The sequence below is a fragment of the Amborella trichopoda genome, chromosome 5 (assembly GCF_054954075.1).
Source record: "Amborella trichopoda isolate Santa Cruz 75 chromosome 5, AtrichopodaSantaCruz75HAP2 v2.0, whole genome shotgun sequence".
Taxonomy (NCBI): Eukaryota; Viridiplantae; Streptophyta; class Magnoliopsida; order Amborellales; family Amborellaceae; genus Amborella; species Amborella trichopoda.
Window position 1 is genome coordinate 13,556,317 of NC_142340.1, and position 144,179 is coordinate 13,700,495.

General features: G+C 37.1%; 2 protein-coding genes and 1 long non-coding RNA gene across 7 annotated transcripts in view; 1 reads left to right on the top strand and 2 right to left on the bottom strand.

Moving 5' to 3' along the window:
• The window catches only part of LOC148781970 (uncharacterized), a 3,015-nt gene extending 2,693 nt beyond the window's left edge, over positions 1–322 (top strand). The window contains exon 2 of the long non-coding RNA XR_016056692.1: positions 1–322. This exon is cut by the window's left edge and continues 1,010 nt beyond it. This is a non-coding gene — a long non-coding RNA (uncharacterized LOC148781970).
• A 22,599-nt stretch (positions 323–22,921) lies between these two features.
• On the bottom strand, positions 22,922–89,011 carry LOC18421864 (WD-40 repeat-containing protein MSI4). 3 transcript variants are annotated; one of them, XR_002279797.2, is made up of 16 exons: positions 88,781–89,011; positions 76,999–77,062; positions 67,171–67,257; positions 63,998–64,060; positions 63,709–63,774; positions 63,539–63,613; positions 62,917–62,992; positions 61,462–61,690; positions 60,704–60,785; positions 53,665–53,738; positions 33,485–33,596; positions 33,232–33,306; positions 31,924–32,003; positions 25,860–25,959; positions 23,410–23,563; positions 22,922–23,286 (listed from the first exon to the last, which is right to left on the bottom strand). XR_002279797.2 is itself a non-coding variant. In XM_006826668.4 (15 exons), exons 1-15 carry the CDS (start codon positions 88,906–88,908, stop codon positions 23,462–23,464), a joined length of 1,413 nt encoding a protein of 470 aa, XP_006826731.1. In that variant the 5' UTR covers positions 88,909–89,011; the 3' UTR covers positions 22,922–23,461. The 3 variants fall into 3 exon arrangements, 1 of the variants encoding a protein (XP_006826731.1); XM_006826668.4 differs by having other exon boundaries at positions 22,922–23,563; XR_016056693.1 differs by lacking the exons at positions 22,922–23,286; positions 23,410–23,563; positions 25,860–25,959; ... (2 more) ...; positions 33,485–33,596; positions 53,665–53,738 and adding exons at positions 54,445–54,542; positions 60,485–60,587.
• Positions 89,012–114,227: 25,216 nt separating this feature from the next.
• GLYR2 (glyoxylate reductase 2) overlaps positions 114,228–144,179 on the bottom strand; it is a 40,169-nt gene continuing 10,217 nt past the window's right edge. Inside the window, exons 3-12 of one of the 3 annotated variants that reach the window (XR_016056030.1) lie at positions 138,480–138,545; positions 134,897–134,972; positions 134,752–134,807; positions 129,133–129,217; positions 128,803–128,877; positions 115,290–115,342; positions 115,129–115,199; positions 114,967–115,039; positions 114,744–114,848; positions 114,228–114,631 (exon numbers count right to left, since the gene is read on the bottom strand). Coding sequence is in view for 2 of the 3 variants with exons in the window: in XM_088867518.1 (XP_088723644.1) it covers positions 114,479–114,631; positions 114,744–114,848; positions 114,967–115,039; positions 115,129–115,199; positions 115,290–115,342; positions 128,803–128,863; positions 129,133–129,217; positions 134,752–134,807; positions 134,897–134,972; positions 138,480–138,556 (810 nt within the window). In the remaining variant the exon portion in view is untranslated. Of the gene's footprint in view, positions 114,632–114,743; positions 114,849–114,966; positions 115,040–115,128; positions 115,200–115,289; positions 115,343–128,802; positions 128,878–129,132; positions 129,218–134,751; positions 134,808–134,896; positions 134,973–138,479; positions 138,566–144,179 lie in introns of all 3 variants that reach the window. The other 2 variants (XM_006826669.4, XM_088867518.1) reach the window with 2 other exon arrangements.

Sequence of the window (144,179 nt, forward strand, 5' to 3'; positions counted from 1 at the left end):
AGAAAAATAAAATTTGCTAATAAACTTTAACAAAAAGATGACGTTTGAATGAATTTTCATTCGCTAGCATGAGTTAGTCTGATATTGCCATAGCAGGAGATTGCACCACTTGCAGTGGCACCATAACAAATTCTACCCAGCATGTTTTCATAACATCTAATGTGATCCATTTTCACACTTATTTTATATACCATCTTAGGTACTCAATTCCAGTAGAAGAATCAACTTATGTTTGCATTTTAAGAAGATGTACTTTTTCTTTGAAGTTTGACTTCCCATGGATTCCCAACTTTCTTTGGTGATAAAGGAATTTCCCATCAGCTATATGCTCTCATAGTCAATTGATCACTCTGCAGTAAAATGCGATTGCTTGCCTAATGTAACAATAATCACTTTGCTGATGGGGGACACATCCATGGGTGAATCTCATGTTCCAACAAATTTTGTTTGGCAAAGGCTATATTGACATTATTTTATGTTATGTACTGCCACCAACATTTTCTTAGATAATATTTTTCTCTTTTAATAGCTCTTTTTTGAAAGCCTTGAGATTGCTCTTACTTGAAAAGTTTTTGGTTTGTCATGTGTCTCAGTGCTGTCTCTTAACATGGCAAACAGAGCCCTAGATTTGTTTTGTGTGTCTTCTTGGGAAATGCTAACATAGAAAGGCTTTTGATGTTGATTATGTCAATGAGTGTCAAGGGTCATAATTCTCTCATCATATTCAATTGTAGAAACAAGACACAAATATATATTAAACCCTATATGGCTATATCTGTTTTCAGCCTTCACCCCCTATGGCCACAAGAACTTCTCTAATGCACATTCAAGAGCCTACTTCAATTGATACTTATGTTTCTGATGTCTGAATGATCTACACCTGTGTTCACCTTCCAGAAGACCAAGGGCCATCCAACCAAATGCCGTTTCCATTCTCACTGTTGACTGGTTAAGCAGCTTGGCTATGTAATCTATGACTGGTATCCACCCAAGCTATCACTTCGCAGTCTACGGTGAGAACTTTGTTGATTATGTTTGTTTTGCCATTTTCCTTGAATCTCAATTAAGTTTGTTAGTCCTTGTCCAACTTCCCTAGTTTGTGATCCTTATATTTTGAGTGGTGTGGTTCATGTTGGGGCATATTGCTCTGCTTTTTGTCTGGCGGTTAGCTCATTAACAGACACATGAAGAATGAAATTACAAGTCTATATCTGACATCTATCTCTATCAAGCTATTGCATGGTAAGGGCCATAACCTGGTGCTGGTCCCGTGTAAGCAGGGTCCTGGGAGGGGTGAGCTGGAAACAGTCCTAACCTTTGTCTTTGTATGCACAAAGTGGCCACTCCCAGGACTCGAAAAGCTATTGCATGGTGAATGTACTAAATACTACTGTTTTCGAGTATTGATTGTCTTTGTTGAGTAGTATGTCACTCTTCAGCTACGTTTGAGTTCTTGCCATGTTCCCTCATTTGTAAATATTTTTGGATTTGATCATTTTTAGAAAGGTTTTTTAGATGCTATGATCCTTTTAAAAATCTGTTGACATCATTAGCTTCTGTTTTGGTGCATACTTAAGATTTAAAGTGTATTTTTTCCCTGCCATATTATAGTCTTATAGATTGAGTCACTTGTGCCTGGAGTAGCACTTTGATTTTATTTCAAGCCGTATTAGTTAAGTATGTTGTCCAATTGCTTTATTCCCTTCTTCCTATTCTTCTAAACACATTTTCTGTCACACTTCTGGGCATTCAATTGTAATCCTTCTTTGGATTTTGACGCTACTTAGAGAGAGTTTAGCCTGATAGAGAATTATCGTGATGCCTTTCATGTAATTGCAGATTTGCAGATGAAACTTTCAAGGGAAAATTACAAAAAAAAAAAAAAACCAAGACTCTACACTTTCTATTCAACTTAACCCAACCTAATTTTTTCTCACTTTTTTTCCTAAAATGCACTTTCTATGTAAATACCCCTCCATCTAAATAAAAAATAACAAATGCCTTAAGTATTGTCCTTTACTTTTACCTTACCCATGCCTCTCTCTACTCTATCTCACCAAAATAGGGGCTCTGGCAATGGTGTAAGTACGGTCCGGCAGTAGAGCTCAAGCACTGTGTAAAGTGCAGTCCAACAGTAGGGCTCCAACATTGTGTAAAGTGCAGTCCAGTAGCTGCAAAGGGTGGTTTGGTAGTAGATGTTACTAGGTTCCAGGGCTCCGACACTATGTAAAAAGTGGTCTGATAATTGTCTTAGGGTGGTCCAACTGGTAAGTTTTATTGCATAACCGTTTTTGGTAAGTTTAAATATCAAAATGGGTATTTTTGACATTCAATAAGATGTTTAATCAATGTCATACAAATGATGCATGGCTTATACACTGTAATTATATTCTCTCTCTCTCTCTCTATATATATATATATATATATATATATATATATATATATATATATATATATATGAAAAAAGCTGGGATTAGCCCACTAGCTCATATGAACATATGAGCCCAACGGTCCAGATTGAATTTGGGCCGATTTGATGGTCACGATTTGTGTTTGAATTTTAATTTTTTTTTCTACAAATCCAAATCACTTAGAAGTTTTTTTCATCAAGGTGCACTCAATAAAAATATAAAAAAATATATTTGTGAAAAAATACCGAAAATACCCCCTAAACTTTTCGGGGTTTTTTGATCAATTTATTTCATGTAAAATATTTTTTTGATATTTTTCGAATATTCAACTATATTTTATGAACACACTTCAAAAATTTCAAGTGATTTGAATTTGTAGAAAAAATTAAAATTCAAACACTACCAGACATCTGTGATCGTCACATTGGTTTAGATTCAATCTGGGCCGTTGGGTTCATATGTTCATATGAGCTAGTGGGCTAATCCTAGCTTTTTCCACATATATATATATATATATATATATATATATATATATATATATATATATATATATATATATATATATATATATATATATATATATATATATATATATATATATATATAGATCTTAGCTTTTCCAAACTCAAAATCATTTTTTTCTAAAAGTGTTGTATTATACCATGATACAACAATTGCATCTAGATTATTTTGATTCGTAAAAAAAAAATTAAAATTAAAATACGAAATGAGGTCGTGACCGCCAGATCGACCTAGATTCAATTTGGGCTGTTGGGCTCATATGTTCGTATGAGCTAGTGGGCTAATCTCAACATTTATATATGGGAGTGGATTCCATACGCCCACGGGCTAACTGCTTCAGTAAACGTCCATGGTCGAGATTGAATCAGAATCGATTTGACGGTCACGAGCGCATTTCGTATTTTAATTTTATTTTTTTTCTATAAATCCAAGTCACTTGAAATTTGGAGCTTTTATTTCTCATCAAGGCACACTTAATAAAAATATAAAAAATAATAATCCGTAAAATATAAATTGACCAAAATACCTCCAAAATGTTTTAGGGGTATTTTGGTAAATTTATATTTAGATTATATTATTTTTTAAAAATAGATGTCCCAAATTTCAAGTGATTTGGATTTGTAAAAAAAAAATAAAAATTCAAATACGAAATGAGATCGTGACAAATTGACCCAAATTCAATTTGGGTCGTGGAGGTTTACTATAGTAGTCAACCTATGGGTAAACTAAAGGGGAGGATAAACTAAACTATGAACAAATATAACATGAATAAACTTTAAAATATAAGCACAATGAATAACTATAAAAACTTACATTTCTCAGATACAGAGGCTCGACGAGAATATGTAACAACAAGACTTTGACTGCCAATCTTAACTGCTTGAGCTCCAAGAGGAATCACACATATACTTAAGCACTCATCAATCTTTCACACACTTACAGATTCAGAAAAAGGGAAGCTGGATGGTTGGATACACCACCAAATTTATCAATTAAGAGAGAGAGAGGAAAGAGAAAGACAAAAAAATATTACAAGTCGGAAGTAAACAACTCAGCTCTTCAAAGCTTCCAAACTCTATGTATGAAAGAATACCCACTCTTAGGAGAACTATTATTGAAAAACTCAGTAGAACTCCAAACCAAGTTCAACAACCAGTCTACAGAGTAGACACTCCGGAATCTTTTGAATTAGGAGAATCGACACCTTCTTATCTTGATTTTGATATATGTGTGGTACAGAAGGAAGATGAATTTAAAATTGATAAAGAATGGATCAAAAAAGATTTCTTCTCTGAAGAAAATAGACAAATAAGAGAATGGTTCTTCAAAGAGTTTAAAGAACTTCGAGATGCCTTCCATTTAAAACTTAATAGGTTCATGATAAAACATAAGGCAAATGTCAAATTCTTTAAATGGTTAAAATACATAGCTATAGACTACAGAATAAAAATTCCAAAATTTGAAATAAATACTGTTGAAAAATCTTTTCAAACTTTTCAAACCACGAAAGGAGAGACAATTGAGTCTATTCATCCCCCTGAGACTAGCTTACAACTTAAGGGAGAAAAGTTCGGGGAGAAAATTGAAGTTAAAGCCTCACCCTTTAGAATATGACGAATACCACATATTATTGAACAAAATAATTATACAAATGTTTTTCTCTAAACAATAGGAAAGCAAGCTACAAGAATAGAAAATGTAGTTAATAATTTAAAACCAACTGTAGAAGATAAAAAAATTAGTAAGCAAAAAGATGTTGTCCTGTTTAAACCTCGTCTAACTATTGAGACAGGAAAGTGTAGCTTACAAGGAATAAAGAAAAAAGAAGCCAATAGGGAATTAGTCGATGAATTAGTTAAAAGATTGGAAAAATTGAAAATCAATGAAGGGAGAAAGGCCAGTTTTCTAAAACCAAGGAAGGAGATATTCAAGTCCTACAAAAGGAACCTGACCAACAAATTTCTGATATAGAAAAAACTTTTAAAACAGAAAGCTTAGAAGTTAATAGAATTGATTATGGGAGAAAAATTAGACCAGTATCCTAAACCAGAATGTACTATCTTAAATCAACCCCAGTAGATTTTCAAATAGAAGAAGACCTAATTTCTACATCAGTCTCCTATTCAGGGAAATCCATAGTGAATTGGAATATAGACAGTATGGCTGAAAATCAAATCTTAGATCTTATGAAACACTTGACTATGTATGCCATTGCCTGCAAGGCGAGTGGAAATCAAGACCACGAGATAGCCAAGGCCATAATATATGGATTACAATATGGTTAAGAGGTTGGTGGGATTTTCATATGGATGAAGAATCAAAAAATCAAATATTGAATGCCTCAAAACAATGGCTAGTCAAGAAAGAAACTGGCCAAGACAATATAATCCAAGAAGAAGATGTAGTCAATACACTAATATATACTATCACCCTCCATTTCGTAAGAAGCACTGCTTTGTTGGCAGCAAGATCTGAAGATTTGTTATCAAATCTAAGATGTCCTATACTCTCTCATTATAAATGGTATAAAGATATATTTTTCTCAAGATTACTATCAAGAGAGGATAGTAAATCAGACCATTGGAAAGAAAGTTTGAAGTTGGACTACCACACCTTTTTGCAGAAAGGAAAAAACAAGGCTTAAAAATAAACATGGCAGAATTCTTCCTTATTCTCTATATACCTTAGGAGAACTATCAGCCGAAATCTGTGCTGAACGTCTAACATTATGTACAGACCTAAAGCTTCAAAAGACAATTGGAAAAACAGATAATAACGGGGAGAAAGGAGTTAGGAGACTTATGTGAATAGTTTGGTTATAATAACCTACCGCCTTCAAAACCGTTTCGTAAAGAAAAGCATGAAAATTTCAGAAAGGAAAACTTTAAACAATCTTTAAAGAAAAGAGAAAAAGTTTCCAAAAATTTTTTACAAGACAAACCATCCTTAAAAGTAAGAGAAAAAGCAAAATTCATGTTTGTTATAATTGTCGCAAAGTAGGCCATTACAAAAATAAATATAGAGTTAAAAAGAAAATTAACTCTCTAGAGATAGATAATAGTCTTAAAACGCAACTATTTGATATACTCCAAATAAGAGAAGAAACTTCTGATTCTTCTGATTCAAAAAATGAAATGTTAATTGGAGAAATCAATGATGATGAAGATATTATCATTAGTAGTTCTGATTCACATTCTGATTATGAGAATAATCCAAAATAAGAAAATTGTCAATGTAATTTTTACAAGGCAGTCATTGATATGAATGGGTTAAGTATCAACACTCTTATAAAAAAAGAAGATCTGATTATAGATCTTATCGACAAAATAACGGATCAAGAGGCTAAAAGGGAAGCCTTAGTTCAATATATCAATATGCCGAAACCTCCATCTGAAAAGGCAAGATCTTCTCTTGTTCCGACAAAAGAAGGTTATAATTTTCATGATATCCTTAGAAGAGTGCAAAACAAAACCCTGGTTGATAGAGAACCCTCAACCTCTGAATTAAAACATGAGATAAATGAGGTAAGAAACTAGTTAATAACTTTAACAAGGGTTCAAATCCTAGAGTTAACCCAAAAACCTCATAAAGAAGAAATTGAAGATGAAACTATAGATTTAGAATTCGATAATCTGGTAATGGAATATGATATTCCTTTACCACCCGAAGTGGAGGATACCCTTCCTAAAACAAAGGAAGGATCTGAGACCTCTAAAGCTAATATGAATATGTTAGAAAAGGTGCAGAATTGCAAGTTTGTAAACCTGGTCGACAAAATAATAACCCAAAAATGGTTTACTAACGTCAAAAATGTAGTACAAAAGGAATACAATTTTCAACCTATTTGCCTTGATAAACCCAGGAATTGTTTCAAACTCTAAAAGTAGTTTATATTGTAACAAATTACCTAAAAATAAGTGATCATAAATCTGCAAGATTTGTACCATTTTCTTAGTTTCAAATTTTATTGTTGGTGTTGGAAATTGATTTTAGAGCCATCATAGAGATTTCTGTTATCAAAGGTACTTTTCAAATGAGAATTCGAGGTTGGGCTTTATTTTGTTTTCATAAAGCCTAGGTCTTAGCCGGGTGTCTCTCTCTCACTTTTTCAAATTTTCATTCTGTTTTAGTGCTTTCAAATAGGTATTTAACTATCTTACGAATTTACTATTGCTTCTTTGAAATAACAAGAAAAAAAAAAGAAAATTTATGTAGAGCCGAGACCCTAAACAATCAAATTAGAGCCCACCTCAAAAATTTCACTAGAAGAGGTGGTTTGATGCCCAAATACCCTCAAATTGATCATATCAAAATCAAGATGAATGGACATGAGAAAAAAATGGATTTCAAGTTTTGAAAATAATGCATCTTGTAATGTATTTTTCGATCGTCAATTTTAAAAAATTTCATGTTTTGATAGATCTACTCGATCTACACTATTTTTGAAGCTTTAAATTTTATAATTAAATATGAAAATATATTTTAAGGCTTTCACAAAGATTTTCAGTATTGAGACTACATATTTTGACACTATTTGAAGGTGCACTTTATTTTGATTGTTTAGAGCATTGGCTCTTTATAAACCGCATCCAAAAAAAAATTTGCTCAAAAAAAAATTGTTTTTGTTAGATAAATCTTTGCTTCATGTCTCCTTTTTTTTGTGCACGTTAATTCCGTTTGCATCAGCCATGCTTCTCTCTCTCTCCAACAATCTACAATACTCGATCCAGATATAAATGGTTGGTGTACCCCTCCATATTCTTCTCTCTCTCACTCTTGTGAGAAAATTTTATTCCTTGCATGTTAATGAAGGTTTTGCAACATAAAGTTAATGATAAATGGTTTTGCAACCGAAAATTGGACTTTAAAGGACAAAGAACACAAAAAAAAAAAAGTGCTTTCATTGTCCACTTTTAACTGAAGTGAAAAATAAAAAAAGAAAGCGCTTTCACAAATAAAAAAAGAAAGCGCTTTCACGTTTTCAAGGAAAAAGAAAAAAAAAAAGTGCTTTCATTGGCCACTTTCAACTGAACTGAAAAGCCCCTAAATCACATGGCACTTTTAGGAAGCGACTTGGTAAACTAAGAGCGCAACCACCGTGTGTCACCCAAAATTCTATCTTGCTGAATTTTTTTTTTTTTAAAAAAATTCTAGCTGAACCTATCTGCTTTAGTCTTATCTACATAGCTTAATAAAAAAGATAAAAGAAAAGGAAAGATAGACCTAAGTTTTCTCTACTTTATCTGTTTTTTGTTTAAAAGTAGTTCGCATCTTTTTTTTGTCTTATATTTTGTTTTTAATCTTTATTTGCATAGCTTAGATTTTTCTTGAATTTATCTTCTTTTAAAACACATCTTTTTCTCTTTGGTAAAAAAAAAAAGAGAGAAAAAAAGAGATAAATCTAAGTTTCCCTTCTCTTATTTAGATTAGATTTAATCTTAGCTGCTTAGATCTTATCTCTTATTTTTAAGCTTCATCTGCATAATTTATTTTGATTGTTTAGAGCATTGGCTCTTTTACCAAAGAGAAAAAGATGTGTTTTAAAAGAAGATAAATTCAAGAAAAATCTAAGCTATGCAAATAAAGATTAAAAACAAAATATAAGACAAAAAAAAGATGCGAACTACTTTTAAACAAAAAACAGATAAAGTAGAGAAAACTTAGGTCTATCTTTCTTTTTCTTTTATCTTTTTTATTAAGCTATGTAGATAAGACTAAAGCAGATAGGTTCAGCTAGAATTTTTTTAAAAAAAAAAAAATTCAGCAAGATAGAATTTTGGGTGACACACGGTGGTTGCGCTCTTAGTTTACCAAGTCGCTTCCTAAAAGTGCCATGTGATTTAGGGGCTTTTCAGTTCAGTTGAAAGTGGCCAATGAAAGCACTTTTTTTTTTTCTTTTTCCTTGAAAACGTGAAAGCGCTTTCTTTTTTTATTTGTGAAAGCGCTTTCTTTTTTTATTTTTCACTTCAGTTAAAAGTGGACAATGAAAGCACTTTTTTTTTTTTGTGTTCTTTGTCCTTTAAAGTCCAATTTTCGGTTGCAAAACCATTTATCATTAACTTTATGTTGCAAAACCTTCATTAACATGCAAGGAATAAAATTTTCTCACAAGAGTGAGAGAGAGAAGAATATGGAGGGGTACACCAACCATTTATATCTGGATCGAGTATTGTAGATTGTTGGAGAGAGAGAGAAGCATGGCTGATGCAAACGGAATTAACGTGCACAAAAAAAAGGAGACATGAAGCAAAGATTTATCTAACAAAAACATTTTTTTTTAGAGCAAATTTTTTTTTGGATGCGGTTTATAAAGAGCCAATGCTCTAAACAATCAAAACAATCAAAGAGAGAAAAAAAGAGATAAATCTAAGTTTCCCTTCTCTTATTTAGATTAGATTTAATCTTAGCTGCTTAGATCTTATCTCTTATTTTTAAGCTTCATCTGCATAATTTAGAATTTTCTTGACTCTATCTTTTTTTTAAAAGTATTTTTATCTTTTAAATACAAAAAAAATAATAATTAAGATAGAGAAAAGATAGTATAGGGTTTTCTCTTCCCTTATCAATTTAGATTAGATTTCATCTTATTTGATTAGATCTTATCTCTTTGACTTTATATGTTTGACCTAAAAATATTTGATCTTATCTCATTAGATTATGGGAAAAGTTTATATAAGATTGCAACCTTAAAATGCAGAATCACATATGCACCTCAAAAATCTATCGGAAATGTTGCTTTAATATTGAACCAACCCTCTAATCGATCATCTCGACATTGAGATGTATGGATAAGAAAAAAAAATAACTTTTTGAGTCCCGAAAATAGTGCATCTTGCAACACAATATCTAAACCGTCCATTTTTAAGCTTTTGATATATTTTATAGATCTACTTGATTTTAACCATTTTTGGAATTTAACATTTTCTAATTAGGTGTGAAAATAGATTTTAAGATAATACTAAGCATTTTTTATAACAAAATTACATGTTATGATAAAATTTTAAAGTGCGCCTGAATTGGATTATTTAAGGTTGCAACCTTATAGAAACCGCACCCTTAGATTAAGTCTTTATTTCTATCTTTATCTCCTGCATTAGTTGATTAGGTTATTTGCATGTGCTTTTTAATAACACTTAAGTTGACGCACTTTACCTACATATGTTCAAACATACACAAAAGATTTCAAATTTTCAAGAACCCCACCGGAACCCAGTTTCATGCATGGATCATTGCGAATGTGTCCATGTAACAATCCTAAACGTTCAAAAAAAAAAAAAAAGGGGACAATAAACTTTTAATAAGTGATGGTCCATATGAGCATGATGGTCCTTAGGGACCATCACTATTTTCAAAAGCTTTTGACTTAAGCTTTTCTTATCTTATAACGTGGCTTGTAGTTTCTCTTACGTGTTGGCCCTTGACAATCCACTATGACGTGTAAGTAAATTAAATGTGCCACCTTTTTATGGTGTAACCATGAGATGCGTCTTTTTAACTGAAATTTTTATCACTAAGCTCTTGTGCATACTGATTCCATAAGATCTACTGTAAACGGGTGGCCTTTTAGTGCCCCAACCAACATACATAAAAAACATCAATTTCGTGAGTGATTATAAGTAAGTGACATCGTCTTCCTGAGAAATAGTCTGTTTTTAATAAATAGTGATATTTCCGTCCAGGATCTTTATTTTATCAGTTTTATGTGTAAGTGACCTCATTGTCTCGAAAAATAATCCATTCTTTTTAAAAATAAAATGAAATAATTATTTCTGCTTATTATCATGAATTTTAGGTGCGATAAATTTTATGCGCACACGACCTCATTATCTTGAAAAATAATCTTTTTAATAAAAATTGTGATATTTTATCTATGTTAGAAATTTTAAATGCTGTAAATTCTTAAAAATAAAATGAAATAATTATTTCTGCTTATTATCATGAATTTTAGGTTCGATAAATTTTATGCGCACACGACCTCATTATCTTGAAAAATAATCTTTTTAATAAAAATTGTGATATTTTATCTATGTTAGAAATTTTAAATGCTGTAAATTCTTAGAAAAATAAATTTATTTATTTTTCTTGGCTATTGTTAGAAAATTTTAGATACTATCAAATTATTAGAAATAAATGTGATATTTCTGCTTTTAGTAAAATTGTGATATTTCTTTCTACTGTTTTGAATATTTAGACATTGTCAAATTCATGTGCGAATGACTTCCTTATTGTTGACATTTTTGCAATTGATTATAGTATTGTTGTGAAATGTTTATTTGTGGATTGATATCCCATAAATTGTGATAATTCCGTATTCTTGAATTTCTATAAGAGTTTTTCTATACATATTAAATTGGCAATTATGCTAGAATGCCTTTACAAACCGCTACCTTTCTAAATTTGAGCCCAAAATATTTGATTGGTTATTTTTGAAATGTTATAGAGAGTGACTGTTATTAATGGTTTAAGTGAAATTCATATTAATGATTTCAGTGATATGTTGAGTACATGATATTGCTGCTTTCAAATGTTTAAAGAGATTTAGAAATAATTTAAGTATGCAAGTGGACTCATCCGGTACGCCGGTGAGGTATAAGTGGACCTGCAGGGATTAAGTGGACCTATCTGGGACGCCGATAGGGATTAAGTGGACCCATCAGGACGCTGATGGGGTATATAGGTGACCTACTTGGGACGCCAATAGGGTATTTTATGAAATCCTTTGAATTATACACTGCCGTTAAAAGTGTTATAAGCATTTCAATTACTCGGATTATACTTAATTATGCATTTATTGAAAGTGAAACTGTTGATGCATTTCTGTTAATAGATCTCATTTTGAAAAATATTGATATCTTTCAATCATGATTATTTTTAGGATTATGATGACCACTTACTGAGTAGCCAAACTCATCAAACTATGGTAAACATTTTTTCAGGATAACTGCGGATTCATTTTGAGTACTAGTCAAGATCAACCTTGGAAGATATTGTTGTTGTGCTAGCTTTCTTTATTTACTTTGTAAGACCTCGCCACTGTAAATTTGTCCTATCAATAGATGTATATATGTTTTGTCTGTCACATCTCAAGAATAACAGTATTGTAAATTCTTGGGGTGTGACAATTATGGTATCAGAGCAATAGGTTTAAGATTCTTAGGAAATTTAAAAAGAATGTACTTAAAATCACATTTATTGTGTGTACAGATCGGGAAAAAGTCAAGATCCAGAATAGCTGAAGCCAATATGGAAGGAATTCACAAAGCCTTGAAAAATATGGTTGCTCTAATGCAACATCAGATGGAAAACAACAATCCACCCAGGCAGTCAGTTACAGAAAATGGTAGGAGTAATATTGAACAATTTAAGAAATTAAACCCACCTTCTTTTAAGGGTGCTGTAAACCCACTGGAAGCCGAGGGATGGATTATGCAATTGGAAAAAATATTCGAGGTTATGGAATGTCTTGATGATAGGAAGGTGGCCTTGGCAGTTTTTATGTTAGAAGGTGAGGCACAACACAGGTGGTGAATGCCAAAAGGAGTATTGGTCAAAGAAAATAAAACCTTGACTTGGGAAGTATTTCTAGAGGCATTTAATGAAAAGTACTTCCCAAATTTTATTCGAGACCAAAAAGAAATGGAATTTTTAGAATTAATCCAAGGAAATAGGACAGTAGCACAGTACGAGGCCAAGTTTACTGAATTGGCCAGGTTTGCACCACATATGATTAACAATGAGGCAAGAAAGGTGAAGAAATTTGAAAGGGGTCTCAGGCCAGCTATTAGAAGCAGAATATCAGTCTTGAAATTAAGAACTTATGCTGAAATAGTGGATCGTTCCCAAATTGTCGAAAAATATTTTGAAGATTACCAAAAGACGAAAAATCAAAACAGTCATGTTAGACCTACATCATCTAATCGACAACAGTTTGAAAGGCCAAACGAGAATCCAAGGCCCTCGCCATTTCAAAACCCAATAGAACCATGTAGAAAATGTGGGAAAAATCATGGATCAAGCCCTTGTTATTGGAATACCAAAGCTTGTTTTAAATGTGGAAAATTGGGACACCAGATTAGACAATGTCCTAGCTTACAGACACAACAGCTTCCAAAGCAGGGAGAGATAGCTCCAAAGCCTCTGATGAAGGGAAGAGTATTTGCGATTACCGAGTAAGACGCTCAGGCCTCAAAATCAGTGATCCAAGGTATTCTTACTATCTTCCAAAAAGTAGCTCATGTTTTGATTGATCCTGGATCTACTCATTCATTTGTGTCACAACACTTTGCATGCCACTTAAAGGTAGAACCAGAACAATTAGAATACATTCTAGAGGTAGCCACACCGATGGGAAATTCAATTAACACCAATATAGTGTACAAATCATGTGTAATAAAGATAGAAGAAAAGGAACTGTTGGTTGATTTAATACTCTTGGAAATTCAAGATTTTGATGTAATCTTAAGCATGGATTGGCTTTCTGCATACCATGCAAGTATTTATTGTTATCAGAAAATTGTTACCTTTAGTATTCCAAATCAATCAGTATTTTACTTCAATGGTGTCAAAGAAGACTCCCCATCATATTTAATCTCTTGTATTCGAGCTAATCGTCTCTTTCAAAAAGGGTGTCAAGGCTTTCTTACCTATATCAAAAAAGATAGAAGGAAGAAATAAATTTGGATACCATTCCGGTTATTCGAGAATTTCCCGACATTTTTCCTAAAGAATTGCCAGGATTACCTCCTGACAGGGAAATTGAATTCTCCATTGAATTATTGCCAGGGGTAGCACCAATTTGTAAGGCACCTTACAGAATGGCTCCTGCAGAACTTAAGGAACTGAAACAACAATTAGAAGAATTATTAGATAAAGGTTTTATCAGGCCCAGTGTGTCACCTTGGGGTGCTCCAGTATTGTTTGTCAAAAAGAGAGATGGGACTATGAGATTGTGTATTGATTATAGACAGTTGAACCAAGTGACAGTGAAAAATAAGTATCCATTACCTAGAATTGATGATTTATTTGATCAATTACAAGGATCACAAGTGTTTTCAAAAATTGATATTAGATCTGGATACCATCAGTTTAAGATTAAAAGTGAAGATGTACTCAAGACAGCTTTCAGAACAAGGTATGGCCATTATGAATTTTTAGTCATGCCTTTTGGATTAACCAATGCACCGGCTGCATTTATGGATTTGATGAATCGGATCTTTAAGCCCTTTTTGGATAAATTTATTATGGTACTCATCGATGATATTTTAATTTATTCCAAGAATCAGAAGGAACATGAGCAGCATGTAAGAATAGTATTGCAAATATTAAGAGAAAAGAAATTGTATGCCAAACTTAGTAAATGTGAATTTTGGCTTGGACATGTCATATCAAAGGAAAATCTATCAGTTGATCCTTCAAAGGTTGAAGCCGTTGTTAATTGGAAACAACTAAGTAATGTGACTGAAGTTCGTAGCTTTTTGAGATTGGCAGGATATTGCAAAAAATTTGTAGAAGGATTTTCTTGAATCGCAATCCCATTGACTCGATTGATACAGAAAAATGTCAAATTTGAGTGGACAAGTGAATGTGAGGAGAGTTTTCAAGAACTAAAAGTTCAATTAACTTCAGCACCTATTTTAACTATTCCTGAGGGGAGTGGGGGATTTGTGATTTATAGTGATGCTTCACATAAAGGTTTGGGCTGTGTATTAATGCAATATGGGAAAGTAGTGGCATATGCATCCAAACAGTTGAAAGAATATGAGAAAAAATATCCAATTCATGATTTGGAGCTAGCTGTAATAGTATTCGCTTTGAAAATATGGAGGCATTATCTATATGGTGAGCAATTCGTAATATACACGAATCATAATAGTTTGAAATACCTTTTCTCTCAGAAGGATTTAAATATGCAGCAGATAAGATGGATGGATTTCTTAAAAGATTATGATTGTACAATCCATTATCATTTAGGAAAAGCTAACATTGTGGCCGACGCTCTAAGTAAAAAATCTACGGGAGTCTTAGCTTACTAATGATCTAAGAAATGCGATTGTTAGAGGAAATAGTGGATTGGCATCCAACTCCGTCCATTAATGGTGTGGTAAGTATGACTGCCAACATTAAGGCGGAACCCCAATTAATCCAACAGATTCGATTGGCACAAAAGAAAGACCATCAGCTTATAACAATTATAGAAGAGGTAAAGCAAGGAAAGAGAGATGAATTCTCTATATGTAGTGAGGATTTGCTAAGATTCAAAGGTCGGGTTTGTGTCTCGAATGATAAGAGTGTAAAGAAAGCTATCTTAGAAGAAGCACATCATTCTCGTTATACGATACATCCCGAAAGTATTAAAATGTATCAGGACCTGAAGAAAACCTTTTGGTGGAATAATATGAAAAAAGAGCTAGCACTATTTGTGTCTAAATGCCTAACATGCCAGCAAGTAAAAGCTGAACATCAAAGGCCCGCTGGGTTGTTGCAGCCTTTACCCGTGCCAGAATGGAAGTGGGAGCACTTCTCTATGGATTTTGTCTCTGGCTTGCCTAGAACAAATTCAGGACATGATAGCATTTGGGTCATTGTGGACCGGTTGACCAAAGCTGCCCACTTTCTACCGATTCGCACGACGTACACTTTGGATCGACTGGCTCAGTTTTACATTAAAGAAATAGTGCGGTTGCATGGAGTTCCTGTCAGTATTGTATCGGACAGGGATACTCGGTTTACTTCTAAATTTTGGGCTAGACTACAGTCAGCCATGGGGACGAGACTCGCCTTTAGTACTGCCTTTCACCCCCAAACTGATGGACAATCGGAGAGGACCATCCAAACCTTGGAAGATATGTTGAGGGCCTGTGTTATTGACTTTACAGGAAGCTGGGATGACCATTTACCCCAGATTGAGTTTGCTCATAATAATAGCTTCCAAGCCAGTATTCAGATGGCACCATATGAAACCCTGTGTATGGAAGGAAATGCAGGTCACCCATATGTTGGGACGAGGTTGGTGAAAGAAAGCTTTTGGGGCCAGAAATTGTCCAGATAACCACAGATAAAATAGCATTAATTCGTGAAAGGCTCAGAACAGCTCAGTATCGGCAAAAGAGTTATGCCGATAACCGAAGGAGAGATCTTGAATTTGAGGAAGGTGATCGAGTTTTCCTAAAAATCTCACCAATAAAGGGCATTATGAGATTCGGCAAGAAAGGAAAGTTGAGCCCACGTTACATCGGAACATTTGAAATCCTAGAAAGAATCGGAGGTGTCGCTTATAGACTTGCCTTACCACCCGAATTGGCAAACGTCCATAATGTCTTTCATGTATCTTCACTACGAAAATATCAGCCCGACCCATCCCATATCTTGAAATATGAACCTTTACCGATCAGGAAGGACCTATCCTTCATTGAACGGCCAATTTTGATACTGGATAGAAAGGTGCAAGTGTTGCGTAACAAGGAGATTCCTTTGGTCCGTGTATTATGACAGTACCATTCAAGAGAAGAGTCGACTTGGGAACGAGAAGACGATATCAGAGAAAAATATCCCTATCTTTTTCAATAATCAGGTACATAAATTTAGAGGACTAAATTTCTTTAAGGAGCGAAGAATGTAACAATCCTAAACATTCAAAAAAAAAAAAAGGGGACAATAAACTTTTAATAAGTGATGGTCCATATGAGCATGATGGTCCTTAGGGACCATCACTATTTTCAAAAGCTTTTGACTTAAGCTTTTCTTATCTTATAACGTGGCTTGTAGTTTCTCTTACGTGTTGGCCCTTGACAATCCACTATGACGTGTAAGTAAATTAAATGTGCCACCTTCCTATGGTATAACCATGAGATGCGTCTTTTTAACTGAAACTTTTATCACTGAGCTCTTGTGCATACTGATTCCATAAGATCTACTATAAACGGGCGGCCTTTTAGTGCCCCAACCAACATACACAAAAAGCATCAATTTGGTGAGTGATTATAAGTAAGTGACATCGTCTTCCTGAAAAATAGTCTGTTTTTAATAAATAGTGATATTTCCGTCCAGGATCTTTATTTTATCAGTTTTATGTGTAAGTGACCTCATTGTCTCGAAAAATAATCCATTCTTTTTAAAAATAAAATGAAATAATTATTTCTGCTTATTATCATGAATTTTAGGTGCGATAAATTTTATGCACAAACGACCTCATTATCTTGAAAAATAATCTTTTTAATAAAAATTGTGATATTTTATCTATGTTAGAAATTTTAAATGCTGTAAATTCTTAGAAAAATAAATTTATTTATTTTTCTTGACTATTGTTAGAAAATTTTAGATACTATCAAATTATTAGAAATAAATGTGATATTTCTGCTTTTAGCAAAATTGTGATATTTCTTTCTACTGTTTTGAATATTTAGACATTGTCAAATTCATGTGCGAATGACTTCCTTATTGTTGACATTTTTGCAATTGATTATAGTATTGTTGTGAAATGTTTATTTGTGGATTGATATCCCATAAATTGTGATAATTCCGTATTCTTGAATTTCTATAAGAGTTTTTCTATACATATTAAAATGGCAATTATGCTAGAATGCCTTTACAAACTGCTACCTTTCTAAATTTGAGCCCAAAATATTTGATTGGTTATTTTTGAATGTTATAGAGAGTGACTGTTATTAATGGTTTAAGTGAAATTCATATTAATGATTTCAGTGATATGTTGAGTACATGATATTGCTGCTTTCGAATGTTTAAAGAGATTTAGAAATAATTTAAGTATACACGTGGACTCATCCGGTACGCCGGTGAGGTATAAGTGGACCTGCAGGGATTAAGTGGACCTATCTGGGACACCAATAGGGATTAAGTGGACCCATCAGGACGCTGATGGGGTATATAGGTGACCTACTTGGGACGCTAGTAGGATATTTTGTGAAATCCTTTGAATTATGCACTGCCGTTAAAAATGTTGTAAGCATTTCAATTACTCGGATTATACTTAATTATGCATTTATTGAAAGTGAAACTGTTGATGCATTTCTGTTAATAGATCTCATTTTGGAAAATATTGATATCTTTCAGTCATGATTATTTTTAAGATTATGATAATCACTTACTGAGTAGCCAAACTCATCAAACTATTGTAGACATTTTTTCAGGATAACTGCGGATTCATTTTGAGTGCTAGTCAAGATCAATCTTGGAAGATACTGTTGTTGCGCTAGCTTTCTTTATTTACTTTGTAAGACCTCGCCACTATAAATTTGTCCTATCAATAGATGTATATATGTTTTGTCTGTCACATCTCAGGAATAACAGTATTGTAAATTCTTGGGGTGTGACAGTCCAATAAGTGAGTATAACTTCCCTCTGCGGAAATTTTGACCATGAAACAATCCCACTATAGTAAGGACTAGCCTCCACAGAAAACTGTAGCCAGACATTATGTGGGTACCTATCGAAGCCTAACTCATTTTAGCTTTTTACTTAGTTAGCAACCCTGCCAACCCAACCAACCTATGAGAGAGCAAGGGAAAGGCCCAAGTTCGATCACCAGTCATACTGGGCGAAGAGCCCAATGAAACCATACTGGAGCAAGAGCCTGACAACATTGAAGATTCATCTCAATGTGACCTTGATGAGGTGACAATTGAAGAATGTGAAACCGATCCCTAGTCAGAGTCATCTTCATAATCACGTAAGGATACAGATGGAGCTCACTGATGACAAAGCCAAGAGATATCAAATGATACAACTGCACATGTGAAGATAAAAAAGTCTTAGTCGATATCAATCTGATAAGGATCGACAAGTTAAGACTCCTGCCCAAGCCTAAAAATCATCTCATATGGCCTTGAGGCATAGGAAGAAACTGATCTGAAAATGAAGAATGAAATGATACGATGACCTATGTTGCTAGGGAATTTGAGAAACCAAATGATGAGAATTGCTTTAGCTCTGGGTCTATTCCATGGGGAGCTCCAATAGAATTAGAGGAGTCCAACCTGCAAAAGGAACACACTACCTTAATAACAAGAACTGGTGTGGAGACCCTCAAGGGATCAAAATCGAATAATGTTGGTCACCAAAGGAGGAAGCCTTTCCAGTTGTCCCATTAAAAGTTGAGAATATGAAGACAAAGAGACCAAATTATCTATCCCATGGAAAATTACCAGATGAGCATGAGCTCACTCACTACCCTATGCTAGGGAATCTCAAAAAACAAAATGCCAAAGATTGCCTTAGCCTAGGGTCCATGATCCAAGAGAGGACAAAAGAGCAAACTGCCCTATAAAGAGTTCCAATTAAGGTAGAAGGAACTAACTTGTAGGAGGCTCAAGACACCCATGTCCTAGATAGTGGGGCAGGGGCAGATAATCCAAATCTTGTGGCTAGGGGATTCTCGAATTCTTAATGATGAAAATAGTCTTACCCTAGGTTTTGAAACTCAAGAAAAAGAGAGCTATTCAAGAAGAATCTCATTTCCGGTTGAAGATACGAGCTCACAGAAAGTTTAAAACATTCATGTGATACATGTCATGACAAAAGCGAGGGACCTAATTAATCTCATCTTTCAAATAAGTGCAGTAGGTAAGAAATGCCTTAGACTCGAGACTATAAATCAAGAAGAAACTCCAATCTTTGAAGAAGTAAATGAGCAAGTAGTCTTATGTGAAGCAAGTTAGCAAACATTGATAGGAGAAAGCCAAGGGGAAGAATATTCAAGTTCAAAAAGAAATTTATCTCCTTAAAGGTTTGTGGAAGAACTTGAACCTTTGGAGATCCTAAGAGGCCCACTTGGGCCACTTTCACTAGACTTCTTCGATGATCCACCGATTTGGGATTAAGAGCTGAACCTAGATTTGACTATTCCTAAAGCTTCAAGATCTCTACGAGAGTTTGGAGAAATCAAACCCCTAGAACTCCTTAGGTGACCACATGTGCCACTTTGAGAAGATTTCCTGGATAACAGATCTATTTGTGATAAATAACCCATAGAAGAAAATAAGTGTAGGGGCATGAATCCACTAATTGGGGCACCTCATATTCAAGAGGAAAACGAAGATCTAGCAATGGCAGTTACATCTACTAGCTTGATAGAGATCGCCCCAATCAAAACGATGCAGAGGTTGTCCCATCTGATATACCAATAGGGGTGGTCTCATCCACTAATGAAAATATAATTGAGGTAATCCTATCCAACATACCGATAGAGACAACCACATCTAATGAAGGAAAGCTTATAGAGCCCCATCAAACTACTTGATAGGGATACCTTCGCTTGATAATGATAATATAGTAGGGGCAATTGATGAGGCCCACGCCTTATCATGCGACTCCCGACATGCCTTGAGACGATATACTCCCTAAGAACAACATGAAGTTTCCAAAGAAAAAGATTACTGCAAAGGCGTGGAGTGATCACTTATTCCTCTCTTTCAAATATGCAAGTGGGGAATCCCCACTCTGCTTAGGCATCCTACTATATGGCTTTAGTAGCTTAAGGAGAACAAAAAAAAACCCAGAAAAGAAAAAATAGAAAATGAGTTTAGCCAACCCAACAATAGATTGAAGAACTAGGAAGCTGAGAGTGACTCCAAGCCTAAAGATCAAAGTCCGAGTGAAGCAATTCAAAGAGGAAAGCCTCGATAGGAATTCAATAACCACTGTCAAGGAAGTATTTGATATCAATCAGAGGTAAGGAAAATCCGAAGATAACTAAAACTAGAACCTCCCAGCCACCTGGACAAAGGAAGGTTGATTGAGTTTTAATCTGGACAAAGGGGAAAAACACCACTGACTCTTCTTATTCTCCGCCTCCTTCATCTTCTCCTCTTCTTTCTTCATCATCTTCAAAAGTGAAAAGAAAAGAAGAGAAATTCTGCTAGGCTGAAAGTTCGAAAGGAACTCGAATGTTGAGAAAAAGGACCATCGAGTTGAACACCCGAAAAGGGTGATAAGAAAATAAAAGAAAAAGGAACATGAAAGAGAAATTTCGCAGTGCCGAAAATCTAATTGGAACTCCAATCGTTGGAAAAAGGCCACCAGGTTGAGCACCAAAGGGACCCCAGGGCAACAACAACATAAAAAAAGAAAATATCTATTTTTTCTCTTCTCCAAAATCTTTAAAAATTCTTCTCTTCCTAAATCAAAATGGTGTTAGAAAGCAATGTAATATGAAGGTGTCAACTTAAGTAAAATTTGAAGAGCCTTAACTATCTAAATTTCAGAAGAACTAGTAGTGGAGGAACAAAATTGGAAGTCCAAATAGATTCTGAACACTCAAGGACAATACCCATATTATTTAAAACACTGGCTTACTCAGAAACTTAAGAAAACACTCCCTTGAGTTGTGACAAAAGGGCCAAGATTTGGAGATGAGGAAGTACCCAATGATTCATCACCCTAAAGGTCCCAAGCAGAGTCTCGGTAAAGCTCATATTGAAAAAATAAAAGAAGAAGACGAAGAAAGTTCTATGGTAGCATGAGCCTAAATTGCTAACCAAACTTGTTTTTTGAAATTCTCCCTCTTTTGAAAATTTCCCTTATGTGTTTGTCAGATTTCAAAAATATTAGTTTCTTTGTTAAAATCGTATGCCCAGAAACCTAGTTTTGTTTTTAAAACTTCTCTCTCTGCCTTCAAAATTGCTAAAAAACGTTTTCTAAAACCCATACATGATGTTACCACATTTCTACCTTCTCTGAAAGTATTGAAGCATAGACTAAAAACCTTAAGAAAACCCATTTTAAAGAGGACAACCTATAGGTTCCCAAACCATCAACCTGAATTTGTAAATCCTGAGAATTTAGAATCAAAGGTAAGTAGAAATTCAACTAGCAAAACATTCACCACCTTCATTTGTCTCTTAATTCAAATTCTCATTCGATTGAAAACTGGGCCCCAAAAAATAATGTCTAAAACCAAATATGACTACACTTACATCCCGAGTAACATTAGGGTGACCTCAACAAGAAGTCACCAGCTCAAAGATGACACAATTCCTACTTACTATCACTTCGAATCCCGATTGTCAAAAACCTTTAAACGCCACTACCTCAAAGCTAACGCAATACTAATTCAATGTCTTACAAATAAAAAACTATCCATCGACGTATCACCCCCCCAAAGAGTACATTGGAATCTATTTCTCCGGAACAGAAATATGGGGACCCAAATTGCTCCTAAACAAAAAAATGAGTTTGGGAATCAAAATTTGATGGATGTTTAGTTATCGTTTGTTGGCCCACCTGACTCCAGTGCTTCCAAGTTAAGCAATGCAACGATAAAAGCCCAATGCCAATTTTCATAAGGCCCAAACTCCAAATGAAATTTGAGCTCTAACAGTCGCCAATTTAAAACATCACTTTCTTTTGTTACAGAATATTATATAGAAAACTTGGTCCAATACCACAAGCATACAGCATGATCAAAACCCCTACGAAAACCAGAGACTACCGAATCAACTTAAACAGATTATGAAAAGCCTTGAGGCGAAGAATTTTAAAAGGCTATTGCTTGACCTGCATCTATTTAATTTCTGAAAACAATAAAGCCCAAAGATTTCATATTCCCATGGCAGCATACCATCCATTTATTTCTTTAGGCAAAACCCATTCTACAAGTAATTTTAGGACCGAAATGCAACCTCTTCAACCCTATATTATACTCGGTTGAAAAAGGAGAGGGGGGGAGGATCCCATCTACAATCTCCAAAGCCTGAAAAAAATAAAACCTCAAAATTGTATAGAAGCCATCCAATTTTCAAAGAGTGAGATTTTAAGTGTTCAATAACTCAGAAATTCAAATTTTTCTTTTTACTTTTGAACAAAATCATCTAGTGATTTTTAAGCGGTTCCCAAAATTTCTGATTAAAATAACTTTCCCAAGTCAATCCGCCACTCAATGGAGTAAACGATAAAAGCCCAATCCCATGGGAGAATAGTACACACGCTCCAGAATAAATTTGGTGAAAAGCTGCTACGGCACGCATTATCCTCAATAAAGAAAACAGCCCAATCTTAAAATCCTATAAATGCCCGAAGGTATCAAAATTCTCATCCTCTTTGGAAGAAAATAAAATTCAATACAGAAATTGCTTAGAATTGTAGAGGAACATTTGGAAGGACATCAGCGTGGAACACCACTATGTCCCCAGTTTGCTTCCTACTACTGACCAACCCAAAAGGAAACAATGTCAAACATGGAAACAGGATGAAATCGAGAAGAGTCAGAATTCCACTCCCATGAGAATGCATCATAAGGATAGAGCAAACCAATTCAACCACGTATCTGTTCCCAAGGAGAAAGAAATCACCCCAGCCTGTGTATGCTCTATCAATGCTCATCAGCTAGTTGTGGAGCACACTTGCGCACAAAAAGGTAATGGATTTTAAATAAAAATTAGTGGACTAGGTCCTTACCATACCCTATATATATATATACTATAATAGAAGCCTAAATGAACGTTGAGAAAGAGCAGCCCCATACATGTATCAAGCAGAGTGAGCAATCAGGTAGTGTTATACAACAACGATTTGAATTATGGCTTGGATGAGCATGTAAGGATGTGAGATTTGAATTTCTCAAGCTCTTCCAGAACCTCCTCCTCTGGCCTGTAAATCAAGTCGCTCATGCGCCATATCTGCAAGAGTCAAGATGACTAACTAAATTCAGCACTATCTGTAAATCTCCACATATATCATCAGAGATAGCTCCCTTATTTTTGTTTAGAATAGAGAAATATACGAGGAATTCAAAGAGCACATGCGCTTTTTATGTCCCAGCATTCAGAGAAGTACAAAGCAAATGTAAGCAGTGGCTGCATATGAAATAAAATGAATTTGTTTACCAAGCATTTATAGCAAGAATCGAGAACATTGAAACTAACTAGACATGCACCTCAATATCTGTTAATAAATTGGGTCGCAATTTCTATATATAAGAAACAAGATTGTAGAAATCAAGACAGGGCATACACGCATATCAGGAAGTGGCAAGGTTAAGCAAGGCATAAAAGGTGACAACAGGTATGAATTTGTCTTGCAGAAGAATAAGGCTATTTTAGAGAAAAGGAAAAATAGGAAAAATAGGAAAAATAGGAAAAATAGGAAAACTAAGAAAAATTTGAAATCATAATAGAATAAGACAAAATAAGACCCAAATAATCATCATTAACAAATATAATGATAATGATAAAGCAAATTATAAAATTATAGTTGATCCAAACGAAGTAACAGACTATAATAGTAATAAAAAAGTAGATAATAGCACTAATCGAATATAGAGAACAAAATGAATAACCAAACACAGTAAATGTACATATAATTTTGGGAAATTTATTAAAATACCTATGAGAGATGCACTATTTAACATTTTACATTTTTGAAACTATTTGAACTCAGTATCATGTGTTTTCTTATGAGTAATTCTGAAAATAAATCAAATAATACGTGTGCAATATTAAATAGTTCATATCACAGGTATTTCGGTAATTTTCCCTCTGTTTTTTATGAGTTAAGCATTGATATTTTGAATCACAGTTTCACAAATCAGGCTGCACATTAGACTCCAACTGCAATGTTTAGTCCATCGAAGACCCAGGAGATACCCGTCAACACCTCATAACTGTATCGACTTTGAATGTTAACTTGTATTACGAAAAATATAAATAAAATCAAGATGTGCTACATGGACTTTGTCAAATATCACTCACATAACCTAAAGAAACCTACAAGTACAATAAGTTGTGGGAAAAATGGCATAAATTCAACTAAGCACTATCATATTTTACATGTGCTACATGGACTATGTCAAATATCACTGACATAACCGAAAGAAACCTACAAGTACAATAAGTAGTGGAAAAAAATGGCATAAATTCAACTCACTCTATCATATTTTACATGAGTAATATCGGTAGCAAAACAACCTTTTTTTATGATAACTGTCATATAAAAGACAATAGATATATCAGCTTGGGTGCAGGGGGTCAAGGGCTTGAAGTTTGTCTAGGAAAGCCCAAACAAGCTAACCTAGCCCTTTTCTTTTTTCCCCTTTTGATATCCTCCTAAAATTTATATAAAAAGGTATTATACATCTAATCGTAAAAAGAGAAATTGACCATTATTATGGGATTTCACCATTGTCCTAAGGCCCAAGATTTTTGGGTCTTTGAAATTTCGTCCTTCAAATAAAATTTATTTCAACTAATTCTGGCAGCATTAGGTAGTTTCAACTTATTCTATAAGACCAGTGTTTAAGAATACAGATTCAACTGCTTAGGCATGGGCCTCATGTTCGAGGTGCCCAAGAAGAGAGGGGGAGGACTAGGGCTGGATAACAAACTCTCCTTAATTGCACTTATTTAATAAGTATTGAAGCAATAAAACGACTTTTTCAATTCATTTACCTCTATTAAAATTTACAAAAGGGACTTTAGGTGGGTAAAATACCCCTGGAAACCCTTTCAGCCCTTTCCCCAATCACTCCCCCAAACCAAACCCCCCAACCTGCCCAAGGGGTCCCCGACACAGGAGCTAGGAGGGCTACTAGTTGATGCCTAAATTGGTCCCACTTATATGGAGAACACCAATAATTGGGGATGCATGCAACATGTTCTTAGAAGACTGTTTAGACTCCATCCGTAATAAGGCAGCTAGGTGCAATGACTTATGCACCACATCCAAGCAGGTACTTAGTGAAGTTTGCCATCGACTAAATAAAACTTGGTAGAGTTAACGGGAATAAGTTAGAGTTATTAAACTCAATCAAATGCCAGGTTGAATAAGTTAGCAGATAGTAAACTGAAGTCTAATACATGCAAAAAAGGTAGCCACATCTAATACACGGTTTAAACCCATACATACTAAGCACAGAATGGGATCCAAACTCTCCTGAAATTATATTGCAAATTTACACAATGAGAACCAAGAGAAAACCTGTAGTGTTCCTCCTCCACCAGTACTCTCTCCATCATCAGATACACTAACTATTGTCCATGGATCAGAAACATTCCAGTGAAAATCAACAACCTTATCCCTGCAGACAGTGGCAACTGGATCAGTCAACAACAATGCAAAAAAGGTCGGCGATTAATTGACCAGCCAAACATTTCCAAATTAGTAGTATTAGCAATTCAATGATAAACCATATGAACCATAAATGTCTAAGAGAATAATTTCCTTCTCAACCAGTATAATACTATAGCCGATCCAACAAATGACAAAAGAAGTCAGTAGAATGTCTCATGAGCTCTCCAAAACTTTACCGCCAAAATTTATAGAAAGTATTTCCTAATATCATCATTAAACTTCCAATCGACACTATATGTGTGTTAAGGATTGGATTATTTTGTTTTAAGGTTCTTTGTATTGGCTCTGGGGCATTCTTGTCTTTTTATAAACTTACGGACATCAGTTACATTAGGTTTACATATAAGGGCATTTCTGTCATTTGCCAAGTCTCTTATTATTCTAATTGAGTATAAGAGGTGTGTGGAGAAAAAGTGATCAGCTACCTCTCCCAATTCTCTTCACACGCACTATTCTCGATTTCTCTTCTCACGAGCTCCATCTCTTTCTCCATCCTTATTTTAGCAACTTTTTTAACATGTTCTCAGAACAAGATCCTTAGATCTTAATATAACCTCTCACCTTCTCCTTAAAATAAAAAAAAAACAATTATCAGAGAGAGCGGGAGGGGAAACCCTAATTTTTTTGGTGCTGATCTCACTAAGGAGAACCTAGGTCCTCTTCTTTTCTATGTGCAGAACCAATATGTTGATCTGTGTTTGGTGTGAATGTGTTTTGCTGATGTTTCCTCTCTTGGAGATGAAAACAAAGGAGAATAGTTGCTGAAAAGTGTTTGTAAAAATGATACTATACGAAGCTTGTGGGGGTTCATTTGTGATCCTTGTTCATTGATGCTTGAATGGTAAGTATTCTCTCCATAAGTTACTGTAAGTGGTTGTTTGTGTTGTCTTTTGCCTTGCAACCTACTGTTTTTGTGATCTATGAGGCTCAATTGAGTGATTTAGGGCTTCTAATAATGCTGTATTGGAGTTTTATAGCCATTTAAAGGCCTTACGAGAGCATTTACTGAAAAACATATAGTGAAATGCTAGCTCCACACTAGGCTGTGAGGCATTTCTAACGTCTAGATACCCCTGAGTGTTGACTGGCTATGGCTCAATGTGATTTCCAAAAGCCCGTAGTCCTGGGTAGGCGTGAACACAGCCGACAAGGGTTTTCGATGTGGGGTTATCCTTTGATGAGGTCGCAGTTGTGCCCAGAACAGTTGGCCAAGGGACATGGACTTGACCCCTATGCGTGATGGATGACCTAAGAGGACAAGGGCCTAAATCCTCATCATCACTGTCACACAACATGTACACTAGATAGTTGTCCGGGAAGAGGCCCTTTATAGATAAGGGTATGCGATGTGTAAGAATGATGACTCCCTGCAACACTAGACTGTGTTGAAGGACTCATGGAGCATACTGCTGAAATGGGAACCGAACTTGTCCTCAGGAAGTAATGCAGGGGAGAAAAAATAATAATTAAAATAAAAATAAACAGAGGGTGAGAGAATATACCCTCTCACAAGGTATGCAAGGGAATCCACCCCACGATCTCTTCACAAGATCTCAACACAAATTCTTTCTTCACAAATAACCACCGCCTCCAAGATGGAACTCCTCACTTTAAATGCAAAATTTAACTAAACTATACTAGAAAGCTCCTACGAAATCCTAGACGTCCATTCCATTTAATTCTAACCACCCATTATTAACTTAAAAATAAATGACTAAAGTTGCCCCTAATGAAAATAAAAATAACAACTAAATTAAAAAGAACAATAATTACTAAGCCCTAATAACCTACTTCAATAATTCTTAAAAATCCCCAAAATATAACCCTTAATTAAATTACATAAAAAAACCCAAACCAGATCATTCCATCCGTGCGTTAATCTCCTCTGGTTGAAAAAAACTCGTCCTCAAGTTTTGAAGAGGGCTAAGATGACATCTGCCTCAAACCCGCATCCTTCATTTGCTTTCTTCTCGTTTGACTCTAAAGTATGAATGGTTGTGAAAATACCTCAAATAATGAATCAAAATATGGAGGAGGAGGAATTAAAGCAAATATCTTTAACTCAGCTATCATTTCATCATCAACTAACTACATCATATTATACTATATCTTATTTATCATTTAGCACACACTCTATAAGCATAACCATAATCCATAAGTCGGTTCATACTCCATATTCAATTAAAACTTAACCACATCAACTAACCGCTCGACCTCATCATCATCAACTAACCACTCCATAGCATGGTCCATATTTTTTGAACTGATGGGGTCTATCTTATCTCTTGTATCTCTTAGCAAACTTGTCCTTTAAAAATCGATTGTACTTGACATAGACTAGGTCATTGAGCCTCTTTGATTCAAGCATGTTCCTTTTATTTGTATGAATCTAACAAAATCAAATCAAACTAATTAAAATCTAATATCTATGCTTCATGTATTATTTATAAAATTATACAAATTACCCTTACAACCTTACCCCTTCAAAAGTATTCCAATTGCGCTCACAACCGGATGAAGAAGTGGTTAGGTTTAAGATCCAAATGGCCAATTTTTGTAAATTTGGAGAACTACACCCATGTTGGCTCCACCAACGGGCTGCAAAGATATATAAAAAAGTCATAAATAAATAATAAAATTACATGATTACTTGAACTTGATAAAGATGAACCTAAGAGTATTATTAATACATGGTCTAATTTTGGTCCTTTGCCTCATCGCCATTGGAGTCCCAAAAGACTTTAATGAGCACTTGTAATTTATCAGCTCATCGGCGCATATCATATCATGCATTTCAAGATCAAGGACTAGCACCTCTACACACTCATTAAATCCTTTCACAATTGTGTCATTTGTTTGTATATCCTTGTCAAAATAAAACAAAGCAGGGTTCAAAAAATAACCAGCTGCATGCAATGGTCGATGTAGTTGCCTATCCCACTTCTCATCAATAATATCCCAAACAGGCTAGTAGCGAGTTTCTTCATCATTGAAATTTTGGGCGACCTCTCTTCTGCATTTCTCCATAGCATCATATATGTAGCCCATAGAAGGCTTGTCACTATCAACCATGCGAAGGACTTTAACAAGAGGAAAAAATACCTTAAGAGTGTCCTTCACCCTTTGCCAAAAAGGCTTAGAAAGGATAATATCTCTCACCTTCTTCCCAACCTGATCCTTAGACCATTTGCATGCTCTCCACTCATCCGAGATAAACATTTGCCTCAACTGCACTCTCCTTGAATGTATGTTATCTAGACATAAGTACCAGGTCGCAAATCTCGTGACCCCAGGCCTCACAATCTCTTTCTTCTTTGTAAAGGTGCGCATCATGCTGAGGGTGAGATGGTGGTTATAAGTTAAATTTGTAACTAATTTGGCTTTCTTCACTGTACTAGATACCTCGGTTAAACAGCTAAGAGCCTCAAGCATGAGGTCTATACAATGTGCTACACATGGTGTCCAAAAGATTCTAGCATAAGCTATGAGCAACAAATTAGATGCAACAACATTAAGAGCAGCATTGTCTATGACAACCTGTACAACAAGATGCTCCCCAACCTCCTTGATTCCCTTCTTTATCACTTGAAATATGTAATGGGCATCATGGATATGATCAGAGGCATCAATAGACCTCAAAAAAACAGTCCCTGCAAGACAATTCACAAACAAATTCATCTGACTTCTTCTCTTCCTATCACTCCAAGCATCAGTCATAATAGAAACCCCATACTGAGCACATGCATCCTTCTGAAGTTCTATTGCTTCCTTCGTGGCACTCACTGCCTTTTTAGGCTCTGAAAGCTCATATGGGGTTGGGGGTTTCATCCCAGGGCCAAATTGGCCAACTGCCTCTATCGCAGCATAGAAGCTGCTTAAGCGGGCTGCATTGAAAGGAATGCCTGCCTCATAAAACCATGTAGCAAGATAATATGCAATTATATCTCTCTCTTCCTTCTTGATTCTATTTTAAATGGTGGTTTGCCTTTTTGGTTTCTCTCTTGCAACCTCAAGGTCAGGCCGAGGTAAAAAACTATCCATAGGACCTCTAACCTGAGGCTTCTTAGTCCCAGAACCAGAAGCAACTACAACTCCCTTCCCTTTTCCCCTAATAATGGATTGATCAACCTCTTGACATCGCTCCCCAATCCTTTCCTCGTCACTATAATCATCATCAAAATTGATCCGAACCTCAGACCTAATACTTGCTATACCAGCAATTCTCTCAACTTTTTTCATCTTCACCATATTCAAAAAATTCTCTATTTCCTCTTTAACAGCATCAGGAATCTTTTTACATGGGGCAACATCCCCCCTAATACCGGTAATATGTTTCTTGCACCGGTTTATGCTCCATTTTGTATCCTTTTCACAAAACTTACATCTTATGCAATTTTTATCATTAAGATCTGGGTTATAGCCATATTTCCAATCGGGATTACCACTCCTATTAAATCCCAAAGAACACATCTCAAAAATAATGCAAATTACTAAAGCAATAAAAAAAAATCACTTACTTTGAGTTTGATTGCTCAATCTTCAAACTTTCACCTCATCAAAAAGTAAATATAATACCAATGGGTGATGTATTGATCAATTTTGGTTAACTTTGAGTAACCCTTCGATCCTAAAAAATCCACTGCAATCTAGCTTTTTGGGGGCTCTCTCTCTCTAAATTTGGTTCCAACAAGGTTTAGGTTTCAAATGAACCTAAAACGCTAATTTTTTGCCCTTAATTAAAAAAAAAAGGATGAAAAATGCCCTCACCGAATAGTTTTTCTGCCCCTAGGTAGGGCGCAAGCCCTAGGTAGTCGCTCAGGGCTGGGCGCCCGCCTAGGCTGGTTCCGTACCGCCTAAGGGGCCGTTCAAGGCTCGACTGCCTAAATTGACCGCCTATCGCTCAGGCCTTCTGGACCGCCTAGGCACTGGGCGGTCCCCTTTTTGAATCTATGACCATAACATGATTAACTTTTGTATCTCCTTTCATCTTGTTGTTTCTCTCCTTATCCTCGTAAAATACGTAAGAAATCATGGAGTACATAAAGATTGTAGGTCATAAAAATTTGGAGGTCCACACTTGATTGTATATGAACCAAAAAAATGTATTGGTGAAACTCGCTCCGAAATTAGAGGATACTCGATTCCAAGTTGGAGGAATCGTGGTTCCACTTACTCATGGAACCATGATCTTTGGCATAGGGATCTGGATCCCATTAGATGAGATTGTGTACCCTAATTTCTTAAATCGAGACCCCAAATATCGAGGAATCGCACGGAATCGAGATCGTATCCAGAAGCGCGGGATCGAGCTTCTAGAGCAAAAGCGACCCCCTCCTTAGAGGATCCCAGTAACTATGGATTGACATTGTCCTCCTCAAAATCCAACGCCTTGTCTGAGATAGGATTTTCTATATGATTTTTGACATGGATAGGAAGCTTTTCCATATGATTATCCACATGGAGAGGAAGCTTGATCTCAAGACTATCGTTTTCGAAGGGACGAGATGAAAGTCACCTCCGTCACCATCATTGCCCTGATCTTCAATGCTCGTCTCCACATTACATTCACGCTGAAGTTGTGCAACCCCCTGCGTGAGCTCTTCTACTCTATCAGCTAAAGGCATGAATTTTTCTACTTTCTCCTAGAACCCCAGATATTTGACAACTAGATTCCATTAGTTAAAATCACATGCAGAAAAACAAAATTAGCGACCATGAAGTGCAATTTTTTCGATAGAAATATATCATTCAAAAGATTATTAAAAACTAAACAAGAAGAGGAGTGGGTTATAATCAATAACAAGATATTCATGTCTAATTCAGGACAGTACCTTTACTAGCAATCCAAGCGAAATAAAGATCTCAAGAAGGTAAATATAGAGAAAAACAGACAAGCTCAATGAAGCATTACCTGTGACCAGCATGTTGAAAGAATAAACCAGCAGGAGAATTTGGCATCTTATTTCCTACATTTTCTTTCTTTTTACTAACCTGAACACACATATAAGTTATAACCAACTGAGAGTCAGTCTTTCCACTTAGTCAACGATATAAAAAAATGACATCTGCAGAAACAAATATTTCAGGGTGCCCGTCTTTGTGGGTGTATATCTATGGGGCACAATGGTCATTCAAGTTCTTAGAAGGTCAATATTGAGGAAATGTAAATTGGTCCCCATTGGAAAACCTGTCAATCTCGACAAATCTACAAGCTAACCTCCCAGTGTATTTTATGTTTTTATTCCAAGTGTCTCATCTGTTAGTAGTTCATTGGAGAAATTCCCAGGGGATTTTCTACAGTACATGATGTTTTTTTGACTCAACACAAGGCTCAGGCACATGATTTAAGATGCATTCATTCCTCCATGCTTATGCTGTTTGTCTAAAACTTGATTGTGGCAATATTTTCCTATTCTATAATTACTAAAGAATCCACAATGAGTAAAAATACATAGAGGATGATTTTTGAGTTGACAAGAATGTATGCAATCATCATAGTATTAGCTTATTTTTAGAGCACTTGGAAACACTAGAAACTCATTAAAGACACAGCACTACAGAACAATTTACAATCCAATAATTTGCAGAAGTTCATGTTACAATGCAGCATATAAAGATACATATTAAATACGCAGGATGAAATCTTCCACCTACAGAACTCTGATTCTATGAGCATACATATTACGTCCAACACTTTAAGACACCATGAGAATGGGTTACATATATGTACATTATATTGCGACAAGCCTGCAAAAAGGATATAAAAGTAATGAGAGGACAATGAAATACCAGAAGTCGTGAAATTGGAGCTAATGATGCCTTCATATCAATAAGTGCTTCAAATTGTGGCAAATAGCAATATGTACAACATCATTATTCTCCACGTTCCTCTTAAAGTTAGAATATTCATTTCATAAAGCTCACTCTCACTAGAAAAAGAAAAAAAAAAATATTCTTCAAGTGTTAATACAAAGAGAAAGATTACTAAAATTGGGTTTAATATGAAAAAATGTATCGATCTAGAAGATTGCAGCAGTGCAGCTAAGTAGAATCATGAGCACAAGGCCACATGCCTCTCTTGGTTGTGAGACATCATGTGACATAAACATTTCAAAATATGCTTGAACAATGACATCAACTTAACTCACCCATGCCCAACAAGAAGACCATGATAACCGACAGGAATATAACAGACAAAGTGACCATGAAATTAGCCAACCTTTTCATGATCCCAAACATTCAAGTATCCATCCTCTGCAGAACTACCAAATACAGATGCCTTGTCAGGAGACCACTGCAACCAAGAAACCAAGAAAATATTTAAAGAAAATGTTGCTGCGGACGTATTCAACTCACTCAGTCGAAAAAGGATAATGTTATCTTCAGCATAAGAAACCTTAAAACCTGTCTACAGAAAGTTAGCATCTTATTTTAAAGAATGACACTAATAAAAATACAAACTATACCCCCACCTGCACACAGAGAACAGCAGCTTTGTGGCCCTCAAACTTGTACACTGGAGATCCAATCCCATTAGATGTGAGGTTTCGACGATCAAACATACGAACTGAATTATCAGCAGAGCTGCAAGAATGAAGCAGTGTTTCAAAAGGGATGAGTCTTAAGCATTTGTCATCCTACTAATTGAGCAACACAATAGAAATAGCTTACCAACACCAATAATTTAGAAACGAATTAACATTTCACGAGCATAACTTTCCAATCCATAGTTGCCGGAGTCTCTCACCCACTGTCGCTATTCCGATTCAGAATACCGATCAGCGATTCCAACACGGAATCTTCATGAAATCTATTTCCATGAAGTCAGCAATTCTGATTCCTAATTATCAGAATCTCGTTTCCATCACTTATAGAACCTCATTTCTAATATTTCTTAGTTCTCAATTCCACCGCTAGGGCATCCACCTTAGGCCCTTTTGGCGAGGGTGGAAATTGCCCTTGCAAAAAGGGCATTTAAGTCATTTTCTCCTCTCTTTTTTTTTATAATGTTAACCTAAGTAATATGGGGGGTATTCCGGACCCCCAAAACATAGAAAGTAAGATTTCCATCCCAAAACCCAATTTTTTTGCTTGTATCGAAACCTTTTTTAGAATCAATTTCAAACTCAAAGTTTTGATATCTTGTGAAATCGAAAGGCATTCGACTTGGGTCTTTTTGGAGACAAAAGAAGTTGCAAAAGAGAGCTTTTGACATCCAAAAGTAAGCAATTGAAGCCTACTTCGGTTGAGTTTGGAAAGTAGATTTAAATGTTTTATGTTTGGGGTTTCATATTTTCTATGAATATTGTATTATGCTACATTTTTTAGTTAATTTTCTTGTGTTTATATTTGAAGTTTGGCATGACATTTACGATGAAACTTCTTACAGTGTTTTTTTTATTAAGCATTTTCTTGCTACTTTGGTGATTATAGCATATTTTTAAGTATGTTTGGCTATGTTTCTATTGTGATAATGCAAAATAAATTCTTGAACATCAAGTACAACAGTTTGTAGATACAAGAAACCACGAATTAATCAAAGATTGAATTTTACTTTTGTTGGGGTTTGTCGCCTTTAAGGGCCTAGAGAGCTTGTAAACAATGATATTTATAGTGGATTATTCATGCCAATGGGGGAGTGTGTGTTGACTGACCAAGGGTTGAGCGGTTTATGGCCCGGGTTATGTCCAATACCCTTACCCATGGGCATGTGGCACTACCAAGAAAAGCTCATAATGGTTCATCACTTGTTGAGGTCAGAGAGATGCCCAGGGATGATGCTTGTTAGCCAAGAGAACGGTTTAGTCTGTTGTATGTGATTCTAAGCCTATAAGAGCAATGCCAAACTTCCACACGGCATGTACACAAGATAGCCGCATTACCGGAAAGCAGCCCTATAGAGGGACATGTACACGTACATACACAGGACCACTTTTGTATTGTAGTGGCAAGTGCTAGACTTTCTTTTAAAGGGTGGAACTAAAATCCAAATTCTGAGATGACAGTTCCACTGTATAATCAAGAGTTCCTGCATAAGACTGAGTCATGGGTCTTTGTTGGACTGATTTGAGAAGACAGATAGGGATCATGGTTACTGGGTAGGGTGGAGTGCCATTATAATCACTTATCTTGACCCATTCATAGACCCATTCATACCAATCCACTTTTAGATATTCAATATTTGGTATTAGAAATAATTATGAGAATTTTAAAACAAAAAAATTCTCCAATTGATTTTTCCTGTAAAATCTTTATAAATGGTACATTTCAAAATTTTCCTAATTCTAAATATTCAGAATAAGGAAGGGCACATGTGGGGCCCTTGGAACCAGCCCCACATAATGCCACCCTTACATACGTGTGGCCTATGGGGCCCACTTGAGGATCCACTCACTTTTTAATGGTACTTTCTTTTTAAAATTGAAGTTAGTTATGTCAAAATAATCTTTTAAAAGAAAAGTTCATGGGAGTTTTTTCACTAAATAAAAGTTATCTTTGATTTCCTACAAATTTTGAAAAAGATAATAAGAAGCACTAGATTGGATATAATCCTATTTAAATTAGAAGTTGGGACTTGGGTCAAATTATAAAAGGATAACGTTCCTAATAATCTTCCCAAAATCATGATGGTTGATTTGTTGAATGGATGGCTCATATTTGTTCTCTCACCCCACAGATTTCCTAATTTCCTATTGGTCAAGCTGTGTCATTGGATAGACAATACCCAAAGAAGGAATTCTTTCTATTTAAGCACCATTGAGCCCCTCTCTCTCAACATACATATTTATCTTTCCTCCATGCACCAAATCTCTCACAAGAATTCGTTTTTCTCTCTCCTTCCTTCCAAAACAAGTCATGCCACCCAAATTTTAAGAAGACAAGGGTTGCATATTGAATCCTTAATTAGGGTTTTTATGTTTGGAGAAGAAAAAGGGGTTCGTCTAGCCATAAGAGGATACAATGCCATAATTTGTTCCTCAAGGTTCCTACAAATCCTAGTTAGGTTTTCATACTCTATAAAACCCTAGATTAAGAGGTATTGCCTATGAAAGCTTCCCATATCTGAAATTCCAGCAAGATCAAAAGGGACAAAAGTACGTCAACGGTTAAGGAATCGAGTGTGGGGTGTATCAAGTCCTGTGCAGGTAACCCTAAGCATGATCAAGTAAGTCTTCCTGACTGTATTTATTTAATTTTCAGTCATATATGTATACTTTTTGTGATTTTCCAGAAATATATATTGTACTTAAATTCATAGTGAAAGACGGGATATTACTCCTAGGGTTTGTGATTATTTACTTAGGTACTAAAAGAAAAAGTCCTAGGTTGTATTTTGGGTTTTATTTTTTAATTTACAGGAGTGTATTGTCACCCATATAAGTGGAATTTGGGTATATACTAATAAAAGTTAAAAAAAAAAAAATTTATACTATTATCTTGAGTTCCACATAGCCACACCTTTCATTGGTATCAGAGCCTCCATATTTTATTGTCATTTTCTTCTTTTTTTTCTTATTGAGTCTAGAGAGATGGCAGCCTTATGGTTGAGCTCATCAAGTCTAAAATAATTTGACGGGAAGAACTATCGTAGCTAGAAAAGAAAAATAAGCTATGTCCTTTTCGAAGAGGGACTTAGCCAGATGCTTATAGATAACCCCCCCCCCCCTCCTATCTCTCCCCTCCCCAATAGGGAATGCTTATGCAAGACAGTCCATTAGAGATGTTTTTGCTTAGTGGAAGCGTGAAAATACCCTAGCTAAGCATTTGCAATTCATGGGCATGGATGACACCCATGCTTTCAATTATAACCCCTTGAATATTGCGAAAGAAAATCATGAGAGACTGGAGGCTGATTATGCCACTCCTTCGCTCACTACAAGAACCATGGCAATGAAACAATTCTCAAATTTAAAATGAAAGGAGGAAGGAAAGGAAAGCTTGCTCAATTCTATGCGGAGCTCAAAGGAAAGCTTTATTTAGGCCTGACTGCAAGAAAGAGCACGCTGAAGTTGGATGAGATAATCACCAAGCTTAAAGCCGAAGTAGAAAGGAGACAGACTCACGAAACTGCAGCCATGAATGAATCTGTAAATCTGGTACATCTTAAACCCAACTTCGGTTTATTCAAGAAGAAGAAGGGCAAAAATGGGAATAATAGGTGTAAGAAAAGGAAAGATCAAAGAATACCCAGTGCTATAACTGCAAGAAATTTGGGCACAATGTGAAGTATTGTAGAACTCCCAGGAATATGAATCCCAAGGGCAATAAGGAGTACACTTGTGTGGTCCTAGAGACCATGCTAGCTGATCCTAAATAAGAGTTGTGGTGTTTTAACTCAGGATCCACTACCCATGTGTCAAACACCAAGGATAGCTATAGAATTTTTTAACTTGTTGCCCTTGGGAATCAATATATCTATACGAGTGGGAGTCAGAAGACTAAAATTCTAGGTACTGGAGAATAGCAAAAGCATGGTCCTAGTGAAAACTCTTTATGCCCTTCATATGAGGAAGAGTTTGATTTCTGTCTTTATACTGGCTAAGGCAGGTTACTCCATTTTTGCTAGTATTAAGGTGGAGGTGAAGACTGGAAATGAATTGGTCATGAATGGTCTTCTTATAGATAGATGGTTTCTATTCAATTGCAATAAAGAATTAAATTCCATTTCTTGTCTCGTGTTACAATGATGATGATGATGATGCATATATATGGCACATTAGACTAGGGCATATGAATTCTAAAAGAATGGAGAGACTAAAGAAAGAAAGTTTATTGGAATATCTGAATGGAAACTTAGCCAGAGTATGTGAATCATGTGTTCAAGGAAAGCTGGTTAAGAAATCCTTCACAAAATCTCAAAGAGCTACTAGTATTTTAGAAGTTGTCCATAGTGATATTTGTAGACCTATGAATGTGGACTCTAAGGGCCGTAAGAGGCACTTTATCGATTTTATTGATGATCACTCCTAATTTATACATGTTTACCAGTTACGGGAAACGTCAAAAGCCCTAGACCATTTCATAGAGTATAAAGCCGAGGCAGAAACCCAAACAAACCAAAAAATTGAAGTCCTTAAGTCTAATAAGGGTAGAGAATATTTCTCACGGTTATTTAAAGAATTATGTACTGAGCATGGTATAACAAACCAATATACTATGCCGTAGAGGTAGCCGAGAGATGAAATAGGACCTTGATGGAAATGATGAGGAACATGATGGGACATGCTAAACTCTCCCTAGATTTCTAGGGAGAAGCTATTTTGACAGCTAGTTATGTCCTTAATTGGAGTCCCACTAACTCCTCATGAGATTTTCATTGGTCGTGCTCCGTCCCTTGGCCACCGCCAGAGTGTGGCTGCCCATGCCCTAATAACCCACCAAAATAGGACAGAATTAGATCATAAAACTATTAGTCTATCTTCATAAGCTACCCACCACATGGTAAGGGATATCATTTTTATAATCTTGACATAGGGGCTGTCCTTCAAAGTAGAGATGCGCACTTCTTGAGGAAGAGTTCCTTGAGGGTCATGTCACTCAGAAGCAAGCCGAGTTTTAAGAGACAAAGAGTGATATGAGTCAGGCCCAGAACCCCAAACCAACTCGTCCTAGGAGAAGTAACCGAATTAGGAGAAAACACGAATTCTTAAAAACCCAAGAGAATATTATGAGAGGATTGAAGACGAATCCCTACATGAACCTTGTTCCTGCCAAGAAGCCATAACCTACGGTGAAAACAAACCAATGGGACGAAGCCATGATTGATGAACTTGACTCGATCAAACAAAACAATGTTTGAGAATTAGTGAAACTACCTCCTGCTAAAAAAGTTATAGGCTGCAAGTGGATTTATAAGAAGAAATTGAACTCGAAAAGAAAATTAGAGAAATACAAAGCCAAATTAGTTGTTAAGGGGTTTACTTAGACAGAAGGAATAGATTATGATGAGACCTTCTCACCTGTAGCTAAATTCCCCTCTGTTAGGATATTCCATAGCAGCCCATTTCAACTTTGAACTCCACCAGATGGATGGTAAGACTACATTTCTAAATTAGGAGCTAGAAGAAGAAATCTATATGAAACAACCAGAGGCTTTCTAAGAAAGGGAAATGAAAACCTAGTGTGCAAACACCACAAGTCCCTTTATCGCCTTAAAAAAGCATCCAGACAATGGTAACTTAAGTTCCACGTGACCTTGTCAACAGCTGGAATTGTGCTTAACCAGGAAGATTACTGTATATATGTCAAGGTCAGTGGGAGTGACGTTGTCTTCAATTCTCTATATGTGGAGGACATGTTCATAATATGATGAGTCTCCTATTGGAGACAAAAGCTTTCTTGTCACAATACTTTGATATAAAAGATCTTGCAGAAGGATCCTATGTTTTGTGAATCAAAATTACCCAAAATAGAAAAGAGAACTATTCAGTTATCACATGATACATATTATACGAGAATTCTAGAAAGATTTGAAATGAAAAATTGCCAGCCCATTTTAATACCTATTGATAAGAAGACCAAGCTAAGACTAGCCATGTGCCCCACGACTCAAGAAGAAAAGGAAGCCATGCAAAGAATTCCATACACGAGAGTCACTAATGTATGTTATGTCAGGGATAAGACCGGACTTATTATTTGCCATGAATCTAATTAACAGGTGCCAAAGTAATCCAGACATGGAGCACTGGAAGTCAATCAAAAGAGTTTTTGCAATTTTTAACAAGAACGGTTAGTTATGTGCTCACTTATGGTGGAGGCTGAAATAAACATAAACAAGGATATTTAGATGCGGACTATCAAGGCGACCCAAATGAGATGAAGTCCATATCTGGGTATATTTCACACTTCCAGGTGGAGATGTTTCTTGGTGCTCAAAGAAATACAATATTGTTGCACTCTCGACACTGGAATGAAAGTATGTGGCTTGTAGTTTCACAGCTAAGGAAGCAGTATGGTTGAAGAAGTTCCTAAATCAGCTCAAAATTGATCCAGTGAGGTGCCCATGTGTCAGAATCTTCTGAGTCTAAGTTTTACATGAAAGCCAAGCATATGAAGTCGAGCCGCTGCCACATTCAAAACGAAAACTAAGCAAGAGAGATTGAAGTTGTTTATCTACTGATAGAGGATTGGTGGCAAATGTTTTTGAACATGTACATGTGATGGGCTTGAGAGAAACTGAGGAATGATTGTACGGCCTTCAAAGGCCAAGTGGGAGATGATGGGATTTTAGGCCTTTAAAGGCCTAGAGAGCAATGATATGTATAATGGATTACGCACTCCAGTGGGAGTGTATGTGTTGACTGACCAAAGGTTGGGCAGTTTATAGCCCTGGTTATGTCCAAAACCCTTACCTTTAGGCATGTGGCATCACCGAGAAGGTTCACAATGGGTCATCACATGTTAAGGTCAGAGAGATTCCCCAAGATGATGTTTATAGTCCCAAATAACAATATATTCTCCTTGTGCGATTGTAGGCTTGTGAGAGCAAAAGCAAAAACCTCAACAAACGTCCACACAGCATGTACATATAACAGCCATATTACCGAGAAGCAGCCCTATAGAAGGACACATGTACATGTGCCTAGAAATAACACCTTTTGTACTGTAGTGACAAGTACTAGAATTACTCTTAAAGGAAGGAACTGAAATCCGCATTTCAAGCTCACAAGTCAACAATTTATTTGGCCAACGGACAAGCCAATCATAAACCCTGCATAAGACTGTGGGACATAGATTTTTGTCGGGTTGGATTGAGAAGAGAATTGTGGATTTTGATTACTTGGTTGAGAGGAGTACCCTTACAATAATTTATTTTACACCATTGGTATCGGTCCACTTCTAGATATTCTGTTTTTGGTATCAAAAAACGTTTATGTGAATTTTAGAAACTTTTTTAGTTTTTTTTAAATTTATTTTTGCTACAAAATCTTTGAAAAGGGTATTTTCCAAATTTCAAAATAAGGATACACGTGGAGCCCTTGGATCCAGCCCCACATGTGTGCCACCCTCACATGGGTGAGGGTGTAAGGCTTATGGGGCCTACTTGAAGCCCACAAGGGTGGCACCCCCCACTTATTTTTAAGTGGTAGTTTTATTAATTAAAGGTACTTATGTCAAAATAATATTTAAAAGAAAGATCAAATCCTAGCTTTTGTGGGAGTTTGTTTCGACTAATAAAAATTATCTTTGACTTCCTACAAATTTTGAAAAAGATAATAGAAAGTTCTAGATTGGATTAATCCTATTTAAATTAGAAGTTGAAATTTGGCCAAATTATCAGAGGATAAAGTTCCTAATAATCTTTCCAAAATCATGAGGGCTGATTTGTGAGATGGATAGCTCATAATTGTTCTCTCACCCCACAGAAATCCTAAGTTCCTATTGGTAAAGCTGTGTTATTCCATAGGCAACATCTAAAGAAGGAATTCTAATCCAAACATGCGAAGGAATTCTTTCTATTTAAGTACCAATTGAGCCCCTCTTGCAACACGTATTTCCCCTTCCTCCATGCACCAAATCTCTCTCATTAAAATTCATTTTTCTCTCTACCTTTCATAAAGAGTCATGACACCCAAAATTTCATGAGACAAGGGTGGCACATTGAAACCCTAAATAGGATTTTCCTGTTTGGAGAAAATAAAGGGGTACACCCAACCATGAGAGGATTCTATGCCTTCAAGCCCAACATTAATTTGTCCCTAAAGGTTTCTACAAATCCTAGTTAGGTGTACATGCTCCCTAAAACACTAAATTAATAGTTGTTTCCTATGAAGACTTCCCATCTCTGAAATTCCAGCAATATCAAAAGGGAAAAAACTGAGCCATCGGTAAGGGAATTGGGTGTGGGGTGTACCAAGTCTTGTGGGGGTAACCCTAGGCATGATCAAGTAAGTCCTCCCGACTGTTTTATTTAATTTTCAGCCACATATGCATACTTTCTGTGATTTTCCAGGAACATATTTTTTACTTAAACTCATAGTGGAAGACCAGATATTATTCCTAGGTTGTGTTTATTTACTTTTGCAGTAAAAGAAAAGGTCCTAGGTTGTATTTAGAATTGTATTGCACATGATCGTCTCCCATTGTTCATATGTGCTCCAAATAATAACCCGATGAACGCAGCTTTGTCAAAATATAGGTTCCATAAATCAAGTTTCAATTGCAAATGTATAGAGTAAAGTTTTTAATAAGTACCATTCTAATATCGTTTGCAAGTAACAAATGCAAGTATAACTTGCATTCGAGCATTACAATCGAAATTGACATTTATTTTCGAACCGAATCACATTTCTAATAGTGGTAGGACTGACTTGGAGATTGTTTGCCTTTTTCAAAAATATAATTGGTAAAGACTTTTACGTTCAAATAGGACTACAACACAGACAATACTATGGCATAGACAAAATCCTATTTTGAAGTATAATAAATGAAATCAAAATCACATTTTAAAAATAAATGAGATCATATTTGTATCTTTTGTAGACAATTTCTTTAATGAACTATGAGTGTCTATTAATTGACCTTACCTCTAATACTTTGTCAGAGTTTTAATAGTCACCAGATTGAGTTCAAATCCTAAGAGCCCTTCTTCAAGGCCCAGTGGCCTTTGATCTCAATTGCTCGATGCGGATCTTAAGTTTAAGGCGCGAGATGTCGTTGATATAGAAATCTTGATTCTAAGGTGGTCAAAACTCGACCCAAAGAGTTACAAATCTCGAATGCCAAGTTGTCGAAACTCAATTCCAAACTTGTATGAATATCAATTCCAAATACATTAGAAACTTGATCCCAAAGATGTCAAAATCTCGATTTTATATGTGAAGGAATCTCGAGTCCATATGGGTTATTTTCAAATAGGTCAAAAACTCCATACCAAAGAGGACGGAATCTCAATTCTATATATTTGGAGGGATATCGATTCCATTTAGGTCGAATCTCAATTCTTATAAACTAGGAACCTTGTTTTCTACAATTTCCCTAATGCAAACATCAATTCCAAAAATAGGAATCTCCTGTCTAGCCACGATTCTGTTACTCGGATTTCTAAAGCGTTTTGGAATCTCAAGCTCTCCAACAAACATGTTCGAATCAACTATTGGAACAACAAAGGAATCGCAAAAATGGGAAACTTTTAGATGGACTAGCTTTTCATCAACCAAAACATTGTGTAGCCATCATGTTTGGGGTTTGCGGCGTTTAAAGGCCTTGAGAACTCGTAAATAAAACGATTTAGTTTTTGTACACTTTAAGTATGAGTGTATTGTGGCTGATTGGCCTAAGGTTGGGAAGCATATGGCCCCAGGTCATGTCCAAAACCCTCTCCCATGGGCATTTGGCACTACCGTTGAGGCCTGCAGGTTTTTTATGAGTCATCCTTTGTTGAAGTCAAAGAGATGCCTAATACCTCGTTTGTAAGCCAACAGAAGTAAGTGGTCTCCTAATATGTAGAGGAAGGGCCAGTGAGAACAAGGACTAAATCCTTAATAGAACTTCGGCATTGTAAATGTGCATATGACAACCGGCATTTTGGATAGTAACCCTATATAGAGGAACACATGCACATGTGCATAGAGAGAACACCTCCTTACACTGTATGCATCACTCTAAGGGGGGGAACTTGTACTGCACATACTGGGACAATGATTCCACTATTTTGCCCCTACACTTGAATGTAGATCGTGAGCCTTACTGGGTTAGTTTGAGAAAATAGTAGATCCTAGCACAGGTTGAGTACCCTAATATTTGTTGGGTTTTTGTGGCCTTTAAAAGCCTAGAGAGCTTGCAAAAAAGATATGTATAGTGAAATATGCACTTCAGTGAGTGTGTGTGTTGACTGACTAAGAGTTGGGTGGTTTATGGCCGTGGTCATGCCCAAAACCCTTAGCCCTCGATATGTGGCACAATCGAGAAGGGTTTTATGTGGGTCATCCCTTGTTGAGGTAGATATGCTCAGGGATCATGTTTGTAGGAACTGTGTGGTCTCCTATGTGCGGTTGTAGGCCTGTGAGAACAATGGTCAAAGCCTGAATAAACTTTCACAAGCGAAGTTGCCTTATAGAGGGACATATGTACATGTGCATAGAGAGAGCCATCTTCACACTGTGGTGACAAGTGTTAAGACTTGCTCTTAAAAGGGCTAACTAAAATCCACATTCGATGATCATGGTCCTACTATTCATATCCAACTTTGGCAAGCCAATCATGAGCCTTTGCAAAGAGATTGTGGGTCATGGGATTTTGTTGGGTTGGATAAGAGAACAGTAACGGATTAGGGATTTTGTTGGGTTGGATAAGAGTGGAGTGCCCTTAGTGTCGCTCATTTTGACCCATTAGTATTCCACTCCTAGTATATTTTGTTTTAGTATTAAAACTATTTTTATAATTTTAAAATATTTTTTAAAAATTTTAAGACATTATTCATGAGTGTATTTTTCATTAAAAGCGTATTTATGAAAAATTCAAAATTTAAAATAACACATGTAGAACCTAGGAAACAACCCCACATGCGTGTGTTTTGTTTCTACATATGGGGACCACGTGGCAACCCCTAAGGGGCCACACCCCATTTTTTTAAACCATTTTGGCCACACTACCTTTTGAGGAAAATGGCGGGGCCACGCTACTTTATGTGGAACAAGGGGGCACGCCCCATTGGTTTTTTGGCACACCATCTTTCAAGGAGAAGTGGGCACACCATTATTTTAGGAGAAAGGGGGCACGTCCACTTTCTTAAATATTTTGATTTGGTTCAAATTTTAAAACTAGTTAAAAAATAAGATAGGAAATCTAAAAAAATTTGGTTTCCTATTGTATGAGAAATCTAGATAATCTTTAAATTTGATTGTATTTCAAATTTAAATAAGATATCTAAATAAAATCTAAGCTTTGATTCCAATTTTGAATAGAAGTTGAACTTAGATCAAATTCTAAAGGGATAAGGTTCCTATCTTTCCACCACAAATCATGATGGCTGAATTTTGGGATGGATGGCTTTGATTAATCTCTCACCCCACAGATTTTCTACTTATCCTAAAAGTCTAGCTGGACATTGAATGAAACAATATTTATAAGGAAGCTTATTCAAATTAAGAGATAGATTTCCTTCTATAAAAAGATCTAGTTTGAACATCTTTCAAACCCATCACAAGATCTTTCTCTTATAGACAAAATCTCCTCTCTCCCCCTCACACCACTTTTCTCTCTCTCCATCAGGCCCTATTTTTATTCCTCTCTGAAAATTTTGGAAGTCACGCGAATCCCCCTCTTTAACCCTAAGGAGGCACGTCACCCACTCTCTCCTCTATAATTCATCTTCGAGAAAAATATAGGTGGCTCTATAGAGAAACCCTAGTGCAAGGGTTTGCAGTACTTTGAAGAGAGAAGAGAACCCTAGCCTAAAGAGAGATCAAGTCACATATTCAGCCATAGTTTGTTCCTACAGGATTTGAAGAAACCCTTGTTGATTTTTGAGCTCTCTAAACCCTAGAAAAAGAATATTTTTAGGCAATACTTCTTTTTCTAGAGTTTTAAAGAGCTCAAAAATCAACTAGGGCTTCTACAAACCTTTAAGATAAAATATAAAGGGGAGAGCGGGTAGCATACCCCCCCATGGTTAAAGAGATGGGAGCATGTGACTTCTAAAAATTTCAAAGAGAATAAAATAAAAATAGGGCGTGATAGAGAGAAAGAAAAGTGGCGTGGAAGAGAGAGAGAGAGAGAGAGAGAGAGAGAGAGAGAGAAAGAGAGAGAGGGGATCTTGTCTTGGGAGAGAAAGATCTTGTGATAGGTTTGAAAATCCTTTTATGAAGACTCCTTCTGAGTAGTACTTTATCCAGTTTCTTGCTAGACTTTTAGGATAAATAAGAAATCTGTACGGAGAGAGTTAATAAGAGTCATCCATCTTAAAAATAAGTCATCGCGACTTCAGATGGAAAAGATGAAACCTTATCCCCTTATAATTTGACCAAAGTCCAACTCCTATTCAAATTAAAATCAAATCTAAAACTTTATCTAAATCTCCTATTTAAATTTGAAATACAATCAAAATTAAAAATTAGCAAGACATTTAGATTTCTCATAAGTTTGGAAACCAAATCTTATTAGATTTTTCATCTTATCTTTTAATTAATTTTAGAATGTGAACCAATCAAAATATTTAAGAGAGTGAACATGCCCCCTTGCTCTTAAATAATGTCGTGCCCACTTCTTCTTGAAAGGTAGCGTGCCAAAAAAAATAAAAAATGGGGTGTGCCTCCTTGTTCTACATAAAGAATATAAAGTGACGCACGCCCACCCCCCCCCCCCCCCCCCCCCCCTTTTTTCCTTAAAAGGTGGCGTGGACAAAATGGCTTAAAAAAAAGAGGTGTGGCCCCCTAGGGGGTGTTACGTGGTCCCCAACTTAAAAACAAAACACACACGTGGGGATGTATCCTTGGTCCCACGTGTAATTTTAAGTTCCAAAATTTTCATAAATATTCTTTTGATGAAAAATGCACTAATAATTAATGTTTTAAATTCTAAAAAACATATTTAAAAATCATACAAATATTTTAAATATTAAAATAAAATATAATAGGAGTGAACTGGTACCAATGGGTCAAACTTAGTGACACTAAGAGTCGCACCTGAAACCATGATCCACTATTGTTCTCTTATCCAACCCAACAAAGTCCCACGACCCACAATCTCTTTACAAAAGTTCATGATTGACTTGTCAAAATTAGATAATAAGTAGTAGGACCAAGATCTTATAATATGGATTTCAATTCCCCCTTTTAAAAGCAAGTCTAACGCTTGTCACCACAGTACAAAATGGGCTCTCTCTATGAACATGTACATGTGTCCCTCTATAGGGAAGCTTCCCATGCGGCTATCATGTGTACATGTCATGCAAAAATTTGTTCAGGCTTTGACCATTGCTCTCACAAGCCTACAACCATAAACAGGAGACCACACATTTCACCTGGCCTACAAACTTGATTCCTGGGCAGATCTTCTGCCTCAACAAGGGATGACCAACTGTAAACGCTTCTTAGTTGTGCCACCTGCCCAAGGCTAAGGGTTCTAGACATAACCAAGGCCATAAACTGCCCAACCCTTGATCAATCAACACATACTCCCACTGAAGTACATATTCCACTATATATATTATTTTTACAAGCTCTCTAGACCTTTAAAATCCACAAAAACCCAACACTTAATCCAGAGGAATTGATTCAATTCATAGATAGGACAATTGCCTCAAAAGAAATGAGCAAGACACCGAGAATTAAAGGAGCAACAACGGAAAAAAGAAAAGCAGATACACTACCAGAATTGTTAGAGATGGAAAAGCTTAAACAGAAAGAGCGAGAAAGAGAATAAGAGAGACGTGCGTGAAATCCCCGTAGATCTAACTTGGGGAGCATGTATGCCTCTCTGTATTTAGTATGTATAATTGCATTGCACAATTACACCCTTGACCATGATGATTGTAACATGGTACAATAGAAAATATAAAATGATTAGAGCCATATATTATACATTAAGTACATATTTTTAACACCCCCCCCCCCCCCCCCCCCCCGCCCCCCAAAATTATATATCGCATTTTTGAGCATGTACAATTTGTCCTTTAGAAAATGATGCCTCTCACTTGTGAGTCCTTTAATGAAGACATCCACAATTTGATTATCGGTCCCAATATGTTCTAGTTGAATCCCTTTTCTTCTATCTCCTCTCGCACAAAATGATAACCAATGTCAATGTGCTTACTATGAATGACCTCATTTTTATTCAGTATAATCAAAAGCTTAACAAATGCCATCTATATAAGGATATCATCGACCCCATCATAGTCAATCAGGTGGATGATACATGGAGTGGTTGGTCAATATTCGACACGATCATGTATTCAATTGAGAGGACTTGACTTGAAGCCAAGTTCGTGAGGCCACTGGAAGTCAATTAAGCCCCATGAGATTCACAAGATCTCAATCTCAAGGGAAGAGATTGAGGAGAATGAGGAGGCAGATTCACAGGATACCAGGGAAGAGGAAGAATATCTCGAGGGAGGTGATTCTGATAATGATGGTATGGCATCATCATCATCAGATGCATCACTTGGTGCTGTTGGATATCGAGGCATTGTTAACAGTGATGAAACTCAATTGCCAATTTCAGTTCATCATATTTGATGCAATGTTAAGAGTTTCACCTATGGAGTTGGACTGATGAGCTTTATTGATTACATAAGAATTGTAACTGATGTTTTGTCTTTGTTTGTTGACAAAGATGAATTGATAATCTAGAATGTTGATTTTGGGAAATGGGCGTCTGTTGATTTTTCATAGTTTTGCTTTTAGAACTTCTACTAATTCAATTTCAAATTTAAAATTGATAAAAGTATCATGTATGATGTATGAGGGACGTAGATAATGTTTTTATATTTGTATTTCTATAAAAAAAAAAAGGTTTCTAAAATTCCTAGACGGGACGCCTAGGGAACTTGGCGCCCCTCCCAGCCACCTAGGCAACTGAATGCACTCCTCTTTTTTAACAATGTGGGCACCTACAAAATTTAGGCTTGTACAGACATAGATTGGGCTCGTTGTATAATGGACCGGAAATCTACATCAAGTTGTTATACATTGCATGAGGGTAAAGTTGCGACTTGGAGGAGTAAAAAAAGTCAATTGTAGCGCGTTCAAGTGCAGAAGCACAGCATGTGAGATATTGCAGGTTAAATCCAATTACGAGAGCTTGGTTTTTCTGTAAAGGGATCAATGTCCTTATATTGTGATAACAAGGCCACCATTAGTATACCTCACAATACGGTCCAGCATGATCAAACCAAGCATAGAGGGACAAGGCGCCATTTAATGAGACAACGAGTTGCTACTAGAGAAATTTGTCTTCCTAATGTGAAGAGAGAAGACCAACTAGCAGATATTATAACAAAGGCCATTAGGAAACCTCGACTACGCTTTTATCTCAAGCAAGTTGGGCATGATTTTTTTTTTTTTTTTTTTTTTCCGAATAGCAATACGCAAGTTGGGCATGAACCATCATGAATGACATCTAAAATGTGTAACAAGCCTAAAAGCTTAAAGGATTTCAACTATTAATAGTATAGATTCGTGTCACAAGGTTGTATTAAACCAAATGACTTTAATCAAATTTTATGACATAATTTCCCAAAGCTATCAATGATGCCCACCCACATCCACCACTCAAAATCAGGTGGAAACGTCTACAATAGCTTAGTTCCTAACTGAAAATACAGCCACCGTTTTAATAAAATTAAACCTGTAATAATTAACTCCGTAACAAACAACATGCCACCAGCATCTCAGGATCAGCTTTTCCCACTCTCATATATAATGCTTCATTATCAATAGAACTGCCGACTAATTCAATAATCGGTGATTCAAACTCATGCTCTGGTACAAAAACTGATGTAGGACCAAGGGAGCTTGGCTCCTACACCAGTGTGACATGCGAGACATACACGAAAAGAAAGGTTTTGGCACGAATAGGAATCCTGGTTAAGTTAGGATTTAGGAGTTCTTAAGGGTTTCAAAATCCTAACAGCAGGCTTTTGGGCTCTTGCTGGAATTTAGGCCAAGGCTTAAGATACATTTTAAGGTTTATGAAAGCGTTCTCGCTTGAATTTTTCAGTCCAATAAGACATGAGGTGTTGGATTTTAGGGCCTTTAAAGGCCTAGAGAGCTTGTAAAAATGATAATTTATAATGGAATATGCATTTCCGTGAGTGTGTGCGTGTGTTAACTGAGTATGGGTTGGGCGGTTTATGGCCCTGGTTATGTCCAAAACCTTTAACCCTAGGCATGTGGCACTACCGAGAAGGATTTACAATGAGTCATCCTTTGTTGAGGTTAGAAACATGCCCAGGGATGATGTTTGTAACCCAGGAGTACTGTGTGGTCACCTGTGTGAGATTGTAGGCATGTGAGAGCAAGGGTCAAAACCTCAACAACCTTCTGCACAACATGCACACATGACAACCGTATTAATAGGAAGCAAGCCTATCGAGGGACACGTGTACATGTGCATAGATAGATTTGCACTGATAGAGTTGTACTGAGGTGAAAAGTGTAGGATTTACTCTTAAAAAGGGGGGGCTGAAATCCACATTTTATTCCACTAGTTACTGCCCAACTTTGACAAGCCAATCATGATCCTCTAAATTGAGACTGTAGGTCATAAGTCTTTGTTGAGTTGGACAAGAAAACAATAGTGGATCATGGTTCTTGGGTCAAGTAGAGTGCCCTCACTGTCGTCAATTTCGACTCATTGGTACCAGTCCACATCTAAAATATTTTATTTTGGCATTACAAATGTTTTTATGATTGTTTTACAAAGTTTCGTAATTTTAAAAGTTTATTTCTGCTGTAAACTCCTCCAAAAGGGCATTTTCATAATTTTTAGAGTTTGGAAGGGCACATGTGATGCCCAGGATCCAACCCCACATATGTACCACCCATGAGACATGGGCCATTGTGGGGACCACTAAATCTCTCTTGGGAGGCACACCCTCCTTTTATTTATGTGACATTCCTTTTTTGTTAACGTAAAATATTATTTTAATTTTAATGAATCTATTCGAGAGAATTTAGACGTGGCACCAATAATCGATAAAATGATAGATAGTAGACTTAGGTGGGCTGGCAATGTGTGGCACCAACCAAGTACAACACCTGTTAGGAGATGCGAATTAGTTCAAGTGGAAGAACTGAAAAGGGCCAGGAGTAGGCCCAAAAAAAGGTGGTTGGAAGTAGTTTGAAAAAATATGGAGACTTAAGGACTCACTTAATAGAGTAGAATGGAGAACCAGGATTCATGTAGACGACCCCAATAAATTGGAAAGAAGTTGAGCCCCTTTCTCTCAAGACACATTTTCTCTCTCCTTTATGCACCAAATCTTTCTCTCTCTCTTGCTCTTTCATTAAAAAAATTGTTTTTCTCACTCCCTCCTTCCAGAAAGGGTCATGCGACCCAAAATTTGATAAGACAAAGGTGGCACATTGAAACCCTAATTAGGGATTTGCTGTTTGGAGAAGAAAAATAGCGTATGCCCAACCACAGGAAGATTTTATGCTTTCAAGCCCAACCTTAATTTGTTCCTAAGGGTTCTTACAAACCCTAGTTAGGTTTTCATGCTCTTTAAAACCTTAAGACTAAGAGATTTTGCCTATGAAAGCCATCTCTGAATTTCCAGCAACACGTAAAGGACTAAAAGTGCGCCACCGATCAGGGAATCGGGTGTGGGGTGTATCAAGACCTGTGAAGGTAATTCAAAACATCTTCTAGTAAGGCTTCCCAATTGATTTAATTATTTTTCAATCATATTTTAAATTTTCTGTGAATTTCCATGAACACTTATTGTACTTAAAATTATAGTGGAATATTAGTTATTGCTCCTAGATGGCTATTATTTGCTTTGGCAGTAAAAGTAAAGATCCTAGGTTCTATTTAGGGTTTTAAATTTAATTTGCAGCAATTTATAATGGCCCATGTAAGTGGAATTTAGGTATATTTTTTTTGAAGAAACAGAATTTAGGTATATTGAATAAAAGAAAATAAAATTTTTAAATTTAATACCTTGAGTGCCACATAACCACTCCTTTCAGGAGGATGACAAAACATATTTAGGGTTTAGGGTGAATCTAGGGTTCGACTTAAGTTTGAAACCCACGGTTCAGGTAGCTTTTGAGAAAGCTAACCTAGGGTTTGGAGAGGTATAGCAAGGGAATCGGGTTTACAAAAGGATTTTTGTAAAGGCACGACTTTGGTTGTGGGAGATCTTAGAGGAGGATGTGCCACAAAAATGGAAAATGAGAAGGCTCTAACAGTTGGGGAGACACACCCAAATTTAAGCTAAAATTCTAGAATCACTCTTTTTTCAAAAAAAAAAAAAGTCACTCTTCCAAAGATCGTCATGCACCACCTAAGGAGAACACTAAATAGATACCCTCATGGGCATTTATTGAGAGTTTTCCAATGTCGCATACTTCAACCCTTGAAAGCAAAGAAATCAAATTCCTAAAGAATCTAGCAACTACCTTAACCCAAAGGTTGCTAAGTGAACTAGGATTGGAACCTTATTTTCTAGGAACCCAATAACCTAAATAAAATTAAAAACCAATTAAATAACAAAAAGAAAGAAACCTGAAACACTTAGACAAATAAAATTTCTCACTAATTTTTACAGCAGACTTCCAACCACAATTTAAAGACTGAAATATCCAAATTACAGAAAATTATAGAGATAGGGCTGTAAATCCTGAAGAAACTCAAAATTTAAGCTTTAGATCACCCAAACAGATATACAAGTGAAAAGCTACATACTTCGAAGGCTACCTGTAACAATCAGTTGCAAATTCAAGAACACCCCAAGGAGCATAGAGGACCCAAAACAAGAAAACTCATACTGATTTTAATGGCATGAAAAATCAATTCTACAACTAGTGATAGGTGTTCATTGCAATGCAAGGTAAATTTTGGATTTGTGATACCAACAAACTAAAATCCTTGAGAGGTTCATAACTGAATATTTCAAGCGAAACTATTTACAAACTCCTATAAATCCTTGAGAGGTCCCCACTTCTCGGTCAGTAACGAGAAGGGCCAGAGAGACTCTGTGTGTCGGAAGACCAATATTAAGTTGAAAGGGCCAAATTACTAGGTTAAAAGAGAGGAGCGAGAGAAAGGACTTAAATCGGATAAAGGACATTAAAGAGGGCAATTCATAAGGATAAAGATATAAAAATAAAATGAGGGATGTGATCAGGGAGTTGGATGATACTTTTCATGCTTTTTTAATGTCATCAAAAAGGGTAGTATTATTATGAAATAATGAAAATTTTAAGGGGGTCTATGAGATATTTTCCCATTTTTCTACTTCCAATCTGTACTAACATTATTTTATCAAAGTTCATTTTCAGATATCACCTATCTTTCAACTTAAATAATTCTTCAAATTTGTTAATATCATCGAGTATTGCTAGGATTAGAACACATCAAAATAACCCAAGCCACTGTAGACAAGTTCACATGGTATGATTTGCTACAACTTGATCTGAGTATCTTGATCTTTTTATTAAGGATTGAACTGCATGTTCCAAAAAAAAAAAAAAATCTGAAGAAAAACCACATTCAAAGGACAGATAGAACTGCCATTTCCAACTATTTACGACAGAAGGATATAAAACCATTAACACAGCAACAAACAGCCGTACTGCAGATTATAAAATTCCCAACAAAAGGTTACATGTTTATCAATAAATAAAATTGGATCAAAGGGTAAAAATGCATTAAGAAATGAGACTCAATCCGCCCATCCCCAGCACAAGAAACCAATCTCTAAGATCATGGTCCTCAATAAATGGAAAAAGAAAAACCAACATTTGAATGTCTAACTTGACTAGAGATTTGTGAGGGCCATGAGCCAAGTCATTCCAAGTAGAAACTTGAATCTATTTACTAACCAGCAGGGAAGGCACGACTTGAGCGAGTCTCATGACAAAGCAAAAGAGTCACCAGGGTGCCAAGGCAATTCGACTTTTGTGAGCTCCAAGTCAAATTGACGAGTTATAAAAACACTCAGAAAACTGCATTGATTGAAAGAAGCAAATGATGAAATACCACATACCCAGTTAAGATAAGATTCTCATCATGAGGGTTCCAATCAACACAGTGAAGATCAGCATTATGGGCTTTCTCTACCTGGAGGTCCAAGAAAAATAAAGTCACACATAATTACAAGTACAATTTAGATCAGATTGAATACAGAACTACATGTGACATATATAAGACTGTAACTAAAAGATTGTAAATGCTCAGAAAAGGAATAACAAGACAAACAATATTGTGGTTGAGAGTAGGAGGAGGAATGGAAAGGCAGAGGTGAGCAATGCTATAACTGAGTTCTTTTAGAAATTATTCTAACTCGACATAACTCTGCCTTGGCTGTTCCCAAGCCGGCTATGCAAGTCCCAAGCCTGGGTAAAAGAGGAGGGTTGTGTTAGGTAGGGCAATAAATCTTCACCAAATCTTGTCATGAATCCTGAACCTATGAGCAAAACGGCGGAATAGGATTCATGTAACCGACCCAAAAAAGTTGGGGATAAGGCTTAGATGATGCTAATGATGATGATGAACTAAAAGAGATTCCCAATAGCCCCTGTCACCAATAGAGAGATCCCAAGAGATTACATGGTCCATCCCCAAGAAGACACCCAACATAACAAACGACAAACGCAGAGAGTATTTCTTCACATGCAACGCGAAAATATTAAGATAGAGGCATTCTAAGCCAATCTTTTCAGTATAGGACCAATCATCAAATTGGTGAGCACCATCATAGTCCAAGCTGGATCGAATGGTTGGTTTATTGGTCAATCAAATCAGGAAAAAAATAACCGGTTTTCACTAGTTCTAACCAGTTTTGATCAACAGGCAGGTTGCAAGCCCCGTTCACCATCCACCACCCAAACTGGCCAAGCTCCGTCCACTCTTGATGACATTATTCTGAACATATATTTTATCAGAAGCAGATTTGAACATAAAGGAAAAGGTCAAAACTACACAAGCACATACGTGTACAACTAAACATATACCCAATATAAAAAGAGCTTCTAGAAAGGTGAACCATGTTTCACTCATAATAGAACTTCATAGATACAATTAAGTAGGATATAAGTAGTTGAACATGATAGAAAAAAAGGGAAAGAAACACTAGACGCAGCTAGTGAAGCGTCTGTTGACCAAAGTAAGATAGTTTCAAATTACAAAAGAGGGGAACATAATGCCTTCTCTAACTAAGTTGTCAACTATCCCAATGGCATGAGCCAAATCATGGTGGTAGTTGACAACATTTCAAAGTATGCAACCTTCATTGCAGCTTCTAACCACTAGAGTGTTGAGAAAGAAGCATAGTTGGTCCTCACCCATGAGGAGAAATGGTGGGGAGTGTCGGATGACATCGTGAGCATTCAAGATGCCTAATTCGCGAGAAGGTTCTAGCAACACGTGTTTGAGCTAACAAGAATGAAGTTGTACTTTTCTACCAGCAAACACCCTCAGACAAAAGGGCAGATTGAGAGGCTAAATGAAATCTTGGACGTATATCTTCAGCATTACGTGTCTGCAAACCAACACAATTATGTCAGCCTACTAAACTTCACCTAGGTTTGCTACAACTTGCACCTTAGCTTGTCGACGGGGAAGAGTGCCTCCAAACTAGCCACAAGCGTCAACCCCTACGCCACATGGTGTAACCTACAGCAGGGCCAATCACAGTGCCCAACAACATTGAGATTGGCTAAGACGAGTTGAGCAACTTGAAGAAGCACGTGACTAGCTCGATCAGGAGGTTAGATGGACGAAGAAGTATGATACCGTCCTGAGTTGAAGGTCAAGGATTAGATGATGCTCAAGCTCACAACCCAGATTAGGAAGAAGATCAACATCAAGATAGTGTAGTGTGGCATGATTAAGAGGTAAGATGGCCCTTTGAGGTGAACAGGTGAATAGGGGAGTTGGCCTATCACTTGCCTCTACCTGACTAGATCAAGGTGCACAAGCTCACGACCCAGATTTGGAAGAAGATCAACATCAAGATAGTGTAGTGTGGCATGATTAAGAGGTACGATGGCCCTTTGTGGCGAACAGGTTGAATAGGGGAGTTGGCATATCAATTGCCTCTACCTGACTAGATCAAGGTGCAACAAGTGTTCCATTTCTGCTTCCTGAAGCCCTATCATTGCGATTTGGACGAGACCAAGGTTCAAAGAGTTCGAGTGCCACCAAAAGTGAGGACACAATTCACGTTTGAAGTCATGGCAATCTCGGATAGATGAGTGTTGCGACAAAGCAAGAAAATTGAAGGGTGGAGTTTCTAGTCAAGTGGAAGGGCTTACTAGATGAGAAGGCTAGTAGGGAGAGACGCGACCCTATGAGAGTACGAGGGTCAAGTTCAAGAGTTCCTAGCTAGAACCCCAATAAAGACAAGGCTTTCTCTTAGTAGGGGAGGCTTATCAGACCCCCAACTCGATGCATGTGTTGGTTGACGGTGGAGGCAAGAAACCTCCCAAGACCCAGCCGACCAAAGAGAGTGACCACCCAACATGCACCGCGATGCACATGTGCAACACTGCAACTTAAGAATATGGAGCTGCCACTTTTGATGAGCTATTTTATTACACCAACATTCCTATTTGGGGGGAGTGGACAAGCCATGGGTAGAGCTGTTGGCCAAGGCGAACAAGGCAAATGTGGTGCATGACAAGGAGCAGGGGCCTAGACCCCACAGCTAGGCCAGCACACAACAACGCAGTGAGTTGGAAAGCGAGCAATAAAATTGGCGCGTGGCCCTTAGAACTGTGGTGTCCCTATACATGCTTGTTTGTAGTGTCAGGTGTAGAGGCTGAACTTGACTCAAGAGTTCAGGCTTGGAGCTAAGGCTGCACTGCTATGTTAACAAAAAGTAGATGCCCCACGACAAGATGAAAACAGAGAAGAGGCTCACCCTACCCTAAAAGATGCCACCAACGATGACTGAACGCAGGGCTGAGATACAAGAGCGACTCGATCATATGGATCAATTGGTGGCTCGAGTCACATCCATGGAAGAGTGTAGAGGCTTTCTACCCAACTTGAGGGAATGGGTGGCACCCCATGAGGAGCACAGCAGCGCTTGGGAAACCCGTATGAGGACCTAGTGGCTGATGTTGCTGCCTTGACAAACATGTTCACAGAAATCCTCAAGACGTGTTTTGACCAATTGCCTAAGTGTCATGGAACCATAAGGGTTCAAATGCTAGAGCCTAAAACATTCAGTGGAGCCAAAAGTGCCAAGAAGTAGCAGAACTTCCTCTAAGACATGGAGCATTACTTTCAGCTGCTCATGCCTAACAGAAGGACCGAGTGACCCTCATCACTATGTACCTCACCATAGATGCCAAGCTTTGGTGGAGGACACATGTTGTGCACCACAAAAGAGAGTTGGAGCAATTCATGTTTGGAAATGGACCCTTGATGGCAAGGGAGGCATTGCAAAAGCGTAAGCACACGACGACCTGTGAGAGAGTACATGAAGCAGTTCTCAAGCCTCATGTTCAACATAAGAATATGTTGAGGAGGACCAGCTCTTCAATCTCATGGTTGGGTTGCAGCCATGGGCTTAGGTGGAACTAACACGTCGAGCGATAAGGACCTCGAGAGCCTTGTTAATTACAGCTCAATGCCTCGTCGTAAGGACTAAGGCTGTTCGGGAACCCAAGCCATAGGCAGAAGGGCAGCTTAAGAGGGAGTCTTCTGGCAAGATAGTGATCAAGGACTTCTTGGGCTGTTGCTTCTACAAAGGTCCCCATCGAGGCAAGGTCTGCCAGTAGAATTTCCTGGGAGCAGCAAATTCCTCCCATTCTCGCATATATTTAAAGGATGTGAACCCTAAGAGGGTTACCAAGAAGAACAAAAAGAGCAAGCATTGCTTGTGATGATTTTCAAGTTAGTTTAGGGCTATTTTCAGCTATTTTAAATTGCTTCTATTTTTTGGACCAGTTGGGGACTGTCTAGGCATTTTTATTCAATATAAGGGTCATTTATTTTAAAAGTCAATTGAGTTAGGACCTTTGGGTCATTTTATATAAGAGGTGCGTGGGGCCTAGAGGGGTCATTCCACGTGATTTCCAACAAAGAAAGTTCTCCAACTTGAAACCCTAGCTTGAGTTAAGGGAGAAACCCAAGGTTTCTCCTAGAAATTGCTTGTGTTTGGCCTAAATTGTCGTCGTTTTTTATGTTCTTCAATTCCCTACATAACTTTTTATGTGGGAGGCATTAAGCACGAGGGAGAAATAAGGTGTTCCCATTCACCAAATAGGTAAAGAGTTTCTGTAATTAATATGCCAAGAGCTCTTTAGACAAAGAAGAGGGTTGTTAGATTTTTGGTTCCTTAGAACACACAAATGCAGACATACCCTCCCACCCCCCCCCCCCACCCCAAACAAAAAAAAAAGCCAAAAAAAAAAACTCTCCTCCAACTGCCATTGGAGATTTTGATGAAACATTTTGTTCCCAAGGGATTATGAAACCTAAACATCTAGATTCAGGTCATTTTGATGAAGGAAAAAGAAGAGGAAAGGAACACTCAACGCATGACCTATTTCCAACCAGATTATTAGAAATGGAAAATGTTGTCCCACCTACACAAGGATTTATCAAGAGGAAGGATTGAATTCAATTATGGGCAGATCCCCCTTTAAATAAGCCAAATGAGTCATTTGATTAGATTTTGAAATGATGAAGGTGTGTGACCTGTAAAGGCCGTGAAAGTATGTAATATCATTTATAATGGACTATACATATCAAGTGTGTGTTTGGTGACTGACCAAGGGTTAGGCGATCTATGGCTCTAAGCAAGTCCACTATCGAGAGTGTTTTATATAGGGTCATCCCTTATTGGGGCCGAAGAGATGCCCAGGGATTGTTTGTAAGCCAGGAGAGTTGTATGGTCTCCTATGCATGGATGTACGCCCCTGCATGAAACTGTGGGATTGGGTTGGTTTAAGAAGACAATTGAGGATCACAATTACTTGGTCCGGTGGAATGCCCTGATAGTCACTTAACCCATTAGTACCAGTCCACGTCTAGATATTTTATTTTTTGTGAAAGAAATATTTTTGTGAATTTTAGAAATTTTTCAGAATTTTTAAAATTAATTTTGGCTGTAAATTCCTTGAAAAGGCTATTTCTGACCATTTTTGTAGTGTGGTGGGGTACATGTGGAGCTTTTGTATCCATACCACATGTGTGCCACACCACATGAGTAGGGCATGGAGCCCATGGGGCCCACACGTCAACATGAGGTGGCATGCCCGTGTCCACTTGTTTATTTCTTATCTTTGTTAAATAGGTTTTTGTTGGTTAAAAGCAAATCTTTTAAAAGAATATTGTATCCTGCTTTTGTGGGAGTCAGTTATTTGAAATATTCTTTCACCAAAATATTTGTTTTTAGCTTCCTATAATTTTTAAAAGAAATGAAGGAAGTTCTAGAAGGTTCTTTTAGATTTATCCAAGTTTGACTAGAAGGGGTCAAAGATTCTGGGGATAAAGTTCCTAAAATTCCTTCCTAAATCATGATGGCTGATTCATGGGATGGATGGGTCAGATTTAATTCTCTCACCTCACAGATTTCCTAAATTCCTATTAGTCATGGTGAGTCATAATTGGATAAGCATACCTAGGGGCCCTGAGGACTGTATATAAAGAGGTGAATCCCCTCTCAATCTAAACACAATTTCCTAGCCTCTCTTGTTTCTCTCTCCTCCACACCCCATTCTATCTCTCATCTTTCTAGAGCTCTCACTCTCTCTCCCTTCTCACTAGATGGCAAGCCAGCCCCTTAAGGCTCAAGGGGTAGCGCTTACGCTAGATAGGTTTAGGGGAGGTGCCACAGTGACATGCCCCATAGAATTATAAGGGGTCTTGAAACCCTAGTTCTCTCATGCTCTTAAAACCCTACTTTATGAGGCATTGCATAGCAAAACTTCCCAGATCAGAAAATTCTGCAAGGCCAATGGGATCGAAGTGCACCATTGGTCAGGAAATCGAGTGCACGTGTATTACGTTCTACGGGGGTGACCGTAGGTACATTTGAGTAGGTCTTCTTGGTTGTTGGAATTTGTTTTTCAGTCATATCTGCATATTTTTTTGGATTTCCAAGAACATTATATGTATTGAAATTGTTAGTAGACACTTGCTTTTGTTTCCTGGATTGTGTCTATTCAATTTGATAGTCAAGGCAAAGGTCCTAGGCTAAATTTAGGGTTTTTTTTCATTTACAACAGGGTATTGTGGCAAATGCAAGTAGAATTCAAATTAATTAATAAAAGAAAGAGAGAATTTTTTTATTTTACACTCTTGAATTCCACGTAGTCAATGTGAGCATAGGAAAGCATCTCCACATGCTAAAATAAAATTATAACTTTCCCGAGACTGCAAGATTGAGTATTCCAATGCAGCCATAAACTCAAATGATTCCTCAAAATTGAAAATCTAGGAGAAAGAAGAGATAATCTGTTGCTGCTATGGTGCAGATGGACCAAAACAACCACCCATGGAACCAAATATGGAAGAAACCCCCAGAAGAGGGGATGGCCATGCCGCAAGGATGCCAGGAGAGTGAAGTGCACACCCAAACTGACAGAGTTAATGCTGGCAAGAACTCATGGTATCCTGTCACTAGCATATGCTTCCTTAATATAAGTAGCTTCCTTCTCAAGTGCCTCGTGAGAAAGCAAAAAAAAACATGCAGACAGGATAAAAACAAACTAAGAAAAGTAATAAAAAAAATAGAAACTAACAAGGGAAAGAAAGAATTGGAACAAATTGGTAAAACCCCATGTTTCATTCCACAATAACTCAGACTCCATAGCATTAGAAGCAAAAAGGCTGGGTGTTGATTCTCTAACCTCAACATTGCCAACAAATGAAAATTCTTAAAAAGGTGTAAAATCCAAAGTTACTAGCTGAGTGTCCATAGTGATTGTCCATCCATATTTAGGCAACAGTATCCTGATGCACCATTGGGCATTTCAGCTACTCATAATTTTCCCAAATAAAGACAAAGGCACAACAACTGTGAGATGCTCTGGGTACATGAAGAAAGATAACATGAATATACAAGTTACCTTGATGGCCGGATCCACGCCTATTCGAGCATCCCATAATATAAGGCAGGAATCATCACCAACACTGCAAAATTCTTGTGCACTTCATCACCAATGAAGTGCAAAACTATTAGTCAGAAACCACATTCAAAGAGCAATTTTATTCTTGTTCAATTAACACATCTGGAAATATTTAATCATGTTTATCCTGAGTAACACCTATGCAAAACAAAATAAGGCATAGATATCACTTTGAGGGACCACACAAGCAATAACAGTGTGGATATGAACGTGGTTTAGATTTCTATAATAAAAATCTCTGTATCGGCATGGGCAATGATAAAAGATAGTATCAAACAGTTCTAGGAAAGGGAGAGCAAGAAGAATGAAAAGCATAACTTAGATTCAAAAATAGCACGTGACACATTACAGAAGTGCCATCATCCATGTAGGACACCAAATTTATCATAAGGTGAAAAACCACACAGCTGACACAACATATACAAACTTTCAAGCATTCATCAAAAATCCATTGGCAACATCATGTGAACATGAATAAGGACAATGCTGGTGGTGAAAAAATGCAGCTCAATGGCACAACCAAAAGCAAGAAATATGGTTGGATGATAAGTAAAAAGGCATTTGAGAAGATCACAAGGACAGGTAGAAGAGTTAAAAATAGTACCTGATAAATACATGTAAAATCCCCAGAGGAGATTACATTGGTTCATGAAACTTTTGGAAAACTAAAAAATTATATACAGAGAAGGTCCAACTACCTTGATGGACAGAACTGCACATCTTCAACAGTATCACTGTGCCCTTTGTAGATGCCCCTTGGCCCAATAGCTGGGCTATCCAGAATTTTGTCACTGGGGCCTACGGTCTTGGTATTCGACTTACTGCCACTACTGGATGGCACCCCTGGAGATTTTGTCGATGGTGCTTCTGCAGCAGCAGCAGATATATGATCCTCGATACTCCATAACACCACGGACTTGTCTTTGCCTGATACAAAACCCTTTTGTCACACGAAACTCTAGGAGGAAAGAACAGAATTCTTCAAGAACATGACACAAGCATAACATACAAGCCAAGCAAAATGGAGCCATCCCATAAAATCAGTTCTAACATCCATCCGCCATTCTCTGTATTGACGAATTTATGGATGGCAGTAATTTTTCCAGGAAAAGCGGTATAAGCCAAAAAACAGTAGGTAACAGCTAGAATTCTCACATGCCTTGCAGAGGGCTACATCATAAAGCATCATGTAATGCCAAGAGAAGGCAATTACAAAAAGAAACAAATAGAAAACATAGGGAGATCCCCGTGAAATGCAGAAGGTTGGCCAACAGAAAAGAAGTAGCCTAATTTGGCCAACAAAGATTAAGTGGACCATCTCACAAGACATTAACATTCATAGTACAATGCATTATTTATATATCCACATCCCAATACCTCCATTTCAGCTCAAGAAGCAGTTAGGTCGAGCTGGACTTTCCCTTATTTAAACAGGTTTTCATAAAATGCTGGAGATGATTCTGTCACCAGGATGTTGTCATGGGCTACCAGTTACAAGGACATATAACATCTCCTATGTAACTTGAATTCTGAAAATACGTGACTCCTCATCTTGACAGTGTTCAAAAAAATGCGGAGGTGGCACCTTGCTCACCTAAAACAGGAGGCTCATGACCTAGGAATCCCAGCTAAAGACCATTTGTAGCGGAGGGTGTTCTTTTTTTCCCCTTTTTTCTTTTCTTTGTTTATGTTTCCTTTTTCCTTTCCATTTTTTTGGTCTCTTGTAATAGATCACCATACTCCCAGTCTCTTTCTAGCTTGCAAATCATGTCAAAAGCAGTGCTCTTTTCCCTTTTGTACCTCACAAATCACATCAAGCAGCTCCCTCTTCCTTTGCTCTGGTGCGCCAAGGCACCCACCAAGAAGGGCACCTAGAGCCCCCTTTGCTTTTGGCGCTGCCTTGCCCAAGGCGATGAGCCTCCAATTCTTTTTTTATTTTTATTTTTTTGACAATGCACCTCAACATTCAAGCCTAATACTATGGCACTCAAGAGTATTTTGGTTCTTTTCGATATAAAGCATGGCAATAAACATTCAAAACACAATGCAAGTATACAGATCGATAATCTGAAATGACACCTCATGAAGTAAACAGAGGTACCAAAAGACTGCATTAACAAACTCATGAAAAACAATAAAAGCAAAATTCTGACCTCCAGAGAGCACATAAGGGTCAGTAGGGCACATGGCAAGTGCAAACTCTGCATTGTCCTTGTGTCCTGTCAAAATCTACAAGTACACCTTCCATAGTAAATAAAGGCTGAATATGACTTCCCCACAAAAAACCGGTTTCCTTAAATGCATAATACTTGCTTTCCACTAAGATATCTTATTGGGTCTTGTTGATTGTAACATATCTTTGGAAGGATTAAAGATTCAAAAAGCAAGAAAAACCTCTACAAACCTTCTCATTATCAATTTAATCAGATGTCAAAAATCACATGCAACAAGATTTGGGGAAATATCCAAACCTCCAGCTGAAGTAGGAACTTAAAAAAAACCTTACAGACTTCCAGAAACTTTTAAAACCTGCTGGGTGATTTGCAAAAAATGACTTCTTGACAGATGTGGCGTGGTTCCATAGGGTTACATAAAATAATCCGAAAGGAGGATTCTTTAGGATAATTTCTGGGGTAATTATTATAGTTCCTCACATCTCCATGCCGGTCATATATAGTAAAAACAATATTCGGAACAGTTTGCAATATATCCAGATTACATAGGAGAAAATCTGGTTACTGCAAATGATTTTTGAATTCGAAACATAGAGCAGACCAGATCTGGCCGAGAATCTGATGCTCCAAGTATAGCATGACGATTAGGCTGCGCCTCAACATCCCAAATAAGAACCTGAAAAAAAAAAAGGAAAGGCCAGCCACAAACTTCAAGAAATCATGCTTAAAAATCCCTGAACGGTTCAAGCGTATATGTAAAGATATACATACATCTGGACTGTCTGTGTGAGTGGCGACAATCTTACTGTTCTGAGGCAATTCCCTGATTCTGTTTACCTGAAGAGGTTCCACAAGTTTACATCAGAAGCAAACTTTTAGGTTTCCATCTTCAAAACTCATAAAGGTCCATGCCAATTTGAAGGATTGATGGAAGCACCACGTTGTAAATGAGATTAAAAACTATAACGAGCATCCAATGTTAAAAACTGATGTAACAATGAGCCCGGTTTTCCTAGAGAAAGAGAAAATAGAAGCTGGAATCCATGCAGTAATTTCATACCTCCCCAGGATGTATAATGGTCTTAAACTTCTTCACAAAGGGAGACCGTGCTTCTTCATTGAACTGCAAGGAATTATTTAAGGACAAGCTTGCCACAATAGTCCCGTACAATAATCAAAGCCATCAATTTGAAAAGAAACAGAAGATTATCCACATGCATAGCACAATTCAAAGAGCAAGAAATGAACTGCTGCATCTGTTTCATAAACCACATCATGTATCCCAGCACCTTAAACAGCGCTAGAAAGCATCAAAGTTGAACATACAGAAGCACATCTCTAGCCATGAAAATTGGAAAGAAGATTGATGTCTGCATGAGAAAAGTATGAAAGACAGTCCTGTGCTCCATGTCTTCACCCACTTTACAGTCTAGATTCAAGATTTAACAACTTCAGACACAAATCTTCAACAATAGAAAGAGGATGTCAAAGATATGGATAGAAGAATTTTTACTCCTGAAAAATCGACACTGTCGTAATCCATAATGCATAAAATGGGATGCTCAAGTATCAAGATGCAGCACAGATTTTTTTCCAAACAAACAGGATTCTACAAGTTCATCTGAAACCCTCTGATTTGTCGCAAGTCATCCATAGATTTAGATAGTTCCTTTTTGCCATCCAAAAATTGGCACAGCATGCTTTACAGTTTCTCGCTTTATGTCAAAGTTCCCAAAGCTTACATCTTTTTGGGATTTCAATCTTATATGAAGTTTCTTGGTGCAATATTTTGGAATCTTGATTGGTTTTTTTCTCCTACAAGCAAACCTCCACCTTAATAGTGAACCTGAAGGATGTCTTTTATTATTTATAAGAATTTATAGTTGCGCCATTGGCCTCTTTTTTTTTGTAATTTAGGATAGTACTTATCAGACATGTTTAAAGAAAGGAAGATACTTTGATGATGAGTATCTCTGAGTAACTGAGATTTGATCACTGGCAACTCCACTAACCCACCCCAAAAACAAAATCTTCAATTGCGAGTATAAGGAAAGTTTTTCTCTGTCTAGATTTCCCTTCTTTGCATCATTGGAAGGGAGGATACATATTCATGAATTTTAGTTACACATTATCAATTGGTATTGCAAACAAAATGTTTGACAAAATGCTCAACAGATTTGATGAAATCAATGTGATTGCCAAACAATGGAAATGGTGCTTGAAGGAATCCATGAATTTTCAAATAGGTCATCAAATAGGAGAAAACAAAAATCTAGATCAGGAATCTATGATTTTCAAAAATGCAAATTTTGAATTTAATTTTCCTATAACCCCAACCACATAATGCATTATGCCACACGAAGCACATCGTTCCAAGACACGTATAGGGAAAAATGTGATGTGGACGCATATGCAGAGCATCAAGCATATGCGGCCACATTGCTTGCATCGCTTGCATCGCTTGCATTACCGCACCACCCATATCAAAATTTCTTTGGGTTGTTTGGTAAGTTTTACTTGGGTCAATGTCTTAACAAGAATCTGCCATGGAAATATGCTAAAACCCTAATTATTTGTACTCTATGTGGGAATACTTTATATGGGGGCTATCTTCTGGCAAAAGGAACACCTAGCCAGTATTACCGAGAATGTTATAGTATGCCCACAAGCAACCAACAAGATTGTAAGAGAGATTAGGGAATATAGATAGCCAATGACAAACAAAAGAAAAGAACAAAATGAAACAAAAAAAAAATGATAGATTAGATTCAAGTATTTGATGACTTGTCTCATAGAGAGTTGAGAGTTATCTTTTTCTTTCATGTCATAAACTTTTAGTCTTCGCCTATTTGGAGTTAATGTTTGGAATTTTGGATAGAGATGGAATGCATTGCTTTGTTTTACATGTTAATTGTGCTAGACATGTGAACAATTAACGATTAGAACCTAGAAGAACAAGCTCTTTATCAGGCTATCAAAGGACTGAAAGTCATAGACAACTAATAGTGCTATAGTTATATTGAATAAACTAAAATACTTTAATCATATAAACCACATTTATTTATTTATTTTATTGCATTATTATTTGTTTTTTATTTCTAGAATTTTTTAAATTTATCAACTGCATTAGAGGTGATGGACTCGCATCAGGACCGCATCAAGTCGCATCGCCGCATCAAAGCAAAATACTAATGACATACTCTGCCCACTTCAAATTTGTAATTCTAATGAAGCGAGACATGGTCGTTTGTCACCAAAACGTAGACACAAAGTGAACTAATATCATCAATTTGGAGTGATTCTAACCATGTCATTAACTAGGATAGTCACAAAGAACCTCCTTTTAAGATTAAAGTTACACAAGATTTTTGAGGAAATCTGGGAACACACAAGCATCCTCATGGTATTATCAAAGCACGTGTGGTGAGAGGCAAATGAAGAAGCAGAAGCCTTGACGAGGGAAGGAATTCTAGATCTTTCCTTGATTGTTACTTTCACATGATTAACTTTTATAATTGAAACTACACTTGTACATCAATTTCTTTGTGAAATACGAATCAGTTAACTTTCAAAAAATGGCAAACGTTTATATAAGGTTGCAACCTTAAAATATAGATTTCAGGTGCAACTCAAAATCCATCAGAAAAGGTTGTTTTGATGTTGGAAAACTCTACAATTGATCATCTGCACATCGAGAGGTATGAATATGAAACAAAAAAAATATTTGAGTTTGAGAAATAGTGTATCTTGCAAAACATTATCTTGACCGTTCATTTTAAAGATTTTCATTTGTTTATAGATATATTCAATTTGAACCATTTTTAGATTTTAAAATTCTATAACTAGAGATGAAAATAGATTCTCAACCCATCCTAAGAATTTTTTATACCAAAATTACATTTATGATAAAATTTAGAGGTGCAGGCTTAATTGGATCCTTTAAAATAGCAATCTTATCCAAACTAGACCCTCTACAACTAAAGTTTTCTTTTACTTGTCATAGTTGAAGATGTCATTTTAGTACAAAGTACAAACTGATAAATTCATTCATTACCTAGCTTTTCTTAAACATAAAGGATAGAAAAAACTTCTAGTAATTATGAAAAAAGTTATAATCAACTAAGACCGGTAGGTCTTTCATAATTAAAATTGCAAAAACATCAAATTGATCCCCATAAGAGAGCCAATATAGAAACAACAAGAAACCAGCATGGCTAATATTTATATTATAACCTGTGATATGTGTTCTGCAGCTGCTACCCTTGGTTTAACAACTTCACAATTTGCTATGACCAACGTATTTGGAACACTGCCGTCAGTCTGGGAGATAGATAGGAAGAAAGATTTCAATTAGAACCAAAGAAATGGAACAGGAAATGAGAACAAAGATCAAGATCTAAAGTAGAATGATATACAGTCCACAAAACACGACAATCATATCCAGCCTGCAAATACACAATATAAGATTAAGAGTTTTAGCTTACGAGCATTGGTCTAAAATGACAAGTAAACTTTACATGGTAAAGAGTAATTTACCAAAAAAGGCTCCATAAGTATAATACAATGGAATGTGAACGATCAGGTCAAGCATTAATCTCACATATCAGATTTTTCTCTAGCTTGTTCTGGAAACTTAGTTTAGACAGAATGTCCTATGTAGTTCAAGGCCTAGGAATATTTGTTCATTTGATCACAGAACTGAAGTTCAGATAGTTTTACCTCAAAAAAAAAGAAACCAGAAAAGTGACACATTTAAATTCTTTTCTCAGAGGAGAGCCCCTTTGAACCTTTAGATGTGAGCACAAAAAACACATGTAGAACACCCTTCGCTTCATAAGACAAAGTAGAAAAGAGAAATTATGCAATTAGCCATATCATATCAAGAAATAAAACAGCTAAAAAGTCATTATAACAGCTATTAACTTGATCTGAAGTCTGAGAGGAATGACCAGCAAACAAGAATCAAACAAACATATAGACATAAGGGTGAAATGAGGCAATGACCCAAGCAAGAATAGCCACACAGAAAATGCTCCTCAAAATCTATATAAGTGCCCATGTGAACATGCAATGCACGCACCACTCACATATAGATGAGGCCAAGTCATTATTGAAACTCGTGTTTGATTGCTAACCATGATGAAGTATTTACAAATTAAACCAGTAACCAATAAAGAAACAATCGAACATTCAAATTTAATTATTATGAGCGCCACAGATAACCTTCATATTAAGCATTAAATGCTGAGTCTGACATTAACCTATGACCATGTCCTTGGAAAGGCTAGCAAGACCTTGATTCATGGCAAGAGCATGGTTAAGAAACTTATTTTAGAAGTCATCATACCCATTTTCTTTCTAGATGTCACTATGTCCCAATCCTGTGCAGTTGCCATAAATCTTAATGTACACTTTCTTTTACATTGAAGAGCCAGATTGTTACTCAGCATAAATAAAATAAAAATAAAAGATACAAATAACCTAAGGCTGACATTGCGGAACGCATCACCACCAGTCATCTGACATTGCCACCCAAGAGTATTGATAATAGTGAAGCATGTATAGAAATTCCCGAGGAGAGTTCAGGGGGAACAAGTAAGGTTCAGAAGCCAAGATTGTAGAACAGATTATTTCAGAACTCTCTTCACAAAATTCTGCCTTTTGACCATTAGATGTTCACTTGGATAAGGCATCACAATCATGCACACAATGTTACCAATCTAGTACCCAATTACAATGCCCCCTAGAAGCAAAAGGAGGACAATCATGGACAGTTACAAATTTAGGATAATAACAAAAACGATGTTGAAAATCCAATGCATCATGATGAATCTCTTTAAGTCGTTATAGATATCAAGGCTCAGTGTAGCTCAAGATACAAAATAAAGGATGCAGCAAGTACAAAAGAACATGCAGGGAGCACATGCACATATATGCAAAATGCACGTAGACTTATGTGCATGCAGAAGCATTTATGCGCACACAATAGCAGATCCAAAGTAGACATGCAGACACGCATGTCAAAACCTATCAGCCACATATTCAAACATCAATGTACGTGCAAAAAAAGGACACAAGCACAATTATGTCCACTCACATGCATGAACAAAATGCACAAGCATGCAAACACGCACATAAAAAAATAGACATATTCGCTTCTTTTCATCCTTTCGACTGCCCTCCCTTCACTCAAGCCAAGAATTGTTCACATCACTTCCTTACCAATAGATTCCCTAATATTAGAACATCATATGACAGTATATTCCTTTTCTACACAAGATGAAGTCAGCTGATGATATGCAGGTATAATCTTTACACCATATAAAGTAATTTCAGACATTCGCAAAACCCCATTAAGTTATTTTAAATTCACAACTGAAATGTTGTGCTTCAAATAGATTTATGATTGAGTTCCAAACAACATTGTCCAAAATTACAGTTGAAATTAGCCATTTAAGTCAGCATTGATCACACGATGGAGACATAATACAGGTGAACTTATGAAATATGCCCAAGTAACACAAGAGAAGACAACTACAGCAGCCCCACCATCATAGGCCACTTCAAGAAGTCATGATATGCCATTAATAATCTTTTTTCCTTGCATCTCTCTCTCTCTCTCTCTCTCTCTCTCTCTCTCATTAATAATCTTTTTGCCTTGCATCTCTCTCTCTCTCTCTCTCTGTGTGTGCGAACGTGTGTATATATCTATATGTATAGTATATATAAAACGCCAGTTTTGCATGTAAAAAATATCGCTTCTTAGGTTTGAGAGGCTCGGTTTGAGGTTGCTAAAAGGTAAATATCTTGGTGATCATTTATAGATTCATTGTTACTATGGTGTATTATATTTTTATATAAAATTTTATTTGATACTCACCTTTTTTTAAAATCAATAAAATATTTATTGGTGAAAGTTTCCCTGAAGGTCTAGATAAATAATAGATACCATGTGGTTCATCAGAACAACTATTTTTTCTAAATTAAATGAGAGCCTTTATACCACCTTACCACCGAAATTTCATTATAGCCGACAAATTATGCCGAATACTCGAAGGATGGTCACACAAGTCTATCTACTCTCAAAGACAATAAATATTTAAATTATTATTTAAGAAACAAAAAATTCAACTTTTTGATAAATCAAAAAATAGAATTTCTTACTCACAAGCCTTTTTTTATAAGTTTAACACGTGAGATTAAATGCATAATTTATGGCCAAGGGTTCACCTATATTAGGTGGAGTTAAGCTTCTTCACGTGAAGTCTTATCTTATATATAATACAATATACTATATTATAATATACTATAATATCATAATATTATATCATGTAACATATAGTATAATAATATCATAGTACAAAACATTAATATTATAATAGTAGATTATATATTATGTTATATATAATTTATTATTAACGTTAATATTATAATAGTAGATTATATATTATGTTACAAATAATTTATTATTATTATCATCATCATTAGCATTACAAATTTACAATATCGTTGATATTACTAACCATAATGTCATCACGTGTCAAAAGAATATCGCTTTGTAGGTTCGAGAGGCTCGTATGATGTTCACCAAAAAATAAAAATCTTGGTTATCCTATGGGTTTATAATTTCATTGTTAGTAATGTGTATTAAATTTTTAAATAAAATCGATAAAAAATTTATTGTCAGTGAAACTTTCATTGCGAAGAATTTTCCCAAATGTCTAAATAAATAACAGATACCATGTGGCTCACCATAGCATCCATCTTCTCTAAGTTAAAGGAGAGTCTTTACGCCGCCTTGCCCCTTAAATTTTTGTATGGCCGACATTTTGCAAAATGCTCCATAGATCAGTGGGACCATCAATAAGATATTCGGAAAAAAAAAATGACTATAAAAAAAGTTCTGGTGGCACGGCATAAAAACTCTCGTTTAATTTAGAAAACAGGGATGTTCTAGTGAACCACATGGCATCTATTATTTCATTAAACCTTTTGGGAAAACGCTCCGAATGAAAACTTTACCCAGAAAAAAATTTTTATTGATTTCAATAAATATGAATATCAAATAAAATTTTATATAAAAAAAAAACCAATAGGATCACTGAGATTTTTACTTTTAGCGAACATGATACCATGCCTCACAAACCTACGAAGCATATTCTTTTAACACGCGATGACATTATGGTTAGTAATATTAACTAATATTTTTTGGGTAAATATTAATAGTTATATTAACTAATACTAATGATATTATAATTTTTTCATAACAAATATTAATGATATCATATTAATAATATACAATGTATAAAATAACATATAATTTAGTACTATAATATTAAAATTTATTATATGTAATATATTATACTATATATGCAAAGATAAAATAAATTTATTTATTATATTATACTATAGTATATTATACTATATAGGAAAAGCAGTATAGTATATTATATTATTTTCCCGAAAATAATATATATATCCATTATATTTACCGTTATTACGGGATTACCTCCAAGTTTCTGTTATTATACCTATACCCGTATCTTCACCATCCTAAAATATTTAAAAAAAAAAACGAAAATGCCCATTTTCGGTTTTTAGAAAATCGAAATGGAACCGAATTGGGTTATTCAAAAACTGAAATGTCCAAAATTTTCACACGAGAGAGAAAGAAAGGCAAAAGAGGGAGAGAAAGAGTTCGGTTAAAGAGAGATAGTTGGGTTAGAGAGAGGCGCTAGAGGGAGAGTTGGGTTAGAGAGAGAGGGTTGGGTTAGAAGCAAACCGAGAAAGAGAGGCAATAGAGGGAGAGAAAGAGTTGGGTTAAAGAGAGATAGTTGGGTTCGAGAGAGGAGTTGGGTTAGAGAGAGAGTTAGAAGCAAACCTATGTGATTTCTGCAAATGTAACCCATATGAAAACAATTGTATCTATCAAACACAACCATGCTTGGTACTTCCAACCCATGTCCAGTTCTCAAAAACCCAATAACCATTATAATTTAGACACATAGAGAGAGACCAAAATAAATCTTTCAAAGTGACACACTCGGTACTATCAAAAGAAAAATTCTAGTGAGCGACAAAGAGAGAAGCACCCAAAAACGAAAAATCAACAATGATAACCCAAGAAGACCTAATAATAAAAACCAAATTTTTTTGCAAGCATATCTCTCTCTTCTTGAGCCATAATAACCGGTTTGCACACGGTGCTCCCTCCCTCTCTAAGCATTTCCTCTCTCTCTTGAGCCCTAATAACTGGTTTGCATTAGGTGCTCCCTCCCTCTCTAAGCCTGCCCTCTCTCTCTTAAGCCTTAATAACTGGTTTGCATAAAGTGCTCCCTCCCTCTCTAAGACTGTCCCCTCTCCCTCTCTTGAGCCCTAATAACTAGTTTGCATAATATGCTCCCTCTCTTTTAACCATTTGGTGTGGATAAGCCCTACCTCTTTAGTCTCCTCCAATGCCTCAAAATTTTCTACTGCAATTACCAAACCTTCTAGTTTACTAATCAAACTTCTTCTCATTTTTTAACTTGTACCATAAAGATTTTGAATTTGATATCATAAATTTATTGCATATTTGAAATTATATAGAGGCATTTGAAAAACTTCTATAAAAAAATAAATAAAAATAAGGCTTATCACAAGAAAAATATGTTATTCCAATCATCTTATTCCAATGACTTATCATGTTGAAACCAAAGTCCAATCGTGTTAGAAGACATGTGATTCCATGTAAGTGCCAAAGACATGCAAAATAAGTAGGAAATGGTGTGAGGATGACTTTAAAATGGTACAAGTTATTATTAAAAATCTTTTTGGAATGGTGATGATGTTATTATTGGAAAATCTTTTTTGAATGGTGTGATGCTGACTTTAATTCCGCATTTCAATGGAATTTTATGACAAAAAAGAAAGAAATGATAGTTTATAGGCAAGTGTTAGTAAAATGTTGGTAATGCATTTCCCATATTTCTTCCGGACATATCCAAACAGTAGCAATATATTTCCCAGGTTGCATCTAAATACTACTCAAACAATAACAATCTATTTGCAGGTACGCAATAATATAATACGCCAGTAATATATTTCACAGACAATATATTTCCAAGTACCCAAACGGCCCCCAAGTGCTCATCGATTGGATAAATGACAGAGTCAGTGGTCTCCCAAAGGAGGTTCAGAGGCCATTTATCATCATTTCTTCTAGAGCGTTAGAGAGAGAGAGCCCAAAAGAGGGGGAACATGGAGACGGAGGAGCTCGACATTAACACAACACTCCAAAAGAAACGAAAGGATTTGTCGCTCGAGTGGGTGTTCTTCAACGGTTTAAAGCGAGGAAAAACTTAACTTTATTTCCATTTCGATTTTTGAAAAATAAAAAATGGGCATTTCCATCTTTTTTAAAAGAGATTGTTAGGATGGTGAAAATTAGCCATAGGTATAATAACGGAAACTTGGAGGTAATCCTGTAATAATGGTAAATATAATGGATATATACGTTATTTTCCCTATTATATATACGATAAAACTTCACGTGAAGATGTTTAACTCCACCAAAATTTTGTTCTTTTCGATAGCGAGGTGCTATAAATAAATCCTAGGCCATAAATTATACATTTAATCTCTCAACTAATAAACTTATAAAAAAATTTACTAGTAATTCTAATTTTTTTAATTTAACAAAAAATTGAATGATTTTTTGTTTCTTAAACATAATTTAATTATTTATTTCCTACGAGGGGTACATAGAGCAGTGAATCATTAGTCGAGTATTTAACAAAATTTGTTGACTATAAAGTAATTGGGGTGACAAGGCGGAATAAAAACTCTCCTTCAACTTAAAAAAGACAAATGCTCTGATGAACCATATAGCATCTATTATTTATTCAGGCCTTTAGGGAAAACACTCTTAACAAAAGTTTCACTGGCAATAAATTTTATATTGATTTTAAAAAAGATAAATATCAAATAAAATTCCATATAAAAAGGTAATACACCATACTATCAATGAAATTATAAACCCGCAAGATCACCAAGATTATTACTTTTTAGCGAACCTCATACCAAGCATCTTGAACCTACCAAGCAATATTCTTTCATTATGCGAAAATGGAATTTTATATATATTACAAATTACATATTATATTATATAATTTGATATTATATTGCATGAAGGAAGAAGACAAAATAAGATATATATTTATACAGTGTATTTGACGAACGTCCCAATTGTTGGATCTTGATTGGATTGTTTTTTTTTTTAACAAATCAGATCGGATTGAAATTTGGACGTGTACTTCTCAATCTCATACCTCTTAAAATATGAGTAAAAAATATTTCTTAAAAATAAAATGACCAAAATATCATGCAATGTTGAAAGAATTATTGTTCATTATTTTAAAATGATATGTTTTATATTTTTTTAGGTGCCACTAAATGAGGCAGACAAACCCTCAAAATTTCAACCCAATCTAATTTGGCAAAAAAAAGTAACATTTAAATAGCAGGAGATTCTCTCAACCAATTGATCAATATCAAGCGATCAGAACGGTTGCCAAATTTATTGTAAAACTTTAATGACGACCTATTAGAAGCTTTTCACACATTTGTGTGCGCAAACAAAAATACTAAATATATATTTCCAAAGTTATACAACTTATGTGAAAAAGGATAAGGTGCATTTGCAAGTCCTAAAAATTCAATTGGACCCACAGGTTCCTCTCTCTCTCTCTCTCTCTCTCTCTCTCTCTTACACACACACACATCTAACATAGTCAAGCTCCAAGCCCCAATTTGGGCACTTCTATAACTTGTTTAATTGTGTTACATAGAAAAAGAAGAAAGGAGGTCTTTAATCAAGCGGGCAAGGCAGAGATGATGGCATTTTTTAATTAAGCAGAGCAAGGAAACAAGATCTACACGTGAATAGCTTGTGCAGATCAAATGTAGCCCATTATTGTTTCACGATTTCCCTCGATAAGTGATTCGCTCAAACTAGCTATAACCCCTAAGCATCAAATTGTAGGACAGCATCTATGCGTGGCTTTATACTCAAGAAAAGAAACCTCTATAACCAAGCATTTCAAAAATAACTTGTAAGAAATTACACCAGATGCTAGATGTTCTTAGTATGAAGAACATCATCACCATCATCATCATCATCATCACAGCCTCCCAACTAATTGGGGTCGTCTATACGAATCCTATCCCACCATTCTGCTTTATCAAGGGACATACCTTCAGTAAGACCATAAGTCTTTATATCTTTTCTCACTACTTCCATCCATGCTTTTTTGGGCCTTCCACTTACTCTTTTAGAGCCTTCCACTTTAACAAAATTACACCTCCTTACCGATGTCATATTGGGTTTGCTCTGCATATGGCTAGCCGACTTAAGTCCACTTTCCCTCATCTTAGCGCCTATTGAAGCTACACCTAAGTTCTCTCAAATGTATTCATTTCAAATTCTATCTTTTCTTGTCTTACCACTCATCCATCTCAACATTTTCATAATATTTTGATTGCCCAACATTCAACTCCATGAAGCAAAGCTAGTCTCGCAGTTGTCCTATAGAACTTCTCCTTCAGCTTCATCGGTAAGCGACGATCACATAAAACTCCGATTGCACATCTCCAATTCGCTTACCCAGCAATAATTCTATGTGCGACATCTTCCTCAATCTCTCCATTTTCCTGAATTATCGACTCAAAGTATCTAAATTTCTCTCTTTTAGGTCTTTCTTGACCTACAATATTAACAATTGCTTCATTTCTACTCCTATTATTACCAAACTTATCGTCCATATATTTTGTCTTAGTCTAACTGACTTTAAAACCTTTAGACTCTAGAGCATCCCTCTAAAGTTCCAACTTTACGTTAACGCCGCTTCTAGTCTCATTGATCGAAACTATGACATTTGCGAACAACATACACACCAGTACGTCATCTTGTAAGTGTCTAGTTAACTCGTCTACAACTAAAATAAAAATGTGTGTGCTCAATGCTTACCACTAATGTAGGCCTATTGTCACTAAAAACGCACTCGTCTCTTCACTAGTTGTCGACACACTAACTAGTGCTCTCTTGCACATATCTCTCACTATGTCAATATAGCATCTGAAGACTCCTTTCTTTTCTAATACCCACCAAACTAAATTTATAAGTACCTATCGTAAACTTTACTAAATCAATAAAGACCATATGGAGCTCTTTTTCCTTCTCGCATAACTTCTCGATCAATTACCTGAGTAGGTAAATGTTCTTAGTATGAACATGTGCTTCTGAAATTGTGGGCGCAAGCAAATTTTGAAAATTTTGAGCAAGTCTCGATCAAATAATACGTTGCAATGAAACATGAAGAGAATTAATTCTTAAACCTCAACCAAATATTATATATAGGTACATAAACAGATTCCATATGCATAGGAATATCTTTCCGTAAGAGGTATCATAGGCTCAATCCATCCTGTCTCCCAGTTGAAGGAACAAGCTTACATAATGTAATTCACAAATACTTTTGAACCTTAAAGCACACGCAAGAGGTATTTTTTCTTTTGGAAGAAAAAGACCAAGTGAGAAACAAGAACAGTGGAAACAGAAGTGGGTTGACCGCGAACCATATAACAATATCGATCCAATAAACTTGAACCAACCCATATGGATAGTCAAGCTCAATAGGATTCAAATGAAGACCTATCTTATTGAGATGCTGATTGCAAACAACCAGCTTCAATTCAGCTTATTCGTATTTATAAGGGCTTCCAAGAGGGATTGTATTGAGATTTTATACACTTGGAAAGTTTTATATTTTAATTGGAATTGCTCCTTTTCTATAGTTAACATGTTGACTATTCTTATTTTCTAAGAAATTGATCATCATTGGCATAAAAGAAATGCCATAAAATATTCACCAACATGTCTTTTAAACTTACCTCCTCAAGAGAAAAACAATGGCTTGTACATGAGTCTCAACAATGTATCTCCCAATTTTCTGTTCGAGGAGAACTTTAAATAACAATAGCATCCTCACAAATATTTTAGATAATTCAACTAAGAAAGGTTACCTGCTCAGAAAGGTAAAGACGTTGGCGGTTCTTGTACGTAGCTTGCTCTAACTGCGGCCCCCACCTATCCACAGAGTAAAACTCAACCCGATCAAACTGTCAAGCTAATAACTAATAAAAAATCTAAGAGCTAAACATTTTACGGAGCATAAAGTTAATATGCATGACAAATAAGTACATTCCTTGGACTTACTACTAAAATACAGTGAATGGATCTACTCATGAGTTTGAACAATAGTGATAAGATACATTCATGATACCACATGATATAATATACCAGTAATATCTCGTACAATAAGCATAGAAGTCTTACCCAGAACGTATCAATTTCTTGAGATAAGGAATATCACAAACCTTAAATTTATAATCATTCACTTTAATTATAAATTATCTTCATTAAAAACAAAGAAAAAGACCAAGCCTTGTCCCTTGACTCCAACAGTCCAACCCTTCCACATACATCTAGACTAGCTATGTCATCAACCATCATTTAAGTTCTAAGAAATAAGCAAGATTCACCGAAGAAACCAATACCATCAAATCTTCTGTAGAGAGTAATAACCATTTCGCACCATCTAATTACACTGAGAGGCTCATTCTATATAAATACCAGATTAGGGAGCACGAAGAAAAACTCAAACAACTGTATTCAGTTTGGGCTCCAGCTCTCGCCATTTCCCCATTGTCATTCTAATATTTTAAATGGGTAAGCAACTTAACCAATTATAGGACTACTAACTAGAAAAAGGGTGTTCCAAGTGTTTAGCCACCTGTAGAGGATAAATAAGAATGGCATTATTGACATTTTCATTGCAAAGGACCATGGCCCTAATGAAGTCCATTATACAAATATAACCTTATCCCACAATGAAAAAAAAGAAAATCACACGATCAACAATCTATTTATTTTCGACAAGCAATGACTATACCTTATAGTTCTTAATGCATTATTTATAAGCAAGAGGACCAAATGACCACCTAACATAGTCATGCATGTCATGTACCCCAATTTAATCCCAAATGTGGCACGAAAATCAAATTCTTCCACGCACTACGACTATCTTATAACCGCTATGTAGACATTGACATATTTGAGTGTTCAATAAGTCAAAGAATGATGAAAGTTACTGTTGGGTCCATCTAAGATGAAGGGAAAGCGTCGCCATTACTAGCCTTTGTCGTCCTAGGCTCATATCTATGACTTGTACCCTAAGACTCATCCTCTCCAACCTTCTTCTAGCAATCTCCCTTCTCGTCATCACTCAAAGCTTCCTCTGCCGCAAGCCAGAATTCGCCTCGCTTCCTTAGCCCAAGTTGTCGAAGCCTCCAAATCAGCCAACCCTAACCCTCCTGACCCTTCTCACCTTTAAGCTCCTTCCTCTGCCCCATCGCCTGCTCGCCGTTTCCCGGACCCTCTTGGCCCATCTCCTTACCTCCAGTTTTGTGTTCCTTCTTCCCCAACGGAGTCAGAGGCTTACAGATCCAGACTAAACGCCTCCCTTATTGGAAGTTTCAAACCTAGACGGGATGACATTAGAGGGATTGAGAAATGGGCAAGGGGATGTTGGAACCTCATTTGCAGTCGCCTACCGTGTGGAGAATTCTTCTCTTTCCCATCTTCAACAGGAGCTCAGCTTGCCTTACAGGAATTAGCTGGCCTTTCTTTTAAAGGAGCCTCATGTTCACTTCGAGTCTGGTCTCCGAATGAAGGGTCCTTCAAGACACAACGGATCTGCCTCACCCTTTCTCACATTCCCCTTCATGTGTGGTCACCAAAAACTTTTTGTAGAATAGCTGCTGCCTATGGCTCTCTCATTTCCATCCATTGGATCTCTATGGAATTCCTTCCTTTGGGAGCCATTCGTCTTCTCTTGGAGGTCCTTGATCCCTTTCGGATCCCTCGAATTGTCTGGCTCAAAGTCGAAGGCCTCTTTTACCCCGTCTCTACTTCCTAGGCTCAAGCCTCATCCCCCTCCTTCAGATTCCTGAGACAGGAACGACTTTTTTCAGTGCCAAAAAACCCAGCATCCTGGACAGTGGTGGAAAGGAAAAAGGGATCAAGTGATAGGCCTCCAAGACATTCCCGAGACCCAAGCCCGATTAAGTCGGGCTGCCAAAGTCAAAACCTGTCCATCCAGAGAAAGCCCCTGGAAGCTGCTACTTGGGTCCCAGTTCCGGGCCCTGACCAGATAAACCAGAGCAAGGGTGCTCTAGCCATGCCCTTCCCTCAAGCGAGGCCCACTTCCTCACACCGACCCAAGAAAGAAGTTTTGGAGGACTCCCCCCCTCCTTTTTCCCCCCGACTTGAGGACCGACCCAGCCCTTCAAGCTCTAAGAACTCTCTAAAACCTGACCCCCCTTATGTGCATTCCCTCAAACCTAACCCGCAAGACGAGGACCATCGGCCCGACTCTCTCTCTCCATTAGCTCTCGGTCTCCTCACCTCTCCACCGCCTTCCATGTGTCCACCCTTTCACCTACTCCTGACCACCTGTCAGTCGATAAGACTGCCCCCCCTCATCTCCTAACACAGTCGTCTTCAGTTGTATAGCTGTCCCCATCCGAGAACAGCAAGCAGCCCCCGCCGACGCTCCCCCTGCCGCCCTCGCGCCACGAGGCAGTGCCCCCATCTCCTCCAGGCCACGTGCCCACATATCTGTCAGGAAGTACGCACCCTCCGCAGCCCATTCATGCAGTTTCATCCCCCTCTTTCCCTCCTTCCTTTCCTCTTGCACCTCCAGAAGATGCTTCAGATGCCAGCCCCTTGACTTGAGTTCACCCCCCACCCCCCCCCCCCCCCCCTCAGGTTAGGCCGCTTGGACCTCTTCCCACCTCCCAAACCCCTCCCTCCCTGTGTCGTTTCTCCCTCTCCCTTTGCCCCTTTTCCTCTGAAGACCCACTATTCCTCGGCCAGAAGCTTTCAGACCCTCTGTCCTTCAAAGTTTTGGTGTCTTTAAGCATTGTAGCAGCCCTTCGATGGACCCCTCTCCTCCTGACCCGGCATTCCTCTCCGACTTGTTGTCTCCCCACATCACCTTTGTCCCTCACTTGGTTCATATTCGACGTGTTCAAACCATCCAGATAGTCCGGCCCCATCGTTTCCCTACACCGTCTCCACCTATTCCTCCTACTAGTCCCGCCTCTTTCTAGCCTACATCCCTTACGGTCAGTTTTCATTCTCTACTCAGGGACTCTTTGCCCCCCCAGTTTACTCGCCTACTCCCTCACCTATTGATATCCCTCCTGTTCCCCTTAGCTCTCTACCATATTCCCCTCCTGGTTCCCCTACAACCTTCCTTCACCCCCTCTCTTCGACTTCGCCTGAGCCTGTTACTCCGCCTCTCCCTTCTCTTCCTTCTTACCTGTACCCTTCCAATCGTTCCTTTCCTTCTCCGAACCAAGCAATCTTGGAACTCGCTAACTTCTTTGAGCATCCAAAAAAGCAAGACGGTACCTCGGAGATGGCACTGAACTCCTTGGAACCGGAGGACCTAGCACAGGGTACTGCTCTTAGCTCGGTTTCAAAGGCCTCAAAGGCCTCTACTCCCTTAGCATCGACCTCTGACTCGATCAATCCTTCAGAGACCACCACCTATTCCTCTCAAGCTTTGCCAAGAGAAGAGCACCAAAGGGAAGCAAACAGGGAGAGGCCAAACATTGTTGATGAAAGAATGCTAACGATGTACAGATTCATGGATTCGAATATGATGGCCCTGAAGGCCCTGCCCACAAGCTTATGACAACCGACGCTCAGAGTAGGTTGCAGGTGAGACTCAGAGGACAAAGGGAACTTTGCAATCTTTTCACCTCCTTACCATTCGCCAGACAGCCCTTAGACCTCACTTCGCCCTCGGCATCAGAGGACCGCCCGAGGAGGTCTCTTAGATTAGCCTCCTCCCACCTACATTCTCCCAAAAACTGAAGGTTTTATAATCTGGAATGTGAGAGGCTTAGGACAGGCCTCTAGAAAGTCCGTGGTTAGAGATTTCACCTCCAAACTATCCCCCACCATCCTAGCCCTGTTAGAAACAAAACTACTTGACCCTAACCTCCAACTGATCCGTCGAGTGTGCAGAAGGCCTTGCCAATGGATCTCGTTACCGACCGATGGGGCTTCAGGTGGGATTTGGGTGGTTTGGGACCCCTCTGACGTGACTCTAGTCAACCACTTCGTCGGGAACTTCTCAGTCACCCTCCTACTCTCCAACATCTCAGATGGGGTCCAATGGAAATTTCGACGGTTTATGAGCCAAACTCTTGCTCTCTCAGGTAAAGGCTTAGGGTAGAAGTTCACCACATTTCCTCCCTACCACATCCCATTTGGTGTGTGGAAGGAGGCTTCAACGTCACTCGTTGGTCCTACGAGAGAAATACTTCAACCTCGATTTCTCAAGAGATGAGGGATTTCTCAGACTTCATAAGCCGTAATGAACTGTTAGACATCCCTCTTCAAGGCTGTCAATACACGTGGTCCAGACATTCTACCAACCCTACTCTCTCCAAACTAGACAGATTTCTCATCTCTATTGAGTGGGAGGAGAAATTCCCGAGAACTCTGTCTCAGGCGCTCCCCAAACCAATGTCAGAGCACTGCCCTATCTTTTTGGATACCAAAACAATCAATAGGGGCCCCAGACCCTTCCGTTTTGAACTTCACTGGCCACAAGAGGCCAATATCCACTCTCTTGTCCAAACCTGGTCGAACTCCTACGCATCTCAGGTGCCAGGTAGAGCAGGGTACATCGTTCAGACCATGCTCCAACTTCTACAGTTCGCCTTGAAAACTTGGAGCAAATCCTCCCGTGTCAACTTCTCCCTTATCAAAACCAACTTGTTAGAAACCATAAAAAACTTGGATATCCTAGAGGAAACCCAACCTCTGGATACATCAAAGCTGGAACTTAGAACCAAATCAAAACCGGACTATCTCTTAACCCTCAAAAAAGAAGAGACATACTGGTTCCAAAGATCTCGCGTTTCCTGGTTGAAAGAGGCAGACCACAATACAGCCTATTTCCATCGCATAGCCAACTGTCGAAGGAGAGACAACATTATATCGATCATTAAATCCAACAATAATTACCTTACCCAAACGGGAGAAAACGAGTGGGAAATTCTACTGTTTTTTCAGTCCCTTTACTCTACCCCCCCCCAGGGCCGAGACCTAGGATGACCTCCCTTGACTTCTTAACTCTCTCTGAAGACCAAGCCTTGTGGTTAAAGAGACCCTTTACAGAAGAAGAAATCATTCAAGCTCTCAATGCTCTACCCAAAGACAAGGCCCAAGGTCCAGACAAATTCCAGATAGCCCCTCTAAAGGCTTTCTAGGAGTTCCTCCGTCTGGACGTCGTTCTCTTCTTCGAAGAGTTCTTCAACAGAGGCACTCTCCACAAAGCCTTGAACGCCACCTTCTTGATGTTGGTCCCTAAAGTAGAAGGAGCAGAGGAAATTAAAGACTATCGGCCAATTAGCATCCTCAACTCTTCATACAAGCTCCTGGCTAAAACATTAGCCACAAGGCTAAAACATGTATTGCCAATGGTTATCTCCTCCTCTCAATCTGCGTTACTCAGGGGCAGACAAATTCTGGATGGGGCATTAGTGTCCCATGAATGCATCAATTCCAGACACCTTTCCAAGCAACCAGGTCTCATTTTCAAAATCGACTGGGAGAAAGCCTATGACCATGTGGACTGGTCGATTTTGGATGAGACCATGGCCAGAATGGGTTTCGGGGAGAAATGGAGAAAATGGATGAGAGGCTGCTACTCCCATCCACATTTCTCAATCCTTTTTTAGCGGGTCACCTAAAGGCTTCTTTCCTTCTTCGAGGGGACTCCGCCAAGGCGATCCCCTCTCTCCCTTCCTCTTTACGAAAGCGACTGAAGTTTTTAGTCGCTCTATTTCTAGACTCTTCCAGGCGGGATTGCTCACAGGCTTCAAGACTAGCAGACAAGGTCCCACAGTGTCGCATCTACAATATACGGATGACACCCTTGTTTTCTTGGAGGCCTCCTCCAAAGAAGTGACAACCTTAAATTGTTTCTCCATTGCTTCCAAAAGGCAACGGGGTTCAAAGTAAATATGCTCAAGTCCAGAATGTTGGGAGTTGGTTTGACCACAGCACAAGTGCGTGACCTTGTGCCTGGTTGGGGATGCCAGGTGGAGGACCACCCACCTTGGCTTACCTCTGGGACTCAATAAACCTAAGAAAAGACGCTGGTCGATAGTTATAGACAAGGTAGATAGGCACCTGGCAGGTGGCAGGGCAGATTCCTTTCAATGGCAGGGAGATCGACTTCGATCAAAGCCACTCTCACAAACTCGCCAATCTACCTCATGTCAATCTTTCACATGCTTGCTCTAGTGGCCAACCGACTTAACCATCTCATGAGGAACTTCTTGTGGTCGAGGCAAGCAAAAAAGAAGAAATACAACCTTGTGTCCTGGGACATTGTGTGTCGTCCTAGAACCTAGGGTGGCCTAGGCATCAAAAACCTCTGTATGCACAACGTGGCCCTTCTCGAGAAATGGTGGTGGCGCCTAGCCAACCAGCCGAGTGCGCTGTGGGCCCAGGTTCTCAAGCACAAATACCACATCTCTGAGGATGCCTGGCTGCCTGATAGAATCCAGAAACACAAAGTTTCAAGGGCTTGGAAATCCCTCTCCACTGCTTTTACTCTTTTCAAAAGGTCAATCAGATTCCTCCCAAGAGACGGAACAAGAGTCAATTTTTGGACTGATTTGTGGCTAGGATCCTCTCCCCTGAGGGAGGCTTTCCCCTCACTCTTCTCTCTAACACGCAATGCCTATTCTACAGTCACGGAGGACGTGGTCCCCGCAGGAGATCGAAGAGTCTGGAGCCCTTATTTCCAAAGGAGCCTAACTGAAGATGAAACCAATCAGTTCCAGGTTCTCTCATCAATCTTAAACTGTTTTTCCAGTCTCAAGGCAGTGACGGAATTGTTTGGACTCTCACACCTTCAGGAAATTTTTCAGTCACCTGTTTCTATAAAAGTTTAACTCTACAATTCATGCACTCGGGTCTTTTGAGCTCGGTGCATAATAGAGCATAAGCAACCATAGCCCCACCTAAAGTACAAACATTCAATTGGCTTGCCTCCTCTCACAAAGCTCTAATGGTGGACAAACTCCAGAAAAGAGGGGTCCAGCTTCCTAACAGGTGCACTCTGTGTGAAAGTGAAGAGGAGACCAAGCTCCATCTCTTCATCCTCTATGATTTCTCCTTCGAACTATAGGGCACAATTCTGCAACTGTTTCGTATTAAATGGGTTACTCCCCCATCGATCAAGGACCTAATCTCTTTTGAACCACGTTCCTGCTAGCCCAAAGCAGGGAGAATCCTTTGGACGGCTATGGTAGCAGCTATTATCTGGTCCATTTGGCTTGAAAGAAACTCTAGAATCTTTCGTGGATGCCAACTCCAACCTTCAGCTATATTTCACAGAGTTGTTTCTTTGGTCACATTTTGGGCTTCAAACCATAAGACTTTTACAAGCATACCAGGGAGTTTCTTCTTCCCCCAATGGGTCAACCTCCTCCATCTTCGACCTCAATCAATTATTTAATAAGCAATTATTAAACTAACTGATAAAATAATAATCCAAATAGACAATAACATATCACATATATATCACAAAGTATCAAAGAAAAAATACAAATAGCAAATAATGATATCATTAGACATTAAGGGCAAAAAATACAAATCTAATGAAAACTATTGAAATATAACAACCTTCTTGAAGTGGACTCGATTTCAAGTCAAACCGAAATGCTTGGGATCCCAAATCTCCTCCTTTACAACCCCTATAAGCCTAAAAAATATTGGGGATGAATTATCATTAATATCATGAACATTCGAGGATTTCAAAAAAAAAAAATTCGATCTCTCAAAAAATCTTCAAATCTGGTTTTTTTTCAAGTTGTTTCTCACTCTAAAATTCGCTAAAATTGTTTTTTGGGGCAAAAATGGCTCCCCAAACCCATATCCCCTTTTACAGGGGTAAAATGACATTTTTCCACCCGAATTTTTTTCCGCCAAAGTTGTGCAGACTGCCTAGGAAGACACCTTTTCCCACCTTTTCAACTGCCTAGGCGGGTGCCTAATTCTGCTCGCCTAATAGTATCCGCCTTTAATACGCCTAGGCATTTTTTCCAAAAGTACGCCTAGGCGGTCAGACAGACGACTTTTCATTCAATGACAAATTCACATCAATGTTACTTGCATGCACATCATATTGCTCGAATCATCATCGTTATCATAACCTTATCCCAACTATTTGGATTTGACTATATGAATCATGTTCCGTCAATCTGTTCTATCATAGACCATACCCTCAGTAAAACCATAAATCCCCATAATTGTTTCACTACTTCCATCTATGTCCTTTTAAACCTTCCCCTTCCCTTTTAGAGCATTCTACTTAAACTAAATCACACATCCTAACCGGTGTTGGGTGGTCAAGAACTAGGTGGGCGAAGTGAAGATGTGCATCCGGACCATAAAATGGCCTTCCCCTTGCTCTTTTATGGGACGAAAAGTTGGACAGTCAATGAACAACATACTCATAGGATGAGTGTAGCTAAGATGAAAATGTTGAGGTAGATGAGCGATAAGACAAAAAATGATAGAATTCAAAAATAATATATTCGAGGGAATTGAATTTAGGTGTGGCTTTAATAGGCAATAAGATGAGGAAAGTAGACTTAGGTGGGCTGGCCAGACCTTCCACTTACTTTAGTATGCAGCGATCACAAAAAACTCCAAATGCACATCTCCATTTCGCCCATCCAGCTCTAAGTTTACGTACAACATCTTCCTCAATCTCTCCATTTTTGTGGACTACCAACACAAGATATCAAAAATACTATCTTTTAGGTATGTCTAAGCCATCAATATTAACTATTTTCTTGTTTCCACTCCTATTATTACTAAATTTGCATTCCATATATTCTATGTTAGTTTGGCTAATTTTAAAACCTTCAGATTCTAGAGCATGCCTCTAAAGTTCTAACTTTGCATTGACGCCACGTCTAATCTCATCAATCAAAACTATACTATTTGCAAATAACATACACTGCAGTACCTCATCTTATAGATGCCTAGCTATTCTCCATAATGAAAAACAAAGAGATATCGGCCCCTAATATAGGCCTATTGTCATTGAAAACTTAATCATCTCTCCACTAAATGTCAGCACACTACTTAGTGCTCCCTCGTACATATCTCCCACCCTATCAATATAGCATCTAGAGACTCATTTCTTTTCCAATACCCACCAAATTAAATCCCTAGGGAACCACCATAAACTTTCTCTAAATCAATAAAAACTACGTAGAGGTCTTTTCCCTTCTCCTTGAACAATTAATTGCAAGTAGGAAATGGCGTCAATTGTTGACCTGCCTGGCATAAATCCAAATTAATTTTTATTGCATGCCTTAGTCATTGTTCAATGACCCTTCCCGCAGCTTCATAGTGTGGCTCATAAGTCTGATCCCTCTATAGTTCGAGCAATTTCATGTCTCATTTGTTCTTGTAAATAGGTACTACAATACTTTTCCTCCATTTGTCTGGCATTTTCTTTGTTTTAACGACCTTGTTGAACAGGTTAGTTAGCCAGCATATCCAATCTCCCCCATGCACTTCCAAACCTCTATCAGGATACCATCTGAACCTAAAGTTTTTTCTATCTTCATCCTCCTCAGAGCTTCCTTCATTTCAAATATCCCAATCCTGCAAATGCATCTAAAGAATAACTCATTCTAAAAAAAAAATAACTTCTCCCACGTTATGACGAATGTATATAAAGCATAAGAATCTATCATGTTGCTCGAATGCAATCTCCAAAGGGACCATTTGCAAGTTTCTCATACATAAAATATTATGGAATAACTTCTCCCAAATTATGACGATGATAGCATATTACTGGCAAAGAATTCATAAATTTGGTACACCAATAATTGACACAAAACCTTCAAAGGATATAATCAACCATAAAATCATGATGATACCTTGCAGATAAAGTCATGCACATACTATTTGTTTAGAAACAACATCTGCTTTGGGTAGAAGTCAGAGACAAGTTGTAACGTCTAATACTTTTGTGTCTAATGTCTTTTACAATAAGCGATCAAATATTTGCATTAAGGAAATATGGTATCAATGTTTTCCATTCCTTTTTTACCTGAGAAGAAATACATTGGTCCCTATTGGGTTTAAGCATTTCTAACTCTTGAGAGGCTAAGTAAAGAAGAGCAGACACGCTGCACTCAACTAACTTAGAGGTGAATATTTCTATGAGTAAGATATGAGACAGACCCTAGGCATGGTTGAAAATAGGGTCACTACTACTGCTACAACAACCATTATAACAACAATGATGACAGCCAGTTATGTCGTATATGGCCTTGGTGATGGTTCAAAAAACTTGAGATAATATAAAATATCCTTTTATAAATAACATGCATTTGTAAGCAAGTGATGTAACGTAATAACATTAATGACATACTTTCACCATACGATTCATTTAATGAGGGACAAAATAATAGAACGGATCTCTTTCGAATGGCCATCTTAGAATCAATGAAAAGATAACAATATTTTATAAAAAAAAATGACTATTTAAAGATAATATAGAAAATAAAAATAATAAAATTCAACACATATCACAACCTAAGGGCTATCTCTTTTGAAGAAAGAACGAAAACAGACAATCTTTTCAAAAAGGTTGTGACCTTTTCCCCATTTTACCATATGATTCATTTAAATAATTTAATGAGGGGCAAAATAATAGAAAATATATTTTTTCAATGGCCATCTTAGAATCAATGAAAGGAAACAATATTTTATAAAATAAAGTGACTATTTTAAGATAACTTAGAAAATAAATAATAAAATTTGATTACATATCACAACCTAAGTCTCTTTTGAAGTAAGAAAAAAAAACACACAATCTTTTCAAAAAAGGCTGACTTTGGCCCATTTTTATGTTTGCTTACCCTTCCCCCATTTCCGATTCTCACACTAGGAGGGACATTTCAACTAAAGAACAGTAACTGTCCCCAGCCGCTCTAGTCCTATAATAGCATTTGGTAAAGAAAACATATATAAAGATAGATTTTCCCTCTAAGCAGCTCCTCAATCTATCGCTTTTTAACAATTGACAGATTGAGTGGAAGAATACCACTTCCTAAATGTCCACCATTGACATCAAAGCATTATTGAGCGCCCGCCACTGTTTTCCAGCGGCACATACAAACCCTTTTAAAGCTTCACACCGGGGTTTCCGCATATGGAGTTTTGCGTTGATTTAGGTTTTACCTTGTTTTCCTTCAATTTAACCCTGCTATTCTAGTCCGCCACCAACCTGCATCCTAAGCAAAAGTAAGCCCATTTTTTAAGCAGTCTTCTCCGAACAGCACGCCCAAAATCAATGAACAGCAAACCAGATCATTTTCCAAGCAACCAAAACGAATGCTTACTCAAACTCCACAATAATTAAAAAACCCTAGTCATGTTATTTACAGACGTAAAGTAAAACTTCATGCCATTAAGCACAGAGAAAAGGGAACCACCATTCTCATAATACAAGACCCCAAACACTAACGAAACCACTCACACGAACAACAAATTCTCATGAGTACCGAAAACGATTCTAAACCAAAGAAACCAGAAAACATAAACAGATTAGGGACTCAGAAACACAGGAAATCAGAATGAGATAAATGAGTAGAAAAAGAAGAAGAGAAGGAGATTGGTTACCGGCATGAGAGAGAAGGCCAGACAAGGTTATGGTTGGCAAGCCAGTCATAAAGGACAGGGACGAGGGACTTCCACTGTGTGTACCTCTCGTCCACCGATGGCTGCCCTGCCTTCACTCTCTCCTTCATCTTCTCTCTCTAACTTCTCGCCCTTTCTCTCTCTAGATTTTCCCACGCTTTTTTCCTCCGTTTTGTTGCCAGAGAAAATGCCACACTACATAAATAGCCAGGCGCAAGGGCGCGAGCGGGAACTGAAATTTTGACGGCCCGTTTGGAGACCTTGAAAATTATTAGTGTTATAGCTATTGCAATTAGGGTTGTTTAACAAATGGATGCTTATGCTTCGGACCTGAAAACACCTTATCCATGTGAAGCTCGGTAATCTATCTCCCTCATTTGGTTGCAAAAATGAGTTGGCCGGATAAGGAAGTAGATAATAAACAATGGTACGGTTTGTATAAGGTTGGGGCTCTAAATAATTAAAATAAGGTGTGCTTCTAAATAGTATCTAAAGATAATTTTTAAGTAGTAAAAATCTTTGTGATGGGCTGAAAATTTATTTGCATCTCTAATATTAGAATTTAAAGCTTCAAAATAGTGTAGATCGAACAGATCTATAAACACTTGAAAATATTGAAATTTGACAATCCAAATAATGCATCACAAGATCCAGTATTTCCCGTATTTAAATTTATTTTTTTTCATGTCATACACTGAGGTTGAGATGATCATTTTGAGTGCTTTTCAACTTCAGAACAATCTTTAAGGGCACCTTACTTTGATTGTTTAGAGCCTCACAACTTCAAACAGTGGAGGTAACATGCACTTTTGAATGTTGTTAAAAGATGTACTTTTGTGCAAAAATCTTATAATGACCTGAAAGTCTATGTTCATCCATAATTATGAAAGTCAATGCTCCAAAAATGTCGTAAGTCAAACATATGTATAAACACTTTTTGAAAATAGATGGGCTATATAATATGTGACAATATCCATTGTTCTTTGGATTTGAAATTATTTTTTTCATATCCATATATCTCGAGGTTGAGATGATCAATGTAGGGTTTTTCAACATCTGAACAATATAAAGTTGGCCTCTTCTATAAATCTTCCATTAAGAAATCACCTTCATGAAAAAAAGTGACTAGGAATGTGCCCAATTAAATAAGAGTCCGGTAGTCGAGCTACAAGCCTATAACCCAAAGTCCAATGTTTAAACTTTGAGCTAGTCTACTACAAAAATACATCTTATAAAGTAATTTTAATTGCAGATGTATTGGTGTTCTCTACTAACTATTAAAAGCTTAGCAAACTAAGATAAATAAACTAACAATAATCAAATTTGCATACTCCACAGTAATTTCTTGGTGGTTTGATTTTTCATAATCAATAGGAATTTTTTGCTCATACATTGTTTGATTGGTGTAGAATTTATTTTTTTCTTCTTCGCTATTTTTTATTCTATAGTAAGGTGGCGTTTGATAACTATGTAAAAAAGTGAAAGTCTATGAAAATACCCGACTATCACCCCTACTGTACAAATCACGAGTTTGGGAACGTTATAAATGGGTGAAAGTCGGAACATGATATTATGAAGGAAAGTGGTTGCACATTCTTCTCCCTCAAGGCGACTGATACTATGAAGGATTGATTTTCCATTGATGAATTCCTTGTGTAACTCTTTCTCTAAATTTCTTAGAAGCTTTCCAAAACCTTCTATTCCATGGATTTAACATCAAATGAAGAAGTTTCTCTTCGAAAAAATTTGACTTTTTACGCTGAAGAGCTAGTTTCGTACTATTTGGAAGATTAATGGAGGAGGGGGTGTGCAGGTTACACCAGATGTTCATACTTGAAAAAAAATTTGGCTTTTTGTTGTTTATTTTGAGTAATTGGGGTTGATTTCTCCCGTTCCGTTTGATTAAGTATCTGTTTTTATAACCTTTATGTTGAGAGGTGCAGATAGATTGTGGTTTCATTCATCCATTAACAATTTTATGGGCTTGAGTTTTTTTTGTACTACTTGGAAGATTAATGGAGAACGGGGGCATTTTGTTGTTTATTTCTAGTAATTATGGGGTTGCATTTTTTTTGTGTTTTGTTGTTTTTTTTCTAGTAATTGGGGTTTTTATGTCAGTATTTATTTTTTGAATTTTATGGGCTTGAATTTTTTTGGTCTTTTATAGTTTATTAATTAAGGGTCTTTATCTCTCAGTATTTATTTTTTGTGACCTTTATGTTGAGAGTTGCAGATAGATTGTGGTTTTTGGACCTAACTTTTTTTAGCTACCATGAAACACTGAAACATTGGAAGTTCAACTTTTTGTATATGGAACCGAATTTGGGGTTTTGGGGATTCATCTGTGTGAACAGACATGGCAACTATAACAGATATGACAACTGGATATTGAGATCTATTAGTGTCTAAATGTATGCTATCTCTATATAGAAATTGTATCCTATAGTTTTAGTAAGTATTGGTTGTGCACTCTTTATCAATACACAATTGTATTGTAATCTGATACATATTATTGAATACACAGAAAGATTTTCTCACATGGTATCAGAGCCTGGTTCTCTGCTCTCAGTCTTAGTCTCACTGGTCTTTCTTTGATCTGCTTCTTTGTGTAAGCACCTCGGCCCAGAAATATTCCCATTGGTGCCCTACTCCCTCTTTGGTTTCTTGAAAACTCTGGACCACTGTATTCACTTTATGAAGGACCATACTATTTGGAGTATTTACGTAAATGAAAAAATTTGATTCCTTCCAGCTTGTACCTATTAAACTCAATGGCATCAACTATACTCTTTGGGCCTCATTATGCGGAATGTCATTCATGGAAAAGGCCTCCTCGAATACATAAATTAGACACATAATAAACCTTATGAGCCAGGAAAAATAGAAGAATAGGGCGTAAATAATGCTCGAATTATAGCATGGTTAATGGGCTCATCTGAAAGTAATATCGGAATCAATCTAATAACTTTTAAAACTGCTCGAGAAGCATAAAAATTTCTTGAAGAAATTTGTAATCAAATTAATTGGGAACGAAAATACTAGTTAGTATAAGAACTTCACTCCTTCATACAGGAAGAGCAATCAATTCAAGATTTTTACTCTTCTATGAAAATAAATTGGGATGCTCTAGCACTTATGGAACCTGCGATTGAAGATGGTCCTAGCACAGAAATAATTACCAAATCTCAAAAGGAATTTCAAGTTATTGAATTCCTAATGGCACTCCATCTAGAGTTTGAGAGTATCAGAAATGTCCTGGTCCACAAAAGCTTTCTCCCCACTCTGAATCAAGCTCTTTATGAGCTAATTGCAGAAGAAACCAAAATCAAATCTCTTAATTCAAGTTTTAAAAGAGAAACAATTTTTGTGACAACCCGACCAGAGATCAAATGTGCTTAAACAGAATCAGCGCAAGCTATAATATGTCCCTCTCAATAACATGACATCTGTCATATATAACTATTGTAAAGAACTTGACATATCAAGTATACCTGGCCAAACAAGAAGAAACCCACCTTTACCGTTGTTGTTGATACAAGTTAATCATTGATCAAGTATCCACTAATTCAAATTGGAGGTCCCAGTCCTACTCCTATTTTACCACCTGTGACATTTACATTGGAACAAGTACAATCTATGCTTTCCCAGTCACACTTAGCCTCTGAACCTATTCCCTCGTTTTCAGGTAACTTTGTTTCTATCTCTTGGCTGATCGACTTAGTAGCTTCTCACCATATGACCTCCAATAAGTCAATCTTAGTTGATTGTAACCTTTTTCTGATACTATCTATCTATACTGCTGGTGGAACCACTATAAAAGTATCACAATGGGCTCCATATCTCTTACTTCTGACCCTTCTGGTAAATTAAGGGTTTCTAATGTTTACCATGTTCATTCCCTTGCCATGAATTTATTGTCTATCAGTCAGATTACTCATTCAAATTGTAATATTGTTTTTTCTTCATCTTCTTGCTACATACATGATTGGCACTCAGAGCAAGTGATTGGGACTGGGCGTAAAGTTGGAAATTTGTACTACCTGGACTATATGCATATGCCAACCTCTTATGTCTGTATTGTTTCTACTGTTAATGACACATCTCTGTGGCATCAACATCTTGATCACATATCTGCTTCTTGTTTACAATCTTTATTTTCCCGCAATATGCTTGGTATTGTTAGAAATATTTTTTTACTGATGTCCAACATTATGCAACTTGTAAATTCGCTAAATCTCATGATTTACCTCTTTCTAGAAGTACTTTTGTTTCACCTTTTATGTTCGATCTAATTCATACTGATATTTAGGTCCTGCACCTATTCATCTAAAGGAGGGTTACGCTATTTTGTAACCTTTATTGATGATCATACTCATTATACATGGTTTTTTTTATATATAACCGCACTGAATTTTTTAAAATCTTCACTCGGTTTTATTCGTCTGTAGAACCCATTTTTCTACTAAAATCAAAGCCTTACGCTCCAATTCTGGAGGGGAATACATCAGTGGCTTGCTTCAATAATTTTTAGCTTGTCACAACATTCAACACCACAAAACCTGTCATTATACACCAACATAAAATGGTGTTGCTGAACATAAAAATCGTCATATCTTAGAAACTACAAAATCCCTTCTTTTTTCTACATCTGTCCCAAAAGACTTTTGGGCAGAAGCACCTCTATCACGCCATCCTCCATTTTATCATTGAAACACCTTTCAAAAAATTGTTTACATGATCACCCGATTATTCCCTCCTATGTGTTTTTTGCTGCACTTGCTTTGTTTTATTACCCCCAACTAAGAGAGATAAGTTATTTCCAAAGATGATTAAATGTTGCTTTATTGGTTACCCTAATCATAAAAAATGATATAGGTGTTACAACTCTATGACCAAAAGACTTTGGGCATCTTGACATGTGGCGTTTTCTAAACACATTCTATTATTTGACAATACAAATAAGCCTTCACCCTCTCACCTTTCTTTCTTGGTCCCCTTCTCTGATTTTGTTCCTAATTCCTCTGATCCTTCCACTCGTGTCCCTCCTTCTGATATACAAGAAGGAACGCCACTGCATGATGATAGTCTTGATCAGGACCCTCCTACACATGTTGATCCTCTGCCGCTCGCTACTCTTAGACGAAGCACCCAAGTATCTGTTCCACCTCATCGACTTGCTGACTATGAAACTTTCTTACCTCAATACCAAGCCTTCCTTGCCTTTATTCATTCTTTTTCTAAACCTCAGAGATACAAAGAAGTTGCAAGTCAACTTGAGTGGTAACAAGCAATGATTGATGACTTGAATGCTCTCGAGCGTATTGCATACTTGAGACATGGCATCTCTCTCGAAAGGAAAAACTGTTGTAGGTTGTCGATGGGTATATAAACTTAAAACCAACCAAATGGCAGTCTAGAACGATACAAAGCCCGCCTGGCGGCAAAATGTTACAATCAGCAATATGACATTGATTTTACATAAACTTTTGCTCATATGACTACAGTTCGTATACTAATCTCAATAGTTTTTGTTCATCAATGGCATCTCTATCAATTAGATGTCAAAAATATTTTTCTCAGTGATGATCTTGATACGAAAGTATATATGAAGTTACCTCCTAGTGTTGTAGATTATAACAAAAGTGTGTGTAAACTTCGACGAGCCTTATATGGGCTCAAACAAGCACTTCATGCTTGGTTTGATAAATTTTGTAATTAAGTTATTTCGGCTGGATTTTGACAAAGTCATCATGATCCAACACTTTTTGTGTCTGAAAATTTTAAAGGACGGGTTCTCTTGTTACTATTCGTGGATGACATGATTATCCATGGTAATGATATAAGCACAATTCATAAAGTCAAACAAAAGCTCAATAGCATCTTTGACATGAAAGATTTTGGGTTTCTTGAGGTATTTCTTTGGACTCGAAGTTGCATATTCTCTTTATGACTATCTATCTGTTGTCATAACTGAAATATACTTCGGAGATTGTTTCTCAAGCTCGACTTCAGAATGACACAAAAAAAGTTGATACCCCTCTTGAATTCAATGCCAAATTTCGGGCTACCACTGGAGAAGTTCCTCCTGACCCGACCTTTTATAGGCAACTAGTTGAGAAACTGCTATATCTGATAATTTCACATCTCAATATTGCTTATGCAGTATATATGGTTAGCCAGTTTTTTAGTGCACCGCGTTCTGTACATCTCGCTGCCATTTTACGCATCATTCGTTATATGAGGGATACCCGTTATCATGCCTTATTCTTCTCCTCTTCTACCTCACTTGAGCTCCGGGCATATGATTTTGCAAGAAATTCGAGTGACTGCAAATTTACCACATGATTTTGCATTTTTCTCGTTGATTCTCTCATCTCTTGGAAAAGTAAGAAATATAAACCAATTGCCCAATCAACTACAGAAGTTGAAGACCGAGCTATGACACAAACTACCACCGAGATTGTTTGCCTACGTTGGCTGCTCGCAGACATGGGTGTCACTATCTCCACTCCTATTCCACTTTATTGTGACAACAAGAATGCCATTTATATTTTTAAAAGTATGGAATTTCATGAGTACGAAACATATTGAAGTTGATTACCGCTATGTTCGACAAAAATATCTCGCAGGCACAATTTCCTTACCATATTTGCCTACCTCCGCATAACTCATTGATTTCTTCACTAAGTTTCATCCCCCGTATCCTTTTTCATAGTTTGTTTCCAAACTCTCCATGATTCTTCTCAAATCAAATCGAGATTGAGGGGGAGTGTGAACAGACATGACAACTATAACAAATATGGCAACTAGCTATTGAGATCTGTCAGTGTCTAAATGTATGCTATCTCTACATAGAAACCATATCCTACAGTTTTAGTAAGTATTGGTTGTACACTCTTTATAAATACACAATTGAATTGTAATCTGATACATATTATTGAATGCAAAGAAAGATTTTCTCTCACAACATGCACTATCATGAAAATTTTTAGTTCTTGTTGGAAAAAATATACTTCATTCCAAACTATTGTAGTTCTGATTAGCTTGGGTAACTCACTGTGAGATTACTACAATGGCTACATTGGCATCACCCTAGTTCATGCAAACCTAAAAATTTGTTGTATTGTTTTTATTATAGAAAATTAATTTTGTTTCTTATTTATGTAAGTACTGATAGCATCAGAGAGGGTTCACACTTTTATGAAATCTCCAAGGATAATAAAGTTTTATGAATCATATTGGATGAATGGAAAGAATCTTATTTAATTACAAGATGTTATTAAAAAATTACATTTCGTACATCTCATCAATGGAATATATAATGAACAATATTACAAGTAGTTTCCAACTTTCACATTGCCAAACAGGTGAAATTACCAGCACCACAGTTTATCAAATAGGGTTTCTAGCTTTCACACTACCAATTTTCACTTGCATCCCAGAATCCAAGAAAGTCACGAGTATGAGTGATTTTCAGGGAGGATGCAATGAAAGTTATTGAACGCTGCCAAATGTCATCTACTATTAACAAATCATTCATTTTTCTTTAATTTTAAGATTTATTTTTCCAAATATATAGAAATCCATTGTAAAACTAAGAGAAATGTAATTTGTCATTTTAGCAATTTTTTATGAAGGGAAAAAATTATATAAGGTGACAACCTTATATTGTAGAAGCAAGCTGCACCTCAAAAACTCATCCAAAAGAGTTGGCTTGACATTGAGAAACCTTCCAATTGATAAATCTTGATATTGAGATGTATGGATATGTTAAAAAAGAAGAAGAGATTTCAGGGCATAAGAATAGTACATATTGTAACACATTATGTGGACCGTCCATTCTCAAAATTTTCAGTTGTTTATAGATCTGCTTGAGCTGCACCATATTTTGAGCTTTGAATTCCATAATTAATGGTGGAAACATATTTTGAGACCATCTTAAGGATCTAAGCACCAGAACTGCATCTTTCAAAAGGGTCTAGAATTGTGTATTACTTTGATTATTTAATGTTGATGCTTTTATGTAAACTGCACCTTTGTTTTAATTATATATTTTTTATCTTTATTAGTTCCCTAAATTTATTCTTGATTTAGAGTTAACTTTTTGAAACTCATCATGAATTATTTTCAGATTTTTCAAGTCTATATACTCTATCTCCATTTTTTTTGTTGGCCCTTTTTTTGCATATATTTGGTTATATTGAGGCGGCCCTCATCCAAATGCATTCAATTTGGTCTAATACAGTGTTGCTTTCCTATTACTTAGGAATTGCTCATATTATCCCAAGAGCAATTAATTTTTTTAAAAAAATTATGAATGAGTTTGCTATTGAAATGCCATTTGATTTTTCCATTTTCCTTCTACATGTGTAGATTCAAGCTTCTATTAGGTGATTAGAAATCACGTAAACCTACAATGGACCTTGCATGACACTAAGGGCCAATTTGGCAACCTGGATTCTACTCTCCAAGAGAAGGTTATCCAGGTTTTCAGCCCTTCTCTGCCGTTCGGGTAGCACAAAACGGTCGTGGATTGAAGACTCTCGCGGATTGGCATCTCCATGTTTTACAACAAAAAAAAGTCGATAAGTCATTGTACCTAAAATGGTAAGGAAATCCAGGTTTTCGGGGATGTGGACTCGAAACCTTTGGAAAAAATAGAGTTTGGCGTGTGTTTTTTAGGATTGCCAAAAAACAAAAGAGGAATGAGATCTGTAAGACCCTAATCGCTTACAACTCTCTCTAAGCCCTCTGTGTAGCCCTATTCTCCCCTCTCTACGAAGCCCTAATCGCCCATATGTGTAGCCCTAAATCGGTTGCAATGCCTCTTAAGTATGATCCCAATCGGATCAACTTAATGGTGCTCAAATATCAGATTGCTAAGAAACTTGGGTCAAAGAAATATGCTCATTGTTTTGGACACCTTAGGTGACTCATGAAGTCTGGTGTGGTAAATCGACGAGATATTGCCAACCATGGCCTCTATTTTGCTCAAACCCATTTTGTCAAAATCTCTGAGGCAAAAATTGTTCCCTCACATAGAGTTTGGAGTACAATTGAATTGCAATGTATGTACGTTGAAACAAATAGAGTGATTTATTAACCCTAACAAGGAGTTATTTTTTTACTTCACCTGTAATTCTCATGAGATTTTCTTGTATTATGTACAATGCATAGATCAGTTGATATAAACACACGTTTTGATAAGAGAGGGAGAAAGGCTTGAGTGTTTCAATGCATATGCCCTAGAGTTGAGGAAAACAAAGTCTTTTCAATAATAATTGTGCAGTTTGAGGAAAATATTTTACATTGTTTGTGCTACAAGAATTTTATATATTCATTATACCTTTTAAAATAAAAAATTACTATTTCCATTGATGTTAATAGAATATTTGAAATGTAAAAAAAACTATATATAAGGATACAATGGAAAGGAAAGATGAAATAATGACGATTTCATCATAGTTACAAAACAATATTGAAATTTGGAATGAATGAAATAAGTTAATTATCATAGCTTAAAATTAAATGTAGGATAAAAATAAAAAAAACTACAACTGAATTTCTACAACTGAATTTCCATGGATTCACATCTTCCAACCAATTAGAAGCCTATCCTCAGGACATGCTTCTTTAGGTACCTATAGGGGCCAAAAGATTAAACAACATATAAACAAAAAGGATATGGTCATATGTACTTTTTGTGATAGGGATTTAAATCGCGATATTAACCTAATTAAATATCACCAAGTCAAGGCACAAGTCGAAATTTTGTAATGTCCAAAGGTGGCACATGATGTGTGATGAATAATTTTGGAATTATCAATGCCAAAAAGAAAAAAAGATGCCAAAACGAGGGTTAAAAAGATTGGTAGCATGTTCTACCATTTTTTAATTTTTTTTTTTTTGGAGGGTGGGGATACGTGAGGGTCCCTAGGGGCTACCTTAAAGCACATTGATGATGATGAGGACAGATGAAATATGCTTGTTAGGATACAAGTTTCATGGGGAGGAGTCAGAACTAGGATCACAGGTTGGGGGGGAAGACCGCAAGGTAGATGTTCTCAGCCCCTCTAAAGCTTCTCAGCCTACTTAAGCAACCGGCTAAGGTTTCTTTTTAAGGAAAAATTGATGCTTGCCTCTTTAGGTCATCATTTGAGGAGATGAAGAACAAGATGGTTTTCAACAACTAAATAAGAAAGTGTCGAATGAAGGTCATAACAAAGTGGTTTTATGACGTTGTGATTCCCTTCAACATAGCCAACATAATTCCCATAATCTCTGCTTATACAGGCAGGATTCAAAGCACCTTTTACAAATGGACTTAATGGGTGTTGCTTAACTGGGGGAGGTAATTGACATGGGTAAGTTCATTTGTGAGTATAACCAGATGTGGAGGAGAACATGGGTCATAATTTTGTCTAATTGTTGAAGTGATATGAATCATTTGGTTATGGACGAGTTAACTAGACAGCTACACAATGAGGTCCCATGGTGTATATTATGTGCATATGACATATCTTTTGAGGCTAGAGATGTGCAGAATTAAAGGGATGCTCTAAAATCTGAAAGTTTTAAAATTAACCAGACTAAGATATAATATATGACATGCAAGTTTAAGAATAATAGGAATAGAAACGAGGAATTAGTTAAGACAATTGGCCAATAAATCATCATCATCATCATAGCTTTTTTTCAATTAATTTGGGTCGACTCCATGAGTTCTAGTCCGTCATTCTGCTTTATTAAAGGTCATACCCTTAGTGAGGCCATAAGTCCCCATATCTTTCTGAACCACTTTCAACCACGTCCTTTTGGGCCTATCCCTTGCCCTTTTAAGTCCTTCCACTTTAACCAACTCGCACCTCCTAACAGGTGTTGTACTTTGTTGGCACCACACATGGCCAGCCCACCTAAGTTTACTATCTCTTATCTTATCGCCTATTGGTGCCACAACTAAATTCTCCCGAATGAATTCATTTTGAATTCTATCCATTCTTGTCTTTCCACTCATCCATCTCAACATCCTCATCTCCGCTACACTCATTCTATGACTATGTTATTTTTTATTCGCCCAACATTCAGCCCCATAGAGCAAAACTAGTCTCATAGCAGTCTTATAGAAGTTGCCCTTCAGCTTTATTGGTATGCGGCGATTACATAAAATTCCAGTTGTACATTTCCACTTCGCCCACCCAGCCCTAATTATTTGGGTGACATCTTTTAGATTATTAACTCAAGATATCAAAAGTACGGTCTTTTTTGTATTTTCTGGCCGTCAATATTAAATATTTTATGCATAAATACATAAAATGTATTTTTATGCATAAAATTAGAATTAGGTGGACAAAGTGGAGATGTGTTTCTAGAGTCTTATATGATTGTCGCATACCAATGAAACTGAGGGGAAAGTTCTATATGACGATTGTAAAACCGATCAAGCTTTATGAGATGGAATGTTGGGAGGTTAAGAAACAACATATACATAAGATACATATAGCTAAGACGAAGATGTTGAGATGAATGAGCGGCAAGATAATAAATGATAGAATTCGTAATGAATACATTTGAGGGAACTTAGAGGTAGGTTCAACATGTGATAAAAATGAGGGAAAGTAGACTTATGTGGTCTGGACATACGCAACGTTAATGCTAGAATAACACTGTTTAAGATGAGTGATTCATTTTAGGTAGAATGCTTTAAAAGGACAAGAGAAAAGCACAAAACGACATAGTAGTGATAAGAGATATGGTGACTTATGGTTTATGTGAGGGCATGACCCTTGATAGAGTGGAATGACGTAATAGGATTTGTGTAGCTGACCCCAAATAGTTAGGATAAAGCTCTAATGATGATATGAATAGAATTTATTTTAATTTCTTAGTGTATTACTCACTTGGGACAGTGTTCTATAGCATTGTAGAGGCCACAAGAGTAGTAAAAGATGGAAATATATTATGTAGATCATTATATAATGTGGCGAGGCAAGTAAGCGAGGAGTATATAGTTCAAGTTATAACTGATGATGCATAGAACTACATCAATGCAAGGAATAAGCTAAGAACGTTGAAGCATTTGGTATGGATCCCCTGCACATGCCACCCCATTGAAAATTTATTGGAAGACATTGACAAACTCAAGTGCCTGAAGGAGATTGCAGATAAGGGAAGACAATCATAAAGTTCTTATACGACTAATACACTGATGGGAGTGAGCTGATTTGGCTCGGCATCATGCACTTTGCACCCATATTCTTGTCCATACAATCCACTTTGCGGTCGCCTTAGGGCTTGAGAAGATTATTTCTCGAGGACAATGGATAAGTGCCTCATCTTAAGGACCTCGAATGCAAAGGAAGCTGAAGACATAATTAGCTGCACAAGGGTATGAGATACGAGCTAATAGATAGTGGCACCCATGGCTCCTTTAGTTACGGCCGACGCCTACGATGGTGGATGTCGGCGTGAAGCTTGTTATGTGGTTTCTATATGAAGGAATTGATCGAGCAGAGTGTGCTGTCGAAGCCCCAGTTCATAGTCGATCATAGATGGAATACCTGGTTGCACATGCCATTTCATATAGCAGGTAAATGGCATTGGCATTTTATGTTTTAAACATTTAAATATATACTAGTTATAACCATGTAATTTCGTAAATTCAATTATTGTTTATGATCCTCATGTCTACATGATCGATGATAATTTATGTAATGAACTATGAAATTTTTTTTTCTCAATTTTTGTCATGTCTAAGTTTCTTCTTCAACTTGAGATTCTACTAGGTGCCATGACAATTAATTCCTCTTGAGGTCATGAATAGCAAAATATAGCATAAACAGATTTAAGAGAAGGGGGAAGACATAGATTGAAGCTCCAATGAATGCAACAAACATGTTTTAATAAAGAAATTTCGTTAATGCTATTTGCAACCAATCACAATGTCATGCCTACACATTGTTTATATAAATTTTTTTTTTTAGGAAACATTTTGACACCAAATTTGGGCATCCACCCCTCTCTTAAACTCATACCTGCAAAACAATATTAACATTTTGACATCAAATTTGGGCATCCACTACCTTCTTAAACTCGTACCTGCAAAAAAAGAGGTATTTTGATTATTTTATATTTTTTAAATATTTTTTAATATTTTTAGGTGTGCCCCATTGAGATGATGTCGCGAACCAAATCTTCATCTTCATATGATTAGTAGAAAAAATAGAAAATAATATACTATAAGGCATCAAATCTAGATCATACAATCAGTGGCTCACTTGTGACATTATAGCTAAAACCATCCTAACCATCCATTCAGATCGAATGGATGCGAGACAGGGAATGCAAGAAATATATATATGGGTAGGGAAGTATAATAAGTTTTTCAGCCATTCGATCTGAATGAACCACTGAGATGGCCCCATTCGCAATGTCACACCTATTTATTGTTTTACTTCTTTTTTTTATGAAATATTTTGATACCAAATTTGTGGTGTCCACTCATCTTTTAAACTTGCACCAACAAAAAATATAAAAACAATATTTTTTATAAAATAAAATGACTAAAATACCCCTAAAATTTCAAGGGTATTTTACTCTTTTTTTATTTGAATGGATGGGAGGTGGGGGATGTTGGAAAAATATATATGGGTGAGGAAGTATGGTAAGTTTTTTCAAAAAAAGAAAAAAATAATAATTATAACATAATATGTAACCGACTCCAAATAGTTGGAAAAAAGGTTGATGATGAATTACAACATAACATAATTTAACTTCATGATATCTTAAAAAAACTAAATTATAGGGAAGTTTACTTGTAAGGTGTTGGGCGACCAATGTAATTCTACTCGTGAAGTTAAAATGGTATTCTAGTTTGGAACATTTATACTTTCTTAATAAAATATTTAAAATCATAATAAATAAATTCAAATTAATGAAAATGTGCAAATGATTTTTTGTTAGAAAAATGGACTCGAACGAGAAAATTGAATAGGATGTTTTCTAATGTAGAAAAACCAGCGTGTGATGGGAATGAGGTACCTACTACTGCTTATAGTTCTTTTTGAACAAAAGTATTCTTTTTTAAATTACTATTTTACTATTTTTGTAGTGAAAATTTTCAATATTTAGAAATTGGTTTAGATAATTTTTAAGAGAATAAAAGTCATAAAAAGATATATATAGTAGGTAAAAAAAAAAAGAATGAAAAGATGGTTTCTTTACGCCTATTTTCTAGATAAGAGTGTGTAAAATTTATGAAGTATTTTAGAATTGTTAAAAGAAAAATAACATATTTCATAATCTATTTTTAAAGTATGGTTTGAAGCGTAGAAAAATGAGTTATTAATGAAAATTAAAAGTATGAAAACTCAGAAACTCAAAATAAAGAAGATTTTGAGATCAATATTCTATTTTCAAATTGCAATTAGAATGGAAAGCTTAAATAGATGGGAAAATGGGAAAACAATGGACGTAATTTATAAACATTAAAAATTGCTGTTTAAAAGCAAAAGATTAGTTATAAACTTTTTTTTAAAGCATAAAAATGTATGCATAAAATTATATATTTTTTATTATTTCATGAAAACAATGGACATAATTTCTTAATTGAAAACCTTAGCTTTAAAATGTAAACTAATTTCTTGAAGCATAAAAATTTATATTTAAAATTATATATTCTTAAAAATTTCATAAAAAGAAACAAAACTGATTTCCTATTTTTCATAATTATCAAAGCATAATTGTTTCCTTCCCAATGAAAAATTGTAATCACAAACTAAAACGTCAGTCATAAGTATTTTTTAGAGTATAAAATTCATAAATAGAATTAAATAGTTAAAAAAAAACCAAAATACTATTTTTAATTATTCACAGCTTTGTTAATAGGAAGGCAATAGATAAATCTTAAAAGCATGGTAACACACAAATGAACTTAATTTCAAGAAAGTTTAAAATTTTTAAGTTCCAGAAAATGAGGTAACAAATTTCTAGTTAAAAAAACCCGTCTTTTTGTAAGTTTAACACATAGTTTAAAAAATTGTTCACACAAGAAATTCAATGCATTAAAAATTAAAAATTTATTTTTACAAATCACGACTTCAGTTTTATAGCAAATAATTCCATTAGAAAGATATTGATAGAAATATTATGAATTTCGCCACAATTTATAATATAAAAATTCGTAATAGATGAAGTTTATAATATGAAAGAGAGAGAGAGAAAGAGTTAAGATTTATGAATTATGAATTTCTTAGTAAAAAGTCGTAAAAAAAGGTACAAGTCATAATATCAGATATAATATAGGATCGAACCAATACTCTAGGGGGGAAAACAAATGAGAATAGCAATACTAGGCTCCTCCTAGCTTTAGGAAAGCTAGGTTCGTCCTAGCTTTTCTTTTTTTTTTCTCTCTCTATTTTTTTCTATTTTCTTTATTTTTTCCTTTATCTTTTTTTTCTTTTTTTTATTATATCTAGTAATTTCTCATTCTCAATAAAATTACGGTTAACGATAAAAAAGAAGAAGAAGAAGAGAATATAATATTTAGAATGATGAAACAAATTCAAACGTACTTTTTTTTTTACAAAAAATGACATAATCATTTTATAATATACGATCTAAGTGACATGATAGGGATTAGAGCAATAAAGCAAAATCCCACCTTTTAAGTAGCATGTGGCGCTGGTTGAGGGAGTGCTAAGGGCTTACAAATTGAAGGTGATGTAATTTAAAAGGCTTACAAATTGAAGGTGATGGCTTTATATGGAGAGAGATTTTTCAACCACTAATAACTTTAGGAGAGATAGGTACTTCCTACCTATTAATTTTCGAGGTTAGAGAGAGAGATTTCCTAAGTATGGATTTAGAGAGGAAGAGATAGATTTCATACCTACCAATTTTGGAGGGAAAAGAGAGATTTCCTAAGTGGATTTATAGAGATTTTGGGGGGAAGAGAGAGATCTCCTAAGTGTGGAGAGAGAGAGAGAGAGAGAGAGAGAGAGATTTTTCCAATACAGGTATTGTGGAAGAGAGAGGAGTACCCTCACCTAGATGATGGATAGATTTTAGAAACCAAAAAAAACTTGGTAAGATTTATTAGGTACCAATTTTAAGAGGTTTTAACAACAAAAATAGATAAAGAATTTTGGGGAGAACTCGCAAATACAAAATTTTAAGAAAGAGTGTGATCCAAAAAAATTTGCAAGATGTAGTAGGTACCAATTTTAGGAGGGTTAAAAAAAAATAGGGAAAAAGTTGGGTAGGACTTGCACACTCACACTTTCGGAAAGAGTGCGATTTCCCATAAAAATAAGAAGTTGAGAAAAATAATCTTAGGACAAGATAATACTTAAACAAAAATATAGGAAGCAGAGAGATAAAGAGAAACCCACATGAGACATTTAAAACAAAATAAATAGAGAGGTAAACATGCAAAAATTTCTAAGGAGCCTTACTTAAATAGAATCCTTTTACCCTAGAGTGCGCCTAAACTTCTTCTATTTAAAGGTCGTCTGCCTTATGTCCTTTCTAGGGTTAGGGTCCCCCTAACTTAATAATATAATATAGATAAGGATGTACAAGCCAATTTGTGCTTAGCTAGATCCAATTTAGATCTCAAGTCCTTTCTTTTATAAATTATTTTTAATTGTTTAAATGCCATATGAGACCATTCTCGTGAGTTCCTTTTAATTTTTAACAAAGTGGTGGGAATTAGATGGCACTGGAGCACCCTATCTCTAGAGTATAGTAATCGATGTGCTTAGTTAAACCTATAGTATTAAAGGGTTTGAGCGAAAATTGGAGTACATTCTAATAGGTGCACACCTTAAGGAGGAACAAATTGACTACTATGAGGTTCCAAAAGCTAGTGTACCAACTTGAACCTATATCTATAGATGATCCAATTGAGGACTGGTGGGTGGTAGTAGAAAAGCCAATTCTCAATAAGGGGACAATGGAAAAAGAGATGGGTCCATGGGGCTAGGAGGAAGAGTAGATGTAAGCAAAAATTAGAAGTGAAGTTGGGGGATGAATACAAGTTGAGCAGGAAGAAGATGCATAAGCAAATGTACGAGGACATGATGATGGCACTAAGAAAATGATGATGATACAAGAGTGCTGAGACTGTGCTGGGCAACATGATGGTAGCAAGCGATATGGGGTGAACAAGCCTAGGGGACTTTGGTTTCAAGATGAGTACCCAAGTTTTTTAATTTATAGACTTACTCCCAAACCAATATAGATATATTTGGGATGACAATTATCGGGATGGGGTACATTGGATGCCTTTGAGCCTCTTCCTCATCATCATAATAGTCTTTTCTCAATTCGGCTATACGAATCTTGGTTCGTCATTTTGTCTTTGAGCCTCCTAATCACTAAAAATGGAATTAGATTATGTGATTTGGCTCATGTATTTGTAATTTTGAAATTAGATAAAGCAACCAAAAGATGACACCTATAATGAATAGTAATATAGGTGGAAACCCAACTGGTAGATCTTTATCGGGTGATTCAAAATACATGTCACTATCTAAATTTTAAATCTTTTTTTTTTTTTTCTTCTAAGAAATCAAATCGATATGAAATTTTAGGCATATAAACTTGACACCAACATGCACCATATAAAAATAAGAAAAATACTTTCAAAAATTTAAAATGAACAAATCACCCCCATCATTTTTAAGGAATATTTTAATTATTTTATATTTTTAAAATATTTGTCTTATATTTTTTTGTTGTGCACCCTATTTTTTAGTACACGCTCAAAAAATTGCATCATGATCCAATTTCTAGATAAATATAAAAATTCAAATAGTGATATGTATTGTGAACTACCTGATAAACATCTAACGGCTAGAATTCTACCTATATTACATAGGTGCCAAGCTGTTGGTAGCTTTTTCCTTTGGAATTTGATTGCTCCCATAGAAATCATTAATGAAGTACCCATTTGAGATTGTGAATTGAATGTGTACTAATTTGATAGACATATGCCTCATTCGGAAGGTGCACTGGGAACTAACTTATGCTGGTCAAAGAAAATTTTGGATCCACGTTTTTTTGAACCGAGAGAATGGAATGAGAGAGAAGAGAGATGATTAAAGGATGGGAGAGAATACAGAAAAATGGTGGAGGAGGAAGACGAAGACGGTGGAGGAGACTCACTAGGCCATGGGTGTCCGTTACTTTCTATAGATCAATCTATGGTGAGAGATATGATGTCTAAGGTGAAGATTTTTGTGGTGGGGTCCTTTTCCCTACCTTCTGACAATATTTTTGGCATGAGTGATTGGGCTAGATATAGATGGGGTTTAGCTTATGATCACGAGGTCAAAGTTTTAGGTGTTAATAAGGTGGTCTTTCTGCTTTGGTCGGAGAAGGATGTGACCAAAGCATTGTGGCAGAGATTTCGTAAGGTTAGAGGTAAATTATTTTTTTTGGCTTTATGGAGTTCTTTTGTCCAGGGATCCTTTTTGCAGAGAGAATCGATGTGGATTAGGTTTTGGGGCATGCCTCTTCATGCATGGTATGAATTTAATGGTTATTCAAAAGCATGCAAACATTTGTGGAGATTATTGTGATATTGAATTTCCCAAGAGACTTCGTTTGCAAGTAGATAAGGAATCATTTGCCATATCAGTTAGTATGGAAAGAATGGAAAAGATGCCAAACAATAATCCAAAATTAAATTGTTAAAAGAATGAGGATGAATGAGAGTAGGTGTTATACCAGAAAGATCTTGGTGATGCCGGTCACTCTCAATGGTGCTCTCGGAGTTGAGTTTTCTGGTAGGATGCGGCAGAAATGACAACGATGTAAAAAGAGAAAAAACAGTTTGCCAAATCAATAACAAAATTGAAAATAAAGAAAAGGTGGATTCCTATTAGAAGGTTTCCGGATTTGATGATGAAATTCCCAAAGATCATTGATTTTGCTGAGGGGGTGCTCGATCTTTTAAGGTTGACTGATACACTTGTGGTCCATTCTAGTGGAATAAGGTCCATCTCACCTACTTTACACGTGGGCAATATTGGGGTCGGTACCAAATCTATGTTGACCCTCAAGGTCCCTGAAAGGTGTATCAGGTGCTTCAGATAGTCTCTCAAGCACACACAAGTTTTTGTATCAAGAAAGAGAAGGTGGTGGTGCGAGTACATTGGGTGTGAGGATGCCTTAGGAAATTATTTTCTTACATACGTGGCTTTTTTTTCCTGATCAAGGCTACAAAAAATTGTCTTTTCCAAATCCTTTTTTGGGAAACAGGAGAGTTGTATAATATTTAATTAAGATTTCTTTGCTTTGAGCCTGTGCTTATTCTCTCTTGCTAGTTTAGGCTTTCCTCATTGCCATTCCTTCGTCTTTGTGTTGTGGTTATTCTCGTTTGTGAAGCAGAAGATGTTACCATTGCCGGTTCATGCTGCAGCCATTAAGGGTCAGTCTAGTAGACCCAGGGTTTGTTTTGATCCACTGAATGTGGATCCTTTGGTGGTGGAGCTGGATGAAGACGAAGAACTTTATATTCTTCAACACTTTGAGGGGGATGCCCAGCATGGTCTTCTTGACCAGTGTTCGTAAAATCGAACCGAAATGGTTAATCGGACATGGATTCGGAAGTGATTTAACAGGTTTAATCGGTAAACCGGCCAATTCAACCGTTTTAATTGGACAAATCTCGAACGATAAAAAAAGTGTAGAAAAACATAAAAAAGATATGGAAAACATATAAAGAATGTGATTAAAACAAAGCGCACTCATATGAAGTTGAAAATTATTGAAAAAAAGTGGATTTTAACGAATCGATTTGTACCTAGGAGTATTTTTAAAATTTTCTGAAAAAGATGGAAAAATATAAAAGTGAGTATCAATAACTACAATTTTTTTTTAATCTTTATCATAATGTAAATAATATTAAAAAATCGACTTGACCAACTCTTTTTTTAAAAGAAAATAAAAACAATTAAGTGATAAACAATATAGACCATTCTTTTTGTAAATACGTAGTAAATGCAATATTGGTTAATAGATCTAATAGGCAACTAAATAGTATATAGTGTATTGGTTAGTGGGTTTAATAATAAATTATTTCTTTGCAAGAACTTTCAAATTTGATTCATGTGGGCAAGTAAATTTTTTGAACTTCTTACCAATGTAAAGAATTCTTAGAATTGTTAAAATGAACCTAAAATAAACCACACCAATGTTTAAAAAGTAAACCATTGATGGCGGGATTCTAACTATGGTTAATGTAAAGTATAGTCGCCAGCGCTAACTAATACACCATTTTAAAATATTTAATATAAATGTGAAGTAGTATTCTATTTAAACTTTAAGAAATCAGTTGATCACCAAAACCGCCCAAAGCCGTTCCGATCTAACCGGGCGGTTTGTGATTAGATCGGCCAGTTTTGTGAACAATGCTCTTGACTTTTTTGATGAGGATGTTTTTTTTCTACGTAGAAGTAGTTTTGGTTAAGGCTGATTTTGGGCTACCTCTGGAGGCGGTTCCTCAGCCTCAGAGGCCTGCACTCTTGCCTCTCGTTGTGGAAGATGAGCCGAAAATGGTGGTTGATGATGACAAAGTGGGTAAAACAAAGGTTGTTAATATGTTTGGGGATATGGAGAGCAGATTTTGAAGTTCCCATTGGAGTGATCTTTGATGAGATTAAAGCTCGTAAAACAACAAAAAAGCCTCAGGAAACTGTGAAAATAATAGAATATGAGGTGGCTGCAGGTTCTAAACTTGACAAAACACCGGCTAAGATGGAGAGGCCGAAGAAGATCAAGGGGATACTCAAAACATCTAGATCCTCAGCACGTCTGGCATCAAGGGGAATTGTTTGTGGTGAATCATCATCCGCAGGAGTTTCTATGGTAGAGCTGTCAGTAGTGGAACTTAGCAGCGAGTATTATCTTTGTCATATTCTTCGGCTTCGGATGCAGGTGCAATGGAAGAAGCCCTAATGCTTGAAGAAGTCTACTTTGGTCTATGCGTAGAGGGTCCAGGTCCCTCCTCTAACCCCAATTTTAAATGATCATTATCTCTTGGAATGTAAGGGCTTTGGGTGACCCCAAATGAAAGAGGGACGTTTTGCTTTTGGTTGCTAAATTTAAACTATTAGTTTGGTGTTGTAGGAGACCAAACTCCCGGGCCCAAATGTTCTTGGGATCAAGGAAGTTTGGGGCTCTGGGGTGGTTGATTTTTTGGCATAGATGTTATAGGTGCCTTTGGTGGCATGTGGATTTTGTGGGATCCGCATAGTTTACAATGTTTTACTTCTGTTTTTTAGGGGCGGTTTTAATAGACCAATTTGGCTTGATCTTGGGGACGGTTGAATGCTTTTGGCCCGAATTTACCAACTTTAAAAGAAAGTTTTGTCAATGATATGTTTGAATGATTTTCATTTTTTCATTTGTTTGAGGGGTGATTTCAATCTAATTTCGTGGCTGGACGAGTCTTCTTCTTGAAGTCCTCTCAATTTGGCTATGTGGTTGTTTAATAGTTTCATTGAAAGGCACTTTTTGGTGGACGTACCCATTTCTGGTATTGTCTTTACATGGCCCAATAATAGTACATCTAATCTATCTCTTGGAATGTAAGGGCTTTGGGTGACCCCAAATGAAAGAGGGACGTTTTGCTTTTGGTTGCTAAATTTAAACTATTAGTTTTGGTGTTGCGGGAGACCAAACTCCCGGGCCCAAATGTTCTTGGGATCAAGGAAGTTTGGGGCTCTGGGGTGGTTGATTTTTTGGCATAGATGTTATAGGTGCCTTTGGTGGTATGTGGATTTTGTGGGATCCGCATAGTTTATAATGTTTTACTTCTGTTTTTTAGGGGCGGTTTTAATAGACCAATTTGGCTTGATCTTGGGGACGGTTGAATGCTTTTGGCCCGAATTTATCAACTTTAAAAGAAAGTTTTGTCATATGTTTGCAGTGTTGAATGATTTTCATTTTTTCATTTGTTTGAGGGGTGATTTCAATCTAATTTGGTGGCTGGATGAGTCTTCTTCTTGAAGTCCTCTCAATTTGGCTATGTGGTTATTTAATAGTTTCATTGAAAGGCACTTTTTGGTGGACTTACCCATTTCTGGTATTGTCTTTACATGGCCCAATAATAGTACATCTAATCTATCAATGTCCAAACTTAATAGATTTATGGTATTTGGAGATTGGTTGGATGCCTTCTCATTTGCTTCGGTTCGTACTCTCCCTAAACTGTCTTCGTATCACACTCCAATTATGCTCGCTTCTGGAGTCATTTGTGGGGGTCCGAATCATTTTCATACGGAGATTTGATGGTTGTAGCAACAAGAGGTAGTTGATATAATTCGTGGTGCTTGAGAAAACACAATCTCCTTTCGTTATCTAGACTTTCAGTTGCACAAAAAATTGCTTAATATTAGACAAACTTATTAATTGGAAGAAAAATAATAGGTATTAAGTGAAAGCTATGATTGATGAGGCCTTTTTAGATATTGAGTTGTTGGACTTAAGTATTTAACATAATGGGGGTTTGATTGAGGAATTGGTAGTAGAGTGTAATATTAAGCTTAAATCCCTCAATGAATTGCCTTGGTGAAATTTATTGAAAGCAAAGATCTATATCTAAATGGCTTAAAGAAGGATATTGCAATACTAGATATTTGCGTGCTATTGCTAGTGCGTGTAGAAGGCAAAATGATATATCGGGTATTGTTATCCTATGAGTGGATTCTGAAGATGGCTATGCTATGGAAAATGCGGTTGTTTCTCGCTTTAAGAAGGCTTTTACTTCCAAAGTGAGATTCGCCCCAAGATTTGATCGTATTCCTTGCAATAGGTTGACAAGCGATCTTCAAAACCAATTGGAAGTTGAGGTGTCTTTGGAAAAATTTAAGAAAGCTGTTTTTGCACCACAGGGGGACAAGGCACCTGGCCCATATGGATTTCCTTTGATTTTCTTTCAAAAATTATGGGATTTGATTAAAGGGGAACTTTTGGAAATGGTGAAAGGCTTCTGGTGCGTGGTGAGTTCTTTAAAGGGGTGAATTCTACATATATAGCAATGATTCTGAAGAAATATGTAATTGCAGAATTAAGCGATATTAGGCCTATCAGTTTGCTCACTAGCCTTTACAAAATTGTGGCCAAACTGTTGGCTCAACGAGCTAAGGTAGTGCTCCCCTTTGTTATCTCAAACACCCAATCAGTTTTTATTCAAGACCGATTGATCACGGAAAGTGCTCTAGTAGCACATGAATGCATCCATTCTAGGTTATTGAGACAGACTCCAAGGATAGTAATCAAATTGGATATGGAAAAGACTTACGACAGAGTGGAATGGGGTGTGCTAATGGAAATTATGAGGAGAATAGGCTTTGGAATAAGTGGCATAAGTGGATTTTGGGATGTCGTTCTTTAGCGCACTATTTTGTACTCTATGAGGGTGTAAGCCCTATTGGGGTTTTTCAGAGCTTCAAGAGGTTTACGTCAAGGGGACCCTCGGTCACCTTTTATGTTTACTTTATATGCTGAATGCTTCAATCTTATAATTAAAAATGTGGAAGATAGAGGCAATTTCTCAGGAGTCAAGATTGTAAGCAAGGACCTTGTGTCTCTCAGCTCTAGTATGCGAATGACACTCATTTTTTGTGGGGCTGAGTTATCTCAAGTGAATAACATTGCAATATTTCTAAATTGTTGTGAAGAAGCCCTTGGTCTGAAGGTTAACTTAATAAAACATCTCTGCTGGTATCAATTGCGATGAGCTCGTTAACGGGGAGTTGGTAGAGGGAATGGGCTATAGGATAAAATCATTCCAATTACTTTCTTGGGTCTACCTATTTCTGATAGGAGTTATTTGTCTAGGTGTGGGATAGGGTACTTCAAATTGTCCAATTGAAGCTGGATTTGTGGAAATATAAGTACCTATCTTCGGGAGGGAGCGTTACTCTTCTTCAATCATGCTTGTCAAATTTCCCTATTTATCAAATGTCAATCATCCAAATGCCTTCCTTAGTTGCCAAAAAATTTGAAAAAAGATGCGGGATTTTATGTGGGGATCAAATAGGGGAGGCAAGAAAGTTCCATCTTTTGAGATGGGATAAGGTATGTAGTCCTAAAAATAAAGGGGGATTAGGAATCAAAAAAATTAAATTTGCAAGTCAATCCCATGTGTTTAAATGGCGGTGGAGGAGTTTTCTTTTTAAAAACCATTTGTGATACAAAATTGTTGTTGCAAAACATGGACTAGATAGGCTTGGCATGGTATGTGGATCGGCAATGGTAGAGGGAATAATGTTTCCCTTAGCTGGAGGTCTATTGCTTTGTATAAACCATTGATTGAGAGAAATTTAAAATGAAATATTGGTAAGGGGGAACTTGTTTCCTTTTGGCATCACATATGACTTGGGGATTATCCTGTAAAGCTTTTGTTTTCAAAGATCTTCGAGAAGATAGTTAGCCCCAATGCAAAGGTGGCAGACGTACTTGAAGAGCCAGGTAATAATGCTATTTGGAATGTAAATTTCTCTTACAATAGAAGAAGTGATGCGTTAATCTCACAACTTAGCTCTTTGTTGGAAATTCTGAACAATATTTATATTCCTCAATTTTCGAAAAATGATCTTGTTTGGGAGATAGAAAGTGATTGAGTGTTCTCTGGAAAGTCTAGCTACAGACTGCCTTTCCATGATCGATTGAATTTGGAACTTCCTCAGATTTGGAAGTGGCCGATACCTCACAAAATTCAATCCTTCATTTGATTAGCTACTCTAGATAAGGCTCTTACTATTTATAATTTGATTAAAAGACGAAAAATTCTACCTAATATTGGAGATACTGACTTATTTGCAAGGGAGATACTGAATCAAGGGTTCATTTATTTTTGCATTGTACTTTTGCCTCAAGAAACCGGTCTTGGTTTTTCATGCTTATGGGGGTTAGTCTGTCATTGCCTCAAAATTTCTAGGAGTCATTACTCACCTTTCTTTTCCGAACTTACCAAAGATTGGTAATGTTATCTGGAAGATAGCTAGAGGTAGTCTTATAGGAGATTTCGAAGAAACGAAATAGGAGAACTTTTAAAGGGGAATGCCTTCCCTTTGAGAGGATTCTCAACGCAATTAAACACTCATTATGGTGTTAGTTGGCTGCATCGAAGGAGGGGTGCGATATCTCAGAGGTAGATATCATGGTTAAACTTCAAAATCTAATGGCGCTGGGTGTGGTTAAGAGTTGACCAAGAAATATTTGGATTGTACAACCTTAGGGGACTTTAAAACTAATTTTTGATGGTAGCTAACTTGTTAATCATGGTTTGGTAGGTAAGGGGGGAACAATTTTTACTTATATAGGAGGACCAATCAATGAAGCTACTATAAATCAGGCTGAAATGCTAGCATTTCTATATGGTTCGAAAATTTTCAGAAGTAAAAATTTGGGCAATTGCTGTACGATAGAAGGAGATTCATTGAATGCGCAGACTCAAGAGTCAACCAAGTGACTTGACTCAAGCCGGATTAGAGTCCAGGTTTTTGAACGCTAAGCTCAATTGTATTGTTGGCTATTGAACCAACAATTGATTTTACATCTTCTCTAAGGATTTGACAATGAATTTTTGAATATCCTCCCGTTACGGAGAAGAAAAGTTACCTACTTCCGAGCCAATTTATCTCCCCCCCAAAAAAAAGCTACAAGATGTCACAATTTTGTTCTCAATGCTTCAATGACTGCAGAGAAGTCCTCATCACTAAGACCACGAGATTTTGCTACTTTGTACAATTCATTTGCAGCAGCTGCAATTGGTGTTGGCTGTGCGACTGATTCCGCCATGCCCAGAGCAAGCCTCATGTCCTACAAACATTGTCAGTTCTTAAGAGTAGAACAAAGGCCTGCACAGCATTGTTTTTTCCCTCCTTTTTATAATTAGAAGAAAGGTCAAAGTTCACTGGTTTGGAATGTAAACCTTTTGCTGATGCTTTAATGGAAAAGCTGTGGGATACAATGCTTGGACCATAGAAGGTCCCTTAGTTGAGAACATGGGTGCACTAATAGCCCCTTGTGATACTACCTGTTAAAAGAATGAATACCATGGGAAACTAATTAACACCAAAAAAAGAATAAATAGTCAAAAAATGATTCAAAAATTCCTATGAGATACCAATATGCAAAAAACGAAATGGTCTAACCTCAATGAGGACATTAGGATCCAACCCCAATTTTTCACTAAGAATCAATCCTTCAGAAAATGTAGCCATCATGCTGCAATTGAGAGGCAAATGTATGCTCAACAGCAGTTGTTTCACTGCTCCAAATTTTTGACACTTGAAATTCAAATTAAGAGTTCAAACCTTCCCATGATCATGTTGACCACTAGTTTCATAGCAGCGCCATTTCCCACATCTCCAAGGTAAAATCTTGACTGTAGAATTAAGTATCCTAAAGGCATCATAATGGAGCATACAGAAACCCACATGGCTTGCGTTATAATAAGAGAGTTTGAGAGGCTCACCTTCCCCATGATATCCAAGAAACTTACAACCTTGTCGTAGAGAGATCTATCACCTGCAAGAGAACAGTTGTAAGTTTTCATTCTCAGTGGTCTCCCTCTAAAGTTGTTTATCAGGCACATGAATATTGCGGCAGAAATAATTTAAGTAGGGGAAAAGAAATAAAAGAAGAAAAAACATGAAAAGAACCCACCCCAAAGCATCCAGTTTTAAATAAAGATGACATTTCTGGCCCATGTTCTAATTCTCGTGAGTCTATACCAGCTCCTGCATGGGAGCTATCATGTTTTCCTTGAGCCTCCATCAGCAATTTTTTGTTAAAATATCTTCAGGTACTCAGGCAGACAAAATTGAGACTAATGATTTTTTCTTTTATGTTGATGTAAATGAATACTGTGCACTCAAAATTACATAGAACAATGCTATGTAGGTGGAAAGCACTTTCCATTTGTCATGCTTGGTGCTATTTTGATGAAGTTTTACACGTTATTGATTATAGGTCATGTGGTATCCTAGTCAACAGACCTTGCTGTAATTATAGCTACAACACTTTTCTAGCTTAATGCAATAACTCACTGTCATTTCTTGGAACAAGGTTTGACATGGTATTGTGGAATTCACAATACATGGATTCCTCTATTGGGTGATGTTTCATTGACTACACATTGATATAAACTTGCTTTTCTTCTTTGTTTTGAGTAGACACATTTAAGTTGTGCAAACCTGTACTGATTCAGCGAACTAATGCACAACTAATTTGCTGTTTGCCAACTCTTATTCTCCATGGCATGAGGCATCCGATGCCCCACCCATGTCTGACACTAACACAAGAACCCGTGACCGCATAAATAACCCTCGATATTCCCTCCATTATGAAGTGTGAGAGAAAATAATATAACTTCTCCATGTACGCCTCTCTCTCTGTACTTGAACTAAGATCTGATAGTTAACCAGAATGAGGTTCGAAAGAAACTACATTTCAATGTTTGTAACGTTTATTCCCTCTTTTGCTACAACTTGCAATTGCTTCATGATAGAAGTATATGAACTATTATAAACATGAATAAATCTAAAGTAGACTACGACTTGTGCCTAGCCAAAAAAGGCCCTACGTAAATATTTGGATGGAAAATCCACTGTCACAAATGGTAAATCAACAATTTATAAATTTTCTACGTGCGCTCAAATTGGCCTTCTCATTCCAAGACAGCATTGTTAGTCCAATCTTTGTCACAGAAAAGTTTGACTTCAAGCTTCAGTTCCCAAAAGTGCTTAGGAAGCTTCTGTGGCAGTATGACGAGATTTTTTTTCGCCCCCTTTTGGGGGAGGGGGGGGGGGTTGGGGCATGTTTTCCCACTGGAAACTGCATAGAATAGCTTTATAACTTCTTAAGGGCTAGTTCAGATTGCTGCTGCATTGTGGTTCAACAACAATCTAGCAGTGCACTGTGCACCTAAAAATAAACAAGGGGGACACTGTTTACAAAGCCTTCATGCAGTCAATGCAGCCTTCAAACATGCTGCCTTTTGTAAATTGGCTTAAAGTTAGAAAAAAAACCTAATCTCCAGTTGTAATATGCAGCGAGCAGGCTGAAATGGACCCGGAGCACATATCCCCCTCTTTTTTTTTTTTGGTAAGCAAAGGAGCCCAAATTACAATGTGAGATGACAGATTTACAATTTGAAATTGCAGACAAACATGATTTTCAACTTTAATTTATTCTAGCCCAATTTGGAAGAGCAATCTCACATTATTCTATTAGGCAATGGTGAGAATTACAAAGGGAATGTCAATTTAAGCTTGTTTGTTTATGAAATGTCTCACATAGATGCATTGGGTGTTCATTTGTCTATCATTTTATTGGATTGTTGGTGCAGACCTAGTAGGTTGGAGCTAGGGTTTAGCAAATAAGAAGATAGAGACGATCCAAAATTCAAGAAAGATGCAAAAACTAGAGATAAAAGGAGCACTAGCTGCTCAAGGGTTTTGAATAAAGTTCATAACAAGATGCTTCATTATGCTTGAGTATTGTTGGAGTTTGTAGCCTTTAAAGGTCTAAAGAGCTTGTACAATGATATTTATAGTGGATTATGTACTACAGTGGGAGTTTGTGTGTGAACTCTGACCAAGGGTTGGGTGATTATGGCCTTGGTTATGTCAAAAACTCTTACCCCTGGCATGTGGCACTACTGAGAAGGGTTCATAGTGAGCCATTCCTTGCTGAGATCAGACAAATGCCCAAGGAAGATTTTTGTAGGCCAAGAGAACTGTGTGGTCTCCTGCATGTGGTTGTAGACCTGCGAGAGCAAGGGGACCAATGCCTCAAAAAATTTCCGCACGGCATGTACACATGACATCCGCATTACCAGAAAACAGTCTTATAGAGGGACACGTGTACATGTGTATATAGAGGGCTCCCTTAGTACCAGTCCACTTTTAGAAATTTTATTATTTGGTATAAGAAATGTTTCAAGGGACTTTAGAAAATTTTCAGAATTTTCTAAAATTTATTTATGTTTTAAAATCCTTATAAATGGCATTTTGAAATTTCCAGAATAAGGAAGGGCGTGTGGGGCCCTTGGATCCAGCCGCACATGTGTGCCACCCTCACATGGGTGGGACATGAGCATATGGGGCCCACATGAGGCCCATAGGGATGGCAGGCCCCACTCCTTTATTTGTTTAAATTTGTTTTAATTAAAAGCATTTCAAGTTAGACAGTCTTTTAAATTAAAAAGGTTTTGTCGCCCATTCTTGTGGGAGCTTGTTTTGACCAAATAAAGTTTTGACTTCCAACAAGTCTTGGAAAGGTATTAGGAAGTTATAGAGTCGTTATAATTCTAATTAATTTTGACATTGGGCTTGAGTCAAGTAATAAATGGATAATGTTCCTAATTTCCACCCAAAAGTATGATGGCTAATTTGTGGGATAGATGGCTCAGATTTAATCTCTCTTACCCTATAGATTTCGTAAGTTCCCATTGGCCAAGCTGACTAATTAAGATAGGGCATACCTAGAGAAGGAATTCTAATCCAAATAGGATTCTTTCTATTTCAACACCTTTGGGCCCCTCCCTCTACACACTTTTCTCTCTCCACCATGCACCAAATCTCTCTCTCTCTCTCATCATTAAAATCTGTTTCACTCTCTCCTCCCTTCCAAAACGGGTCAAGCCACCCAAAATTTGATAAGACAAGGGTGACACGTTGAAACCCTAATAGGGTTTTGCTGTTTGGAAAAGAAAAATGGGTATGCCCAGCCATAGGAAGATTCTATGCCTCCAAGTCTAGTCTTGAATTGTTCCTAAGGGTTCTTACAAATCCTAGTATGGTTTCCATGCTCTCTAAACCTAAGATGAAGAGGTATTGCCTATGAAAGCTTCCTATCTCTGACATTCCAGCTAGACCGAATGGATAAAAGTACGCCATCAGACATGGATTTGGGTGTGGGGTGTATCAAGTCCTATGGGAGTAACTATAGGCATGATCAAGTAAGTCTGCCCAGCTGTTTTTATTTATTTTTCATTCATATTACATACTTTCTGTGATTTATCAGCAACGCATATTTTTTTAGGAATTTTTTTCAGGAACATATATTGTACTTAAATTCATCGTGGAAGAATCGATATTATTCTTGGGTTGCGTTTATTTGCTTTGACAGTAAAAACAAAGATCCTAGGTTGTATTTAGGGTTTTTATTTTTGATTTACAACACTATATTGTGGCCCATGTAAGTAGAATTCAGGTATTTTAATAGAAGTTAAAGGAAATTTATTCGAATTTAATACATTGAGTTCCATATAGCCACACCTTTCAAGTATATCCCTTAAATAAGAAAACCCTAAACAAGACTTCATCCTGGCCACCCATTTAATCTGATCATGGCCATTCATTATAAAAAATTGTAAGTAAATAGAAAGGCATAAAAGACTCTAGAAATTACTACTTATACCCCTAAGTGAATAAAATGATTAAAAAATAATTAAAAGACACAAAAGGACAGATTCAATACTATTTTTCTCTACTGCAGTTCCTCTTGTAAACTTTAAGCTTCTCTCTCTTATCTAGATACTTGAGAGCAATATGCTGGGCTACATTAATCCCCCTTCCTCAAAAGCATTCTCTCTTGAATTTGGCGGCTCCTTTACAGAGGTATCACCACGATATGGAATGAGATGCTTGACATTAAAAACATAAATATAGCTAAGAAGCTTCAATTTGTAGGCATGGTCATTAATCTTTTGCACCACTTCACAAAGTCCAATTTAGTCTGGCTCAACTTATGATATTCCCCTGCTGGAAATCTATCCTTAGTCAAGGCTTCCCAAAGAAAATCTCCAATAACAAATATCATATGCGGCAATGCTTGTCAGCGGCTGCCTTATATTTGGCATTTGACTCTTTTTAGCGGCTGTCGAACCTTGTCATGAATAAATTTGATGTGTTCGAGCAAGTCGAGAGCACTTCTTGGGTTCTGTCGATAAACAATCTCATAAGGCCCATGGACCGATTCTAGGACCTATTAAAAGCAAACTCAGCATGAGATAAGGTTTAATCCCACTGCTTAAGATTTTCGCCCCCTAGACTACGAATTCAAATTACCCAAGCTCTAATTCACTGCTTCACTCTAACCATCTGTTAGTGGATTATATGCAGTGCTGAAATTCAGTGAACTGCCAAGCTTCTTCCACAAGCTCCGCCAAAAATAACTAGTAAGATTCCAATCACATTCAGAAGTAATAGATTTAGGTACACCATGCGATCTAACAATGTCCTTAAGGAATAAATGTGCAATATGCAAGGCATCAGTGGCCTTTCTACAAGCTAGAAAATGAGCCATCTTAGAAAATCGATCACCCACAACAAAGACTGAGTTCATACCTCGCTATTCATGTGGCAAATCAAGGATAAAATCCATGCTCACATCTATCTAGGGCAGCTCAGAAATGGTAATGGCATGTATAGGCCGTCATTAGTGGCAATCCCCTTGGAGAATTGAAAAATATGGCATTTATCCACATATCTACTCAAGTCCTGCTTTACCTTTGGCAATGATAATCAGCACTAACCAAAGCCAAAGTCTTATCTCTACCAAAGTGTCCCTTGCCATGTGCTCTTGGACAATTTGCTGCCTCAAAGAATAATTAGGTACACACAGATGATTCCCTTTGAAAAGAAACCCATTGTACACAACATAATCATCACGCTAGCCCAAATCAACCTCTTGAAGAATTTTTTGAAAGTGTGTTTGCTGCTAAAAGGTCTCAGAGAGTGTCAAATTCCAACACCTAGCCTACATAGAGGTAAGCATAGAGGCTCTCCTACTTAGTGCATCCATCACCTTATTTTGTTTGCCAGATTTATGCTTTAGGGTAGAAGTAAACTCCTATAGGTATGCCACCCACTTGGCATGTTGATGATTCAACTTATGCTGGCCATTAATGTGCTTTAACACCTCATGATTAGAAGAAAGAATGAAATCCCGCTGGATCAAGTAGTGTCTCAAACGGCGTAAAGTTTGCACAATAGCATATAACTCGTAATCATAAGTAGAACACCTCAGCTAGGCGCCATTCAATTTCTCGCAAAAATAAGCTACGAGCCTGCAATCCTGACTTAACACTGCACCGATACCGACCATAGAAGCATCACAATTTACTTCGAGGACTTTGTCGATGGAAGCACTAAGATTGGTTCTGCCGATTGCCTGAATGTGATCTTAATGAAGCTTTTGTTTGCTTGTGGTGTCGATTAGAAGGCTTTGTTCTTTATACAAGTAGTGAGAGGTGCCAAAAATAGTGCTGAAATGGTGTATGAAGCACCGATAGAATGATGCTAACCGATAGAATGATGCTAAACCGTGAAAACTACACACATCATGGATTGACTTCGGCACTGGCCAATCAACAATTGCTCGGACCTTGGGTTCATCGGCTCTAACACCTTCTCCGAAAAATTCATAAACAAAGAAAACCACTCGGTCAACGATCAATGTGAACTTCTTCATGTTGGCATATAATTTTTCTCGTCGCAAAGTAAGTAAAACCTTGGGCAAATGCTACTACAACGGCAAGTTAGTAGAAGTGCTGTAAATTAAAATATCATGATAATACACTACAACACATCTACCAATAAACAATGGGAGTACATGATTCATGACTAGCATGAATGTGCTCAGGACATTAGGTAGCCTAAAAGACATGACCATCCACTAGTACAGCCCTTCTCGAGTCTTGAACGCTGTCTTCTAATCATCTCCAGGTCTGATTCGAATTTGATGATAGGTGCTTTTTAAGTCTATCTTCAAGAACACCATACCACCTGCAAGTTGGTCCAACACACTATCAAGCCGGGGCATGGGAAACCTGTATTTCATTGTAATTTTGTTTATAGCCACGCTGTCTACACACATCCTCCAGCTGCCATCCTTTCTGGAGGTGCTAGGACAACACAAGGACTCATGCTCTCCCTAATATAGGCCGGTCAATAACTCTTCTACCTGTCTACAAAGCTTTGCATGTTCTTGTAGGCTCATTAGATAGTGTGGATTGCTAGGCAAGCTAACACCTAACACCAAATCAATGTGGTGCTCCATATCACGCATGGGGGAGCAACATGGGTGTTAGCTCCTTGGGAAAACATCACAAATTCGTCTCAAAATTGGCGAACCACCTCAGGGACCATATTACTCACCGGCTCCTCCTTCCCCACAAGTGCAAACACAACCCTAGATTACACATTTCCTCTATAAATCTGGCCAAGAAAGAAATGGGTACCCTCCCAGTGTTTACTGTTTAGCTCCAATCTGATGTAGATCAAGAGATGGATGGATTCAGCATTTTTATTCTTCTCAATTTTGGGGGGCTTAAGTATTTCTTTATGGGTGTACTTTTATTTTTTTTATTAGGGTTAACTGTTAGAAATAGGATTAGTCTGGGTTTTGGGGTTAGTTTGATAAAGTCCTTTTAGTAATTTTATTTAGAGCAAATTATATACAGACTATATTGGGAGATGTCTATTACCATTTGGTGTCCAATATGTCCAATATTATGAGCACCACCTCCACGTTATTTTTTTTTTCTTAAGCTTCCCTCCTGTCCGGCAATGAGAACACTGGACAGTGGGCTAATCTTCCCGTGAAAAAAATTTGGGCACATCCGCCTCGCTTCCTCAGCAACTCTGCTTCACCTCAAAACCATAGTTGAAAGAGAGCTCAAATTCTAGATAGAGAAAAGAACACAAGATGTAAGTACATGGTACGCAGATGATATTGCTCACATGACCTCTCAACTAAATACTCCGTTCCTCAACATTAAGCCATCGATCAAGCATATAAGAGAGAGGTTATAAAAGTCCTCCATGTCCCTCTCTTTCTATAAGTCCTGGCACAAAATTGTGGGTCTCTCTCTCTCTCTCTCTGTCAAAAAACAGAACCGATGGATTTTGCAGTGCTCTCGAATGCAAATAAGAGGTTTTTGTACAATGTTGGAGCATACGACTGTGATGGTGAAGACGATGTAAGTGCCTGACAAAGCAATTGTAATTTCTACTACTCCTTTATTTGCATCTCTGTTAAATTTCTTCCTTTGATTCCGCAATGGCTTGGTCATTTTTGTTGAGCCTCTTCCTATTGTTCAGCAGGGAATAGTTCTTAAAAAAGTGAAAAGAAACAAAATCCTTCAATCAAAAAATCAACATCGCAGAGAATGGCATGAGATTGCTAAATTACAAGAAAGCGAACAGAGATGGGATAATTAGAGAGAGAGAGACTCACTAATGAGTTCAAAAGCTACTCTGCGTGCCCAATATTTGCAGGGTGAGGCACCATGGATGAGTACAGGGGTGCTCAGGCTTGGCTCTGCCATAGAAGCAGAGTTCCTGAGGAAGCGAGGTGGATGTACCCAATTTTTTTCGCAGAAAGAATAATACCCCTTTCCGGTTTTTTCATTGCCGGATAGAGGGGCAACTTAGGGAAAAAAGGGGGTGGTGCTCGTAATATTAGACATATTTGACATCAAATGGTAATAGACCTCCCCCAATATGGTCCATACATAATTTGCTTGTTTACTTAAGATAATAAGAGTCATTTTTTTTAAAAGAGGTTCGTCTTGTTAAATTTGAAAGACTCCTTTTTTTAGGAGGGAAGGATAAGTCTTTTTTTTGGAATGAATTCATTTACTAGGAAGGTTTCCATGTCCATCTTTTGAGATGGACATGGATGCGAGAAACTTATCGTTTAGAGGAGAAAAACCTTCATTTCTTTAGGAGAAAGAGTGCTTAGAAAGGGAAGGAGCAGTAATATAAAAACAATGCCTATTCTAATTGGCTTTTGGATTTTGATTTTGGTGAAGGAAAAGAAACTATTTAACATAAAGAGAGAAAGAGAGCTGCGTCTCTTGTTTACTCTTGATGGTGCATGAGGAGGTCCGGATCCTTGTATTTGTGCCCCTTCTTCTTGCAATCTCTTCTTAATTGTTTGTTTCTCTCTCTAAAACGCGGCTATATTTGCCAGTTGTTGGTTGCCAGCGATTTTCAGTTGCATCACATCTCCTTAGAAAATTTTCAGGTTATCCTTCCAAAACGTATAAGCATCCCATCATGTATGGCATGTATATCATGTTGCCAAGGCCTCCCCACCAAGATATGACACACATACATTGTCACAGCATCACACCACACATTATCAGTATAGATCTAGCTAATGGAAAAAGAAACTAGGCAACATTTAGAGAGTGTTAACTCATTGCCCTTTTTGAACCAGGACAATTCTAGGGATGTGGAGGCTCTTTCACACTCAAATGCAGCTTTGTAATGGCTTCCTCTAACACAATATTTTCGCAACTGCCACTACCATTCACCATGGTACAAATCCTTCGTTCAATTATTCATGAGGAGCGAAATATAGTGGTTCACAGCCAATCTTCTTGTGTGTCTGCTTTTGGCACCAAGAAGCTCCTTCTGGCCACTAATGCTTCACCAACGTCTCCATGAGTAACAACCTCTTCATCACCATAATCATCGGAAACAGGATCCACAAACACATCTATATCAACTAAATCATCCTCTTTGATTAATAGCTATTTTGTCCCTCAGCTAGAATTCTTCCTACAGTCATTCGACCTGTGGCCGGGCTCTTTGCACTTGAAACACTTTATTGCCACACCACCAACCTGATTTCTCAAGTTCTGGCCCTGACCAATAGCACGCACCGTCTGGGGGGCTCTGACACCTCTTGGGACTCCGGATTGTTGCTGCCAGACTTTCCCCAACCTGCTCCTGCGCTTGTCCAATACTCAGCCAAGATTTGGAGACTACTGCTGGCATATTTTTAGATCTGAACTGACCTCAGTTTTGTTGTTTCTCCACCACCAAGGCGCGCTATGGATATTCATCACATCTTGCAGAGACTGCCTAAGACCTCCAATATATCGCACCACAAGCTGGTCATCATCCTCAAAATGCTCGTTACACAAAAGCAGCTGATAAAACTCCTCCGTATAGTCATCCACAAACCTACTTCCTTGCTGAAGATTATTTAAATGCAAATACATAGTTTGCAAGTATTTGAAGGGTAGAAAAGCCTTCTCATCTTTATTTGGAGAATGTTAACTTGTATTTAAAAAAAGAATTTACATGAAGAGTAAGCTACCTATGGCATCCCACATTTCATAATGAAGAAAAGCCTCTCTCATCTTACGCATCATCTTCTCCCAATCTGTGATTTTGAGCTGTCCTCTTTGTGTACGTGTCACCTTCACTTGTTCCAACCAGGGCAAAGCTCTTCCCTTAAGGTTTATGACGACTTAAGGTACTTTCTTTTTCTCAAGAACCTCCTTAAACTCCAATATCCACTCCACTGTATTCAGCTAGTCAATGAATTCTTAAGCTGTCAGGCCCCCATTAAACTCGTGGATCTCAACCTTGAGACCGGCTTCCCACCTCCTACTAACCCTATCTGTACGATTAACTACCTCTCTCCTTGGAGCTTGATGATGGAAGGGATTTATGGATTCTTCATCTGCCTAGATCTTATCCTTCTGAGATCAAGGTTTTCATTTGCGTCTAACACAGAGTCAGGGTTTCAACCAATCTCCTCAGATATGCAATCCTTTCCCACGAACTAGCATAAAAGGCTTCTATGGTTGCTAATTTTCCAACTCTTCCTCTGTGTGGAGGCATGGATGTTGATCTAGGGGACAAAAATCAATTGTATAGTACTGTCCGTACAGTGCTACAGTATGTTGGTAAAAACTATTTTCGTCCATGCAAATCATTAGGATCTTATACCAGCCTCACGCAGACCCAATAGCTTGAAGCTAGGGTTTAACAACAAAGAAGATAGGCCAAAATTAGAGCAAAATACAAAAGCTAGAGACAAAAGGAGCAATAGGGGCTCTAGGGTTTTGAATAAAGTCCATAACAGGATGCCTCATTATGCTTGAGTACATCCCTTATATAAGAAAGCCCTAAACAAGGCTTAATCTTGGCCATCCATCTAATTTAATCATAGCCATTCATTATAAAAGACTTTAATTGAATAGAAAGACACAAAAGACTCTAGAAATTACTACTTATGCCCCTAAATGAATAAAATGACTCATGAAATAAATAAAAGGCATAAAAGGACAGATTCAATAACCATTTTGGCTCCTCCAGTTCCTCTCGTAAACTTTAAGATTGTCTCTCCTAATATACACAGGAGCAGTATTCTGGGCTGCATCATCATTCAATTAAGCATTACATATGGCCTTCATACAAATGGTATCTTGTTCACACTTAAGGAACAAGATTTTGAATCCACAACTTGTTAACTAGAATTCCTTTGCATATTTCACTTTTTTTTTCCTTTAGGATATGAAATCCAGATAATGACTTTAAGAGGTCAACGAGCAAGTATAGTATTTCTACAGGATTACCCTAAGAGGTATCCATCACAATCCTCCACTACAATCAATTAACGTTTAGTATCCTCAGCAGCCATTGCTGGATTGTACATCTCGTAGTCATTAAAAAGCATCTTGTTGATAAGGGTATTGTGTCACACATTTTTTTACCAGCCACTAGGTTTGGAAGGTTCTATTTTGTCGTGTAGTTGAATTCCATCATATAATAACTATTCTTATTCAACATGTTATTATTTTATGTAATCAAGATACAAGTATGCAACCCCTTTAATCCCTCATGAAAAGGTATAAATCTAGATGGGGTCAGGAAAATCAGGACTCAATCAAGAGAAGAATAATCTTTTAATTCCATCACTCAAGTACGAAGCAGGTATTCAGGTCCCATGTTATTGTTGGTCACATCATATGCTACATCAACAAGCTTGTCCTCACAATGCACAACAAAATGGACTTCTTCACACGAAAAAAAGATACTCTATTTAAAAAATGACTTTGTGTTTGGAAAGTCCAAGGAAAAATGTGGAGCAAAGAGTAGATTTTCCCCTTGGAAGGAAAGAAGACAAAATCCTACAGAAAATATCAAACCTACCAGTCTAACATGTGTAATGTCACTATACTTGCCGATGACAACATCATCCCTTAATAACCAAAATATCAGAAAAACAAATTCAAAAGAAAAAATACTAAACTGGGGGACAGTGAGATGAGTGAAGAAAACCTATTGCATGCTCAATGATGCATGAAGAATCAAGGCACAAAACCATAAAGTAGATATCCCTCTTGGAAAGGTAAGAAGACAAAATCCAAAAAATAAAATAAAAATAGTAACAACGATACCTAATAGTTTGGCATGCGTAGTGATGCCACCAGGCATGTGGATGACAACATTAATAACCATAAGATGGGAAGAAAATTAGGAGAAAAATGAGAAATAAAGACTGATGCAACAGAAAGCAGAGAGGCGTGAAGAAAACCTTACTGCATGCTCAATGCAATATGAAGAATCAAGCAAAACCCATGAAGCCTTACATCTCTTTGCTTTGACACAATGTGTAGATCAAAAATCTCAGATTATTGAGAGGGATCACTTATTTATAAATCTTAACAAAACATAAATGAAAATTCCATTAAAATAAAAGATAAGAACCTTCCATGGGAAACAAACATAAAAGTATGAATTAACTTTATATCAATTGAAGGATGGAAAAAGAACTTGTGAAATATGGGTCCAAGCTACAGGTACAATCTGTATATCATATACATACTTTGTTCAACCTCAACTCCTCCTTTGACCTGTTCTCCTCTCTCGCCTCATATATTTAACAATGCTTGACTGCACCTCAGTGTTACTTGATATTCTAACAGTAATCTTTCAGAAAAAAAGAAAAAAATCAAATATTGAACAAATGTCGCTTTATTTTTTAGATATCTAAGCCAAAATGGGCACTAAATATTCAACTTCCTGAACTATGTAGGTCATCTCTTGTATAGTTTCTTCCAACAAGGCTCTTCATTCATTTGATTCTTCCACGCTGAGTTTCTCTTGCTTCAATTTCCAAACAGAACATGTAGGGGCTTGGAGCTCCCTCTCAACCATGCTGATAGATAACATATAGGAAAGATTGCATGATTTGAAAAAAAACCATACACAAAATTTTGCTTCCGAACTTATGATAAGAGGTCTTTCAAACAATGTAGATTTCTATGCTGAAGTTGAACTCAGATGAATCATGAGTTACTACAAATATTAGGGCACAATCGTTCCTTGGTTGTGTCCAAGAGTACCAATCTAAGATCTGGGGTCAGTAGTAACTATAAGCCTGTCACAAAAAGGTTGGCAATCGATGTATAATAATCCATTCCTACGCAATTAACTTCACAAGACATGTGGCTACCTCCCCTTTACCAGGTGTAAGATTGAAAATGCAGGAGATACAGTTGTCATAAAAGATATAAGTCATAGAATACATGTCATATTTTTCTTATTAAGTGTTCACATGATAAAATCCATTTCATTTTCACTGTTCTATTTTAGTCATGTGGCGCATAGAGTGCAAATAAGCCTTCCTTACCAACTCTTACTAGGCTAATGGCAGTAATTTTTTTTAAAACACTCCCAACAAAACCACAGGTAGGTTTCCATAAGCTAATAACATAAGGTGGAGTTAAGTAAAATTATAAAAATAAGGACTAACTCACATGGGCTTACCATTAACTTGATTGGAATGTTGATTGGAATGTGGTTATTGGAACAACCATATGAGGCTGTGTTTAAACCTCATTTACCCACCTAAGTAAAACATGACCTTAATATTTTTTTTAACATTTCAAAATGAAAAGGACTAATTTCAGTCAAAGAAAAACAATCAACGTCTATAGAGAAAAATTCAACATAATCAGTAACTGCAGTGAAGTAACTCCATGTTGTGTCCCTAAAGATGTGCTCTTATTTAAGATAACAATTAATGCATAGATAAGTACAACTACTATACCATCACCATTTTCAACATCTTAAAACTAAAATGACTGCTCCTATTTAAAGAAGAGAAAAAAAAAATAAAAAATTCAAGAATGGTATGATACAGCAAGAAAAATATAACATAATCAGTACCTGCTGTTAGAAAAATGAGCTGGCCATCTTCTGCAGGCTTTTTGGAGCCTGAAACTGGAGCCTAGCAAGCATAACCTTTTAAACAATGTCATGATTTACAATTCACAACAACGCACATTAATGGAAACATCAATAACAAAAAGCATGAACTATAGGGGAGAAAAAGCACTATGCACGCATAGCCTTTTAAACAATGTCATGATTTACAATTCACAACAAAGCACATTAATGGAAACATCAATAACAAAAAGCATGAACTGTAGGGGAGAAAAAGCACTATGGAAACACACAATATATTGAAACTTTTAGGAGAAAATGAACAAGCCTTACCTCCAAAAACAATGCCCCTGTACTTTTGATGTTTCCACCAATCAATTTAGAAGTGGCGCCATCAACTGTTGATATATCCACATACCTGCAAAGTTTCATTTAAAATGGAAAATAAATGATGCTTTATGACAACTAAATGTGGCTTTCATTGACATTAAAGAGCACAGTAGAAAGCTGTTTCAATAGGTAGTGCCAAGGATCAATAGGCATGTAAGTTACATCTCCCAATAAAAAAATTGAAGCTTAACAATGTATTTTCCAAATACAAGAAAAAATCCTATACCATCATAACAAAAAATTTCCAAAGAAATTCATAATCATATCTAGATGTGCAGTGCTAGAAGAAGGATGGGGTGTCAATCTCATAGGAGTGAGTGAGGTAGGGGTTTTCTTCCAAAAAAAAAAGTGGGTTAGGGTTTGCAAATCGAATCCCTGTTTTTCTATGATTATTAATGGTTCCTTAAAGGTTATTTTATGGCTTCTAGGAGTTTTATGTCAAGGGGAACCCCTTTCCATAGTTCCAAATATGTAATTAAAACCCTATTAATTCTTGTTGTTTGGTTAGTTTCACCATAGGGAAAACATATGAAGAGTTGATGTAGTGCGATCTAAACACAAGACAGCTTGAGCCTAGGAAGGGGGGAATGAGAGTTTCTACTCACTTTAAGTCGATTTCTTGAGGAGAGGAGAGAGCAAGGAGTTATATCTGCTTTGTGAGCATAGGATGATTCTTGCCTTAACTCTATTCGTACCCCCATTACACCCTAACTTAAGGAGTTTATTAAGGTTACGCCTGAGAATTTGTCTGCTGGCGTGCTCCAAATGAAAGAGATAGCATTGAATTGATTTTATCCCTAGTCCTGCTCTTCTTAACCTATCACACCACGGTATGACACCATGGTATGGGTCCAAAAGAGCACGAAGAATTGCATAGGTAGATAACCAGAAAGGTAAACCAGGGGTTGATTCAAGAGAGCTGACGTCTATGTGCTGTCCCTGCCTTGTTAGCTCCAAAGAAAGATGGTCCTTCGCACATGTAAGTGTATAATATGGCCATCAATAAGATCACAGTCCAGTACCAATTTCTTGTTTCCTATGTGGATGATTGTTTTTCAAGTCGTTGGGGTCAGAGGTTTTTTCCATAATTGGTTTGAAAAGTGAATATCTTATTTGTGTTTTCCCTGGAGAAGAGTGATAAACAATATTTAAGACTCGGGAGGGTTTGTATGAGTGGTTGGTGATGCCGTTAGGTTTGTCCGACTGCCCAAGTACTTTATGAGGATCATGAAGACATTAACCATGTGCTTCGCCCTTTTATTCTTAAATTTCATAGCAGTATATTATAATGATATTCTTATTTACAGTTCCGGTGATAATGAGCACTTCCATCAAAGGCAGGTATTGGAAGGCAAAAGTTGTAAGCCTCAAGAAGTGCTCTTTATAACAGTAGTTTGGTATTTCTAGGGTTTGTTGTTTCGCTAAAGGGGTTAAAGTTGATCAAGCTAAGGTGCAAGCAATATTGAATTAGCCTACTCCATAAACCATGGGAGAGGTTTTTGGAGTTTCCATGATTAGGCCGCTTTTTATAGGAGGTTTATTAGAAATTCAGCAGGCATTTCAGTGGACAAAAGCAAGCTTGTCAAAGAGACGATGATTATTACTCCCATCTTGGCACTCCCAAATTTTTAGAAGAGTTTCAGGTAGAGTGTGATGCTTCACATATGTGTATTGCAACTGTCCTTAGCTAAAAATGCAAGCTCGTAGCCTTCTGTAGTGAATAGTTGAATGGGGTCTAAGGCTAGGTACTTACACATGATATGGAGCTTTATTTCATTGTGTAGGCACTTCAACATTGGAGGCATTATCTCATCTAGTGGGGATATATCTTACTTTCTAAGTACGAGGCATTTAAATTTTTGAATGCTTTGAATAGGCACTGTTCAAAGTTGCCTGATTTGCAGGAGTTTTCCACTGTGATTCAGCATAAGTCGGACAACCAAAATAAAGTGGTAATGCATTGAACAAGAGGTCTAACTTCCTTCGGACCCTTGCCACGTCTGTGATTGGGTTCAGTGATTAAAAAAGTGGACCGCCCAGTGCCTAGGCGAGCGCCCAGCACCCAGCCCTGGGCGACCGCCCAGGGGCGGAAAAACAATTCGGTGGGGGCAATTTTTGTCTTTTTTTTATTTATTTATTTTTAAGGGCCAAAAATTAGGGTTTTAGGTTCAATTGAAACCTAAAACTTGTTGGAGCCAAATTTAGAGAGAGAAAGCCCCCAAAAAACTAGATTGTGGTGAGTTTTTTAGGATCAAAGGGTTACTCAAAGTTACTCAAACTAGATTGTTTTCTTCCTCATGGTGGTGTATTGCAGTATTGGTGTGATACTATTTGATAACTTGGTTTGATAATTTGGTTGGTTGGAAAATTTTAAGTTTTAATTGGATATAGAGTATGAACCGACTTATGGATTATAGTTATGCTTATGGAGTGTGTGCTAAATGCTAAATAATATGTAGCATAATTTGAATTATGTACTGCATATAACTGATACTGACATAACAGCAGAACGCCAGAATCCTTATTTGGATTCAACTGGGCCACTCAGGTTCTCGGCGCCCGCTTGGGCGCTGGGCGGCCTGGATCCCCTAGGCGGCCTAGGACCCGCCTAGCACTTTTGAAACTATAGTTGGGTTTGAAGTCCTACCCCAGAATATGCTTCTAACCCTTGCTTTCTACATAATTCTCGAGCAGTGTATGCAAGGAAACATTTATTCTTCTATATTTTGCAGGACGGGTTTCTCTTTAGAGAAGCTGACTGTGTATTCCAGAGGGAGGGATCTCTTCGTATTCAGATTATTGGTCAGTTGCACGCTAGAAGTCTTAGTGGGTACCTCGGGCGAGATAAAACCATTGCACTAGTGGAGAAGAAATGTTATTGGCCAAGACTGGATAGGTATGTCAGCTAATATGTAGAGTGATGCCGGGTATTTGAGCTAACCAAAAGGCCAGTCTCAAAACACTAGTTTGTATTCCACTTTGCAAATTCTTACCACCCCATGGACAGACATCAATATGACTTTGCATCCTTGCAAATCTAGAGGTTGGGATTCTGTATTTGTGGTGGTGGGATGCTTCTCTAAGATGCTGCACTTTATCCCTAGCAAGAACAACCTTGATGCCTTGCATGTTGATGATTTGCTCTTCAGGGAGGTGGTTCAACTTCGAGGTTTCCTAAGACCATAAATTGTGATCAAGATGTGAGGTTCGTGAGTCACTTTAGACGTACCCTATAGAAGACGTTCGCCACTCACCTTCAGTATAATAGCAGTTATCTTCCATAGACTGATGGTAAGATCGAGGTTGTTAATAGAAGCCTAGAAAACCTATTGAGGAGACTTGCAAGGAGACAAGCCTTCACAGTGGGATCAGATTCTGCCACAAGCTAAAATTTCCTATTATAGCACAATCAGTCGATCCACATAAAGGTCAATATTTGATATCGTGTATGGGCAATCGCCAAATAAGGTTCTAAATTTGGGGCCCTTGCCTGAGAAAGAGCGAGCAAGAGATGATGCTAAAGCCTTGGTCGAATATCTCAAGAGGTTCATTGGCAGGTACGAGAAAAACTTCAAGAAAGCTAGGACAAGTACAAGGCAGATTCCGATCAACACTGATGTCAGAAAGAGTTTAATGAAGGTTTTTTTGGGATGGTGTATCTTAGGCAATAGTACAATCTTGGTGGTAAGCTCAAACACGAGAACATTGGCCCACGCTGTGTGCTTCAGAAGAATGGCAATAATGTATACAAAATTGAGCTTGTGGAAGGGTACAGGATCTCTCCTATTTTAATATCTCTGATCTGAGTATCATGGAGAGCCTGTGGATGCTGAGGATGCTTAGTGGAAGGTGCAGATGCACAAGAGGTTGGTGAGAAGATGCAGAATATTCTTGACATTCGGACCATCATTAGCAGTCGTGGTTCCTATAACTAGTATTTGGTCTAGTGAAAGACAAAAATGAGTCAGAGAATTAGTAGGTTTCAGACGAGCTGAGAAAAATTGATGAACAAGCATAGGGATGACCCTGGCAATAAGTAGATTACAAGAAGATGCCCATGCATAAAATCAACAACATTGAGAGTACATTTGTGTCTCGTCAATGGCAGGAGTATCATGCAATAACCCTGGCCAGTCCCTAAAAGGGCTTGTGAGATGCAAGGTAGCAATTCAAGTTTCATCCAAGAACACAAAGAGTGTCATGCAATAAATAATAGGAGTTCTTAGAGATAACTCCTGACTCGAGAGGATATAGAAATAGTAAACTTTTGTTCTTGGACCTGAGGTAGATACAAACTCTTGTCATGATACCTCACTCCTATTCCTACTCGACACTAACCAATCTGACAGAAGGAAGATGCAGCATAATACAATCATATGATTAGGAACAAAACATTTGTTTCATAGAATCATTCTCCTTGTGACAAAGACATGAGATCTCACTCAGACAGAATTGCACAAGAATCCATTCATAATCAATCTTTTTATGCCGTAATCATTACATAGTAGCCAATTTGACTTTTCTTAATATTTGACAACCAAATAGGAGCTTTTACGACATCGTCATGCTTGGTCCCTTCAGCAATCAGACCATTTGTGCAGCGGCAGCACCAACACCACCATAATCAACAACGGCAAAAACAACAACAATAATGACAATTGGAAGTTTTTCCAATGACAATACGTGTAGGGATCGTCAAACTGCCCCATGAACTCAAAACTTAAGAATTGAGACAAGAAAGCTGGAAATAAATTTGGCACACTACAGTAAACAATAATGAAGCAAAAGTTTGAATCCATTTGGAACTATGCAGTTTCACATGTGCGGCGCTGTCACGAAAATTTCCAAGAATGTATAGCAATCGATACAAAAGGAATCATTCAAGAATCTGATAAGCCATTTATTGTGTGACCAAATATTCCCATAAATTCAGAAAATACAAATTATTTGCAACAATTGGTCCAAAATTTCAAGAGCAGAATTAATACGAAAAAAAAGAAAAACTTTACATATGAGGCATAGAGAGTCCTTCGGGTTGACTTCAGAGAAAATTTGCCACACAATCCGATATGTAACTTTGCCAAAACATCACTTTGTTATTCCCCAAAGAAATCAAGTGAGCATATGTTCACTTAGCTCATACCCTCAGAGGCCAAAATACACATCCACAAAAATGAAGGGAAACCAAGCTGCACAACTATGTCTAGGTTCCAATCCCAAATAATTCACCAATAAAAGACTCATTAATCATGACAATAATGACAATCAAGGTTCCATTTATGGCTCTCAGAACATGATAAGTGTCTGCAATTCAAGATGACGACAGGGAATATAATATCAAGCAATAGAATGTCTTAATATTAGGTCAATGCACACATATATGCATATAGGAATGTGTATATGTCTGTATATATGCATACAATCACACACAAAGTATAGAGGTAATAACAATGAAATCAAAATCTCAACATGCAAACTCTTTTACATATTACAAAGCATTTACATCCTCATTTCCATTAAGTTAAAAATTCCACTAAAAGAAGAAACTACTAAGTGCAGTACCCTTTTCCTGGACCAATTCCATGAATAACACCTTGAGTTCCACAAGCAACATCCACCTAGAGCGAGCATGCAGTCTTGTAAACTACCAATTCGAATGAACAAGATACGGATATAACATAAACTAATAAGATCAAATAAAACATACTGCACTTTCAGGATCAGCAAGCATTGCAAATGTAACGTCACAAGAGGACGCAACTTCCATTGGGGAAGACTCATATCTGTAAAACAAAGAAATGCTATTCTATAAGCAATGTTCAGGCACAATATATACATAGTTGTGATTTGCTTAACATTCACTACAATTGGCTAAATATTTGACAATAAATTGACTGTGCAAATAACCTAAGTGGATAAAATCACCTAAAAATGATCCTGCACGGGAGCTGTGAAACCCAAATTTTTTAAGAGCGAAGTCAAACATGCTAGCATCTATGATATTCAATGGCCCAGGGCTAATTAACAATATCTGAAGATATATAACATTCAGAATAGGAAAACAAGTTAAACTACAAGTACAAGCATAAACTTGAAGAGAACAATCTATAGAAACTAACAAAGTCTTGAGATGTGCCTATACCATATTACCAAATGCAGTCACCCATTAAATAATATATTTGTTAGAAGTAGGCACAAAGTATGATCCTCAAAATGCAGAAGGGTTGACAAAATCTAATTGTTTCCCTTCCAGGCCATCAGGGTCTCTTAATCCAAATATGGAAACATCAGCGCAGATCCAAAAATTGAGCTAGGTGTACTATTGGCAATATTGTTGTGCCACCTGTTCGATGATTACTATTGTGCACCATCCCAAAACTTAGACACAAGGTTCACATGGATATACTATTAAATTGAATTTCCCAAAATAGTTCTGCAGTAAATTATGAGAGATCAAACGGTGGTGATGTTAGAAAAGAAAACCATAATTAGTTATTGGTTATTTATATCAAATCTCAATGGGAATGGGTATTTTGGTTATAATAACGTGAGTTAAATTATAATTTCACTCAATTTATGAGAGAGTAGGTGTTACCCAAAGTACATGAAAAATAACTTATATGCATTTGTTTCCATCCTGTTATCAAAAAAAAAAAAAAAAAGGTGGCCATCCCCCTCCATAACAACAACAATGATAGTAAAAGGGGAAGGAGGAAAGAAGGGGACTAGGGAGCATGCCCTTGTCTCTTTGTCTCCCCCCGCCACCCCCCCCTCCCCCCCTAAAAAAACAAAAAAAAAAAGGGAATCTACCCCATTTTAATCTCTCCATCTTTCCTAAAAAGGGGGATAAGGGCCCTACCCAATCTCCATGTCACAAAAAACACATGACAGAGGGAAAGAGTCAAGTACCCCATCATCTCTCACAGATTCTCTCTGATGCATTAGGAAAAAGAGAGAGGGGATGAACACATCCAAAATTCTCTCTCTCTCTAGCTCACCTATTCTCTCTCTCTCTCTCTCTCTCTCTCTCTCTCTCTCTCTCTCTCTCTCTCTCTTACTAGAATCATGGTGTGCCTTACCCACCCAACTCTCTTTCAAACTATACCTTTTTTAAAAAAAGAAGAGGGTGGGGGTATAAGCCCTCTCCGTATAACCACATCTCTTGTTATAACTAATCACTACATGGAAGAGTTGGGGGGGGCAACCCTTTTCCCCCTTGTCCATCAATATGGGGAAGAAAGAAATCTTAAAAGACGAGGCAAAAGAAGGTTCGATCGTTTATTTTGAGAAAAAAGTTCTTTCTCTGACAAGAGATAGAGAGCCAGAGAAACGGAGTGAAGTAAAGGAAGACTAGAATCAGGAAATCAAGGCGGAATTCAATTGGAAACCATAATGCAGGAGCATACCCACTAGGTTACAAAGTTACCAATGCTATGCTTTCCACAATCATAATGCAAATCCCTATAAAGGGGGAATTTGATACCGTTCATTGTTTGTTTTCTTTCTTAGTTTCTTCTTTGCTACAATGAAAGGCAAGCATGAAATTTGGCATAACATAATTATTAGAAATTCCATATGAATTGGATAAATTTCCTAAACATGGACACTCTCATTTAAAGTTCCATAAAAAATAATGATTCTCTCTAGTTTCAAAGCATTTCATTGAGTTTACAACTCTTTTCCTTGGCAGTTATTTGTAACGTTCATCTATACTTTTGATGTTTATTTGGTTTAAAAGATCATTCATGCAGCACACAACATTAGCAACTATTTGTCTATATATGTGAATGTCTATAAATGTACACATACAAACACACATAGACACATTCAAAAGCGGGAGAAAGAAAAGTTTGCTTCAGGAATCACCAAGGAAGCTGTTTTGAGGATGACCAGTGTCCATGGGTATAGGATTTCTCCAGATAAGTTGCAATGTCCATGAGTTGCATCAATTTCTTCATTGATGAAATGATATTTATAAGAAGTGTTCAGCCATTCGGTATTTTTAGTCCAATATCGGACAAGAATTTCAGGTTAAAAACAAATTAGAAAAGAAATAAAAAACTGGACGTCAAGCAATTCAAAGCCCTCTTGATGCATTTTGTTTCTAGAAAATTTCCTATACCCATATAACGCATAGCAATTGAGATATTAAGTGGGTAGAAATGCAGTCCTATATGGCTAGCCTTTATCATCATCCACACCTTATCCCAACTATTTGGGTTTGGCTATACGAATCCTAGTCCATCACTTTTCTCGATCAAGGGCCATTCCCAAGTCAGACCATAAGTCACCATGTCTTCTCTCACTATTTCCATCCATGTCCTCTGAGGCCTTCTTCCTGCCCTTTTAGAGCTTTCTACCTGAATCAAAGCGTCCTTCCTAACCAATGTTGTTCTAGGTTGATTGCGCACATAACTAGAGCATTTAAGTCTACTTTCCCTCATTTATCACCTATTGAAACAACCTTTAAGTTCCATCGAATGTTCATTCCGAATTCTATTCTTCCTTGTCATGCCACTCATCCATCTCAACATCCTCATCTTAGGTATACTCATTCTATTGATATGGTGTTACTTGACTGCCCAACATTCCATCCCATAAAGCGTGGCTGGTCTTACAGCGTCCTATCGAACTTCCCTTTCAGTTTCATTGGTATGCAACAATAATATAAGATTCTAGAAGCACATCTCCACTTTGTCCACCCGATTCTAATTCTATGAGCAACATTTTACTCAAACTCTCATTTCTCATGGATAATTGACTCAAGATATCGAAAATAATCTCTTTTAGGTACTTCTTGGCCAAAAATCTTAACCAATTCAATGTTTTTGCTCTTATTGTTACTAAACTTGCATTCTATATATTCTATGTTAGTCTGGCTAAATTTAAAACCTCAAGATTCTAAGAAAACATCTATATGGAATTATATGATCCACTTTTGTAAGTTATTGAATGTTTGTTTCTAAATAGTAGGTGTATGCTATTGTTAGAGAGTAGAATTATTCAATAATGCAATATTATCATTTGTTGTTGCTCCCATGTCCTCTTTGATATTTATCCGTAGGATCAAACACAAATTCCTTCTTTTAGTTGTAGGATCAAATAAAAATTCCAAAATCAAGCACCAAAACACCAGTCCAAAATTCCCAACAGTGCACACAATAGAAAAGGCTAGAATAAAGTTGACTATTAGCTTCCATTAGAAGAAAAGATATCCCCCTGGGAAGGACAAAACACAATGAGAAGGCCTACCAACAACATCAGAGTAACAGAAAGGGTAAGATACTTACTTCGCCCCTAAGTTGATGAGTGGGTCACATTTACTCTTGGTTCTATTCCAGATTGTCACGTTGCACCTTTTTGACATACAATGCACCTGATTAAATTCCTCAACCATACACAAAATGAACATAGAGATGATAATTGCAGTCCAATAGTTTACAATATACTATTTCAGGAATGTCAAGGTTAACAAATAAGGGAAATGGAAAAACCAGCCATGAAGACAAGAAAAGTCAGTCAAGTAGACAGCTAATAACACTATGCCATAACAAATGTGAAACTATTAGTTGGATGCAAGGATAGTAAAAACCTATTCCGCCTTGCCAAAGATCAAAGCATAAAAATAAGCTCACTTGGAGCAGTAACCAAATGATAACATCATACTCCACTTGGAACAAATTATGTGTTATTCATGGATCCCTGAAATTCATAACCAGAAGCTGAAAGCTTGATTATCATTCGAATATAACAAATAGCAATACAATTTAAACAAGAAGAAAGATAAGGAGAGTCTTCGAAGTGGCACATTCATTTAGAGGGAATGCCAAGAGTTCAAATATAAAACTTTGTGACTTTTCAGTTCTTTCTTACATGATGGATTCCATTAAATCTGATAGAGTAGCATTACAGACCATTGCTGCATCATACCACTATGTTTCTTTAAGAATGAGATTATTTATTTATTTTTATTTCTTGAGAAAGCTTGACTGTAATGTATATTAATATTTAACCAAATTATAAAAAGCCCTCCTCCCCCCCGCCCCTTGCTGGCAACCAACAGGCTGGGTGCTCAGAAGGCATGGGCAGCAAAGAGAGAGAAGAAAAGCAGGCCAGGAAGGAAGAGAGAGAATGAGAAGAGGTATATAGTGGCCCACATCTTGCGTGCTTGGAAAAGAACTCCACACTTTACAAAAACTGGCTACCCTCACTGAGGGAGCTCAAGCACAAAAAACAGGTGAGGCCACCGGTGACAAAAGTAGCCTATAAGAAATAGACTAAAATGCCTGTAAGGGGAGGACTAGAACAAAGAAAATAGACAAGGGGGGTTGTGGGGGGGAGGTTAGAGAGAAAAGAAAAGACAGAGAAGGGGGAGAAAGATCAGTGTAGAGAGTAGGAAGAGGTGTATGCAAACATTCAGGGCTGCAGACACTAAATGAATAGCCGGAGGGTCAAGGAAGCGAAGAGTGAGTTGCTGAACCTCCGCCTATCATTACACCCTAGCCAGACAATCAGCATGGTGGTTGGTCACCCTCAGAACTTGGCGACAAGTGACCAGGCGGTTCTTGCAAAGCACATAGATGTGATCAAAGTAGTCAGCAAGTCTCCATGGAGGTTGGTCATGCCCTCACAACCCATGAAATGACATTCCTAGCGTCCCCTTCCATTGTCAAGGATCCCACTCCAGCAAGGATAGGATTTGAGCACTTAGACCCTTAGCATGGCGACAGACTCGGCAGTAGTGTAGTTGGAGTGTCCCAGGTAACCTGAAAAAGAGAGGATTTCCCCTTCAGGACTAGCCAAGCTGCACCTGGGTTACCAAGAGAGCAACCATCAATGTTGATAAAGAAGCCTATGGGTCGAGGGACCAAGAAGGCCTGGCTATGAGAGCTCTTGGGACGAAGTGCACAGTGTTGTGCCAATTCATCCTAAAGTCCTCTGAGGTTAGGCTTTTATTGTGGGTTAGAAACTTAACCCAAGAGATGGTGTCAACTGTTATTTGTTTGAACAGGACTAGGGGCAGCCGACAAATGTCTCGAAAGATCCTGGCATGCCTTCCAAAGCCCTCAAAGCAGAGCAAAATATGCGGCAGACCATAGGCAACGACCTAATATGGGAATGGGTGGGAACATCCAAGCAGTCAGAAGTTGCCCTACCAACAAGGTCCCAAACACCCCAGATGCCCCTAGATACTCCCAATGTCTCTTTGACCTCCCACTGGCAATGGCTTCTACCCCAGTTAGCCCTCACTTCTGCAGTGTAGGCCTAGGAAGTTCGATATCTATGGCAACCACATCGGGTTGAAACAAGGCCCACATTGCATTTTCCTTGAGGTGACTACTTAGGCCCCTAATATTCTTAAGTAAGATCTTCATTTTGGAGAGTTAGAAAGTTGTGTAATTTCACTCCAAGCACTAGGATGGGGAGATGGGTCCATTAGAGATTAAGGTAAAGAGTGTTCGTTGGTCATAACTAACTTTGCTGACTAGGTTAATTAGCTCCCTAGTTCCCTTGCTGACTTTGGGAGTGGCCTTTACCTAGCTTGTCTTGCACTCTCCCTAAGTACCCTCGTGAATCGGATATCTCGCCATCGTAGATGAATCCCATGTCTCAAGGCGTGTTGTCCATGTTTGGCTTGCTTTCTGCCGATCCTTGCTATTTCTTGGGGTTAATGTTACTATGAACTAGATGTTGGAGTTTAAACCCATCCTCTTCTAGGTTCCTGTGGGTGAGTATTGATAGGCATCGAAGGAGAAGCCCGTAACGAAGTCTGTGAAGGTTGGAAGCTAGATAGACATGTAAATGGAGGTGTCCACAGCTGCTCGGATTGTTGGGCCTAGAGGTGGGGTGGGTAAACAGTGTGTTACGGAAGTTGAGGTGGGGATGGGGGAATGTTTGTGAAGTATTAGAGAGGATGGAGGAAAGGGGATGGAAGTCCACCTAAAGAAGGGAAGGCATTCAGTGCCAATCTCATTTCGAGGGGGAGAGTGACTAGGTTGTTCAACTCTGAGTTGGGTTAGTATTGCTCTAAAGTTTGAGGGAGGGCAGTCCCGAAATAGGCATCTTGGGGTGCAAGGGGGAATGCAACTTTTGAGAAAACAAAGAGAGGCGCCTGCTGCAGGATAGATGAACAAAAGGGTGGGATAGCAGAGGGAAGCTTGGAAAATGGATATATTGACCCTGAAGTGGATTGGTGGTCTATGAGTGGAAAGAGGAATGCGTGATCCAAAACTTAGTGTAGGCCTCAAGTTAGGCAAGAAGATTGCGTTTAGGATAGGAGGAGGGAGTGAAGCTAGAGAGGGTGGGGTGTGTGGAACAGGTGGAGGTCGAGAATAGCAGAATCTCGATGGGCGGATAGGGCATTGCTTTTGTTTGCGCAGCATTATGGAAGAGGTGGTTGGGTCTGGTAAAGAGGCAGAAGAAGCCAAGAAGACAACGGGGGTGGGAGGCTTGCTGAGCAGTAAGGGTGGCGTTAGATAAGGAGCAAGGATAGCCATAGATAACGGGAGGTTTTATATGAAAGGCCCTTCGATTGCCACAGGGAGGTAGAACTGAGCTAGGGCAATTGGATGTGGTTCATACCTGGGTTATGATAGTAAGGAGGATGTGGAGGCTAGAGAGCATTGAAGTGGATCCTTCCTCTGAGAGGGGAGGGGATGTGGAGGCTATACAATAACAAGCTAACGGAACAGGGAGGAGAAAAAGAGAAGTAGTGATGATTAGCAGAGTTCAGGGATGGCCATTGAAGCATTCACAACATATTGGTCTGAAAATTTTATTCCCACAAACTATCGGAAGAAAATGTTTTAGGGATGTTTAGTGTTTGGAAGTTTCTTGCAACTACCCATGAAATGCTTAGAGTGCAAGCCTTTATCTTCTTTGTTGATTTCGTCGGTTTTGAAGCTAAGTCTGAATGGGAATTTTATAATAATATTTTTCCATGATAGATATTGATTAAGATGTTCAATATTCAATTATTCCATCTATCAATTCCGAGTTCCAATATCCAATTCTTGTTTCTAAGAGAAAATTACTTTCATGTAGATTTTTCTACACAAAGAGCGAATAGAACCAACCTGTTTGAATATTGGACATATGGAAACTGAGAAAATAAATTAATCATACCTAGCAAGAAATAGACTGAAAGGAGGGGCTATGTGGAATTCAAGGTAGTGAATTAAAAAAAAATTCCTTTTCTTTTATTCAATATACCTAAATTCCACTTATATGGGCCACTATACATTGCCGTAAATCAAATTAAAACCCTAGATGCAATTAGGATCTTTACTTTTACTGCCAAAGTAAATAAAAAAATATCCAGGAGCAATAACCAATCTTCCACTATAGTTTTGAGTATAAAATATGTTCCTGAAAATTCACAGAAAATTATAAAATATAACTGAAAAATATATAAATCAACTGGGAAGACATTTGACGCCTAGAGTTACCCCCCACAGGGCTTCGTACACTCAACACCTGATTCTCAAATCAATGACGTACTTCTAATCATTTAGATCTTGCTGGAAGTTATGAGATAGGGAAGCTTTTTAGGCAATACCTTCACATCTAAGGCCTTAGAGAGCATAGGAATCTATATAGGGTTTGCAGGAACCCTATGGGATCAAATTCAGGGTTAGGCTTGAGGGTTCATTTCCCTTTTTCCTGGTTGTAATTCTCTTCTTCAAAAACAGCAAAAACCCTAAACTTGGGTTTCACGTACCTCCTCTCTTTCTTTCTTTTTGAGTGGCATAGCCTTATGGAGCATAGGGGAGAGAGAGGCATGACTTAAACTTGAGAGAGAGAAAGAGAACATTTGGGGAGTGGAGGAAAAGAGAGAGAGAGAGATCTTTTCTTGTGCGTGAGAGAGAGAGATCTTGTAATGAGAGAGAGGTTCAAAGATTGTTTAAATAGAAACAAATATATCTCCCACTTGGAATAGGATTCCGTCTAGTTATGCCTTATCTAATTTTCTAACTTGACTATTAAAATATTAGAAAATCTATGGGGTGCGAGAGATTAAATCTGAGTCATCAATCTCACAAATCAGCCATCATAATTTTGGGTGCAAATTAGGAGCCTTATCGCCTTATAATTTGGCCCAAGTCCAATTCAATTTAAAATTGAATTATAACCACGTTTATCATTATCTAGATCCTCCAAAATATTTAGGAAGTCAAAGATAGTATTTAAAAAAGAAAAAAAACTGACTTGGATACGAATTAAAAATTTTTCAGTTTTAAAAATATTCCCTAACTAACTAAAAGTTCAATTCTATTTAAAATTGAATTGTAACCACTTTTAGCAATATCTAGATCTTCCAAAATCTATAGGAAGCCAAAGATAATCTTTTAAAATAAAAAACAAAACTCCCACTTGGATAGAAATTGAATCTTTTCAATTTTTAAAAAGACTCCCTCATCATTATCATCATCACCATCATCATCATTATAGCCTTTTTTCAATTAATTGGGGTCGGCTACAAGAATCCTGGTCCTCCATTCTGCTCTATTAAAGGTCATACCCTCAGTGAGGCCATAAGTCCCCATATCTTTTCGAACTACTTTCATCCACATCCTTTTGGGCCTACCCCTTGCCCTTTTCAATTCTTCCACTTGAACTGACTCGTACCTCCTAACAGGCGTTGTATTGGGTTGGCGCCACACATGGCCAGCCCACCTAAGTCTACTCTCTCTCATCTTATCGCCTATTAGTGCCATACCTACATTTTTCCAAATGAATTCATTTCGAATGCTATCCCTTCTTGTCTTGCCACTCATCCATCTCAACATCTTCATCTCTTTAAAAAGAATCCCTAACTAACTAAAATTATTAACTAAAAGAGGCACATAAACAAAAGGAATAATGGGGCATGCTGCCACCCTAAGGACATCATGTGGGCTCTGCAAGGCCACATGCCCCACTCCTAGGTGGCACACACATGTGGGGGCTTGACCCTAGGTCCCCACATGTGCCCTTTAAAGTTCTAAAAT

What these genes read in the sequence shown, in the direction of transcription:
- LOC18421864 (XM_006826668.4), bottom strand. Translation starts at nt 88,908, where the DNA reads ATGAAGGAGAGAGTGAAGGCAGGGCAGCCATCGGTGGACGAGAGGTAC. An exon ending in GAGAATCTTATCTTAACTGG is followed by an intron (nt 33,597 to 53,664) that starts GTATGTGGTATT and finishes TCATTCTTGCAG; the next exon opens with CTCTGCTGATAATTCAGTTC. An exon ending in TTTCAACATGCTGGTCACAG is followed by an intron (nt 25,960 to 31,923) that starts GTAATGCTTCAT and finishes CACTGTCTGCAG; the next exon opens with GGATAAGGTTGTTGATTTTC.